This window comes from Carassius auratus, chromosome 8, assembly GCF_003368295.1.
Source record: "Carassius auratus strain Wakin chromosome 8, ASM336829v1, whole genome shotgun sequence".
In the NCBI taxonomy this organism is placed as follows: domain Eukaryota; kingdom Metazoa; phylum Chordata; class Actinopteri; order Cypriniformes; family Cyprinidae; genus Carassius; species Carassius auratus.
The window spans coordinates 26,409,544-26,531,439 of NC_039250.1; the positions used below are offsets into that span (position 1 = coordinate 26,409,544).

The following is a 121,896-nucleotide window of genomic DNA, read 5'->3' on the forward strand; positions in this document are numbered from 1 at the left end:
ATCATGAGCAGTCAGATATGCACCAATGCAGGCTCCAAACACGGCAAACCAGGATTTATATTCGACAACAAGGCCAAACATTACTTAGTGCCAAATGAGGATGTTTTAGCAGTTTCGTGGCAAAATGCGGCTTTCTGTAGCCGTTATTGGACACTGCTAACTCACCGATGACAGAAATCACCGCGTTTAGCATCGATCATCGTGAATATATTAAACCAGGAGCACTGCTAGTCAGCTAACAGCAGTTCTCCTCCACATGACCGTGATTTGAGGAAGTTAACACACACTAAACCACTTATGTGGCCTAGTAATGATTCAATTTTGGTATTTGCTGCACATAATGTAAAAACGATCATAATGACAGACGCGAGCGCACAGTTATATGTGTTTGTGAGGGGTCCAGCAGCGGCCCCCACCCCACCGGACCCCAGAACAGCCGAACGAGGCCAATCAGGGAACATTAGAGAGGAAGCAGCAGATAAACACTGACCTGTGTTCTGTCGGGACAGTTCGGTGTGTATCTATCATTGACTGTACACCGCGAGGAGAGATCCACAGCTGCCCGACCTGCAGACAGTCCGTCAGTCAGCGGAGAGCGGCACTCCCCGAACCCGCAGCCGCGACAGCTGCAACCGCGCTGATTCTGATCCAAATGACGCGAGCTTCACGCAGATGCCCTGTGGTGAACGTGGTCAGCACAACGCTCGGTCCAGATTCGGCCTTTCTTGTACGTCCCACACTCGTCGTTCTCCGGCGCTGGACTGGTTCTTCTGTGTTCTCGCTGTCAGGCGCTCGCTCCGGCCATCAGACAGCAGAGATGGGCGCGGTGACCCTGCTCTCACGACTGGGAAACCCCACGCTGCGCCTGCGTCACCACGCAACCGACTCCACGCTTTCGGCGCGAAATCTTGTTTCGCCTAATTTTAGGAAAATCAGTCTGTGGTTAAAAAAACCTTTATTTTATTTCATAATTCTACAAAGTAATTTAATGTTAAAAACTAATCTTTTTAAGATAGTGTTTGTTTCTTAATATTTTATTTTATTGTGTTTTTTTATTCTTTATTTGTACTATATTTGTTGTGGCTTTGTCTAAGAAAAGCGCATTATAAATACAATTCATTATTATTATTATTATTATTATTATCATTAAAGAGTAGTGGAAAATTTGTGATATTATCATCGTATTTACAGACATTTTTTGGTGTAGCCTGAAGTCTATCATCTACCAGATCTAAGAGCATTTCATTTAAGCTGAAAACTATGGGAAGACCACAGGTTTTATCAGTGACAGGGGCGTATAAACAATAATACAGCTAAAATTGTACTTGTAAGGATATGTAGACACAGAGGCTTACTACTATGAGTCCAGTGCAGCAGGCAGACTGTACCAAATTAAACAACTTAAAGGGGTCATATGACGCGATTTCAGTTGTTTCTTTCTCTTCAGAGTGTTTCAAGCTCTTGGTGCATAAATGTCTGTAAAGTTGCAAAGACTAAAGTCTCAAATCCAAAGAGATATTCTTTATAAAAGTTAAGAGTCAACCACGCACCCCTTAAATGACTCATTCTAACACACCCCACATGTCTATGTCACAATGTGGGAAGATTTGCATAACGCCGGCCAAATTTTCACGCAAAGAAACAAATCGTAAATTTGATTCTCACTGTATTGTTGCTACTGCAATGTCGTAGAGACGCTGTGTGTTTCGTTGTGAAAGTGAAACTATTTAATTTGTTTGGTCTTCCAAAAGAGGACGCAACTACACTGAAAAAAATTGATTCGTTGTCTGAACAACCATTACTTATAAAAGTAAATATATTAAACACAAAAAACGTAGTATTTATAACTTTTAATGTCTACTTAACATATATAGTTAATGTAACGCAAAAATATAAGTTACAAAGTGAACTTAAGTGCATGCATAAATAAAATGAAAGAAAATAAGTCACGTCAACTACTAGAACAATTACATTAAAATTAGGTAAATCTAGCTTAAAATTTTAAGTATTTGTCTGTGAGCCACTTGATATGCTGTTTCCTGCCAAGGAGCCATTTTGTGAAGCACATGTGAAGACGGTGAGAAGGGTTAAGCTAACTTTTTTTGAAAACTAAGTATGATATTAGATTTTGGCAGTTTGCCATCAATGAACCCCTGTTTGTGTGTGTGTGTGTGTGTGTGTGTGTGTTAGTGGGTGAAACGCAACATGATGTAGATGCTGAAAAGAGGTAAGCTTACTTAATTTGTATCTTTAACGTATAATGTTACTCGTTTATTGCGTTTTTGATCAAAAAATTAATATTTCAAACTGAATTTCTGAATCGCTTAGAATAATGCTTCAGTAATTAGAAACGTGTTATGACTACTTATGAAAACATCGAGTTTGTACGTGTAAACCCATTCCAGGATAATAATAATAAAAAAAGTACGGACACAATGTTCTAATGTTCTCTATAAGTTTCTGTCCTGGGAGCAGGTTAATTTTGAGGTTTGGTATATGCTACATCTCATTATGTATGCATGATAATTAAGTAGTAATGGTGATCTCGATTCAAACACATGCAAACTTATTTCTAAATGAAAACAATTTCTCTGTCTAGTAAACCAGAGCTTTGTTTTTGTTTTTTTTAGTTTTTTAATGATACTCATGGGAATAAGGAGGAACTGGAACTGCTCACACTTAAAATCATCATTCCTCTGAGTTATCCTAAAGATGTACAATGTTTTTCTGCAACTATTTGATTACATTCTTGTTTTATTCTTAGGATGTTTGTCGTGTTCCAAAAGTAAATGTTAGAAAGATTGTTACAAAGGGTGAAAAAAGTGACCTATTGTGAAGATTGCAATCTATGTCTTAAAAACAAAATAAAAAAGAAAGAAAAGGTTTTTATTTTTTGTATTTGTTTTTTTTTTTTTTTTTGTACAAAAGTAAATGTTTGAAAATGTAAATCCTTTAAGAAGTGTTGCAAACAAATTAAATTCCATTTGTATATTTGTCAAATTTTGTTGTACATTCATTGTGTGTGGTTTTAGGCTTCACCGTTGCTTTGCAGCCCGTCAAAAAATTAAACTGAAATGCTTTATTTTGTGTTATTTGCTTGTTTAATTTATTTAAGATATTAAATGTACTGTAAGCAGACCAACAGCTGAAGATCTAAAATTTGTTCAAATCTTAAGTGGGTTCAACTAAATTTTTAAATATTAATAAGCTTAAATGTTAAGTAAACACAGCTTGCAATTACTTAGTAGATGCTATCTTATTACTTTTTTTTTTTTAAGTAAAGGCTGTTGGTTCAACACAATTGACTAAATGTTTTAAATATAAATGAGCTTAAATGTTAAGTTAACACAACCTGAAATTACTTGGTAGATTATATAATGTTGAATATTTTAAGTAAGAAATGTTGAGTGAACTCAAATATTTAAGTTCATATAACAAAGATTATCGTTTATTTTAAGTAAAATTGTTCCAAGTTGGGTTTACTTAAAAAGTGTGTTGAAAAATGGTGCATATATATTTTAAGTAAATCCAACACATCATTTTTACCAGTGTAGAAATCAGTGGTTAAGTTGTATTTACAACACTGTTCCAGAACAGATCAACCCAAATATTCAGATGTGTGCAGTTTTTCTGCGGAGGACAAGGACTGTTTCCTTGGAGAGTAGCCTACAATGTCGGTGTCTGTTTCTATAAAGTGGGGCAATAACAACTTTGCAAGTTCAGTCTGGCTTTTGACTCACAGTCTGTAAGTATGTTTTCATATGTAAATTATTCAAACGGCAGTTTTGAGCAGTGTAGAGTAGCGCTTGTTATTGGTTGTTTCTCAGATCACAAATGCAGACATGCTTTTATGTTCATGGGGCATGATACGCAACGCAATGTGTAAAAATACAGAATAAGTATTATAATCAGTAATTATATCCCCATTGGATACAAAAAGTGTCTCATTTGTAATGGGTTTTATTGGTTTTGTCTTTGCGCTCCCATGAGACATCATCACAGTATGGTAAGGGGCATAACAATTCCATCACACGCCTAATGCATTCAGCCAATCACAACGCACTGGATAGCTGGCCAATCAGAGTACACCTCGCTTTTCAGAACGATGAGCTTTGTAAAAATCAACGCGTTTCAGAAAGGCTGGGCATAGAGGAGCAACAATAATGTACATGATGTTGAAAATAATGTGTTTTTCATGTCAGCTCTACACACTCAAAGCGATGCGCAGCTCAAATGAGTAGTGTGGTTTTATTATGCTTTATGTATCGTTTACCATTTGATGTTTGTCATATGCAACAAAAATGACAGCGCTTGTTATGGGTTGAACAATGCAATGGTCGCGACAGTGCAACTGCACACAGAATTTAGTCGCACATGCAGAAAGAACGGCTGGTCGCAGTCTGGACCGCTGTAATGTTTCTACTGTATCTCTGTCAGTCACACTGATATTTAGTTAAAATGAGTGAATTGACTGAGTGCTTGTCTGTCATTGTCTTTAATCAGTTCTGCAAATGACTGTATGGCATGCCATGTTCTGTAATATGTTTTCACAAGCTATGACCACGCCACAAACACGCTAAGAAAGGGCTGAGGCTGATTAGTTCAGGCGTTAGATGGTTAATGCAGGTTCTTGCTTTCGTAAGCCTTTAGAAGTACGAATGTGTGAAAATGAGAGAAGCTGGGCATTCGTAGCCAGTGGTTATTTGTAGAAATAGTTGATCCCTCACAAATAGGTTTGAATGCACATGGGGATCTGAGGACGGAATGAGCGTAAGATGTTAAGTTGTAGATGGATGGCTGGTCAGTTGATAGGAAAGGAAGCTTTGAGACAGTTCCGGCCAGAGAGGTATCCTGGAGATCAAGCTTGGAGACAGGCAAATAAGCTTCTTGGGAAGCCTATTTAGTGTTTGGTCTGTGGTATGACTGGCAAGAGATGCATGTTTATTCCGGAGCCAAGTCTAACTTCTGAAATGGGAAACGAGACGAAGAGTCCGTTTATGAGATTAAGGAGTCGTGGTATAGGAGTTGCTCGGAGGAGGAATTGTTGTTGAGTAGATTAAGTGGCCTATGCATGAATTGCATAACTGCCAAACATAATCATCCCTTGTTTATGGTTTCAATTTCTACTGCATAGTCTGAGCGGATGAGCAGATTTGGACTATTCAAACCCCAAGGATGGCTGTTATGACTATGGGATACATTTCATAATGCTGTGGCAACTGCTCTTGACTGTGGATTGTAGGAACTAAATTCTATTTAGGGGTTTGCATCTGTATAAAGTTGGATGCAACTGGGATGAGAGATGTAGATTAGTGTGGATATCCTTACTATGGAGGTGCAGATCGAGGTGCAACTATCTGAAGTCTTCGAGGAAGTGAAGAACGTAAGGAGACTGTGGTTGTTAGTAAGAATCATTTGTAGCTTCGGGAGAGAGACCAACATCCTAGGGATGCTTCTGCAAATGAATGAGGCTCACAATAAATTAACGGCACCACCGGATTCATGATGGATAGGCAAGTCTTGGCATTTAGTGGTAACGGCTTTGGTCGGCCAGCTCCGTTGGCTTGCTAAGTGAATGAGTATTCTGTGGTTGTGATATGGTTAATGGTTGGAATGAGAGTGTCATGGAGAAAAGATAAGCTCATTTAATTCAGTCTCTTCTGCTAGTGATCTGTCGACCATGTCAGGTTCTTGATAGGAGTGCGGAAGTGCTTTGCAAGTCAGTCTGCTGGTGTTGTAGGGTTATGAGAGAAGGAGTTTCTCGCTAGCTCCGTCACAGAATGCACAGATGTGAAGGTGCCTCTAGACGAGAGGCAGTCCTTACAGTGGCTGAAGGAAGGGTGGAAGAAAGGATGATGGGATGAAAGGATGACTTTGAGTGGGGGGGTTGAGGATGAGAGGATATAGGAGGGGGGAGGAGGTAGCGGAAGGTATGGAGAGAGGAAAGGTGGAAGAAGGGATTTTGGGATGAGAGGATATAGGAGGTGCGGAGTTAGGGGGAGGTAGGGAGAGAGGAAGGGTGGAAGAAGGTATGTTGGGATGAAAGGATGTCTTTGAGTGGGGTGTGTTGCAAGATGCAGGGAGGGAGGGAGGGAGGGGGAAAATGGAAAGAGGTTTTGGAGGTGGAAGGGGACCGGCTGGTCTGTGTAAGCAAACACTATAGAACATGCAATGCTCAATAGGTCGCTTAAATCGCAGGAAGCCCAACCTTCTGAATGAAAGAACTGAACAGTAAGTCAACGCGTCACTGCAGCTGCCATTAGAATCTTCCTGGTTGCTATAGAAACAGTCAGCAGTCTTAGACATGCACTTAGGACTGCACATTCACACTGACTAATCTAGCCTGAAGAAGATAATGGTGCTGTTGTTAGCTGCAGGCTCATCCACCTGAGGAGCTGCCGTGGTGGTGCTGTTGTAGCTGTATGATCATTCACCTGAGGCGCTGCCGTGGTGGTGCTGTTGTAGCTGTATGATGATTGTAAAACCAAGATGGTTGCGCGTCCACACGCAGCGGCTTCTCTCTGTCCCGACAGAACGGTGTTTTCGTGTTTTTTGTCTTGTGAGTCACAGTGTTTCTGTACATCGTCGTCGCGTCTACCTGTCTGTAAGCGCAAATACAGTTGCAAGTTTCTGCTTGATGTCGGCAGAACCGCATTTTTACAGTTAAACTCTGCGCACGCGGAACAGCTGCGGGATCTCGGTCTGCTACGGAGGCCTTCACCATCACCGACCCCCACTACTGCATCTCGATCACAGCAAGGCACCACAAGCGGTGTATGCACCACATCAAGTCTGCCCTCCCCCCCTCCCTGGACCCCTTCCAGTTTGCATATTGGTCCAACCGGTCGACCGATGATGCCATCGCCACTACCCTCCACTCAGCACTCACTCATCTGGACAAAAATGACTCATATGTCAGAATGCTGTTCATAGACTTCAGTTCACCATTCAACACAATCATCCCTCAACATCTCATATACAAACTGATTCAGCTGGGGCTCAACACTTCGCTGTGCAACTGGCTGTTGGACTTTCTGACTGGAAGACCTCAGGCAGTACAAGGATGTGTGCTGAGCCCCCTCCTCTTCACTCTGCTGACCCATGACTGCACACCATCACACAACTCCAACCTCTTCAGTAAGTTTGCAGATGACACAACTGTGGTGTGTCTCTTTAGCAACAAAGATGAGACAAACTACAGGAGCGAGGTGAGCCGCCTGGCCAAGTGGTGCAGTGACAAAAATCTCTCTCTGAATGTGGAGAAGACAAAGGAGATTGTTGTAGACTTCAGGAGAGCACACACTCAGCACGTTCCTCTGACCATCACAGTGTGACTGTGGAGAGAGTGAGCAGCACCAAGTTCCTGGGTGTGCACATCACAGAGGACCTCTCCTGGACTGAAAACACAGCAGGAATGGCCAAGAAATCACAACAGCATCTCTACTTCCTCCGAAACCTAGGAGAGCCAGAGCCCCGGCCCCCATCATGTACACCTTCTACAGAGGCACCATCAAGGGCATCCTGACGAGCTGCATCACTGTGTGGTATGGCGCCTGCAACGTGTCCTGCCGAAAGACTCTGCAACACATAGTGAGAGCAGCTGAGAAGATCATTGGTGTCTCTTTCTCCTCCCTCCAGGACATTTATGGAACCCGTCTCACTCGCAAAGCCCTCTGCATCGCAGGTGATCCCACTCACCCATCACACAGCTTCTTCAGCCTGCTACCATCAGGGAGGAGACTGTGGAGTCTCCAGGCCAGAACCAGCAGACTGAAGGACAGCTTCATCCACCAGGTTGTCAGGAAGCTGAACTCCCTCCCGAACCTGCCCCCCCTCCCCTCTTCTGCCCCAGGCACCACTAAACTATGAACCCCCCCACACACACACAAATATATGTTTGCATGCACCAGTCACTTTGTGCAGCATTGGTCTGCTCACTACCTCATTCAGCATGGAACTGACGTCATTCCACTACCTCGTCAGTTAAGTAAAATAACTGCTCTTGAGCCCTTTGTCATTTGTCACTATAATCAGACTTAAGTTTTTTTTTTTTTGCACTAAAAAATCTTTTATCTGTACTGTTGTTCACTTCATTGATTTGCACTCTATCTGTCATTTGCCTTGCGCTGCTTTATTTAACTTTATTTTTAATTTTATTATATGCCTTTTTTTACATTCCCTTATTGTATAGATTTATCTACATTTTATATTTGATCTAGTTTTTAGGCTTAAATGTTAATGTTATCTGTATGCACCGGGGTCTGAGAGTAATGCAATTTCGATTCTCTGTTTGTATGTACTGTACATGTGGAAATTGAAAATAAAGCAGACTTGACTTGACTTGACATGATCGTTCACCTGATGCGCTGCTGTGGTGGTGCTGTTGTAGCTGTTTGATCGTTCACCTGAGGCGCTGCCGTGGTGGTGCTGTTGTAGCTGTTTGATCGTTCACCTGAGGCGCTGCCGTGGTGGTGCTGTTGTAGCTGTTTGATCGTTCACCTGGGGCGCTGCTGTGGTGGTGTGTTCACCTGATGCGCTGCTGTGGTGGTGCTGTTGTAGCTGTTTGATCGTTCACCTGGGGCGCTGCTGTGGTGGTGTGTTCACCTGATGCACTGCTGTGGTGGTGCTGTTGTTAGCTGCAGACTTCACCTAAGGCGCTGCCGTGGTGGTGCTGTTGAAGCTGTATGATTGTTCACCTGAGTGCCATCCAGACCAGGCGAGTCCATCTGTCCTTCAAGAGAACGAGACTAACAGTGCGGTGTGATGAGGTTTTTAGTAGTCAGGTGATTGTTTGGGGCGTGCCCAACTTTAGTTAATACCAATTAACTCCATTTATAAAATGTTATTTAAATGAAAATAGTAATATGAACGTTTTATAAAGTATGCGTTATAACAGCTATAGGAAACAGCTGTAGTGTGATGACCGGTGAACACAGGAAAAACTTTACAGTAAGTTTCTTCCTTGTGACTTTTTGAAAATGTTATTTATAACAAAGAACTGCACAGATACAGATATTATAACTTCTATCGATAAACACATCCCTTGTGTCTGTTTCTGTTTGAGTCCGCTCGCAGTCTGTAGATTAAAGAGTGTGCTGAAAGACGGAGGAGACGAGGTCTGCCGCTGTTTTCATATGAAATTTAAGATGCACTGACTCTGAGGTGATCACGAATTTGTGTACAGTTAATGGCTATAGCTCCGCTTAAAATGACCTAGTGACGCCCATGATTCTTACATCCATTTCAGAGAACCAGGACAAATATTTAAATCGATCACTCAGGCATTCACGAGGCACATGACCGAGACGAAGAGCTCTGAGCGAAACACTCCTTTAGTACACAACTTTATCAGGGGAAGATGACACACACCTGGAATAAAATTGCAAACAGTCTGGGAGCAGGAACAGGAAAAAAACAAGGCAAACTAGATCTAAAAGGCAAACAGGACACGTAGGAAACTAACCAAAACACACAGAAAAGTCCTTGGTGTGACATAACGCCCCCCTCCAGAAGAATGTCAGTTTCAGAGGACCTCCGTAGGCCTAACTTGGAAACTGTGGCCCTCCTGGGGCTTGACCTGGGGACATGGGAACTGAAGAACTTTTTGGGCTGGACATGGGACGTGGAGCCCTTTCTGGGCTAAAATCGGGGATATGAGCCCTCCCTGGGCTAAGCTCAGGGACTGGAGCCCTCTCTGGGCTAGATTTGGGGCTGGAAGCGAGCCCCTAGAATTCCCTGGCATACTCAACAAAGGGGAAATCTCTAACTGCTAGGGCAATGAAGCATGCCATGATCTCCATAATCACAGGGGGGAAAACTGAAAACTTGGAAAAACTGAAAAAAAAAACCCTGCTCACTTTTAGTCCTGGTCCAGTATTCTGTCACATGGTGTCTATTGCGCTGGAGCAAGGAGACGTGGGAGAATACTGATTTATAACAGACTTAATTCATAATCAAAGAAAACTATGGATTTGGGGATAGACAATCAATACCAGACGAAGAGCTCTGAATAAAACACTCCTTAAGTACAGAACTTAATCAGGGGAAGATGAGACACACTTGGAATCAAACTGGAAACAATCAGGGAGCAAGAACAGGAAGACCAAATATGGGAATAGAAAAACACATGGGAAACTAGATCTAAAGGCACACGGGAAACATAGGAAACGAAACAAAACATCGAAAAGTCCATGTCATGACAACTTGAACGCACCATTAGCCAGGGTAGATATGTTAAAAGTTTTGTGACTTTAGTAACTATAGTACTGTTAGTATCTATTATAGTGTCTTGTGTTTCTAAGCGCATGTTTTGTGTGATCAAAATAGCACAGTTCTTAATTTGTTACTTGCTACACTGAGAGTTTGTATTTGTCTTATCTTAAATAATAAAATAATGACCTGAGTGCAGGGTAAAATGTTGCTTTGCTCCAACAAATTGTTAAACTGCTACCATCTGGGTCTTAAACCTGTACTGCAGACATATCAGACTTGTTCTCTGAAACATAGATGGAATATTTCCTTGAGACTCATCTAATACTGAATGTCAGTATGACATGTTCCAATTTCACAGCACATAAGAGTAATGATGTTGCTCAGCCAATAGGCGCTGTCCATTTGGAGAGAGGCATGCAGTCAGCATTTATGCCAGATTTGAGCAGATTACACTAAATCAGATTACTGCATCCCCAACCCTGCTATAAAAAGCAAGGTTATTAAAAGCTTAACTGCATATAATGTCCTTCTCTTTTATGAAATGTATCACATCAAACAGTATTTTACTTCATTTTAAAGTACTAATGTTGATCATTTTTAAATGCCGAATCATCCTACCACTCAAAGACTTACGTATAGAAAAGCATGCGTTAGAAAAATGTAAGTAACTTGCTGTGCCTCTCTATGTTGGAATAGATTAAATAACTTTGAAATAAAAGGCATGATACGTTATTCTTAATGTTCTGTGACATGGATTTTTAAATGATGATATATTTGAGTATTAATGAAAATACTGTAGTACTAAACTTACAATTAATTGTCTTTACTACTACAAACCCACAATGTTGTTTTAATGGATAAATAACTGGAATCCAGTTTCAAGAAATGAACATATTAAAGTGACCCTGCAATGCAACACTTAATGATCTCAGGATCTGTAGCAGTAATTCTCCACTTTATAAAAAATACAGCAAATAAATCAACAAACACAACTTTACTGCTCAAAATGATTAGGTGTACTTTAATCAAAGAAAATGTCAAAATGATGATAGTATATATCTTTGTCAGGGTGATTGTGATAACTGAACTGGCTTGTAAAAGTAAGGCAGGTAATAGTGCCACAGCTCTGCCATCAGCTCTCACGGGATGTTTTAAGTAGCTGCAAAACACATGCAGCAGAGAACATATCCAGGACAACAAATTCACAATAGGATTGAAATCCACTGTGGGCAATTTTGCACCTGCAGCACCTGATTCTGACTCAGTTAGTTAATTTACCATGTGGTAGACGTTAGGAAAGTTGCATGGCCCTCTATGAATAGGGTCAAATGCTTTATATTTTGCTTATCATTCTTTTTCTTATTACACTCTAGAGCACATAAAGAATTGTGCTGGTTCAATTGCTGGCTATTCTAATTTGATGCAGGTTATTAATTCAACAAAAGATGATGAGCTGACTCCACATTCAGCTTGTCCTTGTAAAATCTTGATCCTCATTTCAGAACACCTAAGCCTCATTACACACAGAAGAGCCTGCAAAACACAGTCTACAACATCCAGTGTGTTGATTTGGCTTACACTTATATATCTCACTTCCCTGCTGGCAATGTAGGTTCTATCTGTATTAGTCAAAAACAATACCCGTTGTTTTTAATCAGTTGAACTCCTAAAATGTACATATATTGAGCATATGGCTCTTTCCCATATTCAATCTCTGTACGTCCTGGTTTAGTGACTAGTATACGTTGGTAGTAACTGTGGGAGAGCTCCAGAAAAGAGGGATCTGTTGAGGCCTCTGTCTCCTTGGTACAGTCTGAGTTAGGGATGTGAAGGCCCAATAGACCCGGTGGGTAATTGATCAGGGAGGGTGTATTGTGCTCCTAGTCTCTGTGTAACAGCACTACCCAGTGTGCCTTTGACTCTCCATGGAGTAACATCTCAGGTGAGCTGCCGGTGATAATTAGCTGTGGGCTTGAGACTGCCTCCCTTAACCCCTCCCACAGATGTTTCAGTGGTCCCTTGTCTGCTTGCCTTTTCATTTGTTCCCTTTATTTAAGTGTTTTTTTTGTGTGTGTGTGGGACAGGCCTCACATGTAGCTTTGCTAGACTCAAGCTAGGGGGATTCGGTCTGAGTGCTGTTGAGAGTACATGTAGTAAACGAAAACAAGTGCTGTGTTAGCTGCTTATGAGACACTGTGTATGATGCAACTAACACGATGAGAGATCTGTGTCATTCACCTCGTCTCGCTGAGGAAGCAGAGCATGCTTGCAATGTGATCTCTTTTAGCACACCTACAAATTCATATGTAAATCTGTAACACCCAAAGATTTTGAAAAGTAATTTCACCTCTGTGCAAAACTTTCCACTAAGAAATATTTGTTTGAAATGTGTTTATAAATTGTTTAATCAAAAATACTTTGCCCCACAGCCATCCCTCACGGGAATAGTCTACCACAATAGCAAACTGCTTTTAAAAACAACAGATGTTTTAATATGTGGTGATGGTTTGCATTACTTTCAGGAAAAAGTAGTTAAATAGTGATGTGTATCACTTTTGAAAGGCTAAATAAATAGCTAATATACAACAGTTTAACAGCACATACATGTGAATAAACAAGTAACAACTGTGGCGCTATATATCCAGCACCCGGGGGTTCAGTGTCTTGTTATTGAGGATAGAAGAGAGCACTGTTCATTCACTCACTCACCTACAACTCCTGCCACCACCGAGACTCAAACCTGCGACCTTCGGGTTACAAGTCCATCTCTCTGACCATTAGGCCACAGATGATGCTAGCAGTGATGCTGCTGCAGGGAAACTATTGGTGTATCAGAGAATCATTCATGTATTATGAGAGAGAAAGAGAAACGACAAATAGCACAAATATATCCTTGTGCCTAGTGAGCTTCAGAACAGAAAACGCTGGAGCGTTTCAAATAGCCATTATATTTATAAATAGACCAAATATTTGAGGTTTAAACAGTTACATTCTCAGCTGAAAAACTCTTATGAGGGGAGATGTTCTTTCACCATCCAGAGAATCCACAAATCATGTTCAGGGATGTAATGAAATATTTTTTCATTACCTGTACCTTCCAAAGTTATTCAAACAGGGAATAAATTATACGGGGAAAGCAAGCAAAGAACATTTACATTTTCAAGGAACAGTATGACTTCAGTCTAGCATGAGTTTAAGCGAAACTCCCCTTATAATCAGTAAAGCTGTCTACACTGTTGGATGGATGAATCTCCTATTTATATCATACGTACATCTGCACTTTGTTGTTTAAGCTCAGAGAATTCGTGACAGAGCAAAATCCAGTCAGCGAGCGCACACTGAACAAAACTCTGGTGTTTCAGTAATGACTCATCTGAAGGCCTCTGATTGGCCATTGCATTCATAAGCTCAACAGACTCAAGTGTGATTGGTTATAATGCACAACACTAAAGATCATGGTGCAACACTGAGCAGATCTAAATTTAATGCTGCAGTCAACAGTTTTCATTTAATTGTCATTTTATTTGCGACAGCCATAATGGATTTAGTTTAACTGTTCAGCAGCATTTTTGTCCATGTGTGTTGATATAGTTTCTAAAAGTGGAAACTGATGTGAAACTGCTTTTTGGAATTATTTAATTACAAAAATCTTACATATTGTGCCTTGGGATTGGTACTAAAGTCTGCAGAACACTGGTCCTCCAGGACTGGAGCAAAAATATTATTTTATAAAGTGTACATTTTTTTGCAGATACTAATTTCTGTATTTTTGCTCTGATTTATCTGCATTTAAGCACTACATGCTATCTTGCAACTAAGACAGTTATTTTTCTTTGGTTTTTGAACCCAAATTCTCTATTCTGATATTCAAATCGATGTTTTTTTTTTTTTTTTTTTTTTTTTGCGTTCGAGCATATGGCTAACTAATGACAATATTAAATCCTTTATAATAGAAATGAGAATTATGTATGCTACTGGTTACAGCATTTTAATAGATTATATCTGCTTATCTGCTGTTTTTTAATATATATCATTTTCGGCTTTAACAACAACAACAACAAAAAGTTATCCTTAAATGTGTTGTATGTCATTGGTATTTACTTCTTGAACATTGAACATTACATAAAAAAACACTGAAATGACACACTTCTTATACAGAGCATAAAAAAACACAAACTTATACAAAATCAATGGTCAGCAGAGCATACTCTTGCACCACTGCGTTCGGCTGGAAGACAAAACACACGCACACACTCACACACACGCACACACTCACACACACGCACACATACACGCACACACATACACACACACATACACATACACACACGCACACACTCACACACACACACACACGCACACATACACGCTCACACATACACACACACATACACACACGCACACACACACACACACACACACACGCACACACTCACACACACACACACACACTTCAGAGTGATAAGGTGAGGTGAAACTATACCAGGACTTTTGCAACGCACAATGCATTTCCTTCCAGTTCTGTGAATAAGACATTATATTACCAGATGTCTTTTAACTAATTAATCAAGCAAAATGATATCAGTCTTGTTCACAGTATTAAAAAACTGAACAGTTCTTCACAAAGTAATGTAAAGAGAAAAAACAGGATAAGATTAAAAACTGATTAAACAACTGCCCAGTAGGTGGTGATATGCAAATATAAATGATAGACACGTTAAGGCCATAACACATTGCCTCCTTTTACTGATTAATTGGTCAGAAACAGGCAGCCTGACCCGAAGGTTAAGTGGCTTCACTTCAGGTCAATGTTCCTGCGTGGGTGCTGGCTCAGAATGGTCAAGGTAGGCCATGCCAGGAGATAGATGGTCAGATATAGTCCACAATCTTCAACTGCCGACACAGCTTTATATCCCTGCTCCATAACCTTCACCACAGTGGTCAAGTCAGACCAGCTGGCTTAGTCAAATGTTTTCCCAAACTCTTAAGGAGCACTTGGAAGTGTTACCACTAGTCAAGAAATGCTTGTCTAACTTAGACTCTGTTTTTGGCAGGGCCAGATTAGGGCAATCTTGCGAGACTACATCAAGTAGCTCAGTATAAGGCATCAGCTCCCCGTAATGAAGCAGCATCGAGTAAACCTATGAAAGAGATTGACACTACTGTGTTGTTTGACTGTAAAGGCCCAACACAATCTGGAGAGTCAATTTTCATAAATGTAAAAAGGGTTAAATTGAGCCGAGAGACTGCACTCTAATTAAACAGCCAAAACCATAAAACAATTTTACCATAGACTAAAAAAAACAAAACAAAAAAAACAACAAAAAACAAGCATTTCCTTGCTGCAGAGTCTGTGTGGGCCTGTTTAAGAAAGCTTTGTGATATTCCATGGCCCAAATACAGATACGCTCATTTTTGAATGATTTGTTCATTTTGAACGAATCTTTAATGTGACTCAGGAAGAACGAGCCAAGTTCATAAACTGAAGCCAAGCACTCAGTGTGAAGTCTTTTTTAACCCTTATTGCAATTCTGAGTGTTTATCCTGTGTAATCCTGCCTGTTATCACTACGAGTTCTTAATAAACATTGCACATGGATCCGAATGTCTCTGACTCCTCGTTACAGAAGACTTCGCCAACTCAGGATCCAGCGATATTCTTCCAGTTATCCTCCGAAGTGTCTGCTCAGGCCTCCGTGCTGGCCACCCATCAACAACAGCTACAGAGACATAACTCTCTCACAGAGGAGCTAGTAAATACAAACTCTCTGTGTCACTGCCCCAACAGTGAGTGCTACACCTGCATCGGCATCCGCCACCTTCAGAGACTCATTCAGCACTAACTCTATGCCAAGCAACAGAAATGTGAGTTTCATCAAACAAAAATTTCCTTCCTGGGTTACATCTTCAGTGCAGAGGGGGTAGCCATGGATGAGATTTCTCTAACCTTGTTAGTTATTATATATTCCAAAGACAGAGTCCATACTTCTTCCAATCAATATGATCAACCACATTCCTCCAAAAAGACACCACATATGGAGTTATTACAAGCCCCTTTTGAAAAAGCGGTCTAATCTTATAGTTACGTGATGAAGGATGTGACAAAAAGCATAGTTTTCCTACTGAGATTTCAAATGGGTCTAAAGATAAAGATAAAGTGCTGGATGATCTAATGAGTCCCTTAAAAGCATAACATCTCCCTTAGGAATAGCGTCCATGACAATGGACAAATCTTTGTGAATTACTGGACAATTACATGTACATACAAATTTCTTCGTAACTTAAAATAAGACCTTCCGAGTTAAACTGGGAAACAACCAAAATGTTTTCTCAAACCAAGATTTTCTCTTATGTAAAATGTCTTGATTCTTGAGGGGTGATTAAAATTAATGACCAAGTAAGAAATGCCTGTTTATGAAATTTAGATAAATTGTAAGGGATTCTAGCAATATTATAATTACAGATCAATAGGAAAGGGAGACAACCTTATTTGGAAAAGTAGTAATTGGGGATAAAATTCCAGACTGAGTGTAATCCAATTAATTGTGAAAGTGTTGTTCAAAGAAAAGAAATCAAGGAAATTAAACCCACCGTAATCATATGTGTTCATTAAATACAGATTTCTTAATATAATGGATTTAGTTTTTCTAAACAAAATGAAACATGATTTTATCAACTGATTTACAGATGTTGTTGTCCACATCTAGAGAGAGTGCAGAGTATGTAAGGCTTAGCACGCAGTATTCTGCTTCTCAAGCTCAAGACTCTCTGCAACCAAGCATTGAATTTTCTACGAGCTTTAATTAGAACCGGGTCAAAATTAGTTCATCTATCGAGTCATCCGTTTTTTTGAGTCGTTCATTCATCATGTGACAGACCCATAAGCTTTAACCTATGCAGTCTGAGCTGGAACGAGACTAAAAAATAATAACTTAATAATAACTTTGTTAATAATAACCATTATGACAAAAATTCACACATTTATAAACTGTAAGAAGTAAAAAGCTACAATTTGAGACCAGAAATGAAGTAACTGTAAGAGTCAATAATTCTAAAAATGATGATAATAATAATGACTATGCACCCTTTTGTAAGAAAGCTTAAATTAAATTTGGTAGAAAGTAAATTAATTTCTCACAAACGTGACAAAAGAACGAACGATAGGTTAAAGCCTTTTATACATTCTTTTTATTATTATTATTAAACAATACAAACATTAAAACATTAAGGCAGTACACTTAAAATCATGAAGACAAAAAAATTAATAAATAAAAAATGTATTTGTTGCCAGGGTAACTCCAGTCTATAGTCAAAGCTCATGGGTCTGTCCAGGGCCGTAGCTGGGGTCAGCGGGGGCGCGGTGCAGGGTGTACCAGTGGGCCCTGTTCAAAAGTGTTTAATTTGTATGTTAGTTTGTATGAATATATCGTTACAAGAGCAAGAAGAGGCAAATTTCGGTGTTCAAGCACTTTAAGACGCGTTTGTCTGTGTGTTCCCTCAAACTGCGATTTGTATTTGTTTGTTTAGGTGAAGGAGAGCTCGGTTCGGTGTTGCTGTCTGTGAGACGCAGCTCTCTGTATGCGCAGCGAACGCGGTGCACGAGTACTCAGTTGAGTTTTTCCACGTCTTGTCAAGTCAAGTCAAGTCACCTTTATTTATATAGCGCTTTAAACAAAATACATTGCGTCAAAGCAACTGAACAACATTCATTTGGAAAACAGTGTCTCAATAATGCAAAATGCAGTTGATGGCAGCTCATCATTGAATTCAGTGATGTCATCTCTGTTCAGTTTAAATAGTGTCTGTGCATTTATTTGCAATCAAGTCAATGATATCGCTGTAGATGAAGTGACCCCAACTAAGCAAGCCAGAGGCGACAGCGGCAAGGAACCGAAACTCCATCGGTGACAGAATGGAGAAAAAAACCTTGGGAGAAACCAGGCTCAGTTGGGGGGCCAGTTCTCCTCTGACCAGACGAAACCAGTAGTTCAATTCCAGGCTGCAGCAAAGTCAGATTGTGCAGAAGAATCCACCATCTGGTCTGGATACGTACTGGATCCGGGTGACTGAAGTGACCCTCTGATCTGGACACAGACTGGATCTGGTGGCCACGGTGACCTCGGAATAAGATAGAAACAGACAAATATTAGCGTAGATGCCATTCTTCTAATGATGTAAAGTACATCGGGTGTTATGTGAAGTGTTTCCGGTTCCGGTTTACCTAATTAATGCAGCCTAAAAATCCTTTAACGGATTTGGATATTAAAAGCATATTAGTATGTTATGTGTATGCCAGGTTAAAGAGATGGGTCTTTAATCTAGATTTAAACTGCAAGAGTGTGTCTGCCTCCCGAACAATGTTAGGTAGGTTATTCCAGAGTTTAGGCGCAAAATAGGAAAAGGATCTGCCGCCCGCAGTTGATTTTGATATTCTAGGTATTATCAAATTGCCTGAGTTTTGAGAACGTAGCGGACGTAGAGGAGTATAATGTAAAAGGAGCTTATTCAAATACTGAGGTGCTAAACCATTCAGGGCTTTATACAGTAATAAGCAATATTTTAAAATCTATACGAGAGACTGATAAACCCCCCCAAGTCAGATTCCCAGTGATTTGCTCTCAGACAACAAATGCAATGAGTTTGCTTCCTTCTTTTCTGAGAAGATCATCAATATCAGGAAGGCGATTAGCACATCCTCAAGTAATGCAGAGGTCAGACAGATTCAGCCACAATATCAAAAATATATTGATGTCTATTTTTGAAGAAATTGATAGCAAAATTCTGGAAGACATAGTGCAGCCCCTAAAATCATCAACCTGTTGTCTTGACACACTTTTTTCAGAAGTGTGCTTTACTGCTTAAAAGCAGATCTCTAAGAAGTGGTGAACACCTCACTTCTTTCTGGGACATTTCCAAACTTCTTAAAAACTGCAGTTGTTAAGCCCCTCCTGAAAAAGAGCAATCTTGGTAACACCAATTTGAGCAATTTTAGACCAATATCTAATCTTCCTTTTATAGGCAGAATTATAGAAAAGGTAGTTTTTAATCAGCTGAACGAATACTTAAACTCAAATGGATACCTGGACAATTTTCATTCTGGTTTTCGACCGCATCACAGCACAGAGACAGCACTCATTAAGATAATAAATTATATTCGCTTAAATCAGAGGTTTTGTTTCCAGTCAAGACTTGGAGAAACTTGTTCATGCCTTCATCACCAGCAGGGTGGACTATTGTAATGGCCTCCTCACCGGCCTTCCCAAAAAGACCATTAGACAGCTGCAGCTCATCCAGAACGCTGCTGCCAGGATTCTGACTAGAACCAGAAGATCTGAGCATATCACACCAGTCCTCAGGTCCTTACACTCGCTTCCAGGTACATTTAGGATTGATTTTAAAGTACTTTTACTTACGTATATAAGTCACTAAATGACCTAGGACCGAAATATATTGCAGATATGTTCACTGAATATAAACCTAACAGAGCACTCAGATCACTAGGATCAAGTCAGTTAGAAATACCAAGGGTTCACACAAAACAAGGGGAGTCCTCCTTTAGTTACTATGTTGCCCGCAGTTGGAATCAGCTTCCAGAAGAGATCAGATGTGCTAAAACACTAGTCACATTTAAATCTAGACTCAAAACCCATCTGTTTAGCTGTGCATTTATTGAATGAGCACTGTGCAATGTCCGAACTGATTGCACTATATTGTCACTGTTTTTTTTTTGTTTGTTTTTTTGTTTTTGTTTTTTATGTAAAATCATTTTCTAACAGTTTTTTAATTCTTTTTAGTCAAGCACATTTTTTAATCATTTTAAAATTTTAAAATTGCTTTTTTTTTTTTTCATGATTATTTTACTTTCTTCCATGTAAAACACTTGGAATTACCATTGTGTATGAAATGTGCTATATAAATGAACTTGCCTTGCCTTGCCTTGCCTTAAGACAGAATCTGTCTTCAGTTCTTTCATATATAAATTCACAACCAAATTCATATATACAATACATATCTTGCAAATCTATAAACTACTGTATATTTTTCAGTACTGTTTTATGTTCACCAAGGCTGCATTTATTTCTGCATTTCAGTGGTCATCACTCGCTCATCTGGTGTCACATAATTCTTCAGAAAACATAATATGCTGATTTGATGCTGCAGTATTCTTGTTATAATTACAGCTGAAATGGTTGTGCTGCTTTATGAAGTGTGTCTTTATTCAGGATTCTTTGATGAATAAAGTTTAAAGAACAGCATTTATTTGAAATAGAAACCTTTTGTAAAATTACAAATATGTCTTCACTGTAATTTTTGATCACCTTAAAGTATCCTTGCTGAATAAAGTATCAATTTATTTAAAGGCAAAACAATATCTTTACTGGCCCCAAACATTTGAACTGTAGTGTACAGCAATATGTCCAATTACAGCAAGTCAATCCTGGAGCAAGACTAGCTGATACAAGAGACACAAGACTTGATCATTCATTTATTAGCATATGATTGTGTTTAGTGTCTCTTACAGTACATACAGTCCCAGAGTTTGCTCAAGGCCACAATAGTGACTGGATATTTTCCAGGCTTAATCCTTTAATCACCTCTCTACCAGTAATAGATCCTTCAGGGAGAATACAACGAGGAACCAATTACTATAAACAACTGCACAGAATCACAAGTCAGCAGAATTATACTAAGATGATAGTGACCTCTAGTGTTGAACTGCAGCATGAATTAGACAGAAGCTGTGTTTGAAATGCCATGCTATCATACTACTATTACTGTCAGTATGCATACTGTGTATAGTATGCAAACTTTCTGTATGCATGGAATACCTGAATGACCTACTATATTTACCAGAATCTGTTAAATATAACTCCAGTATACTGAAATCAGTAAAGAAGCTGTGTTTGAAATGCCATACTACCATACAACTCTTACTATATTGCAGAATGAATAGAATGTGAATATTTTGTATGCATGGAATTCCCGGATTTCATACTAAATTGATGTACACATCTAAAGACACTGCATGGGATACTGTTTCCCACAACACAATGTGCAATGTGACATTTCATCTTTAAATGCGTGAGTGAACTGGAGGTGGGGAATAGTAATTATAAATGTAACACTTTTAAATGTACATATAGCATGTACATTTTACTGTAAAGTACAAACTATTGCTGTGTATCTAAAAACAATATAGTTAGTAGGACAATCTCACACATGTTTGAGAATCGAGATATTTCCTGATATATTAAGCATGTTTGGAATTGTTTTAGAATAAAAAGGAAAAATAGATAAATAAAACATAAGCCTATATCAGTTATACAGTGCTTTCGTAGCATGACTTATAGCTCTGGAAATAAATGTAGAAATATCAATGTCATATAAAATGAATAATATACCAGACCTGAATAACAATTGTAGCCTGTCATCTGTTAACATTGCAAAGGTGTTCAATTTTAGACAACAACAACTACAACAGTAATAATGATATTAATCTCTATATTCCAGTGTATCGGTTCTTTAATGTTTTGTATCAATATTTAAGGTGGACTTATTGATTAGGTGCAAGAATAGTAGTGATGGTTAAAATAATAGATTAATGCTGAAATAGTAAATTGTGCCTTGTTCCTAGATGGACAGAGAGTGGAAAGTAATAGATCAGATGAGGAGATGGAGATAGAGGAAGAAAAAGAAGGAAATGTAGAGGCACAAGTGACAAAAGAGAGCAGGTAACAGCAAGCCAGGAGACAGAGGCTGGTGAGAAAGAGGAAAATGTAGAGGCACAAGTGTTTTCTATAGTTTTTACTATAACAGCTGTTCTTAATTATTCTGTAGAACAGAGAAGAAAAAGCCATCAGGTTGGGACAATTTAAGACATTTCAGTTTCTAATCCCAGAGTTATTATTAGGTGGAAAGAAAATATTTTTTTATACTTTTAAACTTAAAATTTTCTTTTCTAATCTGTTTCTTTTTCAAAACTGCATCACAGCATTTTCTGCCATATCAATACATTATCATCCATATTGATACGTGAATCAGCAAGGAGTGCATCACAATATATTGCTGTATTGATATTTTGAACAGCGCTATTTAAAGTCTTGTTCCATGTGCCCCTTTTATACTTTGAGCACCTGCCCCTCCAAAGGTCTCTGGATGGCCTTGAACTGGACTGTTACCCAGTAGTCCAATTCAGGGCCATGCAGAGACCTTTGGAGGGGCAGGTGTAAAATAATTATAAGTAAATAAACATCAAAATCACTTCGCTGAAAATGAAACACGTCTTCTTCAACAGCTTGTTGAAGATATCCTCTGGCAATTAAAAAATTAGCTGGCGGCGTGACGAATCGTCCCGGTAGGATGAGGTCGTCGTTGTCAGGTGAAAGGTCATCACCTTTCATTATTGACAGCTAAATTATTATTCAGAAATTTTACTAATATTTAGATTGGGCATGGGCAGGCATTCACAAAAGGGTATGTTATGACAAAAAACATAACATTTAAGTATTTTTTTTTTTTAAATTTTGCTTTGACAAAAGGGCACTTTGGGCACCAAGGGGCAAAGGGGCAGCTGCTCAAGCATTTTTTGAATACAGCTCCAGAACTCTAGTTGAGTTTGGAATGTTTGCCACTAGATGGGGCCATCAGTTAAAGACTTGTGTTCTTATCTTTAGGTGTAATTATCTTAACTGTGTCAGACACACACACAGGCTCTTGACGCAGGCACACACACACCAACTTGCTATGTGGCTTTTTTTCAAACATTAACCTATTCAAATATAGGAAATGGGGAGAAACTATTCTCGACTTCTGCAAATGAGCTCCAGTCTGGCCATAAAATTAATGTATATATACAGTATATGTTTCAATATAGGTTTTGATATAGGTTTTTAATATATATGACATATATAAAATTGGCCGTTTTCCTATATTATATGTACATATATGCACACATATATTTACACGTGTACATATATGTACACATATATATGTGCATACATATACCTATACAGGTACATATATGTACCTATATGTTCACCTATAATAGTAAAATTAAAATCCATAGCTGCTAGGCAACATAAATAAAAGTCCAAAATGTAGAAATGTACATTATGTATTTGCAAGAACAATCAAATAGTACAAGAACTCTTCTCAGATCCATTAGCTATATAGAAGACATATCTTGTATGTATAGGGCTTATATGTTGATGTGAAGAAGCAATACAGGAGACCTATATTTCCTGTATATACACATATATTCAACACAATTTTGCCTAAATATGAATATACACTGCATAAAGGTTTCATATATGCACATATATCCACATATAGGTTCTTTCCATTTGGGTATCTAACTTTATATAAATAGTTACGGGCAATGTAGTTAGCAACATTTTGTGACAAAAAAAAAAAAAAAAAAGTTGAGAGACAGTTGACAGTTTACCAGATTTCTAAAATGAAGAAAACAAGGTGTTGGAAACCATATTTTGGTCCATATTGACATGATAGCATCACTCAGTTGCTGTATATTTGTCGGCTGTACATCCATGATGTGAATCTCCTGTTCCACCACATCCCAAAGCTGCTCTATTTGATTAAGATTTGGTGACTGTGGAGGCCATTTGAGTCATTGTACTCATTGTTACGTTCATTACACCACCACCACCAAGTCAAGTCAAGTCAAGTCACCTTTATTTATATAGTGCTTTAAACAAAATACATTGCATCAATGCAACTGAACAACATTTATTAGGAAAACAGTGTGTCTATAATGCAAAATGACGGATAAAGGCATTTCATCATTGAATTCAGTGATGTCATCTCTGTTCAGTTTAAATAGTGTCTGTGCATTTATTTGCAATCTATCTATCTATCTATCTATCTATCTATCTATCAAGAAATGAAGCTATAATGAAAGCACAGTGCTAGCATGGTTGTGATGTTGACTTTGAGATGATAAATATCAGGTTGAAGAACGTAATTTCGTCTACATGATAAGTTACCCACTTTTAAAAAGCGTGAGGATATGTAACAACTTTGTGTCAGAACTGTCAAACTTTCATTCATAAATTCACCCCATCTGTGTTTGCGAAGCGACAGGGATTGAATCACGGAATTCAGTCACAAATGGAACTTGCTGTATAAAGCAGAATATCACGGAATTTGGCCATATTTAATAAATAAATCAAAAGAAGGGTTGTATGTTTAATCAAATCTCGATATGGACTAGTGTCTGTGAATATAAAAGGTGTTGTTCTACACGTCTCTGGAAATGAGCGCTCAATGTGTGCTCTACTACTACTACTACTACACACACACACTGAAGCACGCGCAGTGTTTCCAGCTTTTCACTATATTGACACATGATGTAGATGTGCACACCAGCACGCTATGAGAGGATTTCACCATTTAATTTGATAAAACTATCGTCATTTATTCGTATCGTATACACAGACAGAAACTGCAATGTCTTTACGACAACCTGTCAAAATAAAATAAAGGGCGTCTTGAATTGAGGGCTCAGAGAGACTCATATAAGTCTCTAGAGTATATTTAGGCCAGACAATGAGGACCCCCTGAGACAATCTGATAGAGATAAAATGTGGGAGAAGGTTGATTAAATGGATGAGAAGGGAGGGAAGAGTGGGTTCGAGAGAGCGAGACTAGCTGTGTGGTGTGACGTGGCCCGGTATATATGGAGGTTCTTAGAAGTCAGGTGATTGTTTGGGCGTGCCCCAGCCCCGAACTTTAGTTAATACCAATTAACTCCATTTCACAAGCTAGGACCACGCCACAAACAAACTAAGGAACTGGGGAAGAGTAGAAAGAGGATGAAGGGGTCAAGGGAATGGGATGAAGGGGTCAAGGGAATGGGATGATGGTAAGGTTGATCAGGGCGTCTTGAATTGAGGGCTCAGAGAGACTCAGGGTGGGGGTACCGTCTCTAGCGTATATTTAGGCCAGACAATGAGGACCCCCAAAGATGGGAAGAGCTGAGTCAAGTGTGAGCTCGGAATGCCTGATCATACAGAGAGGACACAGAGGCTGATTAGTTTAGGCATTAAATTGTTAACCCAGGTTCTTGTAATCTTAAGCCTTTAGAAGTATGAATGTGAGAGAATGAGAGAAGGTGGGCAATCGCAGCCAGTGGTTATTCGAAGGAATAGATGATCCCCCAAGTAGGTTTAAATGCACGTGGGGATCTGAAGAAGGAATGACTGTAAGATGTTAAGTTGTAGATGGAAAAAAAAGGAAGCTTTGAGACAGTTCCAGGGTTTCAATTTCTACTGCATAGTCTGAGCGGATGAGCAGATTCGGACTATTCAAACCCCCAAGGATGGCTGTTATGAGTATGGGATAAATTTCATAATGCTGTGGCAACTGCTCTTGACTGTGGAATGTACGAACTGAATTCTGGATGCTGTTCAGAATCGACCCGGCAGGCACCATATTAACTGCCGAAGTCTATTTAGGGTGTTTCATCCATATACAGATAGATGTAGCCAGATGATAGATGTAGATTAGTGTGGATATCTTCATCATGGAGGTGCCACTATCTGAAGTCTTCGAGGAGGTGAAGAACGTAAGGAGACTGTGGTTGTTAGTAAGAATCTTTTGTAGCTTCGGGAGAGAGACCAACATCCTAGGGATGCTTCTGCAAATGAATGAGGCTCACAATAAATTAACGGTACCACCCCAGAAGCCTCACCGGATTCATGATGGATAGGCAAGACTTGGCATTTAGTGGTATCGGCTTTGGCCGGCCAGCTCCGTTGGCTTGCTAAGTGAATGAGTATTCTGTGGTTGTGATATGGTTAATGGTTGGAATGAGAGTGTCATGGAGAAAAGATAAGCTCATTTAATTCAGTCTCTTCTGCTAGTGATCTGTCGACCATGTCAGGTTCTTGATAGGACTGCGGAAGTGCTTTGCAAGTCAAGTCTGCTGGTGTTGTAGGGTTATGAGAGAAGGAGTTTCTCGCTAGCTCCGTCACAGAATGCGCAGATGTGAAGGCGCCTGTAGACGAGAGGCAGTCCTTACATTGGCTGAAGGAAGGGTGGAAGAAAGGATGATGGGATGAAAGGATGACTTTGAGTGGGGGGGTTGAGGATGAGAGGATATGGGGGGGGGTAATGAGAGAGCAAGGTGGAAGAAGGGATGTTGGGATGAGAGGATATAGGAGGGGGAGGAGGTAGGGAAGGTAGGGTGAGAGGAAGGGTGAAAGAAGGGATATTAGGATGAAAGGATGTTTGTGAGTGGGGTGTGTTGCAAGAAGTAGGGAGGGAGGGAGGGAGGGAGGGAGGGGGATAACGGAAAGAGGTTTGGGAATAGAATTGGAGGTTGAAGGAGACCGGCTGGTTTGTGTGAACATAGGCCTACATTATAGAAAATGCAATGCTCAATAGGTCGCTTAATCGCAGGAAGCCCCACCTTCTGAATGAAAGAACTGAACAGTAAGTCACCGCATCACTGCGGCTGCCATTAGAATCTTTCCGGTTGCTATTGAAACAGTCAGCAGTTCACTGCGCGTTCACACTGACTGATCTAGCCTGAATGTTAACTGTATGATCGTTCACCTGAAGCGCTGGTGGGCTGCTGTTGTAGCTGTATGATCGTTTCGCCTGAGGTGCCGGTGGCGGTGCTGTTGTGGCTATATGATCCATTCGCCTGAAGCGCCGGTGGTGGTGCTGTTGTATCTGTTCAGGTGTCCTTGGCTCTGGATTCTAGAAGACGTGCAATGAGAGCGCTGAGGAAGCGTGAGAGAGCAGCCACGACGAGAGCGATAATTCTGTTTCTGCATCCACCACGCAAATGATGATGGAAAACTCAACCCGCGGATCTCACTGACGGAGATCAAGGAGGCCGGGAACGGCTCATAATCCGCCTGAGATGAGTCTGTGAGTAGACGCTCATGGCCCAGAATGTGCATGATCGAACGCGACCGCTTGCGACTGTGATCGGAGTGATGAGAGGTGATCGTCGAGTGTCGTCAGTGACATTGAATCAAACTGCACCCCGTTCAGACCAGGCAAGTACACCTGTCCTTCGAGAGAACGAGACTAGCAGTGCGGTGTGACGTGGCCCGGTATATATGGAGCTTCTTAGAAGTCAGGTGATTGTTTGGGCCTGCCCCAGCCCCGAACTTTAGTTAATACCAATTAACTCCATGTTGATAACACTTAATCTTTCATAATGCTCCCAATTACATGTCGATGCATACTGTATGCTTTAGTGAATGTTGATGACCTTCTGGGGTAATGCTCTGGGACAGGTGAGAATGAGGATGGGGGGATCACAGTATACTCACTACAAAAAACTAGACTACACCACTATATAGCCTTTAATGTAAGTTAGGTCTGACATTTGTTCTGTGTAATGTAGGATACAAAAGAAAATTTAGATTCAACATTTGTCAAGAAAAACATTGTAAAGTTATTTTGAATCTTACAGAAATTAAGAGGAAAGGTAGTATGTGTCATTTTTTTCACCAAAGAGAATGGCGAGAGAAATAGAAAATGAACACCTGAGCAAGGTAGATGGAGAAGATGAGATGGAAGGAGAAAGAAAAGAGGGGGAAGGAGGGAGAGAAGACAAAGATGAGGTGGAGAGAAAAGGGCAACCGAAACGTGACACAGATAGAATACAAGGCCAAGGCAACCAGGGACAGGAGGAGATGGGAGAACACCATAGCTGTGAAGATATGGAGGGAGAGCATCAGCAAGTTGAGGAGGGAGAAAGCGAGAGACAAGATAACGTGCAGGGCTCAGACAGTGAAAGGGAAAGGAGAGAGCCTGGGCCATCACCAACAGTCTCCCGTCGAGCTGGTCCAAATGGTATGGAAATTGTTGCTGAATAGTACACTAAGTTACATATGAACAATAAGAACAATAAATTACAAAGACAGACATTTTGCTTAGAGATGCATCGATCCAATACTCTGGATCGGTATCGGCAATGATCCTGCCATTTTCTGTGGATCGGGTAACGGACAGACGAGACCGATCCAAATCCGATACTGTACACATAAAGTCTTTTCTAGAGTATATTTTGCTGCTGAATTATCCACTAACCTAGTTTATAATAGTATTTTTGTCATAGATTAGAATTATATATTTTTTTCACTTGTTATTTTTCATTAAAATTAAGTTGTCTATATGTAGTAGATTGTGTTTATACACACAAGAATGGTGATCAGGTCAACACAGAGAAGTATAGAAATTCTACATTGATCAAAAAAAAAAAAACTTTGCTGGTATCGGATCGGATAGGTTCTAAAAAAAAAATGGTATTGTTGTATCCCTTATTTTGCTATAATATTTAAGAAACATTGGTTAGACTTCAAATTAATTTTTGCTTAAATATGAATAATTAGGGAAAGTTGTCAGTGTGAATGCTGCTGCCTAAGTGACAAGATCATATTCTTCCTTGAGAAGCATGGGCTGGAGTACAAGAAAATTCTTGTAGGTCAAGGCTATGATGGTGCAGCAGTGATGCGCACATGCAGGTGTTCAAGCAAAAATAAAAGAAGTAGCCAAACATGCCTTCTATGTTCACTGTAGTGCACACTGCTTTAACTTAGTTATAGAAGATTCTGTAAAAAGTGTCTCGGATGCAGGAAACTTTTTCTCATTATTGGAATGACTGTATGTGTTCATGTCTGGGTCTTATGGACAAAACAAATGGCTGGAAGTGCAGCGGGAGATGTTTGATGGTGCACAGAGGGAAATCCAACAGCTAAGGAATGCACGTTGGGCCTGTAGACACATAGCATGTCACAATGTTATGGACAGGTTGCCTGCAATAGTACAGGTGCTTGAAGAGATCGGATCTGAGAACCATCCACAGAGAGCTGTAGAAGCAAGAGGGATATTGGCTCAAATTGATCTGAATTTTTCTGGATCTCTTGTTCTGTTCAGAAAGGTCCTGAGTGTTTTTATCAGACATGCTCCAGTCAAAAGCAGTGGACTATGCTAAGGCTGTTGAACTTATTGAAGCACAAAGAAACACTGGTCCATTACTGTTGTCAAGCCTCTTTTGAGGAAATGTGGAGTGAAACACTTGATTTATGTCTACGAAGTAACATTGATACAACTCAGGGAAAACCAATGAGGCCAAGATAGAACCGCAACACAAATTGTAACATTATCCAGGCACTAAATCCGTCAAGTCTAACTTTTTTGAGAGAGGAGGCTGTTCTATTATTGTCGGCAGCTTATGATTCAAATATTGATGATCTCAAAAAAGAGTTATATCAGATGAGGAGAGTGCTAGACAGACAAAAAGGGGAAAAGGAGAGTCCTACCACTCTAATGGAGTTCACTCAGTTTTTGGAGCCATACCAGGATGTGTTTTATGAGTTGTTCAGGTTGTGTAAAATAGCGGTTGTTTTACCTGTGAGCAGTGCATCCTGTGAACAAAGTTTTTCATCTCTCAGGCTCATAAAGACTTATTTGCGGTCAACTATGACAGAAAAGAGACTATCGAGTTTGGCTGTACTCAGCATTGAATCAAAACGAACAAGGGCATTAGATCTAGATAAATTTGTGAAGCGTTTTGCTAAGCAACATGGAAATCGCTGCATTCAGCTGTTATAGGCATGACAACTTCATGTCATGCTCATAAAATGACCTCAACAGAATCTGTACTTTGTGTTGGTTTTGGCAACTGAGAACCTTTAATAAAACCAAAATTGTGAGAAACAAAGTTTAAAATGTGACACTGGTGTAAATGGTGTAAATCCTGCTGAAAATAAAGCAGTGTTGTTATTGTTTTTTTTATGTTTCTTATTTTGTATATACAGTCACAGTCAAGAACAGTTTGCTTCCCCTCTCACACATCTGCCACTCATCACCTGTGTCTTAACCTTAATAACATTCCTGTGATAATGCCCCTTACTTCTATCACACTTATATCTCCTATTAAGTGAGATCACATTGTATGGTCACTTATTCCTTATATGAACCGTTTCAAAAGCAAGACATTGATGATCAAGTTAGTAAATGGCAGCCTGTGCTCTTTGTAGTGTGTACTGTACATAGACTATTTATCATCAAACTGAAAAATTACTAGTTTGGTTTATTGGTTAGAAAGAAAGAAAGAAAAAAGAAAGAAAGAAAGAAGTCGTTTGTCACCTTGGAGTTCCTGTTGCTCAGTGGTAGAGCATTGTTTTAGCAGCGAAAAAAAAAATGGTTGTGGGTTCTATTCCCTGGGAACACACATACTGGTAAAAAAAAAAAGTAAAAAAAATTATAGCCTTAATGCACTGTAAGTCGCTTTGGATAAAAAATCTTCTAAATTTATAACCTTAAATGTAATGACATCTGGACCTATGTCTCCATCGTGACTCGTCTCTCTCTTGACTCCTCTGTGGGCTTGCATCATGGGAGTCTGGCTGTGGATTCCACCCTGGCTTATGCCTCGTCAACTCCTCCCTTGATTATACCTCCCATCTCTGTTCCTGCCCTGCATCCATCTCCTAAGCTCCATCCCGCCCTCCTCTGGGACTTCAATTTTGATATTTGGTGTGTCTGACTTGATTTGGTGCTGCACAGACCAATTAGTGTATGACAAAGTACTGCAATAGCAATTTCAAGGTATATGGAACCAACTGCAATCTAGTCACTCTCGCTGACTCCCTCTGCCAATGCATTGATGCATCGTCAACTCCTCCCAAATGTCATTGCATTTGGAAAGAAAAGATGAGGTTTTCAAGGTGAATGCATACCTTGACTCTAGGGGTCAAACAACTAAAAATCGAGTCAGGAATCTTGGTGTGATTCTGGAGACAGACCTTAGTTTCAGTAGTCATGTCAAAGCAGTAACTAAATCAGCATACTATCATTTAAAAAAAAACATTGCAAGAATTAGATGTTTTGTTTCCAGTCAAGACTTGGAGAAACTTGTTCATGCCTTTATCACCAGCAGGGTGGACTATTGTAATGGGCTCCTCACTGGCCTTCCCAAAAAGAGCATTAGACAGCTGCAGCTCATCCAGAACCAGAAGATCTGAGCATATCACACCAGTCCTCAGGTCCTTACACTGGCTTCCAGTTACATTTAGGATTGATTTTAAAGTACTTTTACTCGTCTATAAGTCACCAAATGACCTAGGACCGAAATATATTGCAGATATGTTCACTGAATATAAACCTAACAGAGCACTCAGATCATTAGGATCGAGTCAGTTAGAAATACCAAGGGTTCACACAAAACAAGGGGAGTCCTCCTTTAGTTACTATGTTGCCCGCAGCTGGAATCAGCTTCCAGAAGAGATCAGGTGTGCTAAAACACTAGTCACATTTAAATCTAGACTCAAAACCCATCTGTTTAGCTGTGCATTTATTAAATGAGCACTGTGCAATGTCCGAACTGATTGCACTATATTTTCACTGTTTTTTTTATGTAGTCATTTTTAAAATTCTGTTTTTAAATTCATTTTAAGTTTGCTTGTTTAAAATTGCTTGTTTTATTTTTGTTATTATTGAAATAATCTTCATGATTATTTTACTTTCTTTTATGTAAAGCACTTTGAATTACCATTGTGTACAAAATTTGCTATATAAATAAACTTGCCTTGCCTTGCCTATGTGTAATGACAATAAAGTTTAATCTAATTTAATAAATCAACACTATAGCTAGATTCTAAGGACCTACACATGAAGATCAGGACATTTTTCAAACGTTTTCCCTGTCCACAAAATAGGCTTCAAAAGCTTAAGAAAACATTGGCTCATTGCTCAACATTGTTCTGCCATTGCTGTATTACTTTGGGAAAAGACTTGGAGAGTCTTAAGAAAGCAGTGAGAGCATCACCCAATGTTGCCACTGCAAATGGAAATGCTAGGAGTACTCTGAGCACCTGAAGCACGCGGTTATATATATATATATATATATATATATATATATATATATATATATATATATATATATATATATATATATATATATATATATATATATAAAACCACGCCAGACATCATTCACTTTTTTTGTGCAATGATGGAGGAGAAACTTGTGGTGGCTGACGCAGGTTACCCTGAGTTCCATTTATACATTTTTGCATATTTTCCTAGATCAACCTTGAGGTTCCTTTTTTGTATTGATGCTTGCTGCTGCAAAATGGTGCCCCATAGTTGTGATCAATGTTTCTAAATTTTTCATGTACATGTTAAATGGCTTGACATATATTAAGAGCATGCTCACAAAACAGCATTGGATATAGTAGATTAGAGCTCAAATATAGGCCCTAGCCCCCCCACCCCCCACCCCACACATGAACACACATGAAGCTTATACTACGGTTTCATAGTTTAATAGTTCAGTTTTGTATGTAATGGAAAAGTGATTATATTTTATTTTTGCTCATAAAGGTAAGAGTAATAACTCATTCTAAACTTTATATGGGCTAGTTTTATTTGTGTGCACTCACAATATCAACAAAACGTTGTGCTTTTATAAAATAAAGAAAGAAAACACTTTCTGCCGTCTGGTGCTTGTATAGAAGTGCTTCACACATGATGAACCTAAACTCAGTGAATTGCCTCACAGACCTCATAAAAAAAAAAAAAAAAAAAAAATAAAAAAAAAAAATATATATATATATATAAAATATAAAGCTTTAAATTACTAGCATACTATAAAACAAAATAATTCAAATTGAAAATAGAAACTCTTTCATTATCTAATCTGTGCATTTCTCTTTAAAGGCACTTCCAATAAGGAAATGGTGAGTAATTTTTTCCATCACCATAATTGATGGATATCTAAAATAAGGAAAAGCATGAAACAGGCCCCATTATAATTTGCATCTTATTTTATATTTCCGTACAATTAAAAATAAAACACAAATTATAATGGCATATATAGGCTATATGTAAAACTTTGTCCTATAATTCTATAGCTGCTTTTACAGATTTTTTTTTTATGTTGCTCTGTTCTGAATACCTTAACATGTAAAGGATTTTCTGCAACACAATTTTGTAAGATATGTGAATTATTTATTAACTTCTTTTTTGTTTTCATATCATGAATTCGTTGTATTCACATTTGTAAAATTGCCAACAAATTATTTGTTGTAGGCTAACCCGATCTCATGAAAGTACGTATAGCACAATATTCTGCTTCTATTTGGCGTAATATTTCCATGCAGGCATTGACTTTGACATGCAAAAGAAATTCATAATTAATGGCATGGCTAATTCAGTCGACAGAAATACTGGACACACACAGGCCTATGATAACTGCTGAAATGTTTGCGCGGCAAATCGGAGTTCAGTCTAAGCGCTCAAGGTACACAAAGTGCATACAGCCGTACACCTGCAGGAGCCACGGACTCGGCCAGTTGTCGTGGTAATAAACACTGTAAACAGCAACCGTTCTTGTGTCAGCACTTCATGAGCAACTCCAATATGAAAAGCATTTTACGGGGCCCCCTGGCTTTAGGGGGCCCAAGGTGGTTGCCTACCTTTGTCTAATGGGTAAGTCCGTCCCTGCTCACACTCTAATCCTTAAATAGATTGACAGGGAAGCTGGTGGCTGCCTAGCAACATTTAAAGTGAGACTTAAAATCTTTAAATATGTGAACCTCTTGGATAGCACCATCCTGCTCAACCTAGAAAGGGACATATAAGGACATGGATGTTCCATACTCACCATTATTGCAGGAGCTTTGGCAGAGGTGGTGAGGAGGCAAGACCAGTCACAGAGGGTTGTATTGAGCTAGGACCTTGTAGATATGTTTATCACAAATGTGTTAGTTTGGGTTTCATTTTTCATTTTTTTTTTTTTTATAAAACTCATTACATAACTGCTTGGATTTAAGTAATCTGATTGATTGCCACATTTGAGCTCATTTCTCATAAAATCTGCATGTTGATTTGCTTGCATCAGGATTATAATTAGTTACAGATATGATTAATTTTATTTGAGGCATTTGATAGTGAGGTGAGGCTGCTGGGGAGGCAAGAAGGATCTGGTTATGTGCCAGCAATCTGATCAGTGCACAGGTTTGGGATCAGTAAGAGTCCTGGCGTGAATGAAGAATCTGACTGAGGAAGAGGATAAGAGGATGAGCTGAGATTCTGCTTTCTGCTTTTGCATGCTGAGATAGAGGGATGATAACCAGTGTCCAGTTCTGAGGATTATGGGTGTTTTTATATACAAAGTAAAGGGCAAAAGTGGTCCAAGATAATACCAGTAATGCATTCAATTGAACATGTTGTTTTGCATGCATACAGTAGCTAACAGCATTTTCACTTAGTAGCTGATAAAATGGGAAAAAATATCCTGCACTAAAAGATGGACCTGAGGGTATTACAGAAACATCCCAACTCAGAACTCTATCCTACAGTATGTTTATTAACCATGGTAATTTCAACTTTTTCAAATCTTAATTTAAGAATAATTGTTGAGGTTGTTGAACTTTCTGTAATGCAGAGCCATATCTAGAGACCAGAATATCAAAGGCTCAATGTACACCTGGCACGTGATTTTGACCATGGGATCACATATTGTAAGATATTGTGAATTATGATGAAAATAATCAAATATATAAATATTTTAAAAAGACAGCAAACACCCAATTTAATTAAGTCAAGTCAAGTCAAGTCACCTTTATTTATATAGCGCTTTAAACAAAATACATTGCGTCAAAGCAACTGAACAACATTCATTAGCAAAACAGTGTGTCAATAATGCAAAAGGATAGTTAAAGGCAGTTCATCATTGAATTCAGTGATGTCATCTCTGTTCAGTTTAAATAGTGTCTGTGCATTTATTTGCAATCAAGTCAATGATATCGTTGTAGATGAAGTGACCCCAACTAAGCAAGCCAGAGGCGACAGCGGCAAGGAACCGAAACTCCATCGGTGACAGAATGGAGAAAAAAACCTTGGGAGAAACCAGGCTCAGTTGGGGGTCAGTTCTCCTCTGACCAGACGAAACCAGTAGTTCAATTCCAGGCTGCAGCAAAGTCAGATTGTGCAGAAGAATCATCTGTTTCCTGTGGTCTTGTCCTGGTGCTCCTCTGAGACAAGGTCTTTACAGGGGATCTGTATCTGGGGCTCTAGTTGTCCTGGTCTCCGCTGTCTTTCAGGGATGTAGAGGTCCTTTCTAGGTGCTGATCCACCATCTGGTCTGGATACGTACTGGATCCGCGTGACTGCAGTGACCCTCTGATCTGGACACAGACTGGATCTGGTGGCTACGGTGACCTCGGAATAAGAGAGAAACAGACAAATATTAGCGTAGATGCCATTCTTCTAATGATGTAGCAAGTACGTAGGGTGTTATGTGAAGTGTTCCCGGTTCCGGTTTACCTAATTAATGCAGCCTAAAAATCCAGGTTAAAGAGATGGGTCTTTAATCTAGATTTAAACTGCAAGAGTGTGTCTGCCTCCCGAACAATGTTAGGTAGGTTATTCCAGAGTTTAGGTGGCAAATAGGAAGAGGATCTGCCGCCCGCAGTTGATTTTGATATTCTAGGTATTATCAAATTGCCTGAGTTTTGAGAACGTAGCAGACGTAGAGGATTATAATGTAAAAGGAGCTCATTCAAATACTGAGGTGCTAAACCATTCAGGGCTTTATAAGTAATAAGCAATATTTTAAAATCTATACAATGTTTGATAGGGAGCCAGTGCAGTGTGAACAGGACCGGGCTAATATGGTCATACTTCCTGGTTCTAGTAAGAACTCTTGCTGCTGCATTTTGGACTAGCTGTAGTTTGTTTACTAAGCGTGCAGAACAACCACCCAATAAAGCATTACAATAATCTAACCTTGAGGTCATAAATGCATGGATTAACATTTACTGCATTTGACATTGAGAGCATAGGCCATCATTTAGATATAATTTTGAGATGGAAAAATCAATTTTTACAAATGCTAGAAACGTGGCTTTACAAGGAAAGATTGCGATCAAATAGCACACCTAGGTTCCTAACTGATGATGAAGAAATGACAGAGTAGCCATCAAGTCTAAGACAGTGTTCTAGGTTATTACATGCAGAGTTTTTAGATCTGCTACGAAATGATGGTATGAAATGTTTATACAATTCTTCCTCTCCTATAGTAGAGAATGAGTGGAACTGTTCCTCAGGGGGTCTATAGTGCACTTTCTGATGCGATACTGTAGCTGACAGCTAAATGGTTGCAATTGTATCTCTAATAGTATCGATTTTAGAAGTAAAGTAGTTCATAAAGTCATTACTGCTGTAGGTTGGGAAATGACAACACTTGTTGAGGCTTTATTTTTCGTTAATTTATCCACTGTATTGAATAAATACCTGGGGTTATGTTTGTTTTCTTCTAAAAGAGAAGAAAAGTAATCGAATCTAGCAGTTTTTAATGATTTTCTGTAGGATAGGTTACTTTCCCACCAAGCAATACGAAATACCTCTAGTTTTGTTTTCCTCCAGCTGCACTCCATTTTTCGGGCTGCTCTCTTTAGGGTGTAGGTATGCTCATTATACCATGGTGTCAAACTGTTTTCCTTAACCTTCCTTAAGTGTAAAGGAGCAACTGTATTTAAAATGCTAGAAAAGAGAGAGTCCATAGTTTCTGTTACATCATCAAGTTGTTCTGAGATTTTGGATATGCTAAGGAATTTGGATACATCAGGAAGGTGCCTTAAAGGTGCCATCTGTAATGTTTGGCAAAAACAATCAAGTCATACTCCACATTCCATACCAGATGGGGACAGTATGCCTCAATATGCCTCAATTTTTTTTTATGTCCCTGTAGGCAAACAGGGACACATCATAGATTAATACAAACGCTAAACAGCAATAATCAACCTGTCCTTTATTCTGCTTGGGAACTAATGTGCCAACTCTCAAGCATTCACCGTGAGACACACGCAATTGACTCCTTTCACACGCTTTCACGCCACACATAAATTTTTTCATGCACAGAAAAACCACGAAGCAAAGAGGACACGGAGACCAACAGACTAGACAGAGCAGGTTAGTTATGATATGAACTGAGGACTGGTGTGATATGCTCAGATTTTCTTGTTCTAGTCAGAATCCTGGCAGCAGTGTTCTGGATGAGCTGCAGCTGTCTAATGCTCTTTTTGGGAAGAGACCATTACAATAGTCCACCCTGCTGGTGATAAAGGCATGAACAAGTTTCATTATTTGAAACATATATGTAATATGTATGTACACAGTGGCCTAAATTTCATCTAACAATTTCTCAAGAGCAATTTTTGAAGTGGACACAAATAATACAGCTACAATTATACTTATGTATACACAGAGGAATGGTTTACTACCATTAGTGCAGCAGGGAGACTGTGCCAAATTAGTTAAATTCAAGCTGTTGTGGTCACGTCGTGACAACGCTCGTGTCCATTGTAGACATTAATATCCATCACAGTGTTGCCAATTCCACAGGCTGAAGCGATTTTTACCGAGGGACTAGGGCTGAGCGATATATCTAATGATATGATCATGCACATTTAGTCGAAGGTGCGATAATGAACGTGGTATTGAATAGCTTGTCAATGATCTACGGCTCTGTCTATTAAATGCCGCTCCATTTGAAAGCAGGTGATGGCAATTTAGTGCTAATCACGGAACCAGATTTACTGACTAAATGTGCATGATCATATCATTAGATATATCACCCAGCCCTATGGTGGACCCCCCTTAAAACTCGATAGTTTGGGCTAGTTTTGAGTAACAATTGGGTGGGTTTTGTTATGAAAACCTGGCAACCCTTTCCCTCAAGCAGGTACATTGTTATTGCTAACATAGCGGACTCATCAATTGGCATCACCCGTATTAAAGAGAAAATAATCACTTCATCCAATGTTTAAGTCATTAAAATAGCACTGACAGCCTTATTTACTGGAGTTCCACAACATGGAGTTAAAGGGGGGGTGAAAAGCTATTTCATGCATACTGAGTTTTTTACACTGTTAAAGAGTTGGATTCCCATGCTAAACAAGGACAAAGTTTCAAAAATTAAGTTGTACGTTTGAAGGAGAATTTTTGTTCCAAAAAAACCTCTTCCGGTTTGTCACAAGTTTCGGAAAGTTTTTTTCGAGTATGGCTCTGTGTGACGTTAGATGGAGCGGAATTTCCTTATATGGGTCCTGAGGCACTTCTGCCGGAAGAGCGCGCTCCCGTATAGCAGAGCACTGAGAGCACAACAGACTTCACTGATCAGAGCGAGAGCGTCGCCAAATGTCACAAAAGAAGTGTGTTTTTGGTTGCCAGGGCAAGACAACCCTGCACAGATTACCAAAAGAGAAACAGCATTAAGGGACCAGTGGATGGAGTTTATTTTTACAGAGCATCAACGGAGTTGTGCAAGTGTTTGTGTTTGTTCCCTGCATTTCGAAAATGCTTGTTTTACAAACAAGGCCCAGGTTGACGCCGGATTTGCACATTGTTTATTTCTTAAGGATAATGCAGTCCCAACGAAAAAGGGTCACGATTGTGTGTTGGAACCGCAGGCGGTGAGTAAAACTGCTTCAAATATCTCTGTGTTGTTAACTTAGCTATCAGCGCGTAAGCACATCAAGTAAACAACATGCGATGTTGTCATCAAACTGCACTTTCCACATGTACAGCTTAAAAAAAAAGAAAAAAAAGAAAAAAAGACGACATAAAGTGGAACTTAGTCATTTTCCAAAACCGCTAAGCAAATATATACAGTTTCAGTACATACCACATAGAGACGCCTTTGCTGATGCTGCTCTTGTTAAATTTCAGCCTCTGGATCTGTTTCACAGCTTCCAAATGCTCTCAACTCAAAAGCTTACTGGCGCTCGTGATTCTTTAGCTCCGCCCACACGGCACACCTCCAGCCGGTCGTGTTTTTCCGGGAAAAATCGTTACAGACTATCTTTCTCTTATGAATATAATAAAACTAAAGACTTTTTGGAGTTATGAAGGATGCAGTACTACTCTATAGGTACTCAATATTAACAGGATATTGAGTGAAAACGAGCATTTCACCCCCCCTTTAAGTGAGGTTAACTAAAGTTCGGGAGCAGGGCCACGCCTCAAACAATCACCTGACTTCCAAACCTCCATATATACCGGGCCACCTCATACCGCTCTGCTAGTCTCGTTCTCTCGAACCCACCCTTCCCTCCCTTTCTCTTCCATTCAGCCAACCTTATCCCACATTATATTTCTATCAGGTTGTATCAGGGGTCCTCATTGTCTGGCCTAAATATATGCTAGAGACGGTACCCCCACCCTGAGTCTCCCTGAGCCATCAATTCAAGATGCCCTGATCAACCTGACCATCATCCCATTCCCTCGACCCCTTCATCCTCTTTCTACTCTTCCCCAGTTGCATAGCTGGTTTGTGGCGTGGTCCTAGCTAGTGAATATTGACTTTGTTCTCTATCACTGGACTTGTGTGTGTGTTCAGGTGAAATAAAAGAGTACAGCAGCCATTTGGACCAAAGCACTGTGAGGCAAGGGAGGGGGAGACTCAAAATGTTTCTAAACTTAAAACATTTTTTGCCCCATTTTGGTTGTTTTACTACTAACACAATTATTTAAAGTACAAAACATTGATATTTAAAATGCACTGGGTGGTTTTTAATCATATTTTAGTTGGGGACAGCCATCAGATGGGAAGTCCTATCCCCCCTGACCCAACCAGGCCTAGCTACCGCATAACAATTTGACTCACAAAGCTTAAGTTAAAAACGATGGTCCTCAGACCGCAATCACAAGATCCTCTGAGTACGCCCGTTGAGAGCGGAGCGCTTAACAGCGGCAAAAGCACAATCAGCCCCTTGAGAGTCGACTGCATGAGCTCCATTCCCCATTAATGCTCCTCATTATAATATCAGGCATAATATGCTTGTGTAACTGATGCTTGTGCAACTGGTGAGCTCATCAACGCCCTCCATATCAATCTCCTCTGAGAAAGACAGGCAGAGCGTCGCGCCCTCTCCCCGCGGGGGAAGTATCACAGTGCAGTCTTCCGAAACCCTGAGAGCGGGCGTGAGATCTGGTAGTTGAGGAAGAGGATAGGGACTCGTCCGTCTACATTCCTTCCACCGGATCTGAAAGTGAAATCAGCGAGCACAGCCTCGCTCCGCCTCGGCAAAAGCAGGGCCCCGGCACCGCGAGAAATGCCAGTGAGGGCTTCCTCCTCAAAGAGATCCTTCTGAGAGTGAAGCAAATCAGTAACAAAAGCTTGCATCGCGGACAGTCAACTCCCTTGCGAGCTGATTCTACGTGCTTTACTCTCAAGCAGACAACACACAAACTGTGTGTGTCCCTACCCCAATATCTTGTTCTTTATAAAAAAAAAAATTAAGTTGTTGTTCAATGAAATGTAGTGTGAGCTAACATGCTAACATTCAGAAACATCCACCTACACACAAACACACACATGTTTGTTTTGTGTAAAGTGTGTTCATCCCATAGGTGTAATGGTGTTTATTCTGTAGAAACTGTATATTCTATGGTCCTTCACCAACCCTACACCTAACCCTAACCCTCACAGGAAACTTTGTGCATTTTTACTTTCTCAAAAAAACTCATTCTGAATGATTTATAAGTGTTTTGAAAAATGGGGACATGGGTTATGTCCTCATAAGTCACCCTCTCCTTGTAATACCTGTGTCATACCCATGTCATTATACAGAGTTGTGTCCTGATATGACACAAAAACAAAAGCACACACACACACACACAGGATTTCAGTTTTTTTTTGTTTTTTTTGGGACATTTAATTGGTGATGATTTTTTAACTATACAAACTAGTTTTTTTTCTATCCCCGTACCCTAAACCCATCCCTAACGCTAAACTTTCTGCTATTTTTGATTCTGCTATTTTAGAATCATACATTCTATATTATTTATAAGCAGAGCTGGGTAATAACTGATTACATGTAATCTGTTTTACATAGTCAGTTGTCAAAAATTACATACTTGTAAAATACTCATAATCAGACTACAGTAACTTTTTATGGATTATATTATTCCATATTATTTACTCAATGGCAATAAATTATATATAATTTATTGATTCTCCATAATTTATCTTTTTCATGTTTTAAATCGTACATTCTAAAAAAAAATAATAATAATAATAAAAAAAAAGCCAGAAAAAAGAGAGCCCAGTTTTGTGGACCTTCACACATAGACTAGTCATTAGTCAGGTGGCTACACAGCATTTCACCACTGGATTAACAAAAATCATTTCAGGTTTGAGAAATGTAACATTGCATCAACTGATGAACACATTCATTTTTCATTCATTATCATTTAGTAGGTTATTTAACCATGCGCTATAGATTTGAAAAGCTTTTGTCTTTCAAAATTAAACAGAACAAAATTATTAATAATACGTTATCTCAGGAGTTGCTGTACGGAGCAATATGAGGGTGAATAAATTCATTTTTGGCTGAGTTGTTCCTTTTTCAGCCATAGGCTTTAAAGAACTGCTTCCTCTGAGTTAATGGAATCAGTTGGAGTGGCACTCTTGAATTGGCTTGGCACAGCATTGTGGAACAGCTTTGCAGGACGCCACACAACCCATCTGTCGATGGAACAAACACTCCTAACAGGGATCTGATTGGATCTTGCTTGTGAATACATACGGACACATCCTCTGCTCTAAAAAGCTATTATTAGCTGCATACCCTTATATTAGTCCAGTAAAACTGAAAGTACCGCTTTCCAATTTTTACTTTAGTTAAAGTGCAAAAATACTTGATTTTAAATGCATGTACATATGAACTATATAAAGTAAAGGTCTTTTTTTTTTTTTTTTTTATACACTTTTATATATTCGATCCTACAAGTCAAAATGTATTAGGGAGGGAGAGGCGCTAAAATCTGATTTATGGTAGGACCTCTCTCTGACTGCCACATTGCAGAAAGGTTTTCTACATTTTAATTTAATCTTTGTCGGACAAACAGCCTAGGACAAGGATGAAGAAACCAGTACCAGATCTTGAAAGGAAAGGACTTCGTATTGGTCTACATGCTGTTTCATAGAAACTAACTGCCCTACACCCATCTTTAAAATCATTCTAAAGGTTTAGGCCAGTTATTATTTCTCCATCATGGTTTGGAGAAGGAGTGGACCACGCTGTTTGTGCCACCTCTGATGTCAAAAGCCAGTCACAGCAGTGGGATGAAAAAAAATGCAAATGAGTCTCCATGCCAGAGAGGATGCAAGACAATACTGACGCATCTGCAACAAGGTTAACCATGTATTAAGGTTCTTCACTTTATTAGTTTCAGAAAAACTGTTCTTTTCATCTACAGTATATTTCTTTATCCATTCATTTTATTAATTTAGTAGTTTTTGCTTTGTTAATAAAATGTATATAATTTTTTTGTAATTATTATTATTTACTTAAAGGGGTCAGATGCTTTTTTAAACATCATTATTTTGTATATTTGGTGTAACAGAATATGCTGACATGCTTTAATCTAAAAAAAACACATTATTTTAAAAATGCTGTACATTATTGAAGATCCTCTATGCCTCAGCTCTCTCAAACGCATCACTTTCTACAAAGTCCCTCCTTCTGACAAGCAGAGCCTGCAACTGAAGCACACACACACACACACACACACACTCACACACAAACACACATGGTGCACAAATTAACACCTCTTCCATAATCGCAAGCTTCATCTTTCAAAATAAAAGTAAACACAGTTAACATTGTCCTTAGTTTTACCATCATTTCTAGCACGAAAGTGGAACAGAATGGTGTGACAGTCATGAAGTCAAACAGTGATGAAGCTCATACGTGTTTGCAGACACACACACACTCACACACACACACACACACACACACACACACGCACACACACACACACACACACACACACACACACACACACACACACAATGCACAACAAAGCTCCACATTTGAACATTCAATAGCAAATACTTAAACTAATAACAAAACGTACTTAAAGTAGTTGATTCAGAAGTGCCAGATTGTCATCTAGGTTCACGAAACGCTCGTCCATAAAATGCGTTGCTGTTCTGTTGTAAGTAAGATTCCTAAAAGCATCTACTTTCTGAAGAACAAATAAAGTGCTTTTGCTCTCATCTAGATACACACACAATCTCCCTGACATGACTGCTTCAACACTACTGAAACCACACCCTCTTTCTTTGCTTGAACATTTGGGTGACGTTACCCATATATTTCCACATAGTGACGTAGACGTGGGGTGTGCTAGAACCATCCGTTTTAGGGGGGTGTGGTTGACTCTTAACTTTGATAAAGAATATCTCTTTGGCTTTGAGACTTTAGTCTTTGCCACTTTACAGATCTTCTTTATGCACCAAGAGATTGTAACACTCCAAAGAGAACGGAAACATTTTAATTGCATCTTATGACCCCAAATAGTCTATGTATGACCCCTAATACCAATAGTCTATGATTCTCTTTTACTGTTAAGGTGTCCTAAGCTGGTGGCCCAAGGTAAAAGAAGGATGGAGTCATCTAAGGCCCGTTTACACTAGTGTTTTAGTTTTAAAACGCATTACTTTAGCAACAAATAATTTATGGTTTACAGTACCCCAGCGTTTTTTCATGTTCGAAAACGGAGACTTTTGAAAACTCTGCTGACCCCGTTTTAGTTTGAAAACTCCGGGCTCTATGGACTTTTTATTTAAATCAAGATTTTGTGTATTTGAATGCATTATGGATTGTAAATATGAATGTTTGCCTTCACTAATTAATTTTAATGGTAATAAAGTACAAATATTTCATATGGTCTCACAGTTAATATAAGTGCACAGAACTTCATTTATAATAATTATTAAAGAATTTTAGTTTAGCATGCCAAAAATAAAAAAAATAAAAAAAAAAATGTATGAGGAAAAAGGTGAATATTTGTAATAAAACTGAATCACTGGTCCTAAGAACCAACTTCATTCTTTGTAAGCTACACACACACACACACACACACACACACACATATTTGTCTCTGTAGACATACTATCTTATAAACATAAGTGAGAGCTTTGTTGTGTCAAATCAGCAGCACTGGAGAAACACAGCTGTCAGTGTGTCTGATTCAAATGAACTCTGTCACAGCACATACAGACAGACAGAGAGAGAAGGAGAAAGACAAAAAGAGCATATGCTTTCTAACAGCTTTCAAAAAGAATTGCTATCAGACAAATATCCACATTAAGAGAACAAGAAACATAAAGTAACTGTAATTTTACAGACAGTGTTATGCAATGTCTGTGTCTCACAAGCTTAATTTTTAGTCCTAAAACTAATTTGCATAGATGCTTGGGAAACTGTATGAGTCGGTGTGTGTGCGTGTATCTCTCAGCGGGGGAGTGTTAACAGCTGCAGCGACTTAATGTAACAAACCAATTATAAAAAAATACTTCTACAGCATTTATTAATTTTGGTTGATTTCAACATTTATATTTATAACTTAAATTAATCATTAATTATTACATTTTGAAAAAAATATAACTTATTTTTACTGTATGTAAGCAATTGTGCTAACTAATGTTAACAAATAAAAATGGGAGTGACTTGAGAGAAATGAAACTAGCACAGCTATATAGAAAAAATAAAGTATCAATATAGAGTCATTATACGTTATTATTGTACACATCTCTGCAGTACTTGATTTTGATTGGTTAGGCGTGGTTTTGAACTGTAAATAAATAAATAAATAAAGTTGCCTATACTATTTTCATATATCTTGAATCACTTGCACCATTTTTTATTATGTGACTTAAAAATTAGCTTATAATTGAATTCAGTGATGTCATCATCTAGCTCAGTTCAGTTTTAATAGTATTTGTGAAATCTAGTCAACGATATCACTGTAAATGAAGTGTCCCAAACTAAGCAAGCCAGAGGCGACAGCGGCGAGGAGCCAAAACTCCATTGGTGACAGAATGGAGAAAAAAACCTTGGGAGAAACCAGACTCAGTTGGGGCTCAGTTCTCCTCTGGCTCCTCTTCTGGATAGATTGATAGACTAAATAAAATTTTTACTAGGCTGATGCTAGACAAATGGTGAACATAAATCAGTCTCATGAAATAATATAGAATAATAGAGATAATGTACAGTCATCCAGACATTATCACAAATTATTAAAGGTATAGTTCCGTTCCTTGATTATGATTATGGCTGAGCCACATTCAAAGCTGTTGTAAATTACTCTAGAAACACACACCCGTGACCTCAATTCATCAGTATAACTGCGCCACTGCATCAGTGTTGCTTGGCAAATCAGTTCTACTGCATTGAAAAAAATATTTTATAATGTCATATTTTGCTGTAAATTTTAACTTAATGGGTGGTCTAAGTGAGTACTAATCATTTTATAAAAGCAATAAGCCCTGTTTTATAAAAGCACTGGGGCTTAAACTACAGCTAACACTCAGCGAGATTCTGGATCTAAAACAACCTTTCATAATTATTAATTGGCAAAAATTAGAGGCTGACTGCACATAATCCCTTATTACAGAAAGCTGTGCAACAATAGCCCATAATAACGGCCCACAAAAGGCTCCAGTGAGAATGAGCCATGTGAACAGCATTACATAAGGAGTCAAGACAGATCTGTGGGTTTTGGATCACAAAAGAGAGAGAAAGACAGAGATGAGTGCGGACACTGTTAATGCTGTTCTTATCTGCATTTTAATGTTTTTGAGAGAAAATTTATGTGATTTCACTTCCTCCACTGCAGCACGCCAGGCCCACAAGATTTTCTATTAACTTCTGTTATATTCTGGCTTCATCTGACCTCAAATCAGACAAGATATCAGTATGCGGTTCTGTCAGATGAGAATTGTGGGCGAGGAAAAGGGCACCACACACACGCTTCTCAGCCTCGCTCTCAGGAGCCTATACAGCACTGCAGCACACAGCATTACAGTCCAGGTTTAAAAATATCTCAGCAGCCTCATTCAAATTCATCTCCAACCAAATGTCCACATGCTTCTCTCAGGAGCTTTATTTGATGGTTCAATGTTGTGAGATGTTCCTTTGATAAGTTACATTTTTCAAGGAAGCCAACCATTTTTCACAACCATTATGTTTTGTGTTATTTTTTTTTATTTTTTTTTACTTTCTCTGAGTAAATCCCTAAATCAAACAAACATCATTTCATGGTGCATGAAGCATTTTCTGGTAATCAAAACTTTTAAATTAAACAGTATTGGTTTTTATATCGATTTTACATGCTAATTTGGTACAAAAGATATGTGTTAAAATAATTAAGGAATTCAATGCATTCTGTCCCAGCACAGACCTGTACATCATCTTACACTGCCACATTTACTTGCCAATCGACCTAATAAGTTGCAAATTGGTCCTCCAGCTGCTCCTTATACTGTGTGTACATTTAACTTTTCTGGCCTCTTATTGCTACCTGTGCCAACTTTTTGGGAATCTGTAGCTCTCATGAAATCCAAAATGAGCCAATATTTGGGTCAAATCTTATGATATAGTTTAGCAATATCACACAAGCAAGAGTAATGTTTTTTTTTTCCCCAATATATGCACAATTGGACAACAATTGTATATAACAGTTCAATAAACAGATCAATCATATTCTCAATCAGTCAGAAAAACAGACTGAAAGTGGAAACATAAACAGAGAGAATAAACATATATAGTATGAGAAGCAGCTGAACACTGTGTATTGCACTTAATCAAATCCACATCAGTAGGATTGTAAAATATGCAGTATCTCCACTATCTATATGGATCTAGTATAGGTGACCCATTTTACCTAATGTTAGGCACTGCCTGCAGCAACAACCTTCGAGAACAACAGATATAATGAATCCTGGGAATTCTTTAAATAAGTCAGAATATGCACAGCTACATTGAGAGCTTCAGATAATTCAACTCTTGCTAGCAAATTTGACGAGGTCCTACTCACATTTAGTGAAGCAGCTTTAGAGCATTTGATCAGTGAAATAAATGCTCAAGCACTTACCAATGAGTAATAGAGCAGATCAGAATATGTGAGCATGATGGAGCTTGGAGTGGAGCGGCATGGATTGGATTTTTTGAAAGTCGGAGCGTCGTGATTTTTCACTTTCTCCGAGATCGCTCCACTATTGCTCCATCAAGAGCACAATTAATTCCAACAGCCCATAATATAACTGCATTTTATCAAGAATGCATATATTAAACATCATTTGCAAGCCTGACAGATATGTGGATCTCTCAAATCAGAAAGAAGCTGAAGGTTATAATTACAGCTATGGACAAGTGCGGGAGGTTATCTCTCAGACATGTTTGTTTAAAGCATGTGGATACTCGATATTGACTCAATAAACAGTTTATTGTACAGGCAGTTAATCTCTGCTCTAAACTAATGTGCTGCTACATGCACACGCGCACACAACACACAAGCTCGCACATAACGTACAGATCGAGTGCAAAAAACAAACATTCAGGAGTGCCGAAGATTATTGTCAATGCTGTCCTGTTATTTATTAGCTTAACATTTTCTCTCGGTTTCTGAAGTAACCCTCAGCTGCGCTATATTGTAGAGACTATGGAATTATTAATTTAATGGAGTTTTTACTATGTCCTATGGACTAGTAATTTAATATAGATCTTGGCTAATTGTAGTCTTCCAGTAAACAATGTTAAAAATATTCTTCTGGTATAGTGTAATTATTTTTCGTTTAATATAAGTTCTGAACAAAACGTTGGGATATTTCAAAACAATTTAGCCACAACTTTCATCATGGAGCGAAGGCAGAGCGGGGTTTCTTATCAGTGGAGCCAGGGCCGGCCCAGGCTCTGTTGGTGCATCTCTGTTGGTGCCCTAGGCGAGATATTTATGGTGGCCGAGAGCGCTCAACACACTGTAACTTAAGAAAACACATGCAAATTGAAAAAACAGCAGCAAATGAAGAAAACATCTTCATCAGTTTGACAACACAAGTGTTGCAAATCATCACATTCACAACACAGGCATATAACGAAACATGCTGCAAATCCTCACAGCACATGCAAATTAAGAAACACTGCAAATCCTCACAACACATGCATATAACGAAACGCTGCAAATCCTCACAACACATGCATATAACGAAACGCTGCAAATCCTCACAACACATGCATATAACGAAACGCTGCAAATCCTCACAACACATGCATATAACGAAACATGCTGCAAATCTTCACAACAGATGCAAATTAAGAAACACTGCAAATCCTCACAACACATGCATATAACGAAACGCTGCAAATCCTCACAACACATGCATATAAGGAAACATGCTGCAAATCTTCACAACACATGCATATAACGAAACGCTGCAAATCCTCACAACACATGCATATAACGAAACATGCTGCAAATCTTCACAACACATGCAAATTAAGAAACACTGCAAATCCTCACAACACATGCATATAACGAAACGCTGCAAATCCTCACAACACATGCATATAAGGAAACATGCTGCAAATCTTCACAACACATGCAAATTAAGAAACACTGCAAATCCTCACAACACATGCATATAACGAAACGCTGCAAATCCTCAAAACACATGCATATAACGAAACGCTGCAAATCCTCACAACACATGCATATAACGAAACATGCTGCAAATCCTCACAACACATGCATATAACGAAACATGCTGCAAATCCTCACAACACATGCATATAACGAAACGCTGCAAATCCTCACAACACATGCATATAACGAAACATGCTGCAAATCCTCACAACACATGCATATAACGAAATGCTGCAAATCCTCACAACACATGCATATAACGAAACGCTGCAAATCCTCACAACACATGCATATAACGAAACGCTGCAAATCCTCACAGCACATGCATATAACGAAACGCTGCAAATCCTCACAGCACATGCATATAACGAAACGCGCTGCAAATCCTCACAACACATGCATATAAGGAAACATGCTGCAAATCCTCACAACACATGCAAATTAAGAAACACTGCAAATCCTCACAACACATGCATATAACGAACCGCTGCAAATCCTCACAACACATGCATATAACGAAACGCTGCAAATCCTCACAACACATGCATATAACGAAACGCTGCAAATCCTCACAACACATGCATATAAGGAAACATGCTGCAAATCTTCACAACACATGCAAATTAAGAAACACTGCAAATCTTCACAACACATGCATATAACGAAACGCGCTGCAAATCCTCACAACACATGCATATAACGAAACGCTGCAAATCCTCAAAACACATGCATATAACGAAACATGCTGCAAATCTTCACAACAGATGCAAATTAAGAAACACTGCAAATCCTCACAACACATGCATATAACGAAACGCTGCAAATCCTCACAACACATGCATATAACGAAACGCTTCAAATCCTCACAACACATGCATATAACGAAACGCTGCAAATCCTCACAGCACATGCATATAACGAAACGCGCTGCAAATCCTCACAACACATGCATATAAGGAAACATGCTGCAAATCCTCACAACACATGCAAATTAAGAAACACTGCAAATCCTCACAACACATGTATAACGAAACGCTGCAAATCCTCACAACACATGCAAATTAAGAAACACTGCAAATCCTCACAACACATGTATAACGAAACGCTGCAAATCCTCACAACACATGCAAATTAAGAAACACTGCAAATCTTCACAACACATGCATATAACGAAACGCTGCAAATCTTCACAACACATGCATATAACGAAACGCTGCAAATCCTCACAGCACATGCATATAACGAAACGCGCTGCAAATCCTCACAACACATGCATATAAGGAAACATGCTGCAAATCCTCACAACACATGCAAATTAAGAAACACTGCAAATCCTCACAACACATGCATATAAGGAAACATGCTGCAAATCTTCACAACACATGCAAATTAAGAAACACTGCAAATCTTCACAACACATGCATATAACGAAACGCTGCAAATCCTCACAACACATGCATATAACGAAACGCGCTGCAAATCCTCACAACACATGCATATAACGAAACGCGCTGCAAATCCTCACAACACATGCATATAACGAAACGCGCTGCAAATCCTCACAACACATGCACATTAAGAAACAATTAATGAAGCATTGCAAATTTATTTTCATTAACATTAAAATTGTATTTAGCTGAGGATATTAAAGTTAGCCATCTTAAGTAACGTTCTACATTTAATAATGTAATTATTCAGCTTATTTAGGCTAATAATATCCAGAAGATAAAGGAATCATGCAATCAGGGTGTTTAAAATAAAAATAAAAAATAAAACTCACCTTTCAGTTCACCAACAACTCCACTGACCAGTAGCCACTGCAGGATCAGCAAATCCCAGCCGGGTCTGACACTATTTGGGGTCTCCTTGAAACATTTCCATTGTGGTCAGTGCTATTTGCAACGCGTTTATTAATTTGCATGTGCTGTGAGGATTCGCAACACTTGTGTTGTCAAACTGATGAATATATATATATATATATATATATATATATATATATATATATATATATATATATACGTTTTTTTTTGCTGGTGTTTTTTCAAAAAAAGTTGTAAATAAATTGTGATAATAAATAAATGGAGATGTTGAAGCGTGGGTATTTTATGAAAATAGTGTATTAAAGAGACCATGAGCTACTCGTGACAAGTACATATTACAACTAAGGAAAGTAGTCTAACAAACAACAAAGGCAACAAAATAAATGCAACATTTTGTAATTTATTTGTAGATGTTAGCCAGCTAGCTAGCTAGTTAGTTAATCTAATTAGCATACCCATACCCTTCATTTAAATTTTGTGCATACAGTGGAAAATTACTTAAACTTAATTAGCATATTTAATTTTATGAATGCTAAATTATAGTCTTAGTCATGTTTTTATTTTTTTTATTTTTTAAGACATTTAGACACTTTTTGGTGAAAAGCAAAGAGTAATGTAACAGAAATTAGAACAACATTACAGAAGCTTAAATTTATAAAAGAAAATAAAGTAAAACTTAAATAAGCAGTTAACTCAAGCAATAACATTCCACGGTGTCAGTTAAGATGTTTTAAAAAAAGCTATTTCTAAATACTAAATAATCATCTCGGGCTAATACACATTTTACCTCTACTGTATATTGATTTTTTTTTCTTCTTCATGTCACTTCCCGCCTTGTGCAGAAACTGGGCCGGACTGCCCATTTTTAGCCCTGGAGTTTCATTTCCTAGATCAGCCCACTTTGTTTTTTGTACTGGCCTTTTCAATACACTCATGTCTTGGTTAGACAATGACCTGTGAACACAGCCTTAGTTACAGAGAACCAAAGTTAAAGAAGGTAACAAGATGTATTTATTGCTATGCCAGTGGTACTCAGCTTTTGTTTTTCCTCAAGACCTGGTTATCAATTTCCAGGTTATTACTGATACAAAAGACTGGCCAAAGTAAAAGGCAAAATCACATTTCCAATATTTTTAGAACACCACTTTTCCAACCTAAAATTATGAGCATCCTACATATGTAATTAGTTCTTTATTTAGATTTTCCTGATCATTATAAGTGTCAGGTTTATTAAAAAGTACATTCCCTGGGAACCATACTAATTTAACTACTTCCAGATTTGTGCCTTGCTGTACTGTTTGAGGTAAATTAAAAGTATTGATTCAAAAGATAGATTTATGCCTATATAGTGTAATATAGTATTAGAGGCTTGTATTACTATACTATTTGTTAAATATTTCTGCTAATAATCCCAGACACATACTTAATTTGTAAATGAGAATTTTTTTCATGTTAGTTCTATCACTCCTATTGGCAGTGTGTAAATAGTATGCACAAACTCTAGGTGATTTCCATATTAATTAGGCCTTGGACTGCGTTGAAGAGGTCCTCAGCATACAGCCCGAAGGGGCGGTTGTCTTGTGGGCAGGGATGTGGTCCATTGGCAGGGGTCTGGATCCTCAGTCGTGCCCTAAGTCCTAACTTCTGCCCTGGCTCTAGACCAAGCAGCAAAGACTTTGGTAAATAAAGATATCCATCGTTACTATTCTTAATCTTCTCTGCGGTGAAAATTTGTGCTGAACATTAGTGTTTGGTGGATAGGACTTTTATGCCATAAAACACCACTATCAATAGATGCTAATTATTCATAGTGAATCTTAAGTTGCTGTGAATAAAAATGTGACATCTCCCTGCAGGCTTATGAAGGCGATGAGGCCCATTTCTGAGCGTCAAACTACCCATCACTTTACACCAATCATTCCACAGGAGGCAAAACTGGATTTCCAAATCACGTTTTTTCAACCTAGTTGTAAACCGGTAGTTTTCATGTAATTGTGGTTTCAGTTTGTGGGGTGGCAGAGAGCGCACCTGTATGGGTGACTAAACCAAATATTGACCTAAAACTCTGCATGTATTAATCAGCTTTATCAGGACAACATTGAAGTTTAAAGCAGGTGAACTGCAACATTTATGTTCTTATCAAGACAAATCCACATGAGCCACTGATATCTGTATATCACCAGATTGCTGATGGAATTCTAAACTAACAGGAAGTCAGTGAGCAGCCATTTACTGTAGGTGCCAAACTGCAAAGTGACAGCTAAAACCATGACTTTAAAAATACTTGTTATGCTGCCTATCAGTTGGATGACATCCTCCAGCTTTTCCTTATATGTACATTTAACTTTTCCGGCCTCTTATTGCTACCTGTCCCAACTTTTTTGAAATGTGTAGCTCTCATGAAATCCAAAATGATATTATTATAATATTGGCATGACATTTCAAAATGTCTCACTTTCAACATTTGATGTTATCTATATTCTATTGTGAATAAAATATAGGTTTATAAGATTTGTAAATTATTCCATTCCTATTTTACTCACAATTTGTACAGTGTCCCAACTTTTTTGGAATCAGTTTGTATATATTTGTGTGTGCGTCTGTGTGTTGGGCTGTTTTGTATAAGTTATGATGACTGAGTAATCATAAAGCTCAGCATTCCTGTACTGTGGAGAAAAAAAAAAAATCATAGGCCACATCTCATTCACTAACCCATCTCCACCCATGTCTCTGTTGTCTTCTCTCTCTCTCTCTCTCTCTCTCTCTCTCTCTCTCTCTCTCTCTCTCTCTCTCGGCTAATACAAACTCTCAGAACAACAGCTTAAACACTTGGCCTGTTTTGTACAGCTGACTGATTTTGGAAAGTTCTTAATCAGATGGGAAGCATAACCAACATTTATCATAGCACATGATAAATACACCAATTTGGGTGTACTGACATTTTATCATACCCATCAGATTTACTGTGCATGCGCACATCAGTATAATTAAGCAAAAACACATTTTATCTTATTACTCGATGGAATTTTTTTTTTAGAATACTCGATTACTAATACTTTTAGTCGTTGATGAAGGGAGGGTCCAGCGCAAATTTAGATTGAGCGTTCCGGAGTTGGACATAAAAGCGAGCCTGATGAGGTTGAATTGGAGAATCGACAAAATTATTATTATTATTTTTTTTTTATTTTTTTATTTTTTTATTTTTGGTTTTTGGTTTTTGGTTTTTGAGGCTCCTGCGGGAGCGAGAACTGTGGCAGTAGGGAAGGATGGAAAGGGCTCCTGCGGGAGCAGACACTGCTTGCGGCAGTGAGGAAAAAACAGAAAAGGCTCCTGCAGGAGCAGACACTGCTGCGGTGGTGGGGAGATACAGAGAAGGCTCCTGCAGGAGCGGACAATGCTGCGGTGGTGGGGAGATAAAGAGAAGGCTCCTGCGGGAGCGGACAATGCTGCGGTGGTGGGGAGATACAGAGAAGGCTCCTGCGGAAGGATGGCTGAAGTGAGGATTGACCGTTACAGATAGATAGGGCATGTTAGGAAAGTTAGCTATGGTAGATAAGGAGTTTTAGTGAAAGGGGATGGGCTGGCATTAGAGGGGTTGGCTGAAGAGGGTTCGAGATATATATACATATATATAAATAAATAAATAAATAAATAATCGGTATGACCACTAATAGGTCTTGGTACCCTCTGCCTTCTGGCAAGTCTGGAGCTGGAGGCCACTGAACAGAAAAATGGTTTGTAGCATGAGGGAGCGGAAGAGTTGAGGGTGCGTTTACGAATGGAGGCGTCCTCAAGTTTGCTTCAGCTGCTGTAGCTGTGGGTCGTGGGAAAGGGCTGGGGTGTGTGATGTCTTGAAGAACCTGTGTAGCCTGCACTGCTAGCAGAAGTAACAGGATGGAAATACTGAGATGTGCAGGCCTGTGTTGCAAGTAAAAGTATCTTCATGCTTGCTTAGGCTGCTGTAGTTGTTGGCTGATTTGACAATTGCTCAAACCTTGTCTGAATTAATACAATCCTGTTGGAAAAGCATCTTTTCCTCTCGTTTTGGCCTTCAGGTCCTTTTAAACAGCCTCCAGAGCAGATAAATTTGGGATGCTGTTTTCTTTTTGTAGTATGGACTGTGGAAATTGAGGCTTTGAAACAATGTAGCATGTTTAGTTTTATAAACCATTATACCAATGTAATATTCAAATTCAAGCCGTTTCTAAAGATATTTACTTTGCATGCTTTTCATATTACAGTCCTATAAAGACGATAGAAAATGTACTCACACTTGCTGTTCTGCAGCCAAACACGAGGCAGTTGCGTTTTTTGAAAAATTCTGAATAATCATGCCAGTAAATGGTGAAATATGTCCCTAAATAATTGATCCTGCCGGAATAATTGCATGAAACTTATGTCTGTATCATCTCAGTGAAGTTTAAACATGCACAATAAAGCAAATGTAATGTCTTTAGACATTTTGGTGTGGATGACAACTCTGGAAAAATGCCTTTGCTTCATGGTTAAAAAGTGGCATCGTCATCGGGCAGAGTTAATTCATAACGTCGTTTAACAAACTTTGGCGTCTTCATAATCGCATTCTATATATAAAGCCTATTTAAATTGTTCAGATGAGCAAATCACAAGGTTTTCTTGCAGAATTAGCATTTTAATTGTTTGGTCAGATGGTTCATATATTGGTCTATATATTATATACGTTCATAAATCGGGGATTAAACGTGGAATTATCTTATGTATGCTAAATATGTAAACAAGCATATGTGCACAGTACCTATGACTGCGCTTTACATTTTGCAAGATTGACATGCTAAATGGCTAACTGACCTGGTTTACTCTCATCAATTTTTTTAAGATAAGATATGTACCAGTTCATTGCGTTTACGAACGACATATCTGTCTAATCAACTCGACATGTATACCGGTTTAGTCCTTTCGTTCACGAATGAGAGCTCTCGATGAATGAGAGCTCTCGATCTCTGAGACTCATATGAAACTCGCTCATTGTGGATGACAACTCTGAAAGATTCTTCATGAATGAGTGTAAATTGAGAACGATTCGTTCGCCTAAAAGATTCATTCAAAAACAATTCTTCCACGAACGACATATCACTACAACGCCTAGTGGAGGCATCATCGAACGGCGCCACGACTGAAAAAGCGAGATAGGCTTGCTGTGTTGAGAACTGGAGCACGGCTGCGATCCAGCATTATAACAGAGCCCGGTCCTGGTGGGACAATCATGTTGTCGAGTGAGGCGGGCTCGGGGATTTGCAAGAACTTTTGGCCACAACGTGTGGCTTGGCGAGAAGAGCAGCTGACGCGATGACGCTTGTTGGTGTTCAGAGGATAGATATCTTCGTAGGAAGGAAGATTGGGCCTGTGATAAGATGACAGATAGAGCGAACCGAATGCTGACAAACGGTCCATGCCGAGAAACTGTCGTGGGACAGGAGGTAGGAAGACTGGATATATATACACTTGTGTGCTATTTAAGATGATTAGCTAAACGAGATGCACCTGTGCCAAATTGGATTATCTGATCGTGCTCCTCCCGAACTTTGTTAATAAAACCACATTTAGTGCAGCAGGGAGACGTGCCAAATTAGACAATGTCAAACTGTTGTGGTCGTGCCGTGACACGTGTCTGTTATAGACATTACTATCCGTCACAGTGTTGTCAAGTCTGCGGTTTTCCCTTGGAATTGGGCTTCTTTTTCACTGTTGCAGCAGGTTGTGGTGACCCCAGTAATGTGTATTTTAGCCCCAAAAGTTTACTGGGGGAACCCACTCGATATGTGGTTAGTTTGGGCTAATTTTGAGTAGCAATTGGGCGGGTTTTGTTGTGATCACTTGGTAACCCTTTCCATCAAGCAGTTAACATTATTATTACTAACATAGCGCACTCATCAAAAAATACACTGGCATCGTGTATTACAGATAAAATAATCACTTTATCTGATGTTTAAGTGAATAAAATGGCCAATAGCCTTATACCAGAGTTCCATAACTAGTCTATCTCAAGGATGTGTGTGTGAAGGTGACATAAAAGAGGAAAGCAGGCATTTGGGCCAAAGCACTGTGAGGCAAGGGAGGGGAGACTAGAAATCTTTCTAAACTTAAAACGCTTTTTGCCACATTTGTGTTGTTTTACTACTTACACAATTATTTAAAGTATAAAACATTGTTATTTACAATAAACAGCATGGTTTTTAATCATAATATTAGGGGGGACAACCCTCAGGTAAGGGGGTTTTGTACCCCGCCAACCCCCCGAGTTTACACCTATGTTCGCAGCTAGTGAAGTGATTCAAGAACGCTTCCTGGGTCAATATCACTGTAGGGTGCCTTTTGGTGTCCTGAACATAAATATCTCATTTGTCATAATAACTCAACATACAAATGACTATGAAAGGTGTGTTATATTAGGCTTATAAGTAATATACGTTTTTTTATTCATAACAGAAGCATTACTTGGCTCTTTAGATACATTTTCAATATTTTCTTTAGTTTTGTATGAGAGGATGTATGTTGTTTTGCTATGTCCCAGCCACTGCTCATTAAATTTGAATGAGAGTAATATAGTCAATTGTTTTCCTATTAATATTTTGTTAAATAAGATATTACTCAAATTGATCATTTTGTAATAAAAACAATATTTTTATTTAATAAAAAAGAAGAGTTTGTCCATGTCCCTTGAATGGTTGTCCACCCTGTGGTATTGCGGAATCTGTCCCTTTAAGAAGAGGCCATCACCATTAGTGACATCATCACAACAGATTTTTTTTATATCCTCAGTGGCGGGAATTTCAACTGCTGAGGTGAGTAGCAGCTGACTTTTCAACTGACAAATTTTCTTCATATAAGTTTGCTTACTTGTTTTGCCAATGCTTAACATGTCCACCCTGTCGCCATAAAATATGCAGGAAGTGATTAAAATACAATATTTTCAAAATATGTAAGTTTAAATATACCAAATTCTCTTCAACAACCAGACTAACTATTTTGGTAGTCAGAGTTTGTTGTAAGCTAATATGCTAATTGAAGCTCAAAATGTCCACCCTGTCATTGTTACAAAATGTCCACCCTGTCGGCCACTTAGACTCGATGGGGTGGACATACACATGACAGGGTGGACATAGCATTCATTTGTAGTTAATATTGCAATTTATAGAAATGTTATATTACATTTTATAGAAACATCTTCTGTAGATAATAGTTGTAATAAAAAAAATATATATCAATGTGATTGAGAATGTAATTATATATTAATTTTTTTTTACTTTGAATAAATGTTTCATTGTCATATTTTGTCATGCTTTTTGTGTTCTGCTTTATGTGTCCACTCCGTCGTGGGCTCGTCCACCCTGTCATCTTGGTATTTTTTTAAATAATATTTAAAATAATAATGTAATGAGAATAAGAAATTCCAAATATTTTCCAAATAAGAAAAAATACATGTGCGAATTGTATGAGTTTCTTTAACCTGTAAACTGTCACTCACGTTTTTGAAGATAGACATGAATGTGCATGATACAAACTTAAATTTTTATAATTCATGACTGAAAACATTTTCTAACATGATTTTGATGTGCAATTTACATGGTAATGCAATGACTGATTTTAAAATGGGTTTTGAAGGATGAATTTTGAGATTTTATGTTTTCAAGTGATATATAACTTCTGATGATTTCTAAAATGTGATAGAGAAAAAGGCAACGAGGAAGTCTTTTTTTTAAACAAAGGTCAAAGCTCCTTTTGTAATGTAGATTTCTGAGGGTGCACTCTTGTCAAAAATTCATATTTTACTTTTCTTACATAATTTTTAACAAAAAATATTGGTAAAATATATATTTGGGAGTCTTAGACCTTTCCAAAAATATATATTGTTTTGTCAAGATTAGATTTGATTGTAATATAGTATAGTCAACGTAGGCGTCCCGTATACGGGACGGGGTGACATTTAACAGGTTTTAAAAAAACATTGTTTACATAAAATCTTTTATGTATTTATAATTTGAAAGCAAACAAATAACCCTGTTTAGGAAAGGGACATCATACCTTTCAGAAAGTATAATTTGTATCTTAATAGTGCAATGAAAACATATTTAACTGTATTTATATGTCCACGACAGGGTGGATATATCTATGCTTTATACTCTAAAAAATGGCCCATAATTAAATAATAAAAAAAAAAAAAACATTTTGGGAGCTCAGATAATATATTTATTATAGTATTTGAGTGTCTACTAGTATGGCATGACATAAAGTGAATGGTAAATTAAAATCAAAATGTGTGAGTATTGTGAGGGTTGAAAGGCACTCTATGGTGATATTGACCCTACTTCGATTCTACAGAGTCATTAAAAAGAACCGGCTCACACAACGATTCGTTCGAGAAACGGACCTTGAGATGGTTCAGGTTTTAGAGAGAGGGAGAGCTATCGCTGAGAGAAAGCGAGGTATATGCGCCCTTTTTTCTGCCGTCTGGATAAGGCACTGGCTAAAATATGGATCTTAATACAATTTTTCCTGCGATTCTCTTAAGAGGTTGTGAAAACTATGATATTTAAATCTGTCCGTCTCCTTTCAACCCGAGTCAACCTTACCGTTTTTGCGCAAAATGGATGCACGGAGTTTTGCCGTGACGATCTTCTGGTTCGTGCTCTTGAGGGAGAACAGAATGAGCAGGTGAGAATACGCGTGTCCTTCACACAAGTGTGAGGATCAGGAGAACAGTCAGACATACACGCATAGCTGAGTACACTGTAGTTTAAAATTGAATGTCAAAATATTGCCTAAATGGGTTTGTAATATTTATTAAAGAGGCTTTAGCAGTGAATAAATGCATCTTATTTCTGAGCAGAATTTGAGCTGATCTGTGAACATCATCACGAATGCCGTCATATGCACATACAGTACCCGATATGCTTAAATCTCATATACTCGTTGATGCTTGGATATGGGACAGATTTTCATGTCCGTTTCTTTTGCTTTATATGATACATCGTTGTGGTTATGTAGCCTCGCTGGCGGTTGGATATGAATAATATGCTGTCATTAATATTTCTGTACGTTTCGGCGAGGAGCTCTCTATGCATGTATTAATTTGTATATGGGTCAAAAGCACTGATCTATATATATAGGCTATCTATATTATAGATCAGTGGTCAAAGGGGATTTTCAAGCATCAAAACAATAAAAGTTCAATGCAGCTTTATGTTTTCCCGTACATTGGAATGTGTCCGGATTAATTAAAAATTTGTATCTTAGCAAAAAAATAAAAATAAAATAAAATAATAATAATTAATTAATTAAAAGAAGAAGAAAAAAAGAAAAGCTATCATATATATATATATATTTTTTTACCATGATTTACAGAAGATACTCACTAAAAGGTCATTTAAAGTAGACACTTTCCTTTTGCATTTACCGGTAATATGCTTTTATGTATTAAATCCCTTTTGTAAATTTAGTCTCATCTTTGACCCTTACACACGTCTCTCCCTATGCTTGTTGTTCAGTTCACACACAGTTCATATCTCTTGTGGATGTGCATCAACACATCAGGGGTTCGCCCCCTTGTGTACAGTATGCTTGTGAGCTTTTATGTTGTTCTTTTTCAGGATGAATCTCACAGAATCATCACTACTGTAGGTCAAATTTGACCTCAAAATCAAAAAAAAAAAAAAAAAAACATTCATAATGTAAGGAATCTATTGTCATCTATTTAGTACCATCCCAACAAACCAAAGTATGCTATTGTTGTTTTTTTCACATTGTGGAAAGTTTATGATAGTAATTTTGCCTAATGTACTTAATATGAAAGATTGTTTACCCATGAATGAAACGTCTGCCATAATTTCCTCACCCTCAATTTTTGGGTAAGGGTAAGCTATACATATAACAAACATTCTCTGTTTTTGTTGTTCTGAGTAGAGCATATTAGGACAGTCATCAATAAACAGAGATACGTTTGTAAGTGGAACTGGACCAGTCTTCTGCCTTGTAAAAGGGTTTGTCTTTTGAAAATAATCAGTTTAATTTATATATAAGCTAAATTTAATTGGCTATTTGGCATATTAAACAACATGGGAAATCACAACGAATGGGATTTGAAAAGACAGCCAGAGAAGTAGAACCTCTCTCTAGGGATGTCCTGATAAGCATTGGGCTCGTTACTGCAAGAATGTCATTTATTACTCATCACTTGTTACTGCTTTTAAAAGTAATAATATAACTTTATTTATTGCTAACTGGCAACAGTAATTAGTTACACTACTAGTTAAATTACTTTTCCTTCATACCCCACAGAAGTTTTATTTGTGTATCTCACCCATAAAATGCTTCTGAATGTAAGATTTTCCATATCCCAAGCTTTCCTGATGCACTGGTGAAGTCATGTGCCTTTGCGAGTTGTGAAAATTATGAAAATAAATCCCGGAATTATTGGATTGTTGGATTTCAGATCATTAGGGGTTGAGGCATCAAAAGTTTTTTTTTTTTTTTTTTTACGTTTTATGGATGGTAATATTATTACTGAAATCTTAGTATTAATTAATTGTATTACAAGTTACTACAAAAAGTAATGTTATTACAGTAACTATAGTAACACTGGTTCCGATCGTTTTTTATTATTTATATTATTTTTTGCCCCCAAACCGATCCGAGTCAATATTGAGTATTTCCTGAAACCGAGTCCCAATATAATACTTGTATTTTCCTTAAGGAATGTATTTTTGGTACACACTTCAAGTGAATTAAAGTAAATCAATCCAGTATGGTACTACTTGATGTAAACTTCTTGTATTTTATATCGGGGCGTTGATAGTTTTTTAAGGGGACACAAAGAATACAGCTAAAATTACTTGTAAGGATATGTATACACAGAGGAAAGCCTTAATACTATTAGTGCAGCAGGGAGACTATAACATTATTTTAATGACAAATGATGACAGAGAGAGATTTTGAGATAATGGTTATAATAATGATTTTAATGACTAAAGAGAGTGTGTGCACTTAAAACGTTTCTCTCCTCTCAGTCAAAGTGTGCGTGTGTGCACGCAAACTGTGTTTTGTGAAGTCGCAAAGAGAAAATAATCACTTAATCCGATGTTTAAAATAATGAATAAAATAGCCAACTGACAGCCTGGAGTTCCACAACTATTAACTTTGTGCTTTCTGGACTTGTTTTTGTGATATAAAATAGGAAAGCATTTAGCATTGTGAGGCAAGGGAAGGGACACTCAAAATGTTTCTAAACTTAAAACGTGTTTTTGCGCCATTTGCGTTTGTGTTATTTTACTTATAAGTCTGAATAAACTGGCTCTGAATACACACATACAGACAAATCATGGGTCACAGGAGGGGATGCTCCCAATCAAATTATTTAGGCTAAGCATCAACATTCACAAACCACTGTTATTTTTAACAGAAAAGAATGAAACAAGCTCGTAATCACGACTTCATAAATTGGAAATAGGATGTTTCCGATAGCATGTGAAGACAGCAGAGAAGCGCTTGCTTAGCACAGTGGAGTGCATTGTTTTGTTAACTTTGTGGTTTATTATTTTGAGTCGTATGGGAAGCTGTAAAACACGGCACTCTCACAATATATTGCTGTACACATCTATCGCTTTTATATATAAATTATCTAAATATTCACGCAATCATGCAGCATGTATCAGTAGATCTGTGCTCTGGTGCGGTTAGCGCTCACACTCACTGATCTATATATAACTGAACCTCGCTCTGGTCCACCTTTTCCAAAGGAGGCAGGGACTGATAAATGGAGCGATCACGAACCAGGCTTTGGGGGTTAAAGGACTGCCTAGTGTGAGCACACCCTAATTATTCTCCCAGATCCCGCACACGAGTCTCTACCCGCACATCAAGTGTTGTCCCGCACCGCACTCTGCTGCGATGGGTCCCGCAGGTGAGCATGATTTCACCAAGTACAACATGTTCCTGGATCAACATCCTTGTTCATCCTGGAACAATATTCCAATCAACCAATCATAACTGATATATATATCTTTTCAGGAAATATCTGTTTTAGGTTTACAATCAAAGTTAGGTGCTTCTACAACCTTATTAATCAGCTATTTGGGTAGGGTTAGGTTTAGGGGTAAGGATTGGGTTAAGTCTATATTTTTGGACAATAATGTTGATCCAGGAACATGTCTTTGCAAAATCATGGCAACCAGGTCACGCGATCATGCAGGTCTAATAGGAAGGTGCCTGTTATAATGTTGTGATTGAGGGTCTGGACTCTGAGCATAACTTGTTTTTCTATAACAAACTATCAAATGTTTTCTATAAATGTTCTGGAAGTGACAAATAGCTTGTTTTATATTTAATTGAATTACATAAATGTTATAAGTTAATATTTACAAGAAATATTTTAACTGCTTTTGATGACTCGTATGGAGGACAGGAGGCAAATGCAAGTAAACAGAGTTTATTGACAAGAGATGTGATGGATGAAGGTTGGAGAGTGACGCAGGGACCTCGACGGCAGCACAGACTGGTGAGTAGGTGTTTTGAGTGCGCTGGTAGATATGATTGTGGTGGTAGATCCCTGAGAGGTGAAGATAATCCTTGAGTAAATGATACAATCCAGAGACGGCCGAACAGGAGACAAAGCAAGGGCAGGAACACGAGAGACCTAAAAGACATCAACACGGAGGACCTCAAACAGCGATCTGACAAACAAGAGACAAAAGACAGGGCATTAAGTAGGCTGTTGGAATGAGCTGATCAGACGATCAGCGGCAACACCCACATGAAACAATCAACATGACATAACATGAATACAGCAGGAGACGGTGCATTTATGAACCATGACAGTACCCCTCCTCCTAAGGACGCCTTCTGGCATCCCCAGAATCTCTTACCTGTCGATTGTAATCATCGATAAGGGAGTGATCCAGGATGTCCCTAGCAGGTACCCAAATTCTCTCCTCCGGACCGTAACCCTCCCAGTCCACCAAGTACTGAAATCCGCATCCCCTCCATCTAAAGGCGGATTAATGGGAGAATGAAACACAGGCTTTATTTTTGACACATGAAAGGCGGGATGAATTCTCCTGTAGGCAGGAGGGAGTTTAAGGTGGACTGCCACCAGGCTAATGATCTTGGTGACAGTAAACGGGCCAATACATTTGGGAGCCAACTTATTAGATATGGAGCGGAGAGGAATATTCTTAGTAGAAAGCCACACTTTTTGACCCACGACGTATACGGGAGGCCCAGACCGGTGGCGATCGGCTTTGGCCTCAGTGCGCGCCCCCACTTGGAGTAGAGTCTCGCGGGCTCTAGTCCAAGTGCGGTGACACCTCTGGACGAAGGCGTGAACGGAGGGGACCGCGACTTCGGATTTCAGACTGGGAAAAATAGGTGGCTGGTAATCTACTCTACACTCAAAAGGCGATAGGCTGTAGCTGATACTGGTAAGGCATTGTGGGCGTACTCCACCATAGACAATTGTTGGCTCCAGGAGGAAGGGTTCTTGGAGACCAAACATCGCAAAAACCCTTTCCATATCTTGGTTGGCTCTCTCGGTTTGACCATTGCCCTGAGGACAGAATTACAGTTGCTCCCCAGTAATCTACAGAATTCTCACCAAAATTTGGACACAAATTGGGGTCCCCTGTCGGAAACCACGTCTATCTGGAGGCCATGTAAACGAAAGACGTGATCTACGACGGTCAACGCTGTCTCCTTGGATGAGGGTAATTTGGGCAAGGGAATAAAGTGGGCCGCCTTCGAGAACCGGTCCGCCACGGTTAAAACTACCGTGTTGCCCTGGGAGGGCGGTAATATAATCTAGAGCGATGTGGGACCAGGGTCTCGAAGGGACCGGCAGCGGTTGTAGTAACCCATCAGCGGGCCGATTGGAAGTCTTACCAGTGGCACAAACCGAGAAAGCCAAAACAAAACTGTGAATGTCGCGAGCCATAAGTGGCCACCAGAATCATTGCTTGACTAAAAATCTAATGCGGTTAACCCCTGGATGACAAGCTACATTATAGCAATGTCCCCACTGGATGACGTTGGACCTTAATCCCTCCGGCACAAATAAGCGATTCGATGGGCACCCGGGTGGAGGCGTTAACCCTTCCAAGGCCATTCTGACCTTCGATTCGATCTCCCATGTGAGTGTGGAGACCACTAATGTCTCAGGAAAAATACACTCGGGAGTGGACGGGCGTTTGGAAAGGTCAAAAATACGTGACAAAGAGTTGGGTTTAATATTTTTTGAACCCGGGCTATACGAGATAGTAAAGTCAAAATGTCCGAAAAAAAGTGCCCACCGAGCCTGCCTGGAGTTCAACATTTTGGCAGTGCTAATGTATTCTAGATTCTTGTGGTCTGTCCATACAATAAAAGGAACCCCTGATCCATCTAACCAGTGTCGCCATTCGTCTAAGGCCATCTTAACTGCCAACAATTCTAGGTTACCAATATTGTAATTTCGTTTGGCAGGAGATAAACGATATGAAAAATATGCGCAAGGGTGGACCTTGTCGTCTAAGGGAGAACGTTGCGATAACACCGCTCCTACCCCCACCTCAGACTCATCGACCTCCACCACAAACTGACATGTAGGGTCAGGGGTGATCAATATAGGGGCTGAACGAAGCTGCTCTTCAGTTTGGCAAACACAGCCTCAGCTGTGTCTGACCACCTGAACGCAGTTTTGGCAGAGGTCAGGGTGGTCAGAGGCGCGGCTAGTTGGCTGAAGTTGCGAATAAAACGCCGGTAGAAGTTGGCGAACCCCAGAAACCTCTGTTGGGCCTTACGGGAATCTGGACTTGGCCACTCTACTACAGCCTTAACCTTCTCGGGATCCATGCGTATTCCCTCAGTCGACACGATGTACCCCAGAAAAGGAATTGACTGTGCATGAAACTCGCATTTCTCCGCCTTGACAAAAAGCCCATTCTCTAGCAACCTCTGAAGCACTCGTCGGACGTGCTGCACATGTTCCTGGAGAGAAGAAGAAAAAATCAATATGTCGTCCAGGTAGACATATATGAACTGATCAATCATATCTCGCAGCACGTCTTTGACGAGTGCCTGGAAGACCGCTGGGGAGTTGGAAAGCCCGAAGGGCATGACCAAATATTCAAAGTGCCCTCTGGGGGTATTAAAGGCGGTCTTCCATTCATCCCCCTCCCTGATACGAACCAAATGATAAGCATTGCGTAAGTCCAGTTTTGTGAAAATTGACGCTCCCTGCAACCTCTCGAAGGCCGAATACATCAACGGAAAAGGATAAGTATTCTTTGCCATGATGTTGTTCAGTCCTCGGTAATCAATACAAGGTTGCAGTGATCCGTCCTTCTTTCCCACAAAAAAGAACCCCGCCCCCGCCCCCGCTGGAGAAGAGGAAGGGGAAATGAACTTCGAAGCTAGAGAATCAGAAATATATTTCTCCATAGCCTCCCTTTCCGGAACAGAAAGTGAATATAATTTGCCTTTAGGCGGAGACTTACCTGACAGTAAATCTATGGCACAGTCGTAGGGACGATGCGAAGGAAGATAAGCAGCACGAGACTTACTGAACACTTCCTTCAGATGGAGGTACTCCGCGGGCACGTTAGACAAATCCACCACCTCCTCCTGTAACACAGACATAGACACAGACTGACAGGCAGACACTAAACAAGACTCATGACACTTTTCACACCAGGAAAGAATGGAATTGGAGGACCAGTCTATTTTGGGGTTATGGAGGAGGAACCCAGGGGAGACCGAGGACTATGGGTGCCAGAGGATAGTCAAGTATGTGGAAGGAAATAGGTTCAGAGTGATTTCCTGATGTGATGAGGGTGATGTCTTCAGTGATGTGCGATATAGCTGGGAGTTTCTGTCCATTGAGGGCATGAACCGTGATGTGGTGCGGAAGGGGTCTGAGGGGGATGTGGAGTTTGTGCGCCAGTGTGCTGTCCATGAAATTACCTTCTGCCCCTGAGTCCAGTAGTGCTTGACAGTGGTGGGTCTGTGCTGACCATTTCAGTCTTACCGGAAGGAGCATAGATGATGATGGTGATGATGATGAGGTCTTCTCGGTTGAGATCCCACCCGATAGTAGCCCCATACATTCTACCGGGCTTGGCCTTTTACTGGACAAGTGTACGCTTGGGAGGGCGGCATTATGGGGGACAGCGGTGTGGGAGAACCAGGATCCATGCTGCGCCTCGTTTCAGGCACTCTCCACCGAGATGAGACGGGTCTTCGTTCGGGACCTCGACAGCAGCACAGACTGGTGAGTAGGTGTTTTGAGTGCGCTGGTAGAGATGATGGTGGTGGTAGATCCGTGAGAGGTGAAGATAATCCGTGAGTAACTGATACAATCCAGAGACCGCCGAACAGGAGACAAAGCAACACTCACAGTGGGAGCTCGTAGTAGCTGGAACTGTTGGGTGAGCTCGGACACCTGCGCCACCAAGGCTTGAACCGCGCGAACCAGTGTCGTTAAGACTCCTCTTCTGGGAGTCCATCCTCCGAAGACTGGCGCTTAGAAATTCTTCGAGGGCGGAAGGTTGAGTACTCGCTGCCTCCATCTTGGTCAGATCGTTCTGTAATGACTCGTATGGAGGACAGGAGGCAAATGCAAGTAAACGGAGTTTATTGACAAGAGATGTGATGGATGAAGGTTGGAAAGTGATGCAGGGACCTCGACGGCAGCACAGACTGATGAGTAGGTGTTTTGAGTGCGCTGGTAGAGATGATGGTGGTGGTAGATCCGTGAGAGGTGAAGATAATCCGTGAGTAAATGATACAATCCATAGACGGCCGAACAGGAGACAAAGCACAGGAACACGAGAGACTAAACAGACATCAACACGGAGGACCTCAAACAGCGATCTAACAAACAAGAGACGAAAGACAGGGCATTAAGTAGGCTGTTGGAATGAGCTGCACCTGTCGCTAATCAGACAATCAGCAGCAACACCCACATGAAACAATCAACATGACGTAACATGAATACAGCAGGAGACGGTGCATTCATGAACCATGACACTGCTACTATTTAAAAGTAATAATGCTGTAAAAAGAACCTTATTTCTTTAAAGTGATTGCAAACCAATTGTTATTACACTTTTGTTCATATGCAGTAGCAATACTTTTAAATGAAATAAGATCACAATACACTACTTTTGAATGTTTTATTAGTTTTGTGCATAACAATGCGATTAAAAGCATTTAATCGCAGACAATCATGCGATTAAAAAAATAGATATATTGTTGCCCAGCACTAATATATATATATATAAACTTCTTGTATTTGAAACATATAATAGGCAGATTAATTGTAACATAAAGGCAAGATAAGGTTAGAATGTGTCAGAATGTCAGTCTGTCAGTCAAGTCCAAATCAAGACATGACACACATGTGGTTGCCTACATTCTTATAAAAAGAGAGAATGAAGGGGCTTTGCTATCTATGAATGCTACTTCAGAGCAAATAAATTCTTCTATGAGTCCCACATTGAATTATTTGCACCTCTGTAGAGACAAGTTGATAAACACTCTCCATTAATGATCAGGGCATTTAAGGAAGTCATCCTCCAGGTGTTAAACAGGGCAGATGTTACAATTTAACATGATTTTGTACATTAACTGCCAAGAAGGGTCAGCATATCTGTATTTATTATAGTTTCATCCTAGAAATAATAATACAAAAATAATAATTTACACAGAGACAAAATAATAAATTGTTTTATTAACAAGGTTCAGGAGGCACACGATCAGAGAATCAACCAATTCGGCACAGGTGGAACTCGCTTAGTTAATCTGCATATATATATACACTTTGAATATAGCAAATGATGACCAAAAAAACAAAAGAAAAAAACATTTAAAACGAGACAAATGGTCTATGCTTAATTTCATGAAGTGTGTGCTTGATTGAATCACAGAAGAAAAAAAAATGGTCCCACTTTATATTAAGTGTCCCTAATACCTCTATACTTACATAAATCAGTCTGTTTATTAAGGTTTTTTTCTGACACAGTATAGCTGCACATGTCAAGTGTCAGTTGAGAATAGCATGTGCCAGTGACACTTGTGACGTGTGCCAATGGATTGTATCACTGATATTAAATACATATCACAAAATTTTTAATATTTTAGATAAGTAGGTTATATAAAACAAAAAGTCCCACTTTATTGTATGAGGTCTTAACTATACTATACTTACATTTTATACTTACATTTTAATTAGGGCTATCAATAGATAAAAATTTTGGTTCCAATTTATATTGTCCCTAATACCTGTGTACTTACATAGTAACTAATTGTGTACATAGTATGTAATCACAGTGTAAATACACATTGGTACATAGTATTGTTTGTGTAACTACACATAAGCAACAACCCACTGAAAGGTATGTGTAAGTACAAATCTGTAACATGACATTGGTAACAACACTTTTTGGTAATGAAAGTACAAATGTGTAACAGGACTAATAGCACTTTTTGGTACAGAACTTTATATTAGATTTATCATGTAATTGCTCTGGTGTTACAGTCAGTCAGTAAGTTAGGCTTTACATATAAAATATAGTTGGTGTCCAGAGTGTTACTCTTTATATTAAGTGGACAGTTCCTGAAGAATTACCATGCAAGTACACTGGTATTACAGTTAGGGCTAGGACAACAGGTCAACGAATCGATCCGCATATTTGCGTCGATGTCATCGATGACCTCGCCGCAAAATATGCGCATCGATTTGTCAACCTGTTTTTATTTCTCTAAAAAACGTTTGCAAAACGTTTACCTTATGTGGGCTGAATATACGCGATGGCCGGATCAACATTCTGTCCAACGTTATATAACCAATCCAGGGGGTTTTCTGCATTGATCTTTTTTTTGGCGGCTGTCAAAGCCTTATTTGATCGGTGAGTGATGTAGAATAGAATGACTGCTGCGCCTGACAGGGCACGTACGAGAAAGAGTCCCGGCTGCGTACGCACTCACAGTCTTCAAACAACACGAGCGCTTCTTGCTGTCTTTCTCACTTGTGCATATTAATCAAAATCATTAAACACAATAGAAAAAGGGCGAAACACCAAAGTTTCACGCGCGCTCGCGCACTCACAGTCTTTAAACTACACAAGCGCTGTCTTGCTCTCGCTCTCTCTCTCTTTCTCTCTCCCTCGTGCATATTAACCAAAATCATTAGACACGATAGAAAAAGGGCGGAATGCCAAAGTTTCACGTGGAGCATTCAGAGATTTTTTTTTCTCCATGACAGGCTGCTGGCTCCCACTGTAAATTTTTTATTTTTTTTTGGAAAAGCATTCTCTGTATTAGCTTAAAGCCCTCAAGTTTACATTGGTTACTGTATTCTTTCAATTGCTCTAAATAAGTATTTTGGGTGACCTTTTTTATTGAATGCTGGTAACAATAACATCAAGTTGTTGTTATTTTCATCTGAAAGAAGAAATTGTTTTCAGTAAGCTAGGCCCTATGTGTTCAGTAAGCTTGTTTCAGTAATCTATGTGTTTTCAAGGCTTCAAGGTTTTATTGAATGCTATCTCTATACAAGTGCAAAGTAATGCATTCTTAGTCAGTCTTTTATTTTGTAATTTTAAGAGCAATAAACATATATTGCAATGTTAAGGAATTCATGTTTTTTTCATTGAGATATGTAAATCAACATGTATAAATTGTTTGTAGTCAATTAATGGGGAGATAATCGAAATCGAATCGGTCTGAAAAAAATTAATCGTTAGATTAATCGATGCATCGAAAAAATAATCGCTAGATTAATCGTTTAAAAAATAATCGTTAATCATTACCCCCTGGATCAAATGGTTCCAATTACTCTTATACATGTGGTTACAAAATGTAGTTATATAATTCCTGTTAAATGAGTACTTAGTGAAGTGTAGTTACCAATGTCCTGATGCACATTTGTATTTACACAAACCATCCTGAGGGTGGTTACATGTGTGTAGTTACAGAAATATTACAGCTGTAGGTACAAAATACCAATGTGTACTTAAACTGTGGTTACATACTATGTACACATTTAGTTACTACGTAAGTACACAGGTATTCGGGACAAAAGTAAGTGTAACCAAATTTTTTATCTATTGATAGCCCTTATTAAAATCTATGTAAATAGTAGTTAAGATGACTTAAAGTGGGTCCTTTTTTTATAAAGCCTACTTATTACAAAATATGTAAATACATATTTTAGATATTTATTAATGTCAGTGATACAATCCATTGGCACGTCACAAGTGTCATTGGCACATGCCATTCTCAACTGACACTTGAGATGTGCAGCTATACTGTGTCAGAACCCCCCCCCCCCACCTCCCCAAAATAAACAGACTGATTTAGTGATTTTTAAATAACTGATAAATATACAGTATTATGCAAAAGTCATAGGCCACTATTATTTTCACCAACAAAAAAATATTTTAAGTCAGTTATTTTTATATTTTGCTGTAGTGTGTCAGCAGTAAATATCAGTTTACATTTCCAAAAATTATTTTTGACATTAATTGTAATAGTCCAGTGAGATGTTTGTCTGCACAAGGAGTCTGACAGCAGCCAATGCTCCACACAGAGATCTAATCTATTCTTAATCAGTCTGTCTGGTATAACATGAAGAAACAGAACAAACTGAGACAGACTCAATCCAGAAGAACTGTGGCAATGTCTCCAAGGCACTTCAAGAAACCTACCTGCAAAGCTACCTGAAAAAACAATCCATGAGTGCACCTAGGACAAAAGCTTTTTTTTTAAACACATATTGTGGTAACACCAAAAGTTGATTTAATTTAGTTAATAGAAGTTAATTAATTAAATCTATTTATGGCATTATTTTCAAAAAATTGATCTATCATGGGTCAATATGAATACTGCATTTACAGTCACATCTGTTACTGCAAACTAGGGGTTGCACGACTACAGATTTCTGCTCGTCGATTTCTTATTTTAAAAATACTTGAATTACTGATCATATGAATGATCAAATCCTAATTACATATGTAAATAATACAATTATGATATATATTATGATATTGTAAAATGTTCATATAACAGCCAGTATTTGTATCTGTATTGCATCTGTAACAATTACAGAATTATTCATATCTGCATTCGGATAGAATGTCATACATCTTTTTTTTTTTCATAGTTATCACCGTTAAACTAAAATAATTATTAATTTCTACAAATATATTTATCAAGCAAGCTGAGAGATGCCATGACAAACGTTTAGTGATCATTTGAACATGACTGAATCAATTCAATGCACACATTTTTATCACTCTTTAAGCGAGTCTTTTTGTGAACTTCACTAAACAAATGTGCGTGTGCCAGGCAAACCAGCAAAATATAAAGATGCAAACATGTAGGCCAAATAGAAAATGTATCCGCATGTAAGTTGATTATTAGCCTGTTCTTGAGAGAGAACTGGTTTTGGTTTTTGAGAGACTGAGACGAGCAGCACGGCTGTTTGATTGGTGAGCGCGCTGCTTGTTCCATTTTGTATCATATCGTAGCCTGAGGTTTAAATAATTGTTTTTTAAATATAAATAATAGAACGTGTATGATGTATTATTATAGGTGATATTACTCATGCCAAGCTCTGATTTCTGAGAGATGCAAAGAGAGGCAAGAGCAATGCTGTCTTTGATTTGCACTTTTTTCATTCATAAAGCTTGCATTCATTCACTTCACACACTTTTTACGTCACTTTAGTGGTCTGTGTATAATATTGCCTGATGCCCTTAACTGTTATCTAGCCAATTGTAACGCTGAGTCAGAGACGTTATGATCCATAAGCAGCTTTATTTCAATAATCCACAGAGTAAACAGAAACAGGTCAATCAGGGGCGTTAGATACCACGTAGACAAATCAGAATCATAAACCTTGACAGAGCGTAGAATCAGGGCTGCCGGCTGGCAGGCAGAGGCGAGAGAACAAGGCAGAGGTCGATAAGGCAGGCGGCAGAGAATCAGAGTCCAATAATCAGTCCAGGTCATACACGGAAGATCCAACAGTGGGAAAACGCTCGGTAATGTCTGCATGGGCAAAACAAGACTTCGCGTTTGAGAGAACAGGGTGAGTTCCTTAAATAGGGGATGAAGATGAGCGACACCTGTGCAGCTAATCAGCCCCAGGTACGGGGTGTATGGGAAATGTAGTTTGAAAGAGGTTAATACTCGGGTGACGGCTCCTTCTGGTGGTGATCGGAGAGAGCCACAGAGGCTGTGTTTGTGACAGAGCCCTCCCCCTGCGAGCGGCTCCTGACGCGATGAGGTGATCGTCGCCGGGGTCTTCCTCGGGGTCTAGGAGCGGGTCTGTCTGGGTGATCTCGATGGAAGTCCGTGATAAGAGTGGGATCCAGTATGTCATCAGCATTGACCCAGGACCTTTCCTCCGGACCGTACCCCTCCCAATCGACCAGATACTGTAGGACTCGGCCCCGGCGACGTGAATTCAGGATTTCATGTACCTGATAGGCCTCCTGGCCATCGATGATGAGGGGAGGCGCTCTCTGGTCACCAGCCTCCTCTAGGTTCTCCGCTCCTCTCGGTCCACCAGCGGGCTTGAGCAAGGAGACATGAAAAGTGGGTGAGATACGGTAATGAGATGGGAGAGATAGTCTAAATGATACTGGGGTGATTTGACGGAGGATTTTGAAAGGCCCCACGTACCTGGGACTAAGTTTCTTGGATGGTAGTCTTAGGCGAAGATCCCGTGTGGACAGCCAAACCCATTGTCCGGGCTGGTAATCCGGATGAGCTCTGCGGTGTCGGTTGGCCTGATTTCTGGTCCGACGAACTGCTCGGAGAAGGTGAACATGAGCGCTGTTCCAGGTCTCCTCACAGCGTCTCAGCCAAGCATCCACTGCAGGTAATTCGGATGGTTCGCCAGACCATGGGAAGAGAGGAGGTTGGAATCCTAGGATGCACTGGAAGGGAGTCATGCCAGTGGAAGGTTTTTGAAGGGAATTTTGTGCGTACTCGGCCCAGAGCAGGAAGCGGCTCCAATCATTTTGATTCTGATTGCAGTAGGATCGGAGGAAATGGGAGAGTTCTTGGTTCAGGCGTTCGACCTGTCCGTTGGATTGTGGGTGGTAACCTGATGTGAGACTAACATTGATGCCCAACTGTTGGCAGAATGCCGACCATACTCTGGAGGTAAATTGGGGACCCCTATCGGAGACAATGTCCTCCGGGAGGCCATAGAACCGGAACACATTCTCACAAAGTGCCTCTGCTGTTTCGAAGGCAGTCGGGAGTTTGGGTAATGGGATGAAGCGGCAGGCTTTGGAGAAGCGGTCGATCACGGATAGGATTGTGGTTTTGCCCTGTGAGAGAGGCAGATCAGTCACAAAGTCGATGGCTATGTGGGACCAAGGACGTTGAGGAACGGGTAACGGGTGAAGAAGACCAGCGGGTAATTGATGGGATGATTTGTTAGTGTTGCAAGTGATACAGTTTCTAATGTAATTGATGGTGTCAGTTTGCATTGAGGACCACCAGAAGCGGTTAGATAGGAGCTGGATGGTGGCGGTTATACCGGGGTGTCCTGAGCTTGGGGTAGAGTGGACCTGATGTAGTACTCGTTGTCTCAGTGTTTGAGGGACGAATGTGCGATTCTGGGGAGTCTCAGGAGGTGGAGGTTCGATGCGTTGGGCCTCAATGATCTCAGTCATAATGTCCCATTGGATGGGTCCAAGAATGATCGTGGAAGGAATGATGGGTTCGTGGTCTGGAGTTTGGTTGTTGGATTCGTAGAGACGAGAGAGTGCATCTGCTTTGGTATTCTGGGAGCCCGGACGATAAGTGACTTGAAAATTAAATTTTGTGAAGAAGAGTGACCACCTGGCTTGTCTGTGATTCAAGCGTTTGGCAGACCGGAGGTATTCTAGGTTGGGGTGATCCGGAAGGACTGTGAAGGTGTGTTTAGCCCCCTCTAGCCAGTGCCTCCATTCCTCGAATGCCGCTTTCATAGCCAGGAGCTCGCGATCTCCAACATCATAATTCCTCTCGGCTGCGTTTAGTTTTCGAGAATAAAAGGCACATGGGTATAATTTCGGTGGATCTCCCTGACGTTGTGAGAGTACAGCCCCGAGACCTGAACTTGAAGTGTCGACTTCCACAATGAATTCCTGCTCTGGATCAGGATGATGTAAGATGGGCGCTGTGGTGAATCTATCCTTGAGGGCCTGGAAGGCGTTGAGGGCGGCGGAGGACCAGTGGAGACGTTGAGAGCCCTTCTTAACCATAGAAGTCATTGGTGCTGCGATTGAGCTGAAGTCGCGGATGAACCTTCTATAGAAGTTAGCGAAACCCAGGAAGCGTTGTAGTTCCTTGAGAGTCTGGGGTAGGGGCCAGTCGACTACAGCGCGAACCTTCCCCTCCTCCATGGCTACTCCTCCAGCGCTGATTACATAACCCAGGAAGGAGATAGTCTGCTTGTGGAATTCACATTTCTCCAGTTTAGCATACAGTTGGTGCTGGATTAGGCGTTGGAGGACGGCTTTGACCTGTTTCACATGTTCTGTATACGTTTCGGAGTAGATGAGGATATCGTCTATGTAGACTATGACCCAACGATTCAACATATCCCTGAATATGTCGTTCACAAAGGCTTGAAACACGGAAGGACTGTTGGAAAGGCCGAACGGCATGACCCGGTATTCGTAGTGCCCAGTGGTGGTTGAAAAGGCCGTCTTCCACTCATCCCCTGTCACGGTTGGGTTTGGGAAAACACAAAGAGAGGGTAGATCCAAATGCAGGTAAGGGTTTTTATTTAAACAGAGGGGTAACTACAAAAATAAACAGTCATGAGAGACAAACGTAACCAAAAGAGGGAACCGGATGAAACGGGGAACTCGGAAGAATGAGAAGGTAGAGGAAGTCTCGGGGGAACGAGAGCATGAGACACATAGGGTAAGGACTCCATGATGACAACAGAGAAAGACAGTTCTATATAGGGAAACTAATGACAGAGTATTGTCAACACCTGTGCGATTCTAATTGGAGTGCAATTACTGTGAAGACACAACCAGACTAGCGGAATTAAAGTGCCTATGGTGAAGTGCCTAAGGGGAAGTGAGCTCACTAGGGAACACCCAGGAAAACAAAGACTGGCAGCGTGACATTACCCCCTCCCTACGGAGCAGCTACCAGATGCTCCACCTAAACCCAGGAAAACCCCAACAGAAAAAGAGGCAGGAGGGAGGTGGAACGGCGGCGGACCAGGGGGAGGGACGGAGGGACAGAAAACAGGGACAGGAGCAACCAGGAGGAATGGAAAGGTGCAACACAAAACAAGGAGTCCAGGAGGGAGGCGGACAGGTGGAGGCTCAGGGGGAGGGAAGGAGGGCCAGACTAAACTAAAAGGAACAGACAGAAACAGAACTCAAAAAACACAAAACATAAGTCCATGAAGGGCATGTTGAGGCGTCCACCAGGACGGAGCAGATGACCACCACATCTTTGTGGTCGAGGCCGGAGTCCACCAGGGCGGAGCGGAAGACCACCACGGCCTTGTGGTCAAAGTCAAAGCCCTCCAGGGCGGAGCGGAAGACCACCACGTCTTTGTGGTCGAGGCCGGAGTCCACCAGGGCGGAGCAGAAGACCACCACGTCCTCATGGTCACCGCCGGAGTCCCCCAGAGCGGAGCGGACGACCACCACGTCCTCGTGGTCACCGCCCGAGTCCCCCAGGGTGGAGCGGACGACCACCACGTCCTCGTGGTCACCGCCAGAGTCCCCCAGGGCGGAGTAGAAGACCACCACGGCCTTGTGGTCACCGCCTCGGGAACTCTATCAGGCACCGCCTCTGGAACAGCCTCGGGCACCGCCTCGGGAACTGTATCAGGCACCGCCTCGGGAACAGCATCGGGCACCGCCTCGGGAACAGCATCGGGCACCGCCTCGGGAACAGCATCGGGCACCGCCTCGGGAACAGCATCGGGCACCGCCTCGGGAACAGCATCGGGAACTGCATCGGGCACCGCCTCGGGAACTGCATCGAGCACCGCCTCGGGAACAGCATCGGGCACCGCCTCGGGAACAGCCTCGGGCACCGCCTCGGGCATCGCCTCGGGAACTGCATCGGGCACCGCCTCGGGAACAACATCGAGCACCGCCTCGGGAACTGCATCGAGCACCGCCTCGGGAACAGCATCGAGCACCGCCTCGGGAACTGCATCGGGCACCGCCTCGGGAACTGCATCGGGCACCGCCTCGGGAACTGCATCGGGCACCGCCTCGGGACCAGCATCGAGCACCGCCTCGGGAACAGCATCGGGCACCGCCTCGGGAACAGCATCGAGCACCGCCTCGGGAACCGCATCGGCCACCGCCTCGGGAACCGCATCGGGCACCGCCTCGGGAACTGCATCGGGCACCGCCTCGGGAACCACATCGGCCACCGCCTCGGGAACCGCATCGGGCACCGCCTCGGGAACTGCATCGGGCACCGCCTCGGGAACTGCATCGGGCACCGCCTCGGGAACAGCATCGGGCACCGCCTCGGGAACTGCATCGGGCACCGCCTCGGGAACTGCATCGGGCACCGCCTCGGGAACTGCATCGGGCACCGCCTCGGGAACTGCATCGGGCACCGCCTCGGGAACTGCATCGGGCACCGCCTCGGGAACTGCATCGGGCACCGCCTCGGGAACAGCATCGGGCACCGCCTCGGGAACAGCATCGGGCACCGCCTCGGGAACTGCATCGGGCACCGCCTCGGGAACTGCCTCGGGCACCGCCTCGGGAACTGCCTCGGGCACCGCCTCGGAAACTGCATCGGGCACCGCCTCGGGAACAGCATCGGGCACCGCCTCGGGAACTGCATCGGGCACCGCCTCGGGAACTGCATCAGGCACCGCCTCGGAAACAGCCTCGGCCTCCGGAGCAGCAGCGGGCACCGCATCGGGAACGACCTCGGCCACCGCCCCGGCCTCCGGAACAGCAACGGGAACCGCATCGGGAACGGCTTTGGTCACCGCCTCGGCCTCCGGAACAGCAGCGGGCACCGCCTCGGCCTCCAGAACAGCAACGGGAACCGCATCGGGAACGGCCTCGGCCACCGCCTCGGCCTCCGGAACAGCAGCGGGTACCGCCTCGGCCTCCAGAACCGCAGCGGGCACCACATCGGGAACAGCATCGGGCATTGCCTCGGCCTCTCGAACAGCATCGAGCACCTTCTCGGGAACAGCCTCGGCCTCGGAAACAGCATCGGGCACCGCCTCGGGAACTGCATCGGGCACCGCCTCGGAGACTGCATCGGGCACCGCCTCGGAGACTGCATCGGGCACCGCCTCGGCCTCCGGAACATTAGCGGGCACCGCATCGGGAACGGCCTCGGCCACCGCCTCGGCCTCCGGAACAGCAGCGGGCACCGCATCGGGAACAGCCTCGGCCACCGCCTCCGGAACAGCAGCGGGCACCGCATCGAGAACAACCTCGGCCACCGCCTCCGGAACAGCAGCGGGCACCGCATCGGGAACAGCCTCGGCCACCGCCTCCGGAACAGCAGCGGGCACCGCATCGGGAATGGCCTCATGGACGGCAGCCGCTCGCTCGGGAACGTTCTCCGGGTCCTGAGGAACAGTAGCTGCCTGTCTCCTCCTCCGCCCTCTACGATGGAGAGTCGGTGGCGTTGAGTCGGCCATCTTGTGCTGTGGTGCTGGGCTGGCGGCCATCTTGAGCTGTGGCGCTAGGCTGGCGGCCATCTTGGGCTGTGGGGCTGGGCTGGTGGCCATCTTGGGTTGTGGGGCTGAGCTGGCAGCCTTGTCTGGAAACTCTGGTGTGGTTGTTGCATTCCACTGAGCACGATGGTGCAGGTAATTGGTAAACCCCCAAAAGTCCAGGATCTCTAACCCCTTCATCTCCCATTGAGGTAAAGGATCATCCAGGCAATTATTAAACCAATCCTTTAGTGCTGCATCATTGTAACCTAACCCGACTGCCAAAGTCCAAAACAATTGCGCCAGGCCACCCACCTCCCTTCCCTCTTGATGAAGGGTGGTTAAGTTCCGGAATCTCCCCCTCCGTTCCTCCATGGTGGCTGGGGAACCGATTCGAAATCTCACACCGCTGGATCTAGGCATGATGGAGTCCTTCTGTCACGGTTGGGTTTGGGAAAACACAAAGAGAGGGTAGATCCAAATGCAGGTAAGGGTTTTTATTTAAACAGAGGGGTAACTACAAAAATAAACAGTCATGAGAGACAAACGTAACCAAAAGAGGGAACCGGATGAAACGGGGAACTCGGAAGAATGAGAAGGTAGAGGAAGTCTCGGGGGAACGAGAGCATGAGACACATAGGGTAAGGACTCCATGATGACAACAGAGAAAGACAGCTCTATATAGGGAAACTAATGACAGAGTATTGTCAACACCTGTGCGATTCTAATTGGAGTGCAATTACTGTGAAGACACAACCAGACTAGCGGAATTAAAGTGCCTATGGTGAAGTGCCTAAGGGGAAGTGAGCTCACTAGGGAACACCCAGGAAAACAAAGACTGGCAGCGTGACATCCCCTTCTCGAATTCGGATCAGGTTGTAGGCGCTTCGGAGGTCCAACTTCGTGAAGTACTTTGCTCGGCGTAGTTGCTCTAGAGCCGCTGGGACGAGTGGCAAGGGATATCGGTACTTCACCGTAACGTCGTTGAGGCCACGGTAATCTATACAAGGGCGGAGGCCTCCGTCCTTCTTCTTCATGAAGAAGAATCCTGCAGAAGCTGGTGAAGTGGAAGGTCGGATGAATCCCTTGGCTAAATCCTCCTCAATATATTCCTTCATGGCTGTGGCTTCGGGTTGAGATAACGGAAATACTCGGCCCTTAGGTGGTTGAGCGCCTGGTATCAGTTCAATGGCGCAATCGCCTGGTCGATGAGGAGGTAGCTGCGCAGCCTTGGTTTTACTGAAAGCCTCCTTGAGATCGTCATACTCTGGAGGCAGTGGAGAGGCCGATGGGGAAGTATGAGTGATCGTGGGTCGGGTGCAGGAATGGAGACAATGTTCTTTGCAATAATCTGACCATTGTGATATCTGTTTCGTGGACCAGGTGATGATTGGATTGTGTTTTTCCAGCCAGGGCAGTCCCAAGATGATGGGGTTATGAGGAGATTGGAAGCTGTAGAGGTGGATCTTTTCAGAATGGAGGGCCCCGACGGTGAGTTCTAACTCCTCAGTGATGGTTTGGATGCGGCCGGAGCCCAGCGGTCGTCCATCTAGGGCTGCCACTGCCAAGTGAGAGGTACACGGGATACAAGGGATGTTATGAGTCTCCATGAAAGTGGTATCAATAAAATTTCCCGCAGCTCCGGAATCAATCAATGCCCTCACCTCGATGCTAACTCCCTTAACATATAATCTGACTGGTATCTCTAACATAGAAGAAGATTTAGAGGGATAACTCACCGCAGCTGAATGTCGCGGCGGTCGAGTGGGGCATGAAGCCCGTAGATGTCCAGCCAAGCCACAGTATAAACACAGGTTGTGCTGTCGCCTGCGTGACTTTTCCTCCTCGCTTAATCGGGTAACTCCGATTTGCATGGGTTCTGGATCCGGGCTTGAGCTGTTGACCGGGGTGAATGATGAAGTTCGGTAACGTGGCCGACGTGCCCGAATCAGATTGTCTACCTTGATGGACAGATCGATGAGTTGTTCGAGGGTTTTGCCTTCGTCTCGGCAGGCTAGTTCGGTCTGCAGCTCAGCATCCAGTCCCCTCCTGAAGTGCAGGCGTAAAGGGTCGACTGGCCAGCCAGTTTGTGCAGCTAGGGTGCGGAATGAGAGGGCATAATCAGCGGCCGATCTTCCTCCTTGACGGAGTGCGATAAGCTGTTCACCAACCTCCTTTCCTCCCGCGGGGTGTTCGAAAACCTCTCTGAATCGGAGTAGAAATGCTGAAAAGGTGGTAAAAACTGATCGATCACCGTTCCAGATGGCTGTGGCCCACTCTAGTGCTCTCCCCGTGAGCAAAGAACACACAAACGAAATTCGGCTGTCCTCTGTGGGATATAACGAGGGCTGCTGGTTAACGAACATCGAACATTGTAATAGGAACCCCTTGCATCTGTCTGGTGATCCATCGAATTTTTCTGGGAACGCCAAGCGCGGGCTTACTGAAGCGGGAGGTTTGACCACGGCGGCGGCCATTTGCTGAGGTTGAGGTGCTGCTGGAATGTTTCCCTCCGGGGTTTGCAGGCGGAGTGATTGGAGGGTTCGGATCATCTCTTCGGTGAGAGAGGTGAGTCGATTCAGCTGCTGCTGATGTGCTGTCAGCGCCGCGGCTTGAGCGGATACTTCTGCCGTGATCTGGAAGAAAGCCGCTGGATCAATATCTGGCAAAGTCTTCTGTAACGCTGAGTCAGAGACGTTATGATCCATAAGCAGCTTTATTTCAATAATCCACAGAGTAAACAGAAACAGGTCAATCAGGGGCGTTAGATACCACGTAGACAAATCAGAATCATAAACCTTGACAGAGCGTAGAATCAGGGCTGGCGGCTGGCAGGCAGAGGCGAGAGAACAAGGCAGAGGTCGATAAGGCAGGCGGCAGAGAATCAGAGTCCAATAATCAGTCCAGGTCATACACGGAAGATCCAACAGTGGGAAAACGCTCGGTAATGTCTGCATGGGCAAAACAAGACTTCGCGTTTGAGAGAACAGGGTGAGTTCCTTAAATAGGGGATGAAGATGAGCGACACCTGTGCAGGTAATCAGCCCCAGGTACGGGGTGTATGGGAAATGTAGTTTGAAGGAGGTTAATACTCAGGTGACGGCTCCCTCTGGTGGTGATCGGAGAGAGCCACAGAGGCTGTGTTTGTGACACCAATAAGTAGACTGTGCCAGCTTCAGCCGAATATTCAGGCAGAATTATTCCTTGTCCATATTTGAAGACATTGTCCTTGCCATTCCAAATAAAGTATTAATCTTCGGGCACATCCCTAATTATTACTTACATATTTTAATTTTACATGCATCAAAGATAAAGTCATAGAAAGTAACAGCTACACAAAGTATTGTAATCCTAAAATTCAAGTGTACTTGCAATCTCTTTGTATGCATTATGGATAATGCATGCTCGAGTAGTTGATTGTTTCCGACAGCTGTGACTAGTGGTTGAAGTAGTCGATCACTCGACGACTTGACTAGTCTATGCAAGCCATACTGCAAACTTTGATTTTGGTACTGACACTTACCTTGTGTGCATGCAGCATCATCAATATAACATTGGCCAGTGCAATTGATCTCTTCTATGGCTTTAATATTTAAAACAAATATTTTATCGAATTATGTAAAAAGAAATTAAACCATTTTATAACAATGTGATTTATTATTATTATTATTATTTGACAAAAGATTCAAGCAAACAAAGAGACAAATTTTTATATAACAGGCTTTATATTAAATATAAATTTAAAATTGAAAGTTAATGTGATATAAAAATTGCTACTAATCTTTCATTGTTCAGAAAGAGAGCAAATAACATTTACATCATGAAAGATCATTTTCACTGACAGTCTAGAGTTAAATCACTCTCAGAAACTCCCATTAAAGTCATTGAAACTGTTAACACTGTGAAATCAATATCTTAATTATAGATTCGTTCACACATCTGCACTTTGTTGTATCTGACGAGAGTATTTGCCAGAAAGAGGTCTCTAGTCAGTGAGCGAGTGAAGGAAGTGCAGACATTTTAGTGATGACTCATATGAACGCCTCTGATTGGTCATTGCATTCAAAAGCTCAACAGAATCTTGTGTGATTGGTTATAATGCGCAGCGCTGTAAAAACGCATCTACCTCTGGCTCAGCGCCAGCAAACGATCACAGATCTGAATTTAGCACCTGATGATATGACTTGCTGAACGTACTCGTGTGATTGTATTAAAATTAATAAAATCTTTATCTGCTATTTTTTGTCTTTTGGAATCTGCATTCAACTTGACTGCCCTCTGTTATAAGCCACACACGTACAACAAACTAATGTCACAGTGGTATCGTGTACTGTAATTGAATGTAGCCCAAGTTATTACCTGTTGAACAGTAGACAGCACACGCGGTGTTCATCTAATAAGGATCTCCAATCGCAAGCAAATAATAGCCTTTGCAGATTTGCTTTCAATTCAGTGAAGTTCCATAACCATGTTTTAAACGCTGCTGATGTTAAACGTTACAACTCTGAGTGAACCGCTTCAGACGCTCATCGCGTGCGGCAGGGAACTGAACGAATCATTCAGACTGACTCACGAATTCCAGGGGAAACCTTGAATTTTCTCAGGAGTCTCAGGCGGTACAGTCGTTGTCTGGCTTTTTTTAACTTGAGCTTGAATATGATTAGTCCTGGTTCCCATTCTGGCAGGCCTAAGTTTGGTTCTCAGACCATGTGTCCCTTCTTGACTGGTCTCCATGGGAGATTCTGATCATGAAGGACCTGTGGAAGCTTTTCACTTCATGGTGCAGAGATTGAACAGAGAATACTGGACTAAAAAGATTTTGACTTTGAGATTCTGTTGTATATTCTCATTGTCAGTTTTGTTACTTGGATTTGTACCTCCTTAACTTCCTGATTCAGTTCCCCCATTTGCATTTTGTTTTATGTCTATGTCTATTTATTCTATTATGGACTCTAAATTATTGTTTTGTTTCTTATTCGTTTCTGTCGCCTCTGGCTTGCTTATTTGGGGACACTTGATCTACAGCGATATCGTTGACTTGATTGCAAATAATTGCACAGATACTATTTAACTGAACAGAGATGACATCACTGAATTCAATGATGAACTGCCTTTAACTATCATTTTGCATTATTGAAACACTGTTTTCCTAACGAATGTTCTTCAGTTGCTTTGACGCAATGAATTTTGTTTAAAGCGCTATATAAATAAAGGTGATTTGACTTGACTTGACTTATTGTGTAACCAGCATTCACTGAGCCCCTCTGCAATTTTTGATTTTTGTTTTGCTTTTTGATGCTCAGATTCTGTGTTTTATCCTGTTTTTCCTAATGCTTGTAATTAAAACCTTTTTCAATCCATCAAGTTGTCCTGTATTTAAGTTTACTTCCAACTAAATATGTGCACATAATATATTTTAATATGTGACCATCAAACTGCAATTACGTCACACATCCACATATACATCTATTATAAAATTGTGAAAGAAAAAGTGAAGAATATTTTGAATATTTATATGTTTGTTTTGTCCCCATAGGGCCATGCTGAGTGATATTGGTGACTATGTTGGCACAGACATTGAAATATCCTGGTTGCCTAATCTGGATGATTTAATGAAAGGTTATGCTCGGAACTTTCGCCCAGGGATTGGAGGTGAGTTTTATATGTATGTTTATCACAGCGGATTGTACTAAACTGATCAACCTCCTGCAGTAATTGTTAGCATCAATTTGTGGCCTCTCTTTTTTTCACAACAAACCTCTCACTTAGTGTTCCTAACAAAAGTGCTCCAGTTTCTACAGTCTATTTTTAGAGTATTACAACCAGCCCACATGTAGTTGAATCATATGCTAAGAAATAAGCTTGTGAGAGGCACACCACATGTCAGTTTGGATAAGTACCTAGTTATAAAGCCTACCTATCTTATTGAGTAAGTCAGTAGTTCTCCTCTGCAGACCTGGGGACCCACTGCTCTTCATTTATTTTGCTCATTTCTGAAACAGTATATATAGTTGATTATAATAAGCGGACCATTCTATAATTCCGGTTAGATTTTCTCCCCATTAATGCAAATTTGTTTTTTTTTTTTTTTTCTAAGAGAATACGTACTATATTTTTAAACTAATATTTTGTACACTAAGTGTTTCAGTTTGACTTCATGTCCTTTAAATTACAGTTTTTGCAATGTCCACTTTTTTTGAACTGAGTTTTGAGTTCAAAATAATGAATAAACTTTTTTAAAGTCAGTGTCTTATTTCTTTAAAAAAATAAAATGTTTCATTTTAAAGTGACGTGACATACAGCTAAGTATGATGACCCATACTCAGAATTCGTGCTCTGCATTTAACCCATCCAAAGTGCAACTAGACGTAGTCTCAAAAAATGTTTGCAGGAATCTCATTTTTCATGCGATCTTCTTCAGATTTGGAATAGAAACTCATGAGACATGTGACTTTCAACCCATTACCTTTCTAATTTGCTCCAGGACTGATTTCATGTATTTTTATGTATGTATATATATATATATATATATATATATATATATATATATATATATATATATATATATATATATATATATATATATATATATATATTATTATTAAAAAAACAGGGTGGTAAAAACTAATTAAAGTTACTTCAGTGTCTATAACTTTAAATATATTTGAGCATTATCAAATCTGGTTGATAAAAACTAAAGCCCAATGGGTATTCTTTCCAAAGACACCAAAATTATGTTACTTATGTTATATTATAGCACACTGAAACAAGGAACTGTTACAGTTTTAAGTTAGGTAGGGCACTTTCATAATGGGGGGTGCTTGCTAACAGGTTAAAGATATATGTCTTTAATATAGATTTAAACTGCAAGAGCGTGTCTGTCTCCCGAACAATGTTAGGTAGGTTACTCCAGAGTTTAGGCACTAAATAGGAAAAGGAGCTGCTGCCCGTAGGTGATTTTGATGTTCTAGGTATTCTAGTTTTGAGAATGCTGCAGACATGGAGGACTATACTGTAACAAGGGCTTGTTCAAATACTGAGGTGCTAAATCATTCAGGGCTTTATAAGTAATAAGCAAGATTTTAAAATCTATACAATGTTTTATAGGGAGCCAGTGTTGACAGAACCCGGCTAATATGTTCATACTACCTGGTTCTATTAAGAACTCTAGCTGCTAAATTTTGGACTAGCTGGAGTTTGTTTATTAAGCGTGCAGAAAAACCACCCAATAATGCATTACAATAATCTAACCGTGAGTTCATAAACGCATGAATTAACATTTCTGCATTTGACATTGAGGGCATAGACTGTAATTTAGATATATATTTGAGATGGAAAAATGCAGTTTTACAGATGCTAGAAACATGGCTTTCTAAGGATAGATTACAATCAAATAGCACACCTAGGCTCCTAACTGATGAAGAAAAATTGTCAGAGCAGCCATCAAGTATTAGACAATGTTCTAGGTTATTACATGCAGCGTTTTTAGGTCCTATAATTAACACCTGTTTTTTTTTCTGAATTTAGCAGTAAGAAATTACTCGTCATCTGTATGTTTCCCCAGACTATGAAGAAATATAGAGTTGAGTATCATCAACATAACAGTGAAAACTAACACTGTGTTTCCTGATGATATCTCCTAAGAGCAGGAGGTAACACGTGAAGAGTAACAGCCCTAGTACTGAGCCTTGAGGTACTCCATACTGCACTTGTGATCGATATGATACCTCTTTATTCACTGCTATGAATTGATGGCGGTCATATAAGTACGATTTAAACCATGCTAATGCACTTCCTTTAATGCCAACAAAGTTTTCTAGTTTATGCAAAAGAATGTTGTGGTCAAAAGTGATGAACGCAGCACTAAGATCCAATAGCACTAATAGAGAGAAACAACTACGATCAAATGATTAGGGCGGGTCATTTGTAACTCTAAGGAGAGCAGTCTCAGTACTATGATACGGTCTAAATCCTGACTGGAAATCCTCACAGATGCCATTTCATACATTTCTCCAAGAAGGAATATAATTTTAAGGTTACTACATTTTCTAGTATCTTGGACAGAAAAGGGAGGGACACACATCCTGAAATGCTGCATGTCACTCTCTTTGCTATCTTGCATATTGACTGATAAATTCATGCACTGGCACTACACACACACACACTTCCTGAAATGTTGTTGTCCTTTGTAAAATTAAATTCTTTTTCATCTTTTAAAAATAATTATGCATATGGAAGAATAGACATTGAATATTTGACTCATTCAAAGTGTATAATCTAAAAAGTGTTCAGTCAGTACAGTTTGTTACACTGATAAAATTGTAATGATGAGACAGAGACGTTCAGATCCAAGTGCATAACTTAAATGATGAGAATGTTCACACAGGCAACGATCAGTGACGGCGTCAGGTATGTAGGGATAACCAGAATCGATTACAGAAACAAGCAGATGTCGGGGGCAGGCAGCAGAGAATCAGAGTCGGCATAAACAATCCAAAGGTCCGGGGGCAGGCAGCAGAGAATCAGAGTCAGTATAAACAATAAAAAAGGTCAGGTACAGGAGAAACAAACACAAGGAAAACGCTCTGAAATGTCAGACTGGCTAAACAAGACTTTGCAGAGAGTGGGAGTGAGTGTGCTGCTTTTATGTGTGTGTAAATGAGGTGCAGGTGTGGCAAGGAAATTGGCTGAGGAATGATGTGCAGGTGTGGCAGGGTGATTGTGATGCAGTGACTCATGGGGAATGTAGTTCGGGTGTGGTGCAACAGATGAGAGTTGCTAGAGTCCGAGTGACATCTGGTGGTTGATGTGGAAATGAGATGGTAGCTGGCCTCCATGGCCATGACAGGGCAGGCGGTGAGTTCATGGAGGACCTCCTCAGCCATGACCGGAACGAATGAGAGCTCATAGACGGCCTCCATGGCCGTGACAGAATAGGACGAGAGCTCTGGAAGTGCGGCTGAGATGTGACGAGGCTCTGGTAGATCCGTGGTGATTTGACTGGATTCATGAAGATCGACTGTGACTTGGTTCCTGAAGATCGACTGTGACTTGACTTGGTTCCTGAAGATCGACTGTGATTTGACTTAGTCCTTGAAGATCACCAGTGACTTGACTCTGTCCTTGAAGATCACCGGTGACGTGACTCTTTCCTTGAGGATCACCGGTTACGTGACTCTGTCCGTGAAGATCACCGGTGACTTGACTCTGTCCGTGAAGATCACCGGTCACTTGACTCTGTCCTTGAAGATCACCGGTGACTTGACTCTGTCCGTGAATATCACCAGTGACTTGACTCTGTCCGTGAAGATCACTGGTGACTTGACTCTGTACGTGAAGATCACCGGTGACTTGACTCTGTCCTTGACGATCACTGGTGACTTGACTTGACTCTGAAAGGTCAACGGTGACTAGCCCTGACTTTGGAAAGTCCATGGTGACTAGTCCTGACTCTGGAAGGTCAACGGTGACTAACCCTGACTCTGGATGGTCAGCGAAGACTTGGTTCCTGAAGATCGACTGTGATTTGACTTTGCTCATGAAGATTGTTGGGGACTTGACTGTGCTCTTGAGGATCGACTGTGACTTGACTTGGTTCCTGAAGATCGACTGTGATTTGACTTAGTCCTTGAAGATCACCAGTGACTTGACTCTGTCCTTGAAGATCACCGGTGACTTGACTCTGTCCTTGACGATCACCGGTGACTTGACTTGACTCTGAAAGGTCAACGGTGACTAGCCCTGACTTTGGAAAGTCCATGGTGACTAGTCCTGACTCTGAAAGGTCAACCGTTACTAACCCTGACTCTGGATGGTCAGCGAAGACTTGACCTGACTCTGGATGGTCAACGGTGACCTGATCAACGGTGACCTGACTAGACTCTGGGAAATCAACAGGGACCTGATCAATGGTGACCTGACTAGATTCTGATATCTAGCCTCATAGTTGTGCTGACAATATGCTGGGGGAATTTCAGCTGCTTCTCCAAATCCACAGTGAGCAGGCAGAACTGGGCCTAACATGGAGATCAGGAGCCTCTCCTGGACCTGACATGGGAAACAAGGACCCTTCCTGGGCCTGACAGAGGAAACAGGGACCCACCATGGGCTTAACTTGGGAACAGGGGTCCACCAAGGCAGAGCAGGTGGCATGGGAGCCCACCAGAGCGGAGCAGGCGGAGCTGGAGCCCACCAGGGTGGAGCAGACGACCACCACAGCTGAGAAGAGGGAACAAAAGCCCTCCAGGGCGGAGCAGACGACCACCACAGCTGAGAAGAGGGGACAGAAGCCCACCAGGGCGGAGCAGAAGACCACCACAGCCAAGATGATGGGACGGAAGCCCACCAGGGCGGACCAGCCGACCACCACAGCTGAGAAGAGGGAACAAAAGCCCTCCAGGGCAGAGCAGACTACCACCACAGCTGAGAAGAGGGGACAGAAGCCCACCAGGGCGGAGCAGAAGACCACCACAGCCAAGATGATGGGACGGAAGCCCACCAGGGCAGACCAGACGACCACCATAGTTGAGCAGGCATGACAGAGGCCCACCAGGGCGGAGCAGAGGACCACCACAGTGGAGTTGATGGCACAGGAAAGCAAGTCTAATCAGATGGGACTGAAACAGGGAACATAAGCAGGTTAATAGCGCCCTCTGTGGATGTGATGAGATGGTAGCTGGCCTCCATGGCCATGACAGGGCAGGCGGTGAGTTCATGGAGGACCTCCTTAGCCATGACCGGAACGAATGAGAGCTCATAGACGGCCTCCATGGCCGTGACAGAATAGGACGAGAGCTCTGGAAGTGCGGCTGAGATGTGACGAGGCTCTGGTAGATCCGTGGTGATTTGACTGGATTAATGAAGATCGACTGTGACTTGATTTGGTTCCTGAAGATCGACTGTGACTTCACTTGGTTCCTGAAGATTGACTGTGACTTGACTTGGTTCCTGAAGTTTGACTGTGACATGACTTTGCTCATGAAGATTGTTGGGGACTTGACTGTGCTCTTGAGGATCGACTGTGACTTGACTTGGTTCCTGAAGATCGACTGTGATTTGACTTTGCTCATGAAGATTGTTGGGGACTTGATTGTGCTTTTGAGGATCGACTGTGACTTGACTTGGTTCCTGAAGATCGACTGTGATTTGACTTAGTCCTTGAAGATCACCAGTGACTTGACTCTGTCCTTGAGGATCACCGGTGACGTGACTCTGTCCGTGAAGATCACCGGTGACTTGACTCTGTCCGTGAAGATCACCGGTGACTTGACTCTGTCCGTGAAGATCACCGGTGACTTGACTCTGTCCGTGAAGATCACCGGTGACTTGACTCTGTCCTTGACGATCACCGGTGACTTGACTTGACTCTGAAAGGTCAACGGTGACTAGCCCTGACTTTGGAACGTCCATGGTGACTAGTCCTGACTCTGGAAGGTCAACGGTTACTAACCCTGACTCTGGATGGTCAGCGAAGACTTGACCTGACTCTGGATGGTCAATGGTGACCTGATCAACGGTGACCTGACTAGACTCTGGGAAATCAACAGGGACCTGATCAATGGTGACCTGACTAGATTCTGATATCTGGCCTCATAGTTGTGCTGACAATATGCTGGGGGAATTTCAGCTGCTACTCCAAATCCACAGTGAGTTTCCAGTCCTTGGCTGATGCCAGGATCCCTGCTGGTGCCTTTCTCCCTGCTTGTGGCTCTTCTCCTGCCCTAACAAATGTGATTGAGCAATTGGTGTTGCTCCCTCGGCCGCCTTTGCTGATCTCTTTGCTGATGGTGTCTGCAATAGATTTCAGCACCTGGTTGTATAGCCACTGGCCAAGCACTGTTGGGCAGGAACTCAGAATGTGCTCCAGCGTTCCACGAGCTGGGTACAATGTACAAGTTGGTGTGTCTGCTTTTCCCAGGGACGTCGTACACTGTCCGAATCAGGAAAGTTATGCGGTGCAGCTCGCTTTGCCAGAGCTCCATCGAGGTGACCTTACATTCTATGGCCTGCTCCCAGCTGGTCCAGGCCCCCTGTTGCCCCATTCCAGCTGCTCTACTCGTCCTTCCTTCCTCCACAGCAGCTGTGATATGTCTTAGTCCTTGAAGATCACCAGTGACTTGACTCTGTCCTTGAAGATCACCGGTGACGTGACTCTCTACTTGAGGATCACCAGTGACCTGACTCTGTCCTTGAGGATCACCGGTGACGTGACTCTCTCCTTGAGGATCACCGGTGAATTGACTCTGTCCTTGAGGATCACCGGTGACGTGACTCTGTCCTTGAGGATCACCGGTGACGTGACTCTGTCCTTGAGGATCACCGGTGACTTGACTCTGTCCGTGAAGATCACCGGTGCCTTGACTCTGTCCGTGAAGATCACCGGTGACTTGACTCTGTCCGTGAAGTTCACCGGTGACTTGACTCTGTCCGTGAAGATCACCGGTGACTTGACTCTGTCCTTGAAACATTAGCTCCCACATCAGAGTACAGTTTGAGGAAACGATCCAAACCAAGCACCAGCTAAAAATTATACAAGTTATAGTGATAGCGATAAAAGTAAAGTGAATGAGGCCGAAAAGTGGCTCTTACATTTTTAGTCCTTTGACCCTTGCCCATGTTTATCAAGCATAAACCAGACTTCAAATGTTCTAAATTGCTTTGGGAACTTCTTCATAATTTTCACAATGTGGCACATTCATGTCATATTCTTGTGGATTGTGCTCTTACATATGGTGCGGTATCTGGAGTCCTTTATTGACCCAGTTCCCCTATTGCTGCTTCTCTCTTCTCACACTGTTCTGTCCAATAAAATAAAAAGGCTAATATATAATGAAATATATTCGTAATTAATAAAAAAAATTATACAGTCCCATTCATAGCTTTTTCTGTCATATGATTTACAACAAATCCAAGGCATTCAAAGGCTTTTTTTGTGATTATACACCCCATTATTTTATAAACATACAGTACCATTCTACAAAAAGAACACTAGTGGATGTGACGTTTTACTAATGGTGTCCAGGGATTGAATTTGATTACATTTTAAATATATATATATATATATATATATATATATATATATATATATATATATATATATATATATATATATATATATATATATTAATTAGATAAAATCTTAAATATTAGGGTTTTTTGTTGTTTTTATCTTTTGGAAGTCAGATCATTAATTTTCCTTTTCTCACATGTCTCCACAGGACCTCCTGTGAATGTTGCCATGGCCATTGAAGTTGCCAGTATTGACCATATCTCAGAAGCCAACATGGTAATGTTTTGTATATCACCCTTTTTCACATATATAATATATTTGCTTTGTTTTGTTGTTGTTCTGAAAAAAAAGAAAAGAAAAAGTTTTGAATGTGCTAAACTTCTTTTGAAAGTTTTACTTTCCAAATGGAGTGGATTCAGTTCCAGAATAATAAATAAAATAAACAGTAGGAGTAAATCTGTCAATTCATGATTTACTAAAACATCTAGTAACAAATAATAAAAAAAAAATCACTGGATACATAATAAGCAACAAAACATTTCAGTTTTCATTTAAACACCATTCTCTCTTGTAAAAACACGGGAAATAATAAATATACTATATATCAAGACTACTTAATTTTCCACATATTATGCTTGTCAGAGATTTGTCATTTATTTGTATGTGCTAATAATAATAATAATTCCTTACATTTATATAGCACTTTTCTAAGCACTCAAAGAACTTTACATTGTCAGGGGGTATCTCCACATCCAGCACCACTGTAGTCCAGTGATTTTTAATAAAGTGTTATTTGAAGAAGTAGGGATGAGTAAACCCTTGTGCAATATAATTAAAATGTCAAATTATTTTTATCACCTCTTATCAGTTATTTATACCTTAAGTTGACGAGTACAGTTTCCCTTTCAAGGGAACTTTGTATTGCATCCTCTAGGGGTTGCAATGAGGAAACACCTCATCGTGACCCGTTTCTGAAGCATACATACGAAAACACCAACAACATGTTGGCCAGCAACAGCACATGACGCCACTATTTGTGCGACTATAGATTAAAAAAGAAATGGGAGAACACGTTATTCTCTTTTTTGTCTTTGTTGACTGTTTTGTTTGAAGCATGCAGTTCACCCTTTGAGGGAGTTGGATGCACTCTGCATTCATTGCTTATGTCTTGTGAGGGATAATCATGAATTTAATGCACTCGTCTTACGAGGAGATGGCCTGTGCTTATTGTGATGCATTCACGGGACTTCTGAGGGGGATGTGAGTATTTACCAGACTTTGTAGATATCGTTTGCATGATTGCACTCCTCTTGTGGTAATAGCTATGCATTTGTGGCAATAGTTTAATTTGTGCTTGATTTCTGAGGTAATTTAGTGGTTGGGATGGAGAGTGTTTAGCTGTGGGAGCTGAATGCATGCTGTGTGTTGCATTGGACAGATGATTTATATCATGTACTTCTCAGATTAAGCTGCACTCCATCTTAAAAAAACAAAACAATCCATTATTGTCCCGTATCCACAGATTCCAGCATACTAGTTATGCCAACATTCGAAAGGAGAGAATGGCTATGAGAAGATGAAAAGATGCTGGCCTGCTTTCTGTCCATGTGGGAGACATCTCTTAAAACTCCCTCCTTGCCATCTAAGCACCTTAAGGATACATTTCGCTTAAAAGGCAGGGCATACGCGGTTTAGTACATGCTTTAGGTCAAGCCCCCTCTCAATTGAGAACTGGGTGTGTTGCTCCCTTAGCTAGCTAACTTACCGCTAGCCATTCCAGCATTTTACCATAGATCGAGTTAAGGACTTCTCAATGTATTGTTGGTGGGCTGCACCATTTCTATCTATGGGCTGCTCCTTCAGAGTGCCACAAGGGCCCCCTAGAACGGTTCTTAAAATCCATGTTATGGTATGTGTGCACGTGAAGGCTTTTTGGACTTTCTAAAATCCACACTGTGGTAAGTTTGCATGCTAGTACTTTGCATTATTTTCTAAAATCCTGTTATGATAAGGGGTAAGTGCGGTAGCTTCATTACCTTTCTTGGGTTGGTTACAGCCCCTGGAACCTTGGGAAGTTTGGGGTATGCAGCCTAGGCCTTTGGCCGTAGGGGATAATATCACTGACATTATGTAACCATGATTCCCTTAGTAGTGAACGAGACACTGCATCCTCTAGGTTTTTTGCCATGCTTTGTACGCAAGCATCAGTCGAAGAAGTGGATGAATGTTCTTCTGGTGCCAACTTATACTATAGTCGCACTGGTAGTGACATCATGAGCTGTCTCCGGCAGAGGAAGTATAAGCGTGGGAAAAGAGCAGGAGTCTGTGCTGGGCTAAAAAAAAAACCCAAGCCGGCCGTCTCTCCTGTCTGTCATGCTCTCCAATGTCTGCTCACTGGACAATAAATTGGACTACATTCAGCTTCAACTAAGTATACGGAGGGATTTCAGAGGCAGATTAGAACCTGGCCGGCAGGAACCATTACTGCTCTCTTGGACTGCTTTAAGCTGACTATGTGGCGCATATTCACATAGCCTGCAACAACTTGCAACTCCATCAACTTGGAGGAATTTACGGTATCGATGACCAGCTCCATCAGTAAATGCATTGATGACATCACAGACTCCAAGACAGTCACTACACACTCCAACCAGAAGGCATGGATGACTGCAGATATGTGTGCACTGCTGAAGTCCCGTGACTCTGCTTTCAGAATGGGTGATAAGGCAGCACTAAGAGAAGCAAGGGCCAAACTTTCTCAGGCAATCCCAGAAGCAAAGCATGCACACTCCCAGAGTTGGTCCGATTGATTGTGCTATCTATTTTCGAACTAAAAGTGACAGCCCCAGAATGGGGTAGGATTAAGTGATCTAGAACAGTGGTCTCACTCCAGTCCTTGCACCCCCCACCCACTCTGAATATTTTATGTTTCTCTTATCACGTCAGACACTTGTTCTATTTGAACATAAGTGCCCTGTACATCACTGGATCAAGTGGACATCACTGGATATTCACTATGATTCCTGTTCTAAGCGAGCATGTATTCCATTCAAAGGGCATTGAAGTGTGCAAGGCGAGAATTTATATTGTCTTTATTTACAGGGGTATATTATGTCACACTTGTCTATTAAGTTTCGTCTGTGTGTGAAGACACCGCAGTGCAGCGCAAATCCATGAATTCATGTTCCGAAGTAAACGGATTTCCCCTTGACAATGTGTAGGGACCATGCCAATCGGAACACAACTCATTCACGTAACTTTTCTAAAGAGCTGGTTATCTGAATCAGGTGTGTAAGATAAGAGAAATATGAAGCAAATAGGCAGAGAAGGGAGGTGCAAGGACTGGAATTGAAAACCGCTGATCTAGAATATGTCCATGCATTAATATGTATAGTGTTAACATATTTAGGGAACACAATAGTCAGATCTAAAATGTTAAACGTATACAGTAAATCTGATCCTTTAACCCTGCTACTTATTTTGCACTGATTGAGTTATAATGATTTAATGAACATATGGCTTTGCTGTCAAAGTCTTTAAAATACTTTTAAAATACTTTATAATTTAATTAAATTTACAATTTAATTAAAATTAAATTAATTTTAATTAAATTCATTTTCATTAATAAAATTAAAAAACATCAGTGCACAATTTTCTACAACACAATCAGTCAAGCTCATATCACCAACAAACATACACTCATTTACATCCTTCTCTTCACTCTCTGAGGCAGAAGTCTCCAAACTCATCCTTTCTAATCATCCTACTACTTGACAACTTGATCCCATTTCATCTCATCTCCTTGAAGCCATTTCTCCTGTAGTTGTACCTGCACTCACTCACATCATTAACACATCCCTCCACACTGATGTTTTTCCTTCATCATTTAGACAGGCATGTATAACTCCACTACTTAAGAAACCCAACCTCAGCCTATCTCAGAGAACTACAGACCAGTTTCCCTTCTTCCTTTCATTGCTAAAACACTTGAACAAGCTGTGTTCAACCAAGTCTCTGCATTTCTCACACAGAACAACCTCCTTGACAGCAACCAATCTGGCTCCAGAAGTGGACATTCAACTGAGACTGCCTTGCTTTCAGTTGTTGAAGCCCTAAGACTGGCAAGAGCGGAATCCATATCTTCAGTACTTATCCTTTTGATCTGTCCGCTGCTTTTGACACGGTTAACCACCAGATCCTCCTATCAACGTTACTGGCAAATGGCATCTCAGGAACCACACTTCAGTGGTTTGAGTCTTACCTATCAGATAGGTCATTCAAAGTATCTTGGAGAGGTGAGGTGTCCAAGTCACAACATCTAACTACTGGGGTGCCTCAGGGCTCAGTTCTTGACCTCTTCTTTTCTCTGTCTACAAGGCATCATTAGGTTCTGTCATTCAGAAACATAGCTTTTCATACCACTTCTATGCTGATGACATTCAGCTCTACCTCTCATTCCATCCTGATGATCCGACGGTAGCTATTTGCATCTCAGCTTGTCTAACAGACATTTCTTGCTGGATGATGGAGCATCACCTTCAACTCAACCTTGCCAAGACAGAACTGCTTGTGGTTCCAGCAAACTCATCCTTTCATCACAATTTCACCATCAAGTTAGGCACATCAACCATAACTCCTTCAAAAACAGCAAGAAGCCTTGGAGTTATGATTGATGATCAGCTGATTTTCTCAGACCACATTGCTAAAACTGTCCAAACCTGCAGATTTGCTTTATTCAACATCAAAAAGATCAGACCCTTTCTTTCGGATCATGCTGCACAACTCCTTGTTCAAGCTCTTGTTCTGTGGCTGGACTATTGCAATGCTCTCTTGGCAGGTCTTCCAGCCAGTTCTATCAAACCTTTACAATTAATCCAGAATTCGGCAGCAAGATTCATTTTTAATGAGCCACAAAGAATAAACGTCACACCTCTGTTTATCAATTTGCACTGGCTACCAATAGCTGCTCGCATAAAATACAAGGCATTGATGTTTGCCTACAAAACTACCACTGGCTCTGCACCCATTTACCTTAATTTATTACTTCAGACTTATGTGACCTCTAGAAGCTTGCGTTCTGCAAGTGAACATTGATTGATTGTGCCATCCCAAAGAAGTACAAAGTCACACTTTTATGGTCTTTTAAATTAAATGTCCCCTCCTGGTGGAATGACCTCCCCAACTCAATCCAAGCAGCTGAGAGTCCGAGCAGCTGAGAGCCATCTTCAAGAATTGGCTTAAAACACATCTCTTCCATCTTTATTTGACTCTCTAACTTTAGCACTCACTATACTAATTCTATTCTTTAAAAAAATATAAAGCAAAGAAATCTGTAACTCAAACTTTTTAGCACTACCACATTTGCACTCATGTTTCTGCATGTAACTTTTGAACTTGCCTCATGCCGAGGTGAGTCAAGCTCCTTGTGGAAGGTTTTTGTTTGTTGGTTGGTTTGTTTGTTTTGTCAATGTATTTTCAGACCATACCAGCAACAGTTTTCAATTCTGTGTTACTAGACCAAATGGTTATTATTTGATTTATTAACCAATTTGATGGCATTATATGAAACTGAATCTAAAGCTACCACCAAACTTTGTGTGTGCCCTTGTTACTCCACACACCACATCACATTGATTTTGTCACAACACCACCTATTTGTCAAAAGTAATAAATATTATCTATATTAATTATTAAATTTACCACTGGAAGAACAAGAACACCCCATTTTGATGGTAAAAACCAATGTAATGCATAGCCTTTGATGGCTTATTGCTTGATTTAACGCAGTGTTTTAAAGTAAATGTATCTGTAACTATACAATAAACAATAAACAATACAATAAACAACAAGTCCAAGGAATGTTACTAAACAACTTTTTTGTTTGCGTGCATTTGTTTTGATAGGAATACACCATGACCGTGTTTCTGCGGCAGAGTTGGAGAGATGACCGTCTGTCCTTCAACCATACAAACAAAACTCTAGGCCTGGACAGCCGCTTTGTGGACAAACTCTGGTTACCAGACACATTCATTGTTAATGCCAAATCAGCCTGGTTTCATGATGTTACTGTGGAGAACAAACTCATACGCCTCCAGCCTGATGGAGTCATTCTCTACAGTAGTCGGTACGTGGGTATGCTTAGTAGTAGTGCATTTTAAACTAGCTTGTAATTTTGTATTGGCAATAATGCAAAAGGGCTTCGGGGAGCACAGTAAATCTGGAATGTTGACATCACAATAAAGGAAAGAACATTTAAGTTTAAAAAATCAAAAAATCATATTTATAAATAGAGACAGTCATTATATCAAAATAAACATAAAGTGGCCTGTTCTTTATTTTATTACAAATAAAGCTGCCTATCAACCTTAATGAACACCATCTACTCAGGCCTGGATTAAGAATTCAGTGGCCCGTGGGCCTCATAAGTACGATTTAAACCATGTTAATGCTCTTCCATTAATGCCAACAAAGTGTTCAAGTCTATGCAAAAGAATGTTGTGGTCAATAGTGTCAAACGCAGCACTAAGATCCAATAGAACTAATAGAGAGATACAACCACGATCAGATGATAAGAGCAGGTCATTTTTAACTCTAAGGAGAGCAGTCTCAGTACTATGATACGGTCTAAATCCTGACTGGAAATCCTCACAGATACCATTTTTCTCTTAGAAGGAATGTAATTGTGAGGATACTACCTTTTCTAGTATCTTGGACAGAAAAAGAAGATTCTAGATTGGTCTATAATTAACTAGTTCTTTGGGGTCAAGTTGTGGTTTTTTGATGAGAGGCTTAATAACAGCCAGTTTGAAGGTTTTGGGGAAATATCTTAAAGGGGGGGTGAAATGCTCGTTTTCACGAGTACCTATAGAGTAGTACTGCATCCTTCATAACTCCAAAAAGTCTTTAGTTTTATTATATTCATAAGAGAAAGATAGTCTGTACCGATTTTTCCCGGGAAAAACACGACCGGCAGGAGGCGTGGCATGTGGGCGGAGCTAAATAATCACGAGCGCAAGTAAGCTTTTGCGTTGAGAGCGTTTGGAAGCTCTGACATTACCGTGAGGAAAAAAACATCCAAAACAAACCATGGCTAACAGTCAGATTCAGCATATATTTATGATCCAGAATCAGATCCAGAGGCTAAAATTTAACAAGAGCAGCATCAGCAACAACGTCTCTATGTGGTATGTACTGAAACTGTATATATTTGCTTAGCGGTTTTGGAAAATGACTAAGTTCCACTTTATGTCGTCTTTTTTTTTTTGTTTTTTTTTTTTAAGCTGTACAATGTGGAAAGTGCAGTTTGATGACAACATCGCATGTAGTTTACTTGATGTGCTTACGCGCCGATAGCTAAGTTAACAACACAGAGATATTTGAAGCAGTTTTACTCACCGCATGCGGTTCCAACACACGATCGTGACCCTTTTTCGTTGGGACTGCATTATCCTTAAGAAATAAACAATGTGCAAATCCGGCGTCAAACTGGGCATTGTTTGTAAAACAAGCATCTTCGAAATGCAGGGAACAAACAAAAACACTTGCACAACTCCGTTGATGCTCTGTAAAAATAAACTCCATCCACTGGTCCCTTAATGCTGTTTTTTTTGTGGTAATCTGTGCAGGGTTGTCTTGCCCTGGCAACCAGGGTAATTCACGCTCTGATCAGTGAATGTCTGTGCTCTCAGTGCTCTGCTATATGGGAGCGCGTGCTCTTCCGGCAGAAGTGCCCTTAGGACCATATAAGGAAATTCCGCTCCATCTAACGTCACACAGAGCCATACTCGAAAAAAACGTTCAGAAACTTGTGACAAACCGGAAGGAACGTACAACTTAATTTTTGAAACTTTGTCCATGTTTAGCATGGGAATCCAACTCTTTAACAGTGTAAAAAACTCAGTATGCATGAAATAGCATTTCACCCCCCCTTTAATGACAATTTAACGAAAAATAAAGCCTCAACAAGTGTTAACATTTCCCAACATCACAGCAGTAATGACTTTATGTACTACTTTGATCTGATTCAGTCAGGAGTGACGCTGGCGCATGTTGGCTGCCGCTTCTCCGCTCGGCTCTGTTTTAATGTTTATTTATCTTAATGCTTCTTAATCAGTATTAATTTTATTACTGCAAGTTCATTCATCCTCTCAGTCATCTCATACTGAATTTACAATGGATAACGTATGAATGAATAATCAAAGTGGATATCTGTCCTGGGAATCTCACGTAGGACAAACACCAGAACAAACAACAAGTGCCCGACTCAACCGTGGCCTTCGAGCAGATCAACAACTCTGATCGCGAAGAAATCTTAGAACCTAATGTTACATACTTGCTGAACTTGACTGGAATTGAGACGCCCGGCTTCTGGGACAAAGTTAGCGCTAGCTTGTGCTAGCGCAACACGCCTGGATAATGCCACTGTTGTGCTCCGCTGTCGACTCTCGCCCACTGAACAACCTCCTCCGTCCGGACAACATCAACATCCTTCAAGAATCTGGACTACCTCACCGTCCTTTGCATAGAGGCTCTGGTCGTATGTTCAATTATAACTTTTCAACTTCAAACTCTATTCCATCCATCTGGTCTTATTCGCGCATTCCAACTTCCTCACTACTTCACCATATCAAACGCCACGCGCTCCTATCGAATCTCCGCTCCCTTCCTCTGTCCTCCCAACCCATCACAAAGCAACGTCACCTGAAACTGGCTTTGCTTAACACTCGCTCACTTAACAATAAAAGTCTAATATTAAACGAATTCATAACTGACAATAACTTGGATTTCCTCTGTATCACTAAAACCTGGCATAAACCTCTGGACTATTTCTCACTCAATGAAACCACACCCACAGGATACACATATATGGACAAACCCCAACCTGAGGGGCGTGGAGGTGGTGTCGCTGCAGTGTACAGAAAGGACATTAAAACATCCATCATTTCCATCCCTGCTGTTCAGTCCTATGAACACATCACTTTCAAACTTTCTGGTCCCACTCTGGTCACTGCCATAATCTATCGCCCCCCCAAACCAAATCCTTCCTTTCTAGCTGATTTATCTGATTTTTTGACTCAGCTATCTGCCATTTCACCTTCTGTTCTGCTTTTGGGAGATTTTAATTTTCATATCAATACTAACTGCAAATCTGCCATTGAATTCCTGGAAATGCTACACTGCTTCAACTTCACTCAACATGTTAACTTTCCTACTCATAGCCGGGGTCATATCCTGGATCTGGTTTGCTCTACTGGTCTTACCATATCTCACCTCTCCAGACTTAACCTCAACATCTCCGATCATCTGGTAATCACCATGAACATCGATCTCCCAATTAAGACCACTAAAATAAACGGTCAATCTCCTTCAGAAATCTTAAATCCATTTCTACTTCTGCTCTTTTAGCCTCTCTTGTTAGCAAAATATCCTCCATGCCCCCACTGCAGACTGATAACACCTCCGATCTCACTGACTACTACAATGAAACACTCTCCATCTGTCTCGATCAGTTGGCTCCTATTAAAACCAAAACTGTTTCATTCACTCACTCTGCTCCCTGGTACACCCCGGATCTGCGCAAAATGAAATCGCGAAAGCGTCAGTTTGAAAGGCTTCATAGGAAAACCAATTTATCTGTTCATCTACAAGCATATACAGATTACCTCGAGCAGTATAAAGAAGCTCTCAAGACTGCCCGATCCACTTACTATTCACACCTCATACACTCTGGTTCCTCCAACCCCAAGGCTCTTTTCTCAACTGTAAATAAACTTCTCAAACCCAGTGATACTACCACCAACTCTTTCACAACTGAAAAATGCAACTCTTTTCTTTCATTTTTTCAGACCAAAATTGACACCATTTATAACAACCTTTCCTCTTCCTCTGTCAATACTGTCTGTACTCCCATCCTATCACTTGCTCCTGCCCCCTTCACTTTTCTGTCCCTGTCTCAGTTCTCACCTGTGTCGGCAGGGGAGCTGTCCAAAATCATAACTGGAATGAAAACATCTACTTGTGTCCTGGACCCCATCCCATCATATCTTATCAAGAACTGTCTACCAGCTATTTCCTCACTCATTACTGGAATCATTAACTCCTCTCTCAGCACTGGCTCAATTCCCCCTTCACTCAAACTGGCTGCTGTTACTCCCATTCTTAAAAAACCTGGACTAAACCCCGACATCATGTCAAACTTTCGGCCCATCTCCAATCTCCCTTTTCTGTCAAAGATACTGAAACGCACTGTTGCCAAACAACTCAAAACCCACCTCTGCTCAAATGACCTGTTCGAACCTTTTCAATCTGGCTTTCGTTCACAACACAGCACTGAAACAGCCCTCCTTAAAGTCACCAATGACATCCTCCTCTCTGCTGATGCTGGTCATCTCACTATTCTCATCCTCCTGGATCTCACAGCAGCTTTTGACACTATAAACCACTCCATTCTTCTTTCCCGCCTCAAATCTTCCCTCAACATCACTGGCACCGCCCTTTCCTGGCTCAAATCGTATTTCACCGACAGACAACAGTTCATTCACATTAACAACTGTACCTCCTCCACTGCTCCGCTGTCCTAAGGTGTCCCCCAGGGTTTGGTGCTTGGCCTTCTCCTTTTCATATTATATCTGCTTCCCCTTGGCAACATCATTCGCCACCATGGTCTAAACTTTCACTGTTACGCCGATGATGTTCAGCTTTACATCTCTACTAAATCCATTACCTCCGTTACCCACTCCACTATCTCCAACTGCCTCATTGACATTAAATCCTGGATGCACACTAATTTCCTTCAACTTAACTGTGAAAAAACAGACATGATCATCATCGGTCCCAAATCTATCACCAAGGCCACTCACAGTTTCTCTCTCACTGTCGACAACTCCACCCTGTTTCCATCCCTTCACAGTCGCAACATCGGAGTCATCTTTGACAATAACTTCTCCTTTAATCCGCACATAAAACAAATCACCAGAACTGCCTTTTTTCATTTAAAAAACATTGCCCGACTCCGTCCTTCACTCTCGTTCTCAGCTGCTGAAACCCTCATCCACGCCTTCATCACCTCCAGAATCGACTACTGTAACAGCATCCTGTATGGCACAACATTGAAAAGCTTAAACAAACTTCAATACATTCAGAACTCTGCTGCTCGTCTGTTTACCCACACTTGCACCCGCGACCACATCACTCCAGTCCTTAAGAACCTTCATTGGCTCCCGGTGCCACAACGAATTCAATTCAAAATCCTTCTCCTCACTCATAAAGCCCTCTATAACCAGGCCCCTTCCTACCTCACTGACCTGCTCCACCGCCACAACCCATCTCGTTGCCTCTGCTCTTCTAATGCAAACTTCTTGACTCTACCTCCCAGGACCAAGCACCATAATATACTAGTCAATAATTACAGAGTAAGACAGAATACAATCAAAATGTAACAATTTATTAACAGTCAGGTAGATATGTATTTTGCCAATTACATATCCAATTGAAACACATCAAATCATATCAATACAAAACATCAAATTTTCAAATATTAATCTAAAAGTAAAATATGCATACCTGACCTTAGAAAATACATAGTATGAAGTGAAGAGACACACAACACACTACGGGCTTTCTGGCTACAGAAATTGCCCTGATCCTTTTGCTGCAATCCTTTAAATACCTCAGACCAAGACAAACATCCCCCGAGATGAAGACAGAAACTAACAATTGGAATTTGATTCGGTCAGGTCCCAGACCAGGGTAGTTTACACCTCAATGGGAACAGAAGGTAAGAGCAATAGATCACTAGAATCTGTAAAGGGTCTACTTTCTTTCAATATACAGACATAATAACAATAAAACTTTGTGCATTTATAAAATAAAGATAACAAACAAGGTGTACTGTCTGCAGCCTTTGTCTGCGGTGATCTTCATTTACATTACATACATTAAAATGAACTGTAAATCAGTGAACACTCAATGAAGAGACATGAGAAATATATATAGAGAAAGCTTGACATGTACTTTTAAACTAAACAAGTACTGCCGAAAACGGTAACACTTTATAATAACTGCACACTATTAATTATTAATTAAGCATTAGTAAACAGATAATTCATAATTTATAAAGCATTAATAGACAGTAATAATCAGTTTATAAATACAGATATAAATGCTTTATTCTTGATTTAAAAGCATATCTATAATGTGTAATTTCATACTTTATTCATGATCAATTTATCATTTCTCAATGAAGTATAGCATTATTTACAAACCAGTTATTTAGGAGTTGCCAGTGATTCATAAGATCAAAAGAAATGTAGTAAATTCAGGTAGTTATAAAGCATTTAGTAGTGGTCAGTTAACTATTTATGTGAGCTCATCTAAAGTGGGGACTAGTTATGCCTTGTAAAGCATTTATAAAGGATATTTAAAGGCTCAGTTATCTTCTAAACAAAAAACAGAAACAAACACAGCACAGTGATACAGAACATAGAAATATTAACAGCCTTTAAATCTCATTTGTAAAAGCTTTACAAGGCATAAATAGTCTTCACTTTAGATGATCTCACAAAAATAGTTAACTAACAACTACATATGTTTTATAACTACCTGAATTAACCCTCAATTACAGTAGAAATACATGTTAATAAACCATTTATTAACACTATAAGTAACTATTACTATATGTCTGAATAAAAATATGGGTATTTTACAGTCCTGTCCCCCATGTACATACTATGTACTTATTATAGTAATTACAATAACTATGTAATCACTAGGTACTAACCCTGAACCTAACCCTAAACCTAACCCTAACCCATGTAGTTACCTTGTATTACCTGAACTTTCTTAGATACACTGTAAGTACACTATAACTACATGTAAGTACACGTACTGTAAAATTAAGTGCAACCAAAATATGTATGAATGAACATTTAAATAGTTTATTAATCAATTACTTAGGTCCCACTTTATATTAGGTGGCCTTAACTACTATGTACTTACATAAAAAATAAGTACAATGTACTTATTGTGTTCATATTGTATTGTAAAACGCTTTTGCTGCTATTGAGGTGGGATAGGGGTAAGGTTAGGGAGAGGGTTGGAGGTATGGGTAAGTTTAATGGTGGGTTAAGGTGTAAAGTATGGGTCAACAGTGTAATTATAAATGTAATTACAGAAATTAAATACAGATGTAATTACATGTCGTTTTTTTTTTAAATTTAAGTACAATGTAAAAACATGTATGTACACAATAAGTACATTGTACTAAAGTATTAATTAAAATGTAAGTACATAGTAGTTAAGGCCACTTAATATAAAGTGGGTCCACTTACAATTTCTAAGTGATCTTATGAACCACTGACAACTTCTTAATAACTGGTGTGTAAGTAATGCTATACTTAATTTAGAAATGATAAATTGATCATTAATAAAGTATGAAAAAACAATTATTAAATACATTATAGATATGCTATAATAGATAGATATTTTAAATCAGGTATAAAGCATTTATATCTGTATTTATAAACTGCTTATAAATGTCTATTAATGCTTTATAAACAATGAATTAACTTTTTCCTAATGCTTAACTAATGATTAATAGCATGCAGTTATTATAAAGTGTTACCCAAGTTTTTTATTTTACTGTTTGCTTTGCGATGAGAGGAATGAGACATAATTCACTCCAAATGACGTTATGTGGATTACCTCAGGATTTGAGATTTGGATTTCTTCAGAAAAAAAAAGAACGAAGAGCTTTATTCAGCAGAGATCATAAACATGAGTAACTCTCATGTGTGTATATATATATATATATATATATATATATATATATATATATATGCTTGTACTAGTTTTCACATAACGTGTAAACATTTTACTAGTTAGACTTTTTCCAAACTATAATTCCTGACTAAATGTATAATGAAGTGAAACATTATTAACTCTTCACTCTCAGTCAGAAACCTGACTGAAAGGCTCATTATGCAGCTCATTATGCAGGCCTTTGTCTTCTCAGGTGTAAATCCCAATGATATTCATGATAGTTGACACCTACGCGCACATGACTTTTACAAACAAAAAGTGTCTTAGAAAATTTAAATCAACATATTTTTTGATGTGAGTGAGTTAACAAGATGATTTTCACATCATTTAGAAATAAAAATTTTAGGCTACAATCTCCAGTTCTCAAAAATCCCGGGAACCATTGTTCTGTATGTTTTTTATGGCCTTATTCAAGTGATTTACATTTTTAGTTTTCAACTATCCACGCATAACATTTTTTTTTCTCAAAAACACAATCATGTACATACATGCTGCTCACATATTATTACAGCGAAGTTTGTGCTGATTACAGTGATATTAGACTTTAGCCATTTAGATGTGTATAAGCAACTGAAAAAAAAAAAACATAAATGTCAGGGCATGACAAAACTTCTCCAGGCCCCAAAAATACCCTTAGACCTCAGAGGGTTAAGACTGCTGCCCAGCTCGTGAGGGAAGCGTCTGTCGTTAGCATCTTGGGATGATAACACGGACCTAGAGTGGGACCGAAAGTCAGAAACCGGGGTCTGAACCACATAGATAGGGTATGAAGTCCCTGGCATGTAACCCTTATGTGCCTCTGGGGATCGGCCCTTGGATGAAATCCCCTGGTTCTGAGCCACAACTAAAACGATCTCATGTGCTGGAGGCCCAAAGGTATCACTGTGGATGCAGCTGCCATGAGATCTAAAACCTTCTGAAAGTGATGAGCAGTGACTTTCTGGCCTAGCTTGATGTTCTTTAGGGTGTATAGAATGGATTTGACATGTGCAGGAGACAGCTGCTGCATTACGATCGAGTCCCATACCACTGCCAAATACGTTGTCCTCTGAGCTGGTGAGAGAACACTTTTCTTGGCGTTGAGTCTCAACCCCAGAGATTCGAGATTAGCTAGAATGACATACCGATGTCAAAGCGCTAGCTCCTGATACTGAGCCAGAATCAGCCAGTCATCTATATAGTTCAAAATGCGGATGCCCTGGAGTCGTAGAGGAGCCAGAGCTGCATCCATGCATTTCGTATATGTGTGGGATGACAAAGCTAGGCCCAATGGAAGAACCCGATACTGGTAACCTTCGCCCCTGAAATGAACCTCAGGAACTCCATGGGTTGTGACAAGATCTCGATGTGAAAATACGTGTCCTTGAGATCGATAGTCACGAACCAATCACCTGACTGGATCTGAGACACAATCATCTTGATTGTCAGCATTTTGAACTTATGTTCTGAGGTAGCGGTTCAACCCGTGAAGATCTAAAATTGGACGCAACCCTCCATCTTTCTTGGGAACAAGAAAATACCGGCTGTAATAGCCTGACTGTCTGTCTGGCAGGGAACCTGTTCTATGGCCCCTTTGTCCAGTTGAGTTTGCAATTCCTGTGTCAACAAATGCACTCGTTCCAGTTTCACAGAAGTGGAGACCATGCCGTTGAAACGCGGAGGATGATACACAAACTGAATCCTGTAGCCTTTCACCGGTATTGTTTCATGTTGAAATATATAAATTAACATCACATACCTAGCATTTTCAAAGTGTATATTATTTATGTGCTCTGAAGGACATGCATTTTTTAAAGAGACTCATGACAGTGTGTTATAGAAAATAAAAAATAAATTATATATATATATATATATTTCTATGTTTTGGTTACGAAAAAGGTTCTGGTGCGACACGTGACCAATCGCTGTGAGCAGCATTCCACCATTGTTCTGACGATTCTGCATTTCCCTTAAAGGATGTCACAGAGCAAATAACATAAACACCTCTTTAATTACTGAGCACATTGATTCCAATGACGCGCATTAATTTCACAGTCGCACTGCGCTGGGTTACGTCTTTAACTACTGAAGACATTGTTTCCTTCAACTGTACGCGCACTCTCGCCTTTGATAACTGTACATGTTGTTTTGTCTGACTGTACATGTACCAGCAGCGAACACCACTTGTCACCACTAAATTACATTATATTTGTCCCATATTGTCATTAATGTACATACTGACTTCAACTTGGACCACTAAATAAAAACACTGCTATTGTTATGTTAGTATGAGGGATAGATTATTTAGTGTACAGGTCATTTCAAGAGTGATAAACAAAGTGATAGAAAATATTGATTTTCATGCATTTTAAATGTTTAAATATGTGGAAATCACTCATTGCATCACACCATCTCCAGACTGCATTATTATTTGCAAAATAAGGGTTTTATGGAGTGTGTGTATACATGGTTATAAGTACAACAGTTTATGGTTCATTAATTTAGGGAAATTAACAACTGTCTCAACCCTGAATGGACTATTTGGCCAACCAGCTTATTCCTGCTTGAAAAGCGAAATGTTACTGATAGTGTAAAAAACATCAACTTTGAAGCACATGCTGATTGATAGACTAGCATTACGTGACATTACTTACTACCTTCCAGCAACACTACATTAAAAAAAAAAAAAAAAAAAGTTCATTTAAATGGAACCAGAACCAGAACATTTCTAACAATACCCAACCCTATTTATGAAGTCAAGTCACCTTTATTTATATAGCACTTTAAACAAAAAGGTTTGTGTGAAAGGAACAACATTAATTAGGAAAACAGTGTCAATAATGCAAAATGACAGTTAAAGGCAGTTCATCATTGAATTCAGTGATGTCATCATTCAGCTCAGTTCAGTTTAAATAGTATCTGTGCAATCATTGCAATTAAGTCATCAATATCGCTGTAAATGAAGATCCATATACTGTAATTAAATGTTGCATTTTGACATCGTCAACCTTTAAATTAAGTTGACAGTAAGTAATAAACAGTATTGAGCATTGAGTAGTTGAGTACTGTGTATTTTTCCTTACCACTATTTTTGAGTAATTGTTTAATTATTTTAATGGAACCGGAATCGGAATTGGAACCTGAGCCATTAGGTGGAACCAGAACCGGAAGCTTAAAATTTCTAACTATTCCCAACCCTACTCATGTTAATGATCTCTGCTGGATCAAGCCACTGCATTCTTTTTTTCTGAGGTAATCCAAATCTTATGCCTTTCGGCACATCTTCTCGGGGTGAATTATGTACTGGTATTATTCCTCTCAGCGCAAAGCGGACAGTAAAATAAAAAAAACTTGATAAACACTCTCACTGCTTGTTTGCTGTTATGTGGGCATTTACACGCCGTGAGCTTCACGTTGTCTATTGTAATATCAATAGTGCACTCAGAGCATCGGTGTGGTCGCATTAGATATAATGAATGTCTATTTGTTGAGTATTTGCTGAGTTACATTTCATTTAAATTACACTTTTCTAAATGAAGATCACGCAGAACCAAGGCAGCAGGCAATGCATCCTGTTTGTTTTCTTCATGTTAAAAATGCACAAAGTTTTGTTGTTATTATTGTGTGTATACAAATAAAAGTAGAGCCTTTACAGATTTGATTGAAGTATTGCTCTTATCTGTACAATCAAAACTGAAAGTGTAATTTAAGATATTTTCAGGGTTATCAGGAGAAGATGCCACAAAATGTGTATCCGCGTGGATCGACTCCAGAGTGTTAAGCAGGTCCTGTAAAGGCTACATCAGCATCATCTGTACCTCAAGCTGGAGAAGTGTGAGTTCCATTGCCCCACTGTGCAGTTCCTTGGCTACATCATTGGCCCGGAGAGAATTCAGCTGGACCAGGGGAAGGTCACAGCAATCACAGAGTGGCCCATTCCCCAGTCTGTAAAGGAGCTTCAGAGATTCCTAGGATTAGCTCATTTCTATAGGCGCTTCATCAAGGATTTCAGTTGACCATCATGCTCTGAGGAAAGCCAAAGTCCCTGTCCTGGAACTCCAACGCCCACAAATCCTTCAAGAAACTCAAGACTGCATTCAGCATGGCTCCCATCCTTCATCATCCTTATCCCCATGTACCCTTTGTGGTGGAAGTGGACATCTCCACCACTGAATTCAGAGCCGTGCTGTCCCAGCAATTCAGTGAGCCTCCACTCCTCCAGCCTTGCACATACTATTCCAAGAAACTAACCACAACAGAGCTGATATTGATATTGGGAATAGGGAGTTGCTGGCCATTAAACTAGCCCGAGATAAGTGGCGGAGGCAGCTTACCATCCGTTGTGGGTCACAGTAAGCCTGTCCTCCGGCTATCATCCACAGACGAATGGACAGACTGAGCCGAAGATCCAGGAACTCAGATGTTACCTCCGGGCATACTGCCAAGAAGATCAATACAGCTGGAGCCGCTTCCTCCCTTGGGCCGGGTATGCACAGATCTCCCTTCAACAGAAAACCATAGGCCTCACGCTCTTCCAGTGCATAGTCAGCTACCAGCCCCTGCTCTTTCCGTGGATAGGAGAGCCATCTGAGGTTTCAGTAGATTACTAGTTCTGAGCGAGTTAGAGAGTGTGGGACTCAGCTCATGTCTATCTCCAATGTGCACTACAGAGAAACAAGACCTTCACAGATGCCTGCCGTGATTTCTACTCCCTCATATCATCCAGGAGACAAGGTATGGCTGTCCAGCCAGGATCTGCCCCTCTGTCTGCCCAGTAGAAAGCTGAGTCCCCACTACATTGGTCTGTTCATGATTCAGAGGCAGATAAATAAGGTTACATACCAGCTCCAATTGCCAGCCAGGTACCTAATTCACTCAAATAGCTCAAATACTTGGTCAACTGGGAAGGATATGGACCAGAGGAACATTGCTGGGTGGTCCGGGACGACATCCTTGATCCCATGCTGCTAGAGGAATTTCATTGTGTCCATCCTGATCCTCCCACACCCACTGTTCTACCATTCCTCACCCTAAAATGTTACCAGACTCTTGTGTGCACTTGCCTATGTATGCTTTCCTATAGGACACCCGACGATCCTCCTGTGATTCTCCAACGTTGTACTACATTGTTCATGGTTCCAATATCTGACTATACTGCAAAGAACACCATCATCATCTTTCAGCTAAGACCCACTGAACGGTTTCAATATCCTAGATTCTTACCTCATATGCCTCCAAGTCTGTAAATATATCACCCTGTTATTTCAGTTACCTGCGAATATTTTCATGAATTCTAAAGTTGATGTCAGAATGGCTTTACAGACAATTTACACAAAAACTTGTTCTTCTTGTGTTTCATGAATGAGACACCCATAGAGTGTAGGTGATTTTATAGCTTGGAAAAAGGTGGATTCAAACCTGCGTCTATTGTGTCAAGAGACAAGTCTGAAAGTCTTCTGTTCTACTGCCGACACCACTTGATGTTTCAATGGTGTTTTTTTTTATTTTTATCTTGAGTGTCCCATACATTTAATTGAATTTATGTTTCAATGTTTTAAAACAGTTTTTAAATCTTGAGTGTCCCAAACAAACAGACAGACAGAGCTAGTGTGAATAGCATTTGCCAACAAGCACACTATTTACACGGTGTAAAGACACTGTGAAGAAAAAAGTCTTCCCCTTGCTTAGGCCCCAAGTGCTCATGGGCTTCTGGGCCCATGCCCGTAATGCCCAGTGGATAATCCGGCATTGCATATACTTAAATAAATGCCACCATTGACCAATGACATATTTCTGAGAGCTGTGTAAAGCAACAAAATGATGCCGACAGTATGGAAAAATATGTTAAAAATAAATAAATAAATAAATAAAACATTATTTTAAAAGAATCAGAATTCATTTTCCATGTCTTAATACATGATCACAGAGAGTTTGTTTTCTTCTCTGTGACCTGCTCAATGTTAAAAATTTAATCATGGTGGTTTCCTTTTCAGAATTACTTCTACAACTGCATGCGACATGGACCTCACAAAATACCCCATGGATGAACAGGAATGCATGCTAGACTTGGAAAGCTGTGAGTAAAGGGAAAACATTTATCTGGGATCTCTCCTTCACATTTACAGTGTTTCAACTTCATGAGCTCCAAAATAATTCCTGCACAAAAAAAACAAACCATGATAATAATGCATGTGACTTTATTTTAAAAACCATATATTTTCTAGTGTTTTAAATTTTTATTTTTTATTTTTTTATTATCTAATTAATTAATTTTTTTGCTTCTCTTATCATGACACTAACACTTTTCCGTCTTTTGAATTGCCTTTTTCTTATATTCTTACATATTCCTTACTTTTGTTCCTTAAATATGTTCTTGAATGAACGTAACATTATGAGAGCAATATGTTTTGCGTGACAAATAGAAATGTCATATGAAGCTGAAGGCAAACCAAGATGTTTTCTTTTTCCTGTTGGTGGTTTTGCAGATGGCTACTCTTCAGAAGACATTGTGTATCACTGGTCAGAGAGTCAGAAAGACATCCATGGGCTGGACAAATTGGAGCTGTCCCAGTTCACCATTACAGATTATCGCTTTGTCACGGAGCTGATGAACTTTAAATCTGGTGAGGCTTTTCATCAACACTGTCCTATATATCTGATATAACTAAATTCTGCCAAAACCTTAATTGCTAATGCTGCAGCAACGGTTGTTGTCATTTTTAATGATTTTTTTTTTTTTTTCAGTATTTAACTGAAAAACTGCATTACATATTTTCAAGCCACATATTGTCATTCTTGAAACAGCAGGGAGATTTCCACGTCTCAGCTTAAGATTTCAACTAAGGCGTAACCGAGGCGTATACATCATCCAGTCCTACATGCCCTCCATCTTACTGGTTGCCATGTCATGGGTTTCATTCTGGATCAGCCAATCAGCTGTGCCAGCAAGAGTGACTTTAGGTCTGTATTTCAGTGTTAATCGTGTTAATTTCAGAAAACTTAAAGTTTATAAAATGTACATTTCATCATATATAGTTTAATATTCTCCATAACTAGTATAAAAAAAGTTACATTTGTATATTTGAAATATATATATCAATAGGTAAACATTTTATTTTGAAAGTCCTCTTTAGACATTGTAACTGTTAGCAATTTTGCAACTACAAGTCAACTACCAGTCATTCATTACAGTATTAGTAGATATATTATTGTAACTTTTTTAGTGCATCTCAACTAATTCTACTTACCCTAACCTAACAGTTTACTAATACTCAAATGAGTCAGTTGGCATGTACAGTAGCTGCAAATTAATGATAATTTGTTTATATGAAGTTGCAAATTGACTTATAAATGTCTTAAGTGGTCTAATGTGTTCATTGAAATAAATTCAAACCAGTTATGAGTAATAATTTGAACATTCAAAACTAATTTTACACACGCTAATTAACCTGATAAGTCAAATGAATATTTTCATGTGTCCATTAACCTTAGGAATCACAACAGTACTCACCATGACAACACTGATGGTCAGTGCTCGTTCATCGTTGCCCCGGGCTTCTGCCATCAAAGCTCTGGATGTGTATTTCTGGATCTGCTACGTCTTTGTGTTTGCTGCCTTGATCGAATATGCTTTTGCTCACTATAATGCAGACTACAGCAAGAAGGAGAAAGCCAAAGTCAAGACGAATAAGAGTGCAGAGGTAACATCAGAAGATTTATTTTGCTTAGAAGGGTAAAAAATGCTTGCTATAACTGACCCGTCTCAGGATACAAAGTCTCAAGCATTTTATATTCTCTCAAGTAGGGTGAATTCAGGTAAAGTGGGCCATTTAAAATTGTACTGTTCTCAGTGATTTTATACTTTGAGAGCATAACAATGGTTTTTAATTAAAGGGACACTTTTAAGAAATTATTTTTTTGGCTGATGATCTGGAGTGGATTCATGGATTAGAGAGGACTCTGGAGAAGATTTATGGACTGGAGTGGGTTCTGGAGTGGATTCATCGACTGGAGTGAGCTCTGCAGCAGACTCATAGAATGGAGCGGGCTCTGGATTGGATTCATGGACTGGAGCAGGCTCTGTAGCAGACTCATGGACTGAAGTGGGCTTTGGAGTGGATTTATGGACTGGAGTGGGCTCTGGAGCGAACTCATGGACTGAAGTGGGCTCTGGAGCAGTTTCATGGACTAGATCGGGCTCTTGAGCAGATTCATGGACTGGAGTGCATCATGTAGTCCAAATACAATATATGGCACCACCATCATGGGCAGTACATCTGACTGAGGGAGGACCTCCGGCTTGGACAGCACTGAGGCCACAGGGTTTAAGAGTGTCAAGGTCACCAGGGTCACATTTGTGGATCTGTTACACTGGCCATTAATCTTATTTGTCTTTATGGCCATTTGACCATAGGCTCTGGCATGACTGCCATGATGGGTTGATACTCTGGAGTGGCAGCCACATTGGGTTGGAGGCTCTGGCTTGGTTGGTAAGATGTGACGGGTACCATGGAATTGCAGGGCCACTCATCTGCAATTCTCACAGTAAATGATGAGTCACACAACAACAAAGCATAGCCTACTCTTCTATGGGTGGGGGGTGGTTTAATGCTATTTAATGCTTTCCAGGTTACACTGGTTTAAGTGTTGGATTCTCATGCTTTACATGGCCAAAGTTTCCAAAAATTATTTGAATGTAGGAGTATTTCTATGCCAGATATTTTTCTTCGGGGTTCATATAAGTTTCTGAAAGTTTTTTTTTTTTTTGAGGATGGCCCTCAATAGTGGTGGACAGCAGTTGACTGGAAAGCTGCATTTTGATTTGATCAGGCTTTGTGGACAACAAATAATGCCTTTTGACTTCAGATTAAACAACACTTACTCTTTTCGAGAGGGGGGTAACATAAACAGTGAAATGCTTTGTTTTTCCCTTGAGGGTATAATTTGTGGAAGGCTGGACTAGGACAGATGAAAGATGAAAAGATTCTCTTCAACACAAAGAAGTTTCCTAAGCAGATGTGTTCTTGAAGTTGTTGTCAAGCTGCAAGGATAAGTTTTAATGAGAAACAAGTAAGTTCTGTAAAATGTAGATATTGCGAAGTTTGGAAACAGCAACAACGACCACAAGCTTAGTGACCAATATCTTCTCCAACAACTTCAGATCCTTCTTTTCAGCGGAGCTTCTCCTGCATGTTCAAGGTGGTCCAGATCTTCTGTAAAGACTTCTGAACCTTCACCTTCAAGGCTCCTCCATTTGCATGTTTCCAGACTAAGGACCTTCTCTGTGCTCAGGAGTTCATCGTTCACTAGTGTTTCTTGTTCAAGACTGTAAAAACCGATCAGACTCATTTCTTCCCACTGCAGCATGGACCAGGTCAACAAGTGGAAGACGTCACCGCCCAGATGTGGAATGTACTGTAAATATCACTCTTTTTAAACCTCTTTCTAGAGACCATTGGGATTAGTGTCTGTTTACGGTAATCTAATTTGCATTAGATTTTATATAGCTGTTAAAAACAAATAATCCCTCATTTTATCTGTTGAATTTAGAATAAGGTTTACCTCATTACTTCCAGGAAACTTCATAGCATAACTTTGTCACAATGATTGATCACGAGATCCAAGTGCAAGGTAAAAATGGTTTATTTGTAACTCAGATAACCAGCAATGGCATAATCCCAGATGAATCATGTCCAGATCGCTCAAGATGCATTAACTCTAACCCAGCTCAGGAATCCCAGGCGGGTAAGGAATAAGGTCCAGAGAATCCCAACTAGAGGGACAGGAACTCGACTAGACAAGAGAGACAGACGAGAAATCAAAGAAAAAAACAACAAGAAAAGGATGCCAGCCAAACTTAAAGGCAGCACAAATGAGTTGCAGCTGGTGCTCATTACCGCAGCTGCTGCTAGTTAACAGACACACACAATCAGTGGTGGGGTGGTGGACCGGGACCAGCAGATTAATGGGTGAATGAAAAACGGGCTTTAATTTAGATACATGGAACACCGGATGAATTCTCCTGTACGCCGGAAGGAGTTTGAGGCGGACTGCCACCGGACTAATAACTTTGGTGACAATAAATGGGTCAATAAATGTGGGCGCAAGCTTATTACTGACGGATCAGAGAGGAATATTCTTTGATGAAAGCCACACTTTTTGACCTATGATGTAGACGGGAGGTTTTGACTGGTGGCGATCGGCCTGAACCTTGGTGCGCGCCCCCACCCGGAGCAGATTCAATCTGGTCCTGTCCCAGGTGTGTCGGCACCGCTGGATAAATGCGTGGGCGGAGGGAACCAAGACTTCAGATTCCAATTCTGAAAAAAGATGTGGCTGGTACCCTAAACTACACTGAAAAGGAGATAGACCCATAGCTGAAACTGGTAACGAGTAATGTGCATACTGAAACCATGAGAGCTGCTGGCTCCAAGAGGAGGGGTTCTGAGAAACCAAACATCGCATCACTCATTCTAGATCTTGGTTGGCCCTCTCCATCTGACCATTACTCTGAGGATGAAATCCAGAAGAAAGACTTACAGTCGCCCCCAGTAATTTACAAAATTCTTTCCAAAATTTGGAAACAAACTGAGGCCCCCTGTTAAAGACCACGTCCATCGGGAGGCCATGCAAGTGATAAACGTGATCTATGACAGCAACCACTGTTTCTCTGGCAGAAGGTAATTTAGGCAGAGGAATGAAATGAGTTGCCTTTGAGAACCGGTCCACAACGGTCAAAACCACCATATTTTCCTGTGAGGGAGGGAGACCCGAAAGTAAATCTAGTGAAATGTGGGACCAGGGTCTCAAAGGAACTAACATCAGCTGAAGGAGTCCAGCAGGGTGTCGATTGGAAGACTTCAAAACAGTACAAAGAGCAAGCCAAAACAAACAGACAACTGTCATGGTTCATGGGTCAGTGCCCTCATCTTGGGTCTCTGTCTGATTGTGTACGTATGTTAACTAGCATCAGCTGCGGTAATGAGCACCAGCTGCAACTCATTTGTGCTGCCTTTAAAGGGATAGTTCACCCAAAAATCATAATTACGTTATTAATAACTCACGCTCATGTCGTTCCAAACCAGTAAGACCTCCATTTATCTTCAGAACACGGTTTAAGATATTTTAGATTTAGTCCGAGAGCTCTCTGTCCCTCCATTGAAGCTGTGTGTACGGTCTACTGTCCATGTCCAGAAAGGTAAGAAAAACATCATCAAAGTAGTCTATTGGACATCAGAGGGTCAGTTAGAATATTTTGAAGTATAGAAAATACATTTTGGTCCAAAAATTGCAAAAACTATGACTTTATTCAGCATGGTCTTCTCAATTTGTCATATCTGGTTCGCGAATAAATCATTCGATGTAACCAGATCTTTTTGAACCAGTTAACCAAATCGAACTGAATCATTTTAAAGGGTTCACGTCTCCAATGTGCATTAATCCACAAATGACTTAAGCTGTTAACTTTTTTAATGTGGCTGACACTCCCTCTTAAAACAAGCCAATATCCAGGATTAATTCAATTTACTCAAACAGTACACTGAATGAACTGTTGTGAAGAGAGAACTGAAGATGAACACCGAGCCGAGCCAGATAATGACTCATTCACGAGTCAAGAACCGTTTCTGTCAGACGCATCTGATTCGGGAACAGAGGAGCTGTATGTGTGATTCGGTGTGAAGCAGACCGACACACAGAGTGTCTGAACCGAACGGATTCTTTAAGTGATTGATTCTGAACTGATTCCGTGCTAATGTTATGAGCCCAGGTAAACCGAAGGCTTGCAATCATTGCCCATTTCCCATGACACCATTACGTTGAGTGCAAAAGAACCGGTGAACCGTTTTCTTCAACCGATTTATTGAATCGAACTGTCCGAAAGAACTACTGGTGATCTCGTTGCAACCGGTTCTTGACTCGTGAACGAGTAATTATCTGTCTCGGCTCGGTGTTCATCTCTCTCTTCACATCAGTTCAGTCAGTATACCGTTTGAGTACATGAATTACTCCTGGATATTGGTTGGTTTTAACTGGAGTGTCAGCCAAATTTAAAAAGGTAACCGCTCAAGTCATTTATGGATTAATGCGTATTGGAGACGCAAACTGTTTAAAATGATTCGATTCGATTTGGTGAACTGGTTCGAAAAGATCCAGTTACATCAAGTGATTCGATCACAAACCGGATATGACAAACTGCTTTGATTTTAACTCTCACAACAGACAAGGAAGAGAAGACAATGCTGAATAAATCATAGATTTTGCCATTTTTTGACCAAAATGTATTTTTGATGCTTCAAAATATTCTACCTGACCCTCTGATGTCACATGGACTACTTTGATGATGTTTTTCTTACCTTTCTGGACATGGACAGTATACTGTACACACAGTTTTAATGGAGGGACTAAGATCTCTCGGACTAAATCTAAAATATCTTAAACTGTGTTCTGAAGATAAATGGAGGTCTTACTGGTTTGGAGTTATTAATGACATAATTATAATTTTTGGGTGAACTATCCCTTTAAGTTTGACAGGCATCCTGTTCGTGTTGTATCGTTCTGTCACAATGATCAAGTCACGGAATGTTTTTTTTTTTGTAACTCCGATACCCAGCAATGAGAACGTAGGAAGACAATGGCATAAACCCAGATGAATCATGTCCAGATCGCTCAAGCCGCAGTAACTCAAACCCAGCTCAGGACTCCCAGGCGGGTAAGGAATATTGTCCAGAGAATCCCAACTGGAGGGACAGGAGCACGACTAGACAAGAGAGACAGACGAGAAATCAACGAACCAACAACACGAACAGGATGCCAGCCAAACTTAAAGGCAGCACAAATGAGTTGCAGCTGGTGCTCATTACCGCAGCTGCTGCTAGTTAACAGACACACAGAATCAGACAGAGACACAAGATGAGCGCACTGACCCATGAACCATGACAAACTTAGGATACAGAATCAGAGATAGCCCACGTTACCTGAAAAGTCCAGAGTGCATTATCTCACAATGTTTATTGTTATGTATGTTCAAAATAAACCTGAATCCAAATGAAAATATTACTGCTGAACCTTAAACTTCACAAAGTTAATAAAGAAATGGAAAACATTTCAGTATCTAAAATACAAGTTTCAATTACAAGCCCACTTTATCTGAATATATATATATATATATATATATATATATATATATATATATATATATATATATATATATATATATATATATATAAAATGTTTGGAAATGTAAAGTGATATTTACTTCAGCAAAAGATATGTAACTGACTTAATGTCACATGTATGATCTGGTTTGGTTTTCTATGTATCCGTTTTTCTGCCTAGTTGGTTTCCATGGTTTTTGATTAATTAGCTCCACACCTGTTTCTGTTCTTCTTGATTACACTCTCAGTATTTAAAGCCTGTGCTCTTCATTGTTCCTTTGTCCGCTATTGAGGTTTCTTCATTTAGATTTGTGTTTGCCCATTCTCTCCTGCGAATTATTAAAATAACTGTTTTGGTTAGATTTCTTCGTTGTGCACTTTGTTTTGCACACCACACCGTGACACTTAAAACCAATTTTTTTGGTGTTGAAAATATTAGTGGGCTAAGACACTTGCATAGTACTATATATACACTCACTGGCCATTTTATTAGATACACCTTGTTAGTACTGGGTTGGACCCCCTTTTGCCTTCAGAACAGCCTTAATTCTTCATGGCATAGATTCAAGAAGGCATTGGAAACATTCCTCATAGATTTAGGTCAATATTGACATGATAGCATCACGTAGTTGCTGCAAATTTGTCGGCTTCCCATCCACATCGTGCATTATCCTGTTAGAAGTAGCCATCTGAAGATGGGTATGGTGTAGTCATAAAGGAATGGACATGATCAGCAACAATACACAGGTAAGCTGTGGCCTCTAAACAATGCTCAGTTGGTACTAAGCAGACCAAAGTGTACAAAGGAAATATCCCCCACATCATTCAATGTGTGCATTCAAAGATGGTATTCTGCATACCTTGGTTGTAACGAATGGTTATTTGAGTCACTGTTGCCTTTCTACCATCTCTGATCAGTCTGCTCATTCCCCTCTGACATCAACAAGGCATTTTCGTCCACACAACTTCTACTCACTGGATATTTTCTCTCTTTTGGACCATTTTCTGTAAACCCTAGAGATGGCTGTGCATGAAAATCCCAGTAGATCCATTTTTAAAATACTCAGACCATCCCGTCTGGCACCAACAACCATTCCCCATTCAAAGTCACTTAAATCCCCTTTCTTCCCAATTCTGATGCTCGGTTTGAAGTCATCTTCACCACATCTAGATAAGTTGCTTCCATGTGATTGGCTGATTAGCAATTTTTGTTACCATTTACATTTACATTTACATTTATTCATTTAGCTGACGCTTTTATCCAAAGCGACTTACAATTGCTATATATGTCAGAGGTCGCACGCCTCTGGAGCAACTAGAGGTTAAGTGTCTTGCTCAGGGACACATTGGTGTCTCACAGTGGATTCGAACCCGGGTCTCTCACACCACAGACGTGTGTCTTATCCACTGCGCTAACACCACCCTTACCAAGCAATTGAACAGGTGTACCTAATAAAGTGGCCAGTGAGAGAGAGTGTGTGTCTGTGTGTGTGTGTGTGTGTGTGTATGTATGTATGTATATATATATATATATATATATATATATATATATATATATATAATATTTATTTATTTATTTATTTATTATTATTATTATTATTATTTTGATAGAATGGCACAATATTGATTGAAGCTTTATTCTTTTTTCAGTTTAGAGGAGAATAAAAATTATAATTAATAATAAATCATAAAATAAAATGAGTTACAATAATTAATGACTTTTAATAAACAACTTTTTTTTTTTTTCTTCAGTCCATGGTAAAGAATGGAAAGCAGGCCATGGTTCTATTTTCGCTTTCTGTGGCTGGCATGAACCAGGGTCTCCTAGTCTCAAACAGGCAAAACAGGGCCCAGCGGGCCACTGACCCTCCTGGAGATCTGCATGAAGAGACTCGTGGCACTCAGTCCCGTCGGGCACCAAAAGAAACCAGTGAAAAGAAGAAATGCTGCAAGTGTAAACCTATTGATGCTGATACCATTGATATCTATGCTCGTGCTGTCTTCCCTATTACCTTTGCTGTGGTAAATGTCATCTATTGGGTGGCATACACAATGTAAATTATTATATTATAAAATTTTAAACTCTGCATGTTTCGAGATTCAAGATTTTTATTCGTCACATACACAATTATAGAGCATATATAACCAGCAAATGTGAGTCAGGTCTGCTCCATGGACAGTGCAATTATCAACAGTATATAAATCAATAAACGATGTGACAACGGAACTACACAATTATTATAATATGACAATATCTGGATTATTATTGTTTATCAATATGATGATGTAGTGTAGTATTTTAGAATATGTTAAATGCATTATGTTGAATTCAGTTTTTTGGGATGAAGGGGGGTTTTGTTGCATTTTAGAAAACATAGATACATACCTCTGCATCTGTACAAACTTTGATGCTTTACAATGACATTTCCTTGTAGCCTTCTAAGTACTGGTATGAATGAACTAATGCAGAATGTTTTACTGCTTTATGAATTATTATCTTGTATTCATTCCTACCTTCTTCATATTTAAAACATTCTTCACAGAAAAGGTCAGCATTTTTGTTGCATCGGCAGACATTACTGTAAAAATGGATTCAGTCTTTTTTTTATGGAAAATTACAATATCTGTGTTTTTTTTTTTGCAAACTAATATTGTTCTCAAATAACATTCAGAGCTGGATGAATTATTAATGTAAAATTAGATATTCTTCTGTATGCATTCTCTTACATAGTGTTTATCATAAAGTTTAGCATTCTCCCAGCAACTGGGTTGAAATACAAGCAATGTTGTGGAAACCTTGCCCACAACTAATGATGTTATGCATGAGATTTTGTATCAGTATTGCTGATGAATGTAGTGATGTTATTCTGAGAAATTTATCCCTTGTTCAATATCTTTTATTTTGGCTTTTCTTTTGTCAGAGGCTGCTCTAATTCTTCTTTTGTTCTGAAGTGCCACATTTGTGCAGCTACAAAATCTGTAATTGTTGTGACAATCAGCACATTGTTTTTTTGTTTTTGCATTAAAATGAACGTGATTTATTATTTCCTGCTTTTATATATGTGTGTTTGTGTGTATGAATGTATGTGTGTGTATATATATATATATATATATATATATATATATATATATATATATATATATATATATATATATATATATATATATATACATATATAAATTAAATTAAGTCTTGAGGGGCCCTTGGCACTAGGTTAATGAAATGACAAAGTGAATAAATAAAACTCTTCTTGTCACCCAAGATGTCGTATAGTGTGGTCTCTGATCCACATTACGACAAATGGAGTTAATTGGTTAACAGATGTTCAGGAGCAGGGGTACGCCCCAAACAATCACCTGACTTCCCGAAACTTCCATATATCAGACAACCTCATAGCCATTCTGTTTCATTCTTTCTGTTGAAGGACAGATGGACTCGCCTGGTCTAGACGGCATTCTGTTTGATAAAATGTCAATGGCCTTAATTACCTTAATTAGTTGCTTCAGGTGTGTTTGATTAGGACAGTCGATCGCCAGGAGCAGGGTTGGGCACCCCTGCCCTAGGGATTTACTCTCCGTCACAAATGATGTCACAAGAATTCTCCTCCACAGCATCAGACAGCAGCTCCACCTAGCAGCAGACAAGACGTAATTCCACCTGCACTCTGATCTCTCCAAAAATTCTTCTCTTCTCTATGCTCGCAGTTTGCTCATAAAACTCAGCTCACAAACATCC

At 40.3% G+C, this 121,896-nt stretch overlaps 2 protein-coding genes across 2 annotated transcripts in view; one reads left to right on the forward strand and one right to left on the reverse strand.

The window, feature by feature from the left end:
* Positions 1–856, reverse strand: part of LOC113107806 (guanine nucleotide-binding protein G(I)/G(S)/G(T) subunit beta-1-like) — a 35,470-nt gene extending 34,614 nt beyond the window's left edge. The window contains exon 1 of the mRNA XM_026270529.1: positions 491–856. The gene's annotated coding sequence lies outside the window, so the exon portion shown is untranslated. The remainder of the gene's footprint in view (positions 1–490) is intronic.
* Positions 857–58,888: 58,032 nt separating this feature from the next.
* On the forward strand, positions 58,889–121,204 carry LOC113107807 (gamma-aminobutyric acid receptor subunit delta). Its single transcript, XM_026270533.1, has 9 exons — positions 58,889–59,206; positions 83,737–83,852; positions 91,418–91,485; positions 97,113–97,333; positions 111,000–111,082; positions 111,492–111,629; positions 111,811–111,966; positions 112,498–112,706; positions 119,913–121,204. Exons 1-9 carry the CDS (start codon positions 59,139–59,141, stop codon positions 120,216–120,218), a joined length of 1,365 nt encoding a protein of 454 aa, XP_026126318.1. The 5' UTR covers positions 58,889–59,138; the 3' UTR covers positions 120,219–121,204.
* Positions 121,205–121,896: the final 692 nt, after the last annotated feature.

Excerpts from the sequence above, each read along its gene's own strand:
- LOC113107807 (XM_026270533.1), top strand. The coding sequence starts at position 59,139 with ATGGATGCACGGAGTTTTGCCGTGACGATCTTCTGGTTCGTGCTCTTG. Across the intron at positions 91,486-97,112 it reads ATATCTCAGAAGCCAACATG|GAATACACCATGACCGTGTT; the intron begins GTAATGTTTTGT and ends TTGTTTTGATAG. Across the intron at positions 111,967-112,497 it reads GCCAGCAAGAGTGACTTTAG|GAATCACAACAGTACTCACC; the intron begins GTCTGTATTTCA and ends CATTAACCTTAG.